General features: G+C 37.5%; 3 protein-coding genes across 4 annotated transcripts; 1 reads left to right on the top strand and 2 right to left on the bottom strand.

The window, feature by feature from the left end:
* Positions 1-3,828: 3,828 nt before the first annotated feature.
* pigw (phosphatidylinositol glycan anchor biosynthesis, class W) lies at positions 3,829-10,035 on the bottom strand. 2 transcript variants are annotated; one of them, XM_039756829.1, is made up of 2 exons: positions 10,015-10,035; positions 3,829-7,017 (listed from the first exon to the last, which is right to left on the bottom strand). In XM_039756829.1, the coding sequence occupies exon 2, from the start codon at positions 6,994-6,996 to the stop codon at positions 5,494-5,496; it is 1,503 nt and encodes a 500-aa protein (XP_039612763.1). In that variant the 5' UTR covers positions 6,997-7,017; positions 10,015-10,035; the 3' UTR covers positions 3,829-5,493. The 2 variants fall into 2 exon arrangements, with proteins under 2 accessions (XP_039612763.1, XP_039612762.1); XM_039756828.1 differs by lacking the exon at positions 10,015-10,035 and adding an exon at positions 9,437-9,482 and having other exon boundaries at positions 3,830-7,017.
* On the top strand, positions 9,550-85,999 carry LOC120531421 (unconventional myosin-XIX). Its single transcript, XM_039756826.1, has 24 exons — positions 9,550-9,762; positions 17,244-17,376; positions 24,441-24,589; positions 28,820-28,933; positions 31,142-31,271; positions 34,417-34,486; positions 35,964-36,066; positions 36,909-37,005; positions 37,815-37,891; positions 40,583-40,673; positions 46,810-46,981; positions 56,187-56,260; positions 58,233-58,354; positions 58,826-58,939; positions 59,936-60,112; positions 63,344-63,478; positions 63,981-64,088; positions 66,306-66,376; positions 67,915-68,018; positions 72,243-72,412; positions 75,484-75,613; positions 78,477-78,562; positions 78,852-79,193; positions 84,980-85,999. Exons 1-24 carry the CDS (start codon positions 9,655-9,657, stop codon positions 85,088-85,090), a joined length of 2,988 nt encoding a protein of 995 aa, XP_039612760.1. The 5' UTR covers positions 9,550-9,654; the 3' UTR covers positions 85,091-85,999.
* An 824-nt stretch (positions 86,000-86,823) lies between these two features.
* znhit3 (zinc finger, HIT-type containing 3) lies at positions 86,824-103,223 on the bottom strand. The gene is made up of 5 exons (XM_039756830.1): positions 102,928-103,223; positions 97,872-97,903; positions 95,224-95,316; positions 92,511-92,585; positions 86,824-90,095 (listed from the first exon to the last, which is right to left on the bottom strand). The coding sequence occupies exons 1-5, from the start codon at positions 102,993-102,995 to the stop codon at positions 89,887-89,889; spliced, it is 477 nt and encodes a 158-aa protein (XP_039612764.1). The 5' UTR covers positions 102,996-103,223; the 3' UTR covers positions 86,824-89,886.
* Positions 103,224-121,896: the final 18,673 nt, after the last annotated feature.

Here is a 121,896-nt window from a genome sequence, read left to right as displayed (position 1 = left end):
GGGTTATTTGGGACACTGATTCAGAAAATTCCATTGGATAGACCACATCAACTGTAGTTTCTTAGATAAGATTGAATTGGTCTCCACCAGGATGAAAGAAGAGTACAAGGCCACCTCTTTAGTCTTGGAAAAGATAAATTAACAAGAACATCAATGGGTGGTTTATGTAGAGATGAAGATGGTTAATTTTCTTCTCGGTCAACAAAGTGGCTACACAAAGTATCCTTACTTTTTATGCCTTTGGGATAGTAGAGCCAAACATGAAGATTGGGCAAGAAAAGATTGGCCTCTGAGGGTATATATGGTGGTTGGAGGACAAAATGTAATCAAACCTTTGGTAGCATGAGATAGAAGTATCTATACTAATAAAAGGCAAAGCCCTCACTCACTCACTCACTCACTCACTCACTGACTCATCACTAATTCTCCAACTTCCCGTGTGGGTGGAAGGCTGAAATTTGGCAGGTTCATTCCTTACAGCTTCCTTACAAAAGTTGGGTAGGTTTTATATCGAAATTCTACGCGTAATGGTCATAACTGGAAGCTGTTTTTCTCCATTTACTGTAATGGAGATGAGCGTGAACGCCGTGGGGGCGGAGTTTCGTGTGACATCATCACGCCTCCCACGTAATCACGCAGTACATAGAAAACCAGGAAGACCTCAAAAAAGCGCTCAAGAAAACATGCATTATATAATTGAGAAGGCAGCGAAACAATAAGAAGCGAGCGAGTGACATATACAACCATATTCATGAGTTCTGCTACTTCGGAAACAAAGCACGATGTAAACCTACACTTTAAATTAAGTTCATAGACAGGCTGCGCTGGCGTTTGTAATTTAGTGCCTGCCCATATAAGCCGTCCGTCAGCGGCAATCCAATAGCAAACTGCCACGGGTAAATATTCACGGGTGAAGGACTGTGTTTATGGAGAGGAAGATGAAATGGTCAGGGTGGTGTTTGACACAAACTCAGCGAAACTGCGAGAGAAAGTTTTAAGTGCCAGGACTAAGGTAACATTAAATACAGCCACGGACATAGCACGAGATGGCACCAGCACAGCTGAGAACCTTCGTTGCATGTACACCGAGCGGCTCACGTGAACTGACGCAGTGCACAGATAAAAGGCAACAGTTCCAAAGAGCGCTGAACAAAAACCGAATTACACAATTGAAAAGACAGCAAAAAATATGAAGCGTCTGATAAGCATATTCATAAATCCAGCTACTGCGGAAACAAAGCACACGGTGGAAAAGTCAATGTCCCGCTAAAGGAAGACAGTGTAAAAAAAAACGTGCATGCAGTGTGTCAGGTCTCAGATAAAGAAGAAGACGAGCTGTTTATTGATGCAGTAAGAAACGAATCGATGAAAGAAACCTGTTATCTTTACAACGATTGACAAACACGGAATGTAACTTGAACACAACACATCCTACAAATACGAGCCTGATTGAAAGAAATAATGCTAATCAAATCCTTGATGACCGCAACACTCAGTAACACTCACAAAACAAATACTGTATATTGACAGTCATGTTACGTTATTTTAAAATGTTCCCTTTTCTTTTTCTAGCTTTTTTAACACACTACTTCTCTGCTGCGATACGCGGGTATATATATATGTATATATATATTCCGATCTACATACTCGAATAATGGATACTTTATTCGCCATCAATGATTGTTTTGGTAAAGCCATACTCAGTGTATTCATTAGATGAACGGTAAAAAAGTAAGAGCGAGGGGAGGATGCAGGCTGTAGTGCGCCAACTCTATCTGAATTGCGATCACATTTCAAAAATATATCTTTTCAAGTTCTATTTAGTTAATATTTGTCAAACTCAAGGGCCACGGGCCACATCCGCCCCGCGTAATTATATCCGCCCCAGATCATTTTATATACTGTATTATTGTTATTAATGGCCCTGGTATATGAAGCGCTGGTAACACAATAAACTACAGTTCCCATAATGCAGCGCTTTAGCTGCCTTGCCGAACACTTATTGCGAAGCTAGCTCACGCGATGCCGGAGAGAAAAGTTCATTCTGAAAATAGAGCCTTTAAAAGCGATGGGAGGCTGAGTATATGTTTACTGAACCCGTGTGTCTCATTTGTGGAGCTAATGTGGCGTAATTACAGAATTTAATCTAAGACGGCACTATGAGACAAAACATCAGGGTAACCTGAATGCAATGCAGAAGATACAGAAAGCAGAATAATTAAATAAGAATCTGACACTTCAGCGGACGTTTTTACCCGTGCACAATCACAAAGTGATTTCAAGTGAAGCTGCTTTTATGAGAGACACAAATGCACCAGTGCAACTTGCCTCACTTTCCCTGTTGCCAAGTAATGTTAAACCAAGTCGTCACTACGGTGTTCCCAAATACGCACTTTGCTGATAAACTGAGCGCACTGAGTTTGCACGGCGCTTTGGTGACTTTGAAGAACAAAAAAAGTCCGTCTACATGCGGCTCAAACCTTGTGCATGTTTGGTAGCACATATCTGTGTGAGAAGCTCTTCTCAGTGATAAAGACTAACAAAACAGCACACAGGAGTCGCCTCACTGATGAGCACCTGCACTCCATCCTGAGAATCTCCACAACACAGAACCTCACACCAAACAGAAACGAACTTGTGGCCAAAAAAAGATGCCAGGCGTCCAGCTCTAAAATGACATATGAGCAAAGACAACTGAATGATTTGATTTGTTATTGCACGTAAGAGCGGGAGTCAACCGTTTTAACAAACAGCGTATTGCACTGATACTGAAATAGCTGTGTGTGTATATATGTAGATATGTATGTATATGTATATATATGTTTATATATGTGTGTGTGTATGTATGTATATATATATGTATTTGTGTGTATATATGTGTGTGTATGTATGTATATGTGTGTGTATATATGTAGATATATATGTATGTATATATGTGTATATGTATAGATATGTATATATATATATGTTTATGTGTGTGTGTAAATATATATATATATGACAACAACACTCATCACTCACAACAGTGACAAAACAATTACATTGACAATCAGGTTACGTTATTTTCAAAATGTTTCCTTTTCTTTTCATTGCTTCTTTAACACACTACTTCTCCGCTGCGAAGCGCGGGTATTTTGCTAGTATTACATATAAAGCTAGGCCTGGTGAAACAATTTGTAAAGACTTTGAATAAAGATGGTTCATGCATCGAATACATTGCACAAAAGTTAGCTGGACTTACCATGGAAAAACTGAAGGCAGGAATTTTTGATGGTCCACAGATGAGGGAACTTATAAATGACCCACATTTCAAAGGATCAATGAATGAAATTGAATCATATGTCTGGTCTTCATTTGTTCTTGTTGTGAAAAACTTTCTTGGCAACAAGAAAGCAGACAACTACACACAGTTAGTAGAGGATATGCTCTTTCATTTCAACAAGCTTGTCTGTAGCATGAGTGTTTAAAGTCCATTATCTGCACAGTCACTTCGATCACTTTCTAGAGAATGTTGGTGACTAAGCGAAGAGCAAGGTGAAAGATTTCACCAAAACATAAAAACAATGGATGCTGGATGCCAGATACCAAGGAAGACAGCAGGCACACATGATGGAAGACTATTGTTGGAATCATATGCAGGATTGTCCTAGCATATCCCACGCTCAAAAGTCTTACAAAAGTAGCTTCTTGTGTTATAAATGACTGGAAAGTGTGTATCATAAATCTGTGCTTTTGGTATGAAATAAGTAGATTTTCCTGTAGTACACTTTTCTTTTAATATTTAATATGTTTCCTTCATGCTTAAAAGATATTAATTCAAACACTACATTAAAATATCGTGACTTTTTATGGGTGAGCCAAGTGAAGAGTGGTATATGGCATATGTTCTGTATCTCAAAAACTAGAGCTGATAGGGGAAAACTGGGGCCATTTTTGGAATCAGCAGGTCAAATATACCCAGAAACAGGTCTAACATGTAGGGCACCAAAATGTGTGCTGGCCCCTGTTATATATAAAATATTTCCACAGTGCTATGAGCCCCAGGGTATGTATGAGATTTTAAACTCATTGTCAAAAGGCAAGTGAAAACTTTTGTTCCCATTTATTTGTGCATTAGTGCAAACAGTATATTCTAGCAGCATATAAAAATGAAACCCTGATATGCATTACAGTGGTCTCAGGGCAGCATGCGATTATTTCTGATGACAAGTAAATGTTCACTGTGCTGTGTTTTCCTGTACTCCAAGCATTGTTAATTCCTTTATGTAAGTGAAAAATACATCTTAAAAGAAACATTACTTTAAACACTGCTTTTTCTTCAGTCAATGTTGAGTTTAAAACACACAAAGGAAGTACTATGTAAGAAAACAAAACATTTAAAGAGTAAACAATAATATATTCTGAAAAAACAGGTTATTTACAAATGTATTTTCAGTAATATACTCAATAAAGCATTCAATGTAAACAGACTATATTTTATGCCCATTTTATGACTATGTTTTTTTCTCAGATGACCAAATCAAGACAAATATTACTCTACAAGCATTTATACATATGCCACAAAGATTAGTGCTCACTCTGTAAAAATGCACTTGGAATCAATATCTTACTCTAACTTCAGGAAAAGTATTGTTTTTTTGGTAAGATTTTTAATCAATTTGGTTAAAAATAAAGTACTTTTTTGACAGGGCAAAATAGAAGCAAAATAATGTCAAATGTAGTAATTTGTTTTTAAAAATTATTTTCCAAACCTACAGTAAAATAATTCTGGGTAATTTATAACTGTACTCGCCCACAGCAGGGACAGGTCAGAGGCAGGCTTTAAATCCCAAATTGTTGTACAAGTATGGATACCACATCACTGAATAATACACACAAATGCATGACTTATCTCACATATCTTGCAACCTAATTAATTACTACAAGTTTTGTTCATGCAGACTGTGCAAGAAATTAAATAAAGAGCAACAACTTTATTTTCAAATTTACCAGACAATGTAAAAATATGTAGAGATTTGCCATATACAATCTAATGTAGCTCCTCTGACAAAGTTACTCAAAAGAATAATTCTTTGCAAGAAATTTAACTTTTACAAACAAAAATAATTTTTAGCACATTGAAGTATATACGTAAAAATGAATGATGAAAAAAATGATTTTTGTACCATGAACATAACCTTGCTTTCAGTAACATATTTTAATGTTACAAAAATTTTAAATAGATTAATGCAAGTGTTATTTATGAGGTACAGTATAATTTGTTTGGCTTCATGGTGTAGTAAAATTATAGTATTAAAGCACTTTTGACTCATTCACATAATTTTGCTATTTTAAGTCCAGAAATATTTTTTCAAAGATATGTAACTAGTACAGGATTATAAATTAATACATCAGGTAATTCTGACATAATCCTTGGAAAATTTATCTTCAACCTTTAAATATGATCACAAAAATACATTCAAATACTGGATTTTTCTTTATATTGTTTTTTGTTTACCAAAACTTCACAGACACTTCTTGAAGGTGTAAAACATACAAAGTAAAACAGTTTATAAACATATAAACCATAAGCACACAAATGGAAACCAGTGCTCCTTGACTGAGCGTGTCAATAGTTAAATTAGTTAATCCTGTCATAAAATTAGACAGAAGGAAATAGAACAGCTGATTTCTATTTATGCTTTGAAGAAGACATCTTTCTTTGTCCAATGTAGCTTTATCTGAGCTGCTTGATGAAATTCTGTTCTTTCTTGAGGGTATTGACCCAACAGTCCATGAACAAGGTACGTGAGAACATCTGGATATCAGTTTTGCAAAAACCAAGATGAGATCCATGCATATCAAGCAGCATAGGAAAAACAGCGACTGGGCTAATATCCAAATGCAGAAAGGTAGATTTGCTGTTCTTCGAGACACAGGTTCAATAAACCTCTGACATATGAATAAAACTGAAAATAGCCCCACACATCCAAGTGAAAGGCAGAGAAATGTTTTAATCCAATCTTTAACTTGCTTTCTTTCTTCCATAATATACAAGCCAATTTGTACTCCAGCTAAGTAAATAGTGATGTAGCCAAAGATTGAAAACAAACCTTCTCTGTTGGCACTTATAAACCCTTCTTCTCTGTCACTCCCTTGCAAAATATAGGATTTTAAACCCGTTGTTTCCAAAATTGTCTGATAAAAAACTCCAATAATGCAGGCAAAAATCCATGATTTTTGAGCTGGTACAAAAGTCAAGAGAGAAGATGCCACTACTCTTACAATGGCAAGTGTGAAAAAAAAATTCCAGTGGACTCCATATTCTGAGACATGCTCATGGTAGTCAACAAATTTGAGGCTTATTATTCGCCCCATTCCTAAAGCAGCCAAAGGCCAAACTGACAGCAACTGTTTTATGACATGACACAGTTTTGACTTGGAAATGTTATTCTGTCTTGATTCTGGACTTACCAGTGAGTTTGCCAAAACAAATGCACCCACACCAAAGTCCATTACACCAGTACCATAGGATTCAGTTTTTGCATACCGTCTTGGAAATACTGCAAAATCAACAGCAAGAATACTAATTGCAGTCTTCATATTGACAAGCACACGGAATGCTGTCACAGAAGGAATGACTTTGCTATCCAAATTGGCTCCTAAAAAAACTTTAAGAATGTGAAGACATCTGTCTTGGAGAAAGTATCTTCTCTTGTTGTACACTTGGAGAAATAAACTTAAACTGATGACCAAAAAACTTAAAATAACCATTAAGAGCATATCACTTAAAAGAGTGCATGACATTACAAGAGGAATTACAATCAACATGAAGTCCACTAGGAAATGGGCTTTCTTTGAAAGTGGAAGTGCCTGCCCTCCTAGGAAACACAGAATTATTATCAGACCTCGACTGACCACACATAATGGAGCAAGTAAAGAGCCAAGGGCTATCTCTACAAGACTGGTACCATTCAAATTACTGACAAAGTCTTCTTTCAGTTGCTTATCCACCATTTTTCTTCAACAACTTTCAAGCTAGAATAAGAAAAAGGATATATGTGATATAAACAATTACCAGACAATTTGAAAAACCCAAACAAAAATCAATGCCCATGAAAATAGTTTTTGCTATCTGAAAAGTAACAACAAATAGAACAAAAATATCTGAAAAGTAATAACAAATAGTACAAAAATACCAAATCAGATATTAATATTAGGCATATGTTTATTTTTTATTGTCTTCTATTTTTCTATTCATTTTGTAAAGCACTTTGAGCTACATTTTTATGTATGAATATGTGCTATATAAATAAATGTTGATTGATTGATTGATTGTGATGATGCTGTTTTTAGTGTTGCTGCCTCATAGACACAGTGTCCTATGTGTGAATTCTGTGTCTGGTCACTGCCTGTGTGAAGTTTACATGTTCTCCCTATATCTGTGTGCTTTTTATCACATGGTAATTCAGTTTTTCTATCACATTGGAATGACATGTATGAACATTTAATTAACATCTCTACCTCACAGAATGGATGTTTGTGTAAGTGGTCCCTGAAAGGGACTAACTACCCATTCAAGGTTGGTTAAAGCCCAGCACCCTCTGCTGTTGGGACAGGGTTTTGCCTCACGTGACCCAAAAGCGGGTTTCAGAATATCACATTGTGCTAAGGGTTACACAGTGGAAAGTGCTGCTGACACACAGCTCGAAAGTTCTGTACTAAAAAAGTCCACATTCTATTTGTGTGCTGTTTTTATGTTCCCCTCACATTCACATATTTTCTTTTTTTTTGATTTTATTAAAATCACACAACATTCCATACACATAAATCAATTTCTACAAACATAAGATCGAAAACAAATCAATCCCCACCCCTACATTCACATATTTTCTCTAGTCCACTAGTGGTCCATGGGCAGATCTTTCTTAGAGCTGTTTCATGTAGCTTTATCAGTACAAAAGTTTTTTTAAGACCCCAACCACAGAGCACCTTGTATGACTTTCTTGCAGATGATAGCATCTTTTTCTTCTTCTTCTCTACTTCTTCCCGCTCTGCTCATGTAATCCACATGATACTCAGAGTGGCAATACAAGAATTTTCATAGACCAAGGAGCAGTGCAAGTCTTTCAGAGTTCTGTTTGCGCTTGTTTTTTTTTTTTTTTAATTGTCTTCTTAAAGAACCTTCCAAGTGAATAACAGTGAAGGTAACACATGCATTTAAATTTACGAGGCAATAACTGTAACACACAAAAGTTACAGTAATTAGAAGCTGTTGGCCATGGGTAGTCCTCTATATTTTTGATTTTGAAAAAGTTATCATCACTCCAAAACACTTTCAGCACCCCTGCTGTAGACACTCTAGCTTTCTCCAATATACCCAACATCTGCAATTTAGTTTGACCAACATCTCTAAATTTGCCTAACATTAGTGAATGTACCCTGCAGTGGACTAATCCCCATCAAAAAAAGTGTTTTGTCCGTGGTGAGTAATACTACAGAATGGCTTCCTGTCTCAAGTTGCCGTTTTCTCTTGTGGCCACTGCAACTTTGCAATGAAAAAAAAAATGTGCACAGAAAATGGATGAATGAAATTTCATCAAGCTATGCTTTTTTGTTCACATTTACAAGGAAACAAAAAGGAATGCAACATAAATTTATACTTCAAAAACATAGACTATATCTTAATTTTCATATGTACGGAGTTAAACATTTAAACTGAAACTTTTTTATAAATGAGTGTTATCCTAAAGAAACCAAACCTCACCAATACGTTATATTATGTGCTGAACAAGCTAAAGCTATTTTCTTAATGGTCATCTTACGTAAGGAATACAAGTAAAAGACCTCTGATGCATTTATGTATTTACTGCTGTCAATATAACTATTTATCTGTATAAATAAAGTGAATTGTTGTTGAGGGTATATGATTTATTTTTTTTTTAATTATAAAATATTTAGTCACCAATAAACAATAGCTTGGACGCACTAAGTAGTAGGGTGTCGTACCATGTTAGCCATGGATGTAGTTAGAAGTCAAGAAAAAATGACACCTTTTATTGGCTAACTGAATCGATTACAATATGCAAGCTTTCAAGGCAACTGATGCCCCTTCTTCAGGCTGGAAGCTTGCATATTGTAATCGGTTTAGTTAGCCAATGAAAGGTGTCATTTTGCTTGACTTCTCGTTGGACGCACTAAGATAGCCTCTGTATTTATATGTAGTAAACAATCTCTTGGAACAATTGTTAACGCTTAACGACGCGGTTTGCTTTGAAAGGAGCGTAATCAAATGACACATGTAATCGCGGGGATCTTAGCAAAAACTATTTTCATTCAAAAAATACTTTTTTGTTTTGTATTTAAAATCAGTTAAACCTAAATGATAATATGTTATGAACACGTTTTCAGATTGCATTTTAATACATAAAAACAGCACTGCAGTCAGAACATTTACCTTTACTTCCGCATCGGCCGACTACTTGGCAGGAGCACGCATGACGTAGTAATTATAAATGGGCGGAGCGTAATGACGCAGTCAAGAGCCTGCCCTATTTGCATTAGTTTGAATATTGCAGTTACATGGCATGCCGTAGCTGCTCTTAAAGTAAGCGATTGAATTGAAATGATCAGGGTAAAACACATTTGGAAAAGGTGATTTTTTCGGTACGAAAAATGTCAACAGCCAACGCAAGAGCAAGTTCCCACATTGGCTACAGCTCAACCAGTAGTAAAAAAAGGTTCTGGACGCGTGGCAGTACAGTGGGAGTTGGAGCGAAGCAGGTAAATTGCCGAGCGCCCGAGTGCCCTTCAGATCTGTCCGTTTCAGTCCAAATTTAAAGCTGTATTATTAGCTTAGTTTTCGAAGTTATTCAGTTGTTTTTCCTCATGAAAGTTTAACATTTATCTAATTTTGTGAGAGGCTTTTGAGATCCGGTAGCGAAATAAGTATCCGTAGCAGAAAGTACCTTTGTCTCATTATGAAATTAAAACTTTTTTTTGATCACGATGATGGCCATTATGTGTTTCATTTACCTTTGCGCATCAGTGAATCTGGAACAGTTTTTACATTCCATTGCATTGAGTCTTCAAAAGATCAGCAAAATTCAAATTAGAAAGTGGGAGAAGCCGGATGGTGTCAGTGTGCTTATTCCGAGATTCCAATAGAAAATAAACATCAATATGTTAATGATTACACTTGTGTTTTTTTCCGAGCAAATTCTTTGCCTCTAGAAAAACTTTGACAACAGTTTCATTTTTCGCGCGTTATCTGTTTCGTGTGAAATGTGTTTACTTACGAAGAAATTATTTTTTTCTAACGCCTCAGATAGCCAAGTGTTTATTTTTGAGTCTGGTTGGTGTTTGTTTCTGAAAACTAAAACAAGAGAGGACATTAAAATTTTACTTGGGTCAAGGTTGACAACCAGGTAGCCAGAGAATGTTCAGAAATCTCCTTTACGGTCATTTAAAGTTTTAACTGGTTCATTATATACTATGGACATTTACCCGAAATCAGTATTGATGTGTTTACAACTCGGATAATTATTCTAAAGATATAGAAATTATATTTTTTGCAAGTGGTATCTGACACAGTGCATTCGTAATGTTAAAGATCATAAGTATTATAATCAACGTTTCTCTTAAGACTCTCGTGATGAGTTAGTGGGCTGGAATAGAGAATCGGGTTACAGATTACCAGTTTAAAAACTACTTTTTATCGAATGATGGTACAGTAATTTCATTTTCGGAAGTTTTTTTTTTTTATATAAACATCATTCTTGTGAATACTACTTTAACTTCAACGACAATTTGGTATTTTGAAAATGAAAAGAAAAAATGTTAAAACAGATGCCGCTGGTAAATGTTGAAGATGTCACTGATATAAATTAAAGTATCTGGAAGCTGCAATGAATGACTATACAATGGTTACAAAATAGGAAAAGATGGACCTTTACAAATAGTGCTCGAATCTGGTCTTTTAATAATACAGTATTTAATACGCGTTAATCCTGAAGGAATGCCATTAAAATGTGTAAGAAAAGTATCATTTCCATCAAAGCTTTCTAGTATATATATATATATATATATATATATATATATATATATATATATATATATATATATATATATATATATATATATATATATATATAATTTATGCAGTGATCATGACCTCTAGCAGTTCTTGATAGCTATAAAAAGACACTTATAAAGTACTATGTATATTTCTTTTTTTTGACAATCTGCATATGATATAGAATTCAAATAAATTAGTTTTATTCATCATAGATTTGCCAAATTCATGAACTAGCTCCGCATATAAGCAAGTTTTGAGTTTTTATTTTAATAACAGTTGTTGTGTTCCTTGGTTACATTGTTATTTGGTTAGTGAATATTAAAATCTTTTGAATATTGTTGTCTTGGTAAATATTGAAGATGCCCACTGATGTAAAATAGTCTTTTTATCTTCGTAGCAATGATATGGGGGAGAAAGAACCAAGAATTAGAATTTAATACACCATATTCAAAAGTGTGATGAAATAGTCTTATTACTTTGAAAGAATGTTATAATTACATTACAACCTAATTCCACATGTCAATAACATATAAAGGGGTACAGTTTGTACCAATGTAACCTTTCCTTTAGGACAAAAGCAACCTAGAAAACTTAAAGGTATTTTGTTAGTTGTAAGCAGGGAACTTAAAAACCCTAGTGGTAAACATATAAATAAAAGTTTCTAAACTCTGCATTTCACTATAATTGAATTAATTGGTAACTAATAGCTACAGTTTATAGTTCCTTATAAGTCACATTTTTCCAACCATCCATTTTCTGACACACTTTACATTATTCCACCTTGATTAGGAATCTTGTATAATCTCTGATCATACTCTCATTTCTGTCTATGCAGATATGTGGTAAATATGTTACTCACCACTTTTATTTATAAAGAACTGTTAAAGTATATTCTTTACTTAAATGTTATGGGCAAGAGCTCCCAACTTGGTCTTAATGTCATTACCATTTTGTTTTTAGTAGCTACACCTTATATTTTAAAAATAATGAATCAAATATTTTCATTTTTAACTAATGTATACTTGTGGTAAAATGTTGAACATACCAGATTTAAATGCCTTTATTATCAAAAAGGTATACAGCAAGTGTATTAAAATCTCTTTGAAATATATTGTGCTAGAGAAAATAACTGAGAACATTAGCAAGTTAATATTAAAATCAGTTGAGAAAAATAAAAGAGGATTTAATTGAAAACTTGGTTGTATAATGTCCTTCAACCAAGGTTATTCAGAAGAAAAAATTCTCAGCCAAAACTAGAAGTAACTGGTTTAACGTTTGTAAACAGAACTTCAAGCAGCTGAAATGCAATGTTATACACTAAGCCTTCATTCATGCAGCAATTGTGTTGTTTGGTAACTTAATTGCTGGATTTATTTATTATTATTACATAACAGAAAAAAATAAAAATATTTTTGATAACTAATAAATAAGCATACAGTTTAACAGTGCATGGGTTGATAGTTTCTTCTTTTTACTGGTATATGTGTTTTTAAGTTAGAAATGTGTATTAGAAAAGAGTACTGAAATAAAAATGTTTCCCTCTGTCTATTTATGAAATTCACTTATTGTTCTAACCAGGTGTAATGGCATATATCAATCTATCTTTCAATCCATTTACCTAATCAGATTTAAGGGTTGTCAAAAGCTGGAGCCCACCCATCAACAGGTACAAGGCAGGAACTACTCTTTTATGGAACAACTGCATAATTTTGGACCATAGCCATGTACACACCCACACTCGTACACATCTTATACATTTCGGACACAGAAAAACTCAGGTGCACTGGAAGAAAGTCTGTTTCAAGTTAGCACTTTCTCCCCATGTGTGTATGGAATTTTCCTACACCCACTTCAGCGTTTTGTACATATGTGGCATTGTTTGAGCAAGTGTGGGACTGGTGCCCCATCTAGTTCTAATTCCTCCCTTGAGCCTGATATGTCTGTGACTGAGTCCAACCCCTTGTGACCCTGAATTTCATTAAACAGGTTTTTATAACATTTTGTTGTTAGTTACTTTCTCCCGATGTCTACCTGGGTTTTGTTTTACATGTACTTTAGTTTTTGTTGCAAATGTAAGTCTGAATGAGTAAGTGAAGAGCAGTTGCCCTTCCTGGGGTTGGCTTCTACCTTGTTCAGATAGTTCCTGACCTTACATTTCTTGCTTGCAAGGATAGCTTCTTATCTTTGTATTCATGACCTGGATTGATATCACCCACTTGTTTAAAATTTTCTTTTGAGACCCATACATTGTATACTTTACTGTAGTGGTTTCTGTGTTCACTCTTGGGACATCCCTAGGGCTACAGGTTTTTGTTTCAACCAGTTTCACAATCATTGGGTCATTTTACCTTTAATTGATCACACTTAATCATTTGGTCTGTTTTCTTCTCTTACTCTGCATTTAGAAAAGAGTTGTAAAGTGAGATGTACAAGAAATATAGAATATTTATGGTTTTGCAGTAGTTTACGTTTTTAGCTGTCTTTGTCAATTTTGGAGTTGGCTCTCTTAGTTGTATTCCAATGATGGCAGTTAATGACAAGTAGTGTAGACACTAAGTAAAATTACACTGAAAGCTGAAGGGCAGCAGCTACTTTAGTGTGAGACCCACTAGCATTGTCACCAGTAAAATTACAGATTAAATAGCCAGAACACCTGGAAAAGCAGAATGAAAGTCATGATGATGATGGAAACCAAAATAAAAAGCACTAAAATATCTCCATGTAGCATACATAAATGCTTGTTTCATTCCAGTCAAGTTTTTCAGTTTTAAAATTTCTGGTGCTAAGCCTTTCATCATTATGTTCTGTCTTCCGTAGTATCTCCTTTTTCCATTAATTGTCATTATTAGGATATAATGAAGGGAGTAAAATCCACAGAAAAAGTAAATGGCAAAATAGGTTTAGAAACATAAAACTGTAAAAAAATGTAAATTATGCATGTAAATCTCGCACCACTACTTTTTCCTAAATGCAGTATAAACAAAGAAAAAAGATCAATCTGAACAATGAGATCAGTTAGAGGTAAATTGAGTCCATTATTGAGAAACTGATTAGAACAAAATGCTGTAGCCACAGGTGTCTCCTGGGGCTGAACTTGAAAATCAACTGGCTTATATATAAGTGGATATATGTATACACATTTTGCAATTTTTAACTGAATGTTGGACAGTGGTCTGAGCAATTAATTTGTGATTAATGCCATGTAAAAATAATATAATAGAGAATCAACACATTTCTTCAGTTCATGTAAAAGTGAAATAACATAGTTTATTTTCTGGAGACTTTTAAACATCCAGTGGTAGTAAACAAATACAGGTGCCGGTCATAAAATTAGAATATCATGACAAAGTTTATTTATTTCAGTAATTCCATTCAAAAAGTGAAACTTGTATATTAGATTCATTCATTACACACAGACTGATGTATTTCAAATGTTTATTTCTTTTAATTTTGATGATTATAACTGACAACTAATGAAAGTCCCAAATTCAGTATCTCGGAAAATTAGAATATTGTGAAAAGGTTCAATATTGAAGACACCTGGTGCCACACTCTAATCAGCTAATTAACTCAAAACACCTGCAAAAGCCTTTAAATGGTCTCTCAGTCTAGTTCTGTAGGCTACACAATCATGGGGAAGACTGATGACTTGACAGTTGTCCAAAAGACGACCATTGACACCTTGCACAAGGAGGGCAAGATGCAAAAGGTCATTGCTAAAGAGGCTGGCTGTTCACAGAGCTCTGTGTCCAAGCACATTAATAGAGAGGCGAAGGGAAGGACAAGATGTGGTGGAAAAAAGTGTACAAGCAATAGGGATAACCGCACCCTGGAGAGGATTGTGAAACAAAACTCATTCAAAACTGTGGGGGAGATTCACAAACTGTGGACTGCAGCTGGAGTCAGTGCTTCAAGAACCACCACATACAGACGTATGCAAGACATGGGTTTCAGCTGCATTCCTTGTGTCAAGCCACTCTTGAACAAGAGACAGTGTCAGAAGCGTCTCGCCTGGGCTAAAGACATAACTGCTGCTGTGTGGTCCAAAGTTATGTTCTCTGATGAAAGTAAATTTTGCATTTCCTTTGGAAATCAAGGTCCCAGAGTCTGGAGGAAGAGAGGAGAGGCACAGAATCCACGTTGCTTGAGGTCCAGTGTAAAGTTTCCACAGTCAGTGATGGTTTGGGGTGCCATGTCATCTGCTGGTGTTGGTCCATCGTGTTTTTTGAGGTTCAAGGTCAACGCAGCCGTCTACCAGGAAATTTTAGAGCAATTCATGCTTCCTGCTGCTGACAAACTTTATGGAGATGAAGATTTCAGTTTCCAACAGGACCTGGCACCTGCACAAAGTGCCAAAGCTACCAGTACCTGGTTTAAGGACCATGCTATCCCTGTTCTTGATCGGCCAGCAAACTCGCCTGACCTTAACCCCATAGAAAATCTATGGGGTATTGTGAAGAGGAAGATGCAATACACCAGACCCAACAATTCAGAAGAGCTGAAGGCCTCTATCAGAGCAACATGGGCTCTCATAACACCTGAGCAGTGCCACAGACTGATCAACTCCATGCCACGCCGCATTGCTGCAGTAATCCAGGCCAAAGGAGCCCCAACTAAATATTGAGTGCTGTACATGCTCATACTTTTCATGTTCATACCTTTCAGTTGGCCAACATTTCTAAAAATCCTTTTTTTGCATTGGTCTTAATTGATATTGTAATTTTCCAAGATACTGAATTTGGGACTTTCATTAGTTGTCCGTTATAATCATCAAAATTAAAAGAAATAAACATTTGAAATACATCAGTCTGTGTGTAATGAATGAATCTAATATACAAGTTTCACTTTTTGAATGGAATTACTGAAATAAATCAACTTTGTCATGATATTCTAATTTTATGACTGGTACCTGTATGTCCAATGCTATATCTTTTTATATTTGTTCTATTTACATAAGAGCAAATGTTTGTTTTTTAGTAGAACTAGATGTCTCGGGATATAAAATAACATAGAAATGTCAACTTGAAAAGAAACTCGAGTTTGTAGAAATGTTAGCATAAATCTGTAGAGTTCCTTTGATTCCAGCATATTCTCATCCAGTTCTCCTTTTATTAATCAGGTGGAATAATTTTTCTTTACCTTCTCAAGTCTATGGCCATAGGTTTTATTTTCTTAATTAATCTTAGTTAGGATTTTTGAATTATCTCAGGGTGGCACAGTGGTAGTGCTGCTGCTTTGCAGTAAGGAGACTAGGGTTTGCATCCTGGGTTGTCCGTGTGTGGAGTTTGCATGTTCTTCCCTTTTTTTGGGGGGTTCCTCCTACAGTCCAAAGACATGCATTTTAGGTGAATGGGCAATTCTAAAGTGGCCCTAGTGTGTGTTGGTGTGTGTGTGTGTGTTTGCCATGCAATAGACTGGCAACCTGTTCAGGGCTTGCCCCTGCCTTGCACCCTTTGCTGGCTGGGTTAGGCTCCAGCAGACCCCCTTGACCCTGTTCAGGACTAAGCGAGTTAGCAAATGACGACTGAACCATCTCTGTTACCTTGGAAATCCAACCAAAAGCAGAGTAGTTCAAGTGTAATTGCTGTAACAGTCGAATTGCAGTCATGAACATCATTAAAGATTCAGTGTAACTGGAAATCCATTGCACTTTTTTTCTGTCATGTTTAGCTAATTTCAAAAGTGATTCAAAAATGAAAAATGCCAAATGCTTAATATTTTTTCCATTGAATTCCACCCTGCCACTTTTTCTTTTAATACGTAAAGTGTAGGTTAAGTGAGGTTTAAGCACAATGGCATTACAGTGATCAGCAATGCTGCCTCAGAAGGCTATGTTCAGATCTTGGCTTGGTTAGTGTCTGCATTAAATGTACATGTTGTTCTCATGTCTTTGTAAACATATCTGCAGGTACAAGAGAAATTATTCAGGTGTTAACCATGTAGTATGGCCAGGAATAATTCCCTGCCTAGGCTTGGTGTCCTTGTGATCCTGTAATTGGATTAAACGATAAAGAATATGTCTCAAAAATCAGTGACCAAGTAAGTATGTGCTTGGTAGATATTTAAATCTAATTTAATGTTGGCAGTAAATTATAATTTATTCTATTTGTGACCCTTCAATTTGCATTAAGAAATAATCATCAGATAATGATCTGTGCTTTTAAATGCTGTAAACATTTGCTCTTAGGTCAGTGGCCACAAAAAGCAGTCACCATTGAATGACTCATTTGATGAAGATGTAAAAGCATTTTTGCTTGATGATGAGAAGTTGCACACACACGATGATCTGACCCAGGTGAACCCTGTAACAATTAAAACAGGTAGGTAAAAGCAATTCAAACCAAAAAAAAAAAAACCTCTTAATTATTTTTAAATTATTAAAATTCATGGGTCTGTCATCTTTGATAGGCTCATTGTGGAGTAAATATTTTATAGTTAACATACAAAATAATGCCCCTATGTGGATACAGAGGGAATAGAAATTCCACAGAAGTGCTTGGGATAGGACTTGAACCCATGACTCTGGACCTTCAGTATAATAAAATAATATATATAAGGTTCTATTTGACGAAAAAAAAATATCCATTGTCACAAGAACGAGACATGGACAGATAAAGGTTTGGGGCAGCTACCCGTATAATGTGGTATCCTGGCTGCAAAAGTCGTTTTAACAAATAATCAGCACTGAAGTACATTCAATTGAGTCCAAAACAAGACTGAGGAAACAAAGGAAAAGGGGCAGGTTTTAAAGGGGGAGACAGGAAGTGAGGTCATATGGATCCGGCACGTGGTCTTCCACCATTGGTTCATAGCCGGACGTGACATCAGAGGGACTGGAGCTGGTGTGGCCGACTTCCATTGGCTCAGTCCCGAAGTGATGTCAGGAGATCCAGGTGAAATCCCCGGGATGGTCTACAGGCAAGGGAGAAAAGAGTCAGTGCACTCTGCCACACCCCGCATGCCTCCAAGCTGCCTTCACTCAAGCCCTTTAGCTGCCTCCCATACGCACGTGTGTGACAAGGCCCCCTAAGCTCAGACCCGCCGGGTCGGGCGACCTAACCGAGAGGTCGTGAACCCGAGAAAGAGCATCAGCGTTGGCGTGGAGAGCGCCCTGACGATGAACGAGCGAAAACTTGTACGGCTGCAGGTCAAGAAACCACCGGGTGACCCGCGGATTCGACTCCTTGTGGAGGGCCATCCACTGTAGAGGTGCATGGTCCGTGACAAGGGTGAATTCCCGGCCCAACAGGTAGTACCTAAGATGAGTAATCGCCAGAGCCTCCCCTTCCACCGCAGCATACCTGGTCTCCCGGTCCAACAGTTTCCGGCTCAGGAACATGATGGGGTGCTCCACACCATCGACGTTTGGCTCAGCACGCGCCCAGGCCTGTGTCCGGCGTCCGCCTGGAGGATGAAAGGCAAAGAAAAGTTAGGTGCCATCAAAACAGGTGTGGACGAAGGGCCTGCTTTAAGTCACCAAATGCAGCGCCTGTTTTTCAGTCCATACCACAATGTTCGGGCCCTCTTCTTTGTTAAATCAGTCAAGGCGCCGCTCTTCCAAAACCGGGTACAAACCGGCGGTAGTACCCGCTAACCCGAGAAAGGCTTGGACCTGCCGCTTGGTTCGCGGATGGGGCCATTTCAGAATGGCATCAATTTTGGAGCACTGTGGCCTTACGGTACCCCGACCCACCAGGTAGCCTAAATATTTGGCCTCGCTTAATCCAAAGAAACATTTCTTGGGATTAATCCGAGCCCGCCTCACCAAGTGTCCGTAATACCGCTTGGACATGCTGTAGGTGTTCCTTCCATGTGCTGGAATAGATGACCACGCCATCCAGGTAGGCAGCACTGTATGAGTTATGAGGCCGAAGCACTTTGTCCACCAGACGCTGAAAGGTTGCTGGAGCCCCGTGTAACCCAAATGGAAGGACACGATACTGCCAGTGTCCGCTAGGGGTACTAAACGTTTTTCCTTCGGAGTCCGTTAAAGGAACCTGCCAGTACCCTTTGTCATGTCAAGTGTGGTCAGGTATTGAGCCTGTCCAAGCCTCTCGAGGAGGTCGCCCACGCGTGGCATTGGATAGGCATCAAATTGGGAGACTTGGTTAAGCCGACGGAAGTCATTGCAGAACCTCCAACTCCGCCAGGCTTACCGACGAGCACAATGGGGCTGGACCAGGGACTATAACTTTCCTCAATTACACCTAGTTCCAGCATGCGCTTGATCTCAAGCTCCACTTCAGCCTTTTTTGCCTCGGGAAGACGATACGGGTTCTCGGACAACAACCCCGGCTCTGTCACGATGTTGTGCTCAATCAGAGAGGTCCTTCCGGGTTCTCACTGACTACCTCCCAACGGTCCGGATAACTGTTTCCAGCTCCTGCCGCTGTCTGGGACTTAAGTCCGTGCGGTTAAGGTCGTGTGTGTGAGCGAAGAGTGAGCGGGGCTGGCCGGAGGAGGGAGTGGGGTCCCTGTCCTTCCACGGTTTCAGCAGGTTCACATGATAAACCCCCCTTGGCCGACGCATTGGGTTGACTCACCAAATAGTCGACCAGTCCCTTCCTCTCCTTAACTTCAGAGGGGCCCTGCCAGTGGGCAAGCAATTTAGAGTGGGAGGTAGGCACTAGGACCATGACCCGATCTCCGGGCGGAACTCCCAAGAGACGTGCGCGTTGTAGTACCGGCCTGTGCTGCTTGAGCCTCCTCCATGTGACTTTTAAGGACAGGCCAATCTTTCCAAATCTATCGCAGTAACTGCGCGATATACTCCAGTATGTTTGTAGAGGGAAGAGCCTCTTCTTCCCAGCCTTCTTTCAAAATATCTAATATGCCCCAAGGTTGTCGCCCATACAGTAGTTCAAAAGGGGAGAACCCCGTGGAGGCTTGTGGGACTTCCCGATAGGCAAAAAGGACGAGGGGGAGGAGCTGATCCCAGTTCCTTCCATCCTCGCTGACCACCTTACGCAGCATTTGCTTGAGAGTTTGATTAAACCTCTCTACTAATCCGTCGGTTTGAGGATGATACACCGAGGTCTTTAAATGCTTTATTTTCAGTAACCTGGCAGTCTCCTTGAACGCCTGAGGTGAAGGGGGTCCCCTGGTCTGTCAAGACTTCTTGGGGCGCCAATACCCCTAGTAATTCCCCGCGATGGCTTTAGAGGTAGCTGAGCCAACGGAACAGCTTCGGGTATCGTGTAGCATAATCCACGAGGACTAAAATGTACTTGTGTCCTCGGGCTGAGGGCTCTAGGGGTCCCACCAGGTCGACCCCGATTCTGTGGAAGGGAACGTCAATCAGTGGAATAGGAACGAGAGGAGCACGGTCCCTCCTAGGAATTTGTCGCAGTTGACACTCCGGGCAGGAAGCGCAAAAGCGACGAACCTCCTCATTAATTCCTGGCCAGTAGAAACGGAGCTTGATCCATTTCAGAGTTTTCTCAGTGCCCAAGTGGCCACCTAGGAGGTGGGCGTGTGCTAGTTCGCAGACCTGCCACCAGAAGGTACGCGGCACTAACAGCAGCCTCGTCTCCTGCCCGTCATGCATTGCTACACGGTAAAGGAGGTCATTATCTAACACAAAGTAGGGGCCCTGTGGCATCGACTGATTAGTGTGCTGGCCATTGACAAGGACCACTGCATTTTTTACAAACTTCAGGGAGTCATCGTTCCATTGCTCCTTTCTAAAAGAAGCCGGCGTTTCTTTAAATTGGAACCACAACACGGAGAGAGGGTCAGCGTCGACCTCAATGGGCATGGTTTCCTCCTGCTCCGCCACGGCGTTGGTGGATGACGTGCCACGTCAGTTAGGGCGACCGCTTCGTCTCCGGCTGATTACACGGCGTGGAAGGCAGCTTGAGACGGTTCATCTCCGTCCATAACGAGGCCCAAATTAACCCCGGGAGTGGTATGTGTCTCACCGCTTTGATTTTAGACCAGTCCGCCCTAGTATCACCGGGTGTGGAGGATCAGGTAGGACCGCTACGGTGAGTTTCTGAACTGACCCTCCGTAACTGATGACACAAGCGGCGGACCTGTACCAGCGGATATCTCCGTGGACACAGGTTATACCGGTCTTAAATTTTAGCCACTGTTGCGGTTGCACAAAGCGGCAGGCAACAATGGAAATGTTGCTGCCGGAATCGAACAAACCTGTGGTCCTGTGTCTGTTGACGATCACCACACCAGTATGTGGGACCGCCAACGGATTAACCAGAGCACACCAACCCCTCCTCGCCCTCCATCTGCATTCCTCCTCATCTCCAAGCGGTTTGCGCCCGCGGCACCGCGGACGCCAATACAAGCTCCGGGTTGTACAGGGAGGGGCTAGGTCTTGGGACGTACCCCGGCTGAGTTTGACATGAGGACGGTTCTGCTCCCCCAGAGTGTGAGGCCGCCCTCTGTGTCTCCAGAAGCTCTATGAGCTCAGACATGTTCTTAAACTGCTTGCCCCAGACCGGCTGGGTGAAGCCATGGGGAAGCGCTTCCAGGAGCAGATAGCAAGCTACCTGCTCTATTATTTGGTAGGGCGTGTTTTCAAATGGCCGCAGCCAGTGCCTTACCGTTGCCCATAAGGACCAGGCTTGTTTGTTGGTCGGCCGCTCAGGGTCCAACCTCCATTTTTTTATTTTATTCACCTGCCAGTCTGGGGCACCCCTAGGTGGTAAATGGGGCTTTGGTTTTACAGGGAGGCAGGCACTCTCCCCCAAGAGAGCATACTGAGTCCTTTTTGCCTCCCCCCTCCAGGGCAGCCCAATTCTGTGAGCCCCACCCGCACACTCCCTGGCCTCTCCAGGTGGCCTAGTTATGTGTGCTGGGAGCGGAGCCCGCACCGGGTCACGCCGAACCACGGGGCACCCTCCCCGCCTGAATACTCGGCCCCGGTACGCTCCCACCTGGGTGTATTGCAGGTCCTGTCCCCTTCTCTTCTGGGACTTCTCCATCCTGCCGGCTACGCCACTGTCACAAGAACGAGACATGGACAGATAAAGGTTTGGGGCAGCCACCCGTATAATGTGGTATCCTGGCTGCAGAAGTCGTTTTAACAAATAATCAGTACTGAAGTGCATTCAACTGAGTCCAAAACAAGACTGAGGAAACAAAGGAAAAGGGGCAGGTTTTAAAGGGGGAGACAGGAAGTGAGGTCATATGGATCAGGCACGTGGTCTTCCACCATTGGTTCATAGCCGGACGTGACATCAGAGGGACTCGAGCTGGTGTGGCCGACTTCCATTGGCTCAGTCCCGGAAGGGATGTCAGGAGAGCCAGGTGAAATCCCCCGGGAATGGTCTACAGGCAAGGGAGAAAAAGAGTCAGTGCACTCTGCCACACCCTGACATGCCTCCGAACTGCCTTCACTCAAGCCCTTTAGCTGCCTCCCATGCGCAAGTGTGTGACACCATGAATATTTTTTCTGCATTATTGTTTATTTTTCACAGTGATGTAAAGTCAGACCTTATAGTGAAATTGTGACGCCACTTAATTTTTTGGTCTATTAGGTAATCAAGCACATAGTCCTTAAATGTGAAACGTTACTGGTGCCCTGATGAACTAACCTCAATTAAAGTAGTAGCTGTGTGAATAGTATAGTTAGCAATCGGGCCAAATTACATCTATTATTCCCTATATGAGTTAAACTAACGTTGGGTGAATACACAGTTCCAATCAGCAGGGTTAGAGGAAGAGACTTTTGAAGCCAGCCTGGCTACGAAAATGTTTTTTGGCTCCATCGGGTTAAAGTAAGAGTCCTGTTTTCCATATAAAGAAAAATTGTGATAATAGGGCACAAAAGCCACTACTGTTAATATTAACTAATATCTTCAAAGGTACATATTTTTTCCATTAATTTGCAGGTCACAATAGAGAAATGGCTAGGAATATTTCACCTTATCTAAAAGTAGAGGTTATGGCTTCACTATCATACAAATTCTATGCTAAATTGTATCTATTGCAGAGGAATAAAGTGCAACCCATTGCTCATGAACAACATGAATTCTTTCCCAAAGCAAGCTAGCAATATATTTTTTTTTTGACAAGAACCTTGTACCAGTTGTCTAACAGGGTGATGGCAGTATCATGGTTTGAGATAGCTTTGGATCATTAAAGGAGTAGGGCAGTCTACACCTACAGAAGAATCATCAGGAGAATATTAAGTTTTCTCACATTGATTTGAATGACAGCAACAGAATATATGTGTGTGTAAATGAGAGGGAGGTCAGTGAAATGGTGAGGATGCAGGGAGTAGAGTTGATAAAGGTGGATGAGTTTAAATACTTGGGATCAACAGTACAGAATAATGGGGATTGTGGAAGAGAGGTGAAAAAGAGAGTGCAGGCAGGATGGAATGGGTGGAGAAGAGTGTCAGTAGTAATTTGTGACAGACGGTTATCAGCAAGAATGAAATGGAAGATCTACAGAACAGTGGTGAGACCAGCTTTGTTATATGGGTTAGAGATGGTGGCACTAACCAGAAAGCAGGAGACGGAGCTGGAGGTGGCAGAGTTAAAGATGCTAAGATTTGCATTGGGTGTGACGAGGATGAACAGGATTAGAAATGAGTACATTAGAGGTTCGGCTCAGGTTATACAGTTGGGAGACAGTCAGAGAGGTGAGATTGCATTGGTTTGGACACATGCAGAGGAGAGATGCTGGGTATATTGGGAAAACGATGTTAAAGATAGAGCTGCCAGGCAAGAGGAAAAGAGAAAGGCCTAAGAGAAGATTTATGAATGTGGTGAGAGAGGACATGCAGGTGATGGGTGTGACAGAGCAAGATGCAGAAGTCAGGAAGATATGGAAAAAGATGATCCACTGTGGCAACCCATAACAGGAGCAGCCGAAAGAAGAAGAAGAAGATTTGAATGACTGCAACAAAGTGATAAATCAAAACCTACAAGATGGTCTACATTTGAATCAAAACCTACAAGACGGTCTACATTTGAGTAATTGTAGGAAAAGAAATTGAGATCTGGAATAGGCTAGTCACCAGTTAGATTTACACACAACTTACATTTTGTGGTGACAAAACTCATATTTTGTGGTGTGTTTAAAAATAATACTTATTTGAAGTAGTGTTGTGTGAAACTGATCAATAGCCACAGGGAATGTATAGTCAATTATTTCTGTTAATCATTGAATAACCAGATATTGAGTACAAGAGAATATTATACTTTTTTGCTTAGGAAATTGGGTTTTGTAGGATTATAAAGATGATTTTAATCTATTTTGTAATAATATTGGGCTAAACAGGTTAAGAAGCTAGATAAATGGAGATTCACACTCGGATACACATGCATGAACCTACGTTTATATGTAAAATATTTTTTTTATTTAGTTGTTTAGTTTCTTTGTTTACATTCTCAATGTCTTATTTTGAATTTATTAGTTTTAAAATGTCTTCAAGCAAGATATTTGGAAAACAAGTTTTATACAAATGCTGGATGTACCTTGGTGGCAGTTAACCCTTTTAAGCCCGTACCATCCTTATATACACTCAAACTGATGATGGAATATCATAAAGCACCTCAGCTTCAAGTAAGTTTTTCCTTTTCTTGAATAAATAACTGATAGCATTTTTTAATCATGATTTTGCTTTTATTGACTTTTTTAAAAAGTAAGGAGGTGTTGAATCTTCCTGTATAATACGCTACCGTGGCTGTTCGTTTGTCTGTCCAGAATTTTAAATCACCTATAGCTTGCAAACTGTTTCACCTATTGACTTGTAATTTGGTACACATATACTAGGTGACGTCTACTATCTGCTTTCGGGGTGATGATTTTTATTACTCTTTTTATTTTTATTTTATTTTATTGTAGAATCAACTCTGGCAGCACGCCGCAGGGCGGCCATGCGATGCATGCATATGGGCGCCGTTCTCATTCCCTTCCACCTACGCTAATCATTCTTGAGGCAGATTGAAGACTTAAGTGCCAGCTTAAGTGAAAAATTAAAGAAAACATACTAAGTAATTGCAACACAAAAACTAATTTAATCAGTTTTAATGCAAAAAGATGGCCGACAAAAGAAGAGAAGCGGCGGGTCGCTAGGGTGGAGAAAAGAAGAGCTGCTCAGGAAGCAGCAAGCACATCAACCTCTGAGCAAACGAATGCTAAACAGTGACAGAGAAAGAGTAGGAAAACTAGGAATGCTCAAATCAAGTGTATTCACTGCACATTTTTCGTGCAGTACGCCATTACTGGTATTACATGTTCATTGTTGGCTAAGAACATAAAATATGCATAACAAAAGATTTTGGAGATAAATGCTAGTTAGAGCTGTATGTACCTAATCATATAGTGTGTAATGCTTCAAAAATATGTCTTTCATGTGTAGGAGTTCATTTCATGTGTTTTTCTGATGTGCCTTCAGAAACCATTCAGCAAATCCACAATCCAGACTAAAAAATTCTTACCCCGCTGTGATTTAGAAATTCTCTGTGACAACTTTCACAAATTAAATGTTTGTTCACTCTACAAAGTCTTCATACAAAAAGACTTTGCCAAATGCTACTGTCAAAGTTCTGATGTTGACGAAACACAATTACATTTTTTTTTCTAGAAACTTGTGATCTACTGAGTAGGTTGTACTATATCTTATGAGTTCTACTCTTGCATCTTGTGATGATGAATGTGAATGTTTCTGTATAAAATAATGATGCATTGATCTATTTGCTTGAAAAATATTATTTAACATTGAATTTTTTAGATAGAAAGAACATTATTTGTAGAATACAACACCAAAAATCGTATACTGTGATAGTTGTAGTATTTTTTTATGCATAAAGTCAGACGATATAATGTTTTCATAGGTTCTTCTGAGATACAGTACATTGCCACAAGATGGCTTACTTGTTCTTATGCAGTTCTCTACCTGTGAGTTGTTTCTATATGAAATCTCTGTGGCAGAGTTAGGATTACAAGTGTGACATTAAATGACATTAAATAAGTTGCATGAGGCAGGTGGAATTATAAATTCTGGATGTAGTATTGTATTGCTTTAATAGAGTGGATTTAGGTTGTCACTAGATGTTAATTTTTTTTTTTTTTTAAAGGACTCAATAAAATTCACAGATCTTCATAGTGTGAGCAAAATCATAATCACAATCATTTAACAAATGTAATTCATTTGGTAGTGTATTACTCATTAATTATAATCAGTATTAGTATTTTTTTAAGGAAGCTCAAGAAGTATTATAACAAACAACAACAGTAACTCCCTGTCACATACACATAAGAATCAAAGAAAAGAAGAAAACCTCTGACTTGGCTAAAGATAACAGTAAAGGCATATTGTTGTAGATATAAATAAGCCCCAGTAGCATTTCTTACACAATTGTTGTTTAACTCGCTGGAAAAAGGTACTTAAAAATAGTGTGGCATAGAGGGAATGTATACCATTTTTTATAATCAGTTTTGTCATCATTCCCTTCTCCGCTATTCCATATATTGGGTCAAAAGTGCATCACGTAATCAAGCCAGCTGTCTTAATCGGCTTGTTGATTGAGTGGGTCTCCCTTGAAGTGATGTTACCTGCCCATCACACTACACCTTAGAAAATCACACTGGCTGTTGCAAAGTTATAGAACATCTAAAGAATGTCACAACCAACATTAAAGGAACACAGTCTCCTAATAAAAAAAGTCTGCTCTGTCTACTCTATTAAGTAAATGCAAAAGAATTTTATTTTAGCTACTTTTCCCTGTTTTAAATATCTGGCATAGAAATAATTCCAATCCACAAAAAAGGAGTAAATAGGGAAACGCAAATATACTTTAACTACCACTGTCTTGTCCAAATACCAGGCACAGATTTCTAAAGTAAACTTTCTACCCCATTTTTTATCTTATCTCAATTAAATATTTTTGTAGATTATTTTATGTTTTAAACTATAACATATTTCTGAAATAAGCTCCAAAACTGAGGAGCTTTGGCATTTTAGATTCAAGAGGACAACTGGTGGTAAATTCGAAAGACTCTGGCCTTGATGAGCGTATTGCCACAGTAGCAGAACAGATCTGAGCAAAATGAGTGACACTTTGCACTTCTCAAGATGCAAACCTGGCTGACACCTGTGCTTTATCTCAACACTCTTCAACCCATTTGTGTATCCCTTTTACCTTTGACTAAAGTAGGATGGCATACTACACTAGAACATAACATGAAAGATAATGCAGAATAAAGATAATGCAGAATACTTTAAGGAGAATAATGTTTAACTGAAAGGCCTAATAACACTAGCACTTCTGTTTAATTAAGAAATTAAGCAAGATTTCAAAGAACTGACCAATTGTGTAAGCTATAAAAAGTACATAATTAGTGTCCAGGTGAAAGACATAAAATGCATGTTCACATTTTGCATCAAAAAACTAGAGTAAATGGCACCTGGGACAAATGACAGAGTCTCTACATTAGAAAGCACTAACTGAGCTATGCAAGATACAGGCGTGAAGGAAGAGTCTAAAAGTTATCAGGATGGCAAAGGGAATTAAAAAAAAAAAAAAAACACTAAATTCTTGTCTACATAGTTCATAAGAAAGTACATAAGAAATCCTGGAAATTGAATGTGTACACCAAGCAAACATTTCCCAACCACTTTCAAAGATAAGACAATGTGCTTCACTGTGCTAGGGAGGCTATTGAGTCAGGATTTTTCTTGATTTTTTTTTTTTTTTTAGCTGAAATCTTAAAAGAGACTAAAAGTGATCACAAACCTATTTTACACACCTGACAAGCCTGAGAAGATGTTGAAAATGCATCTCATACATAAAGAGTAGCCAGCCATATACAGTATCTTGTAGATAAGCTGTAGTCATTGGTTTTGTGGGGAAAAACAAAACTATCTCCGTAACATAGACTTTAATAATTTATTAATACTAAACATAGTCTGATAAACTTTAATAGTCATTATTGTGTAGTAGTTTCCTCTGTATGTGTATGCCGTCAGTGGCTAATAGGCAATGATACTGGTTAGTACCATAGTACATTTTTAGATTATTAATAGGGTTTAAATTTAAACAGAATTTCGTGATGGTGTGAAAGGCTAATTGAATGAAAAATATATTAGTTTTGTCTGCAAAAACACATCAAACAAATATCTAGTTAACATTGTAGTTCAGTTAACATGGTTTTGTAGTTAGCATCACTTATAATTTTGGAGAGCTTGGGGCATTAACAAGGCAGTCCTTTAGCAAAATCTGCACATTTTCTTAAGTGGATCAACGTTTTTTTAAAGTTGAAGCTACAAGGACACACATATGGCAAGCTGTTTTAACATTTAATGTATCATGCTATTTCCTGTTTTATTCATGTAAACTGCATAATTGATATCTACTATGTACTGTATATCTTATAATTAGAGAGATCTGTAGATACATTTATATAGTAAAAACTGAGGAACTTTTCCCACTAAGATCTAAAGGAACAGATTGACCAGGACAGCACTCCTTTATTGACTGTTTATACAGGCATATGTTAATAACGTGGACATTTTTCTAACAGTTGTTTCAATAAACAGTGCGTGGACTACTGCCTTCTTTGTACCTTTGGCTATATTTTAAATAACATCCAAATCAGTATACATTTTTCTTTATGTATTGCTCTGGAGCATACAATACTTGAATGAACTGTGCCAATCAGAAAATAAAAGGAATATTACATTTCAGCCAAAAAAGAAAAACAACAGAGTTCAATGTAAGATACAATTTAACTCTTCACATATAATAATTTTTGTGTTTTTTTTTTTTTTTTTTTTTTTTTGGGTGTCAGTATCTCAGGCCACACATCTTCACATCTGCTGAACAAGCATACAGAAATGTCCAGAGTCAGATGGAGCCCATCAACCAGTCGCTAATTGTCAGTGGAGAAAGTGGTGCTGGAAAGGTAATTTTTGTTTATCTTCAGAAAAACTACTTTTAAGAATAAAGTATATGAAAAGTTTAAAAACACAAAATAGAGAGCATAAGATCATATTTTCTTCATCTATTTATATATTTTTTACTTGCTTATTCCTTTACAGGAGCATGGGAAACAAAAGTCTACCACATGAGCACTAAGTGCAAGTCTTGCATAAGACCCCAGTCCAACACTTGCTTTTTTTGTGGGAGTGTGTTAGAGCATCTAGTAAAATTAGCTGTCACCTATTTGAGATGGGGTAGGAAAATCTGATGAGTTTGAAACTCTCAAGACATATTTCAATCTCTCAAGACTACCACTGTGCACATCATTTGTTTGACTAAACCAGTGGCTTTAAGATCAGGCCCTGGGCGATGTTTGTGAGTGTAGTTTTTCTGTCCAGCCACATTTATTTTCACTGAGGCAAACAATTTTTACATTTTAATTTGTTTAATCAGGTTGCTTTTTTCATTTCTTGTTATGTATATAGAAAGGTGATATAAAAAGTTATTCTTCCATATTCAGCCTACTATAGAACAGAAAAGTTTGTTGTATTCATATGAAAATAACAAGCGTAGCTTGTGAAATGATACACTAAAGATAGGAATAACAGACTTTAAATGTTTGTTGTAAATAATATGTACTGTGCAGTGGTCCCTTGAACATGAAAACAACTCACCTACTGTATATTTAGTTGGATTTTTTTTTTGTCTTTTATAATGATAAGAATATCCTTCTAATACAGTATTTGAATTATCTTCATGGTTGATAACAAATGTTCCTTACATCATTATTTGTAATTTTCCAAGGCAATGGTTTTAAATCTTTTACATAGTGAGGCTAAAAAATTTCTTTCAGTAACAAAAATGGCCTTATCTTATATTTTTAATATATTTGTTTAAGAATCTTTAGCTATGTTATCTCCATGATGAGTGCAGTCATGAATTTCCTTTATGCTATACCATGACAAATGAAAGCAGAGTAAAATGGGGTTTTAGCTACTGTATACCTTTTGTATTAGATAATGCATAACCTTTACATGTATTAGACTTGTAATCCGTAACGCTAACATAGTCCTATAATATTGAAAATGTATAGGCCAGAGCTTGCAGTCTCCTTAAAGGCAATGTTCAGGCTTGAATTTAATGTCTAAGATAATCACTGGACTATTGCACTGCCCAATTTGTGTCATCTGATTACTTTGTAGGAAAAGATGACATGTATTATATTCTATTTTTCATTTCAGAGTTGATAGTAAAATAATCAAGTGATTTCACACATTTCCTAAACACACTTATTACAGATTTTTTGTGTAATTGCTGAGCCTACCCTTGCAACCTCAAGCTCCCTTTGACCCTGATTTTCATTGAGCAGGTTTGAGAATGTTATGTTATAAATTCCCTTGAAATAAAGATACATCTTGAAGATGTATTTCCTTTTCCTTCTTCTTGGGGTTTTAGAATTGCATAGAGGTGTGGTTACATCATTAGTTCTAACTAACCTTTAAAGTTGTGCTGGTATCCCGAAGGTTGCCGGTTTGAATCCCCGTCACTGCCAAAAGAGATCCTACTCTGCTGGGCCCCTGAGCAAGGAAGGCCCTTAACCTTCAATTGCTCCAGGGGCGCTGTACAATGGCAGACCCTGCCCTCAGACCCCAAGGGGTATGCGATAACTAACAAAATCCTAATATGAGGGAAAAAAAAACACATTTGGAATTTCTTACACAATTGTTGTTTAACTCGCTGGAAAAAAGTACTTAAAGATAGTGTGCCACAGTGGGAATGTATAGCATTATTTATAATGATCATCAGTTTTGTTATTATTCCCTCCTCTGCTACTCCCTACATTGGGTCAAAAGTGCATCAGGTAATCGAGACATTTATTTGGAATAATATATTTGTTTTTCAGTACATATTCAGTGGTTAATATTTTTTTGTTTTCTTGAAATATGCATCAGTGTTTATCTGCTTGTTTACTGAATTAGAAGTATTGTGTAGCATATAAAACTGAGGGTAAGAATATTTTTCTTTTAATTGGCCTGGGTTAAAAATTATACTTTGTATGGCTGACACTGTGGGCTGTATGGCCCTGTATTACTTTTTGAGACATTCTCTAATATTTTTTCTTATGTTTTTCATTGAAAACATATGATGTTATTTGTTACTGAAAGGAAAAAAAATTATAATATTTTAACAGACATGGACATCTCGCTGTCTGATGAAATTTTATGCTACAGTTGCTGTCTCTTCATCTTTGAAAGCCCATGATACAGTTGAAAGGATAGAGCGTAGAGTACTGGATTCCAACCCCGTCATGGAAGCGTTTGGTAAGCAAGATGCAATAATCTACTAGAAGTTGCAGAATTCTTTTCCCTTCTTTTGTACAACAACCTTGTTTGGGCAGCTAACAATTAAATTATTATATCTTATACAGATATATGAAATGTATTGGAATAATGCAGTGATGAGGTGTAAAGTATTTACAGATTCTTTAATACTGTGTGCATTATCTGCAATTTATTTATTCAAAACCCCAGTGTAGTGAATTAAGGGTTATTTGTTTTGTAGTAACTTAGATCGAGATCTTTTGGCATCCTAATTTTAGACTTTTTTGGTTCCAGACACCTTCTGTATTTTAGAATGACAAGTAGCACTATAGTAGCAGATACAGTATCTGTATTTGTTTATATACAGGCATGTTTTGTTAGATTTTGTTACCTTATCTTTGACTGTTTTTACATTGCATGCATAAAATAATGTTTTAAGTTTATGAGATGGTCCCTTATGTTTTTTTTCCCTTGCTGGATTAACAAAACAAAATCTAGACTTAAATATCATAACATTTTGTTCCAGTCTTTGTTACAGTGCCTGGTGAAAATCTATACACTCCAGTATTTAGCTACTTAAATAACATTTATTAAAAAGATTAAACAGAATAGAAATTAAAAGAAAAAAATAGTTTCACGACTCTTGACACAGAATCGGTCAATACTTGGTAGAAATGCCTTTTTTCAGGAGAGAAGCCATGATTTAGTCTGAATTAGTGTTTTCTAACTTTGCCCATTCTCCTTGGCAGAATTGTTCAAGCTCTCGCATCTTGACTGGAGGTCAGTTTAATATTGCTATTTGCAAGTGTTGCCATGCATTTACTTTTGTGAGTTTGAATTAGCAGCAACTTGATTTACAGCTTTAAATTCTAATTGCTACTATACACTTAAGATTTGGCTGCATATGGCGCCTTAGTACTGTTGTACCTTTTAACAGGCACAAGATTTAATTTTTCCATTTTGTATTTCTATTTTTGCTGCAAAATATTGGAAGGAGCAACAAAATGCTCTCACCATATTCTCCAAAGGAAAATGAACTTTTGTATATTAAAATATTCATTCTGGACAGCATCAACATATCAGTTAGGATATGTTGTAAAAACTAGTGTAATGCTCATCCAAACTGTCTGCCTTTTTTATATTCATTATTTCTTTTGATAATGTTCAAGACCTTTGTTTTTCTCCAAGGCATAATTTCTTTCCATTTCTAAGTCTTTACACAACTGATGCAGAATTTCATCTGGGATATGTTCTATTGATTCCAAGTAGAAACTGTATAATTATAGCAGTAAGTTCACAAAAAAAAACTTACACAGAATACACTGAAGAGAAAACTGTACGATACATGAATATGCCCATAATCTAATTAAAACTATCATATTCAAAAGGAATAAAATGGCATGTACTGAATACATTTAGCATTGTAAAATTGAATAACTACTAGTAAAAAAAAAGAAAAATAGCTCTGATCAAGCTTCCTGGAGCATCTAGGTGTAATCAGCCATGTGTCATGCATAGAAAGCTAGGCATTCTTCATAATGGCCTTATACTTAGCAAATATTCTTCTACTCTGTCTAGAGAGTCTAGACTAGTCCTAGAACAGAGCCAACATTCCTGATTAATGTCTTTTGGCATCTTCTGTATTCACTTCTGCATCTCGGCATACCACTGCATAAAAGAGTACATTTGCAATTACACACTGTCAGAACATATGCAAAAATGTTCCACCCACTCCAAGGTTCAGAGCTACCTCAAGAAATACAGGTGTCCCTGCCCTTTTTGTGTATTGCTTCAGTGTTAGAAGTCTTATCCAGATTTCTGCCCTAGTGCAACTCTGGGCACAATACAGTATATACCTGAATTACCTCATCTTCGAATCCCAGAATGAAGTCTGAAGTCGGGGCAACCTTGCTGTCCATTAACACTTCCTTGGTTTTCCTAAAAATGAGCTCTGTATTCCTCCTCCTCTCCACTATTTATGTATCACATGAGTGCAAAGTTGTCCAAGAACTTCTAGAAAGTGATATGTCTTAGACATGTATTTGAAGTCTTGATGTTTAGAGGGTGAACAAGTGAAGGAGTTAGTAGGTTTCCTTGGGTTGGCTCTTTCATTGCTGTTCATCCATTTCGACACCTAGCTTTGTAGGCTCATAAACTGTGGACTGTAGATGTGAAATTTCTAGTGCTTTAAATACAAGATATGATCCTTGCACAACAAACTGCCCTGTCCAGATGGGAGTAGGCCCTGTGTAGCAGATAGATAATGACATCTTCTACTGTTATGAGTGCATGTTAGGCCAATTGCAGGGGGTTGGGGAAATCCAATGTTTGCACCTGGGATCTGAGCAGGTTAGGGACCAGCCTTTCCAGGACTTGCATGATATTTGCCATCCTCCATCTTTCCTTGATGTTCATATAAGTCCCTGTTTGCTGTTATAGTAACAAATCTCAACAACAGAACATTGTATCCAGTTATTTCTTTGTAGGGTGGTCTTGGAAATGCAATGTTCTGTATATAATTTTTAATACTAATTTAATTGTGTTAAGATCATTAGATTCCACTTTGGATGCATTTAGACACAGACTATTCCAACATGTTTCTTTCCTAAGGGTTTGTTCCATGTCACATCATATGTATATTAAGAAATCAGTTCCTACAACTTGGTTTCTATAAACCATGGCTAGCGATTTTAGATGAATGGCCAGATTCACATAATGTGTGTAGGTGTTGTAGAAGTATTTCTGTGGAGACGCTAACATTTTGTTATAGTCTTCATTTAACCTGTACCTTACTTGATATTTGTTTGACATATTCTTTTTCACTAAATTCATCAGTATAACTTCAATCAAAAGAAATTGCCTCTTATAAGAGAATGCTTTTTTTTTTTTTTTTTTGCTACCCTAATCTATAATTAGAAAAAATGGTAATGCTTTTAACAGTTAATTTTCAGTTTGAGGTGTCCAGGTACAATACATTTCAGTTTATATCTGTGGAGACTGTCAGTAATTATGCCAGTCTTGTCTAAAACATGAGCCTCCTATATTACTTAGGCTTCTTGACAACACTTGTGCATTAGTCTTAAAGTGAAATGTCTATTCCAGGTTAATTTTTTACATAAATGTATTGTTTACACAAAAATTTCAGGTAATGCCTGCACATTGTGGAACAATAACAGCAGTCGCTTTGGAAAATACATTCAACTGCAACTAAACAGGTAAGTCGATAAAAGATTTAGTTGGATTTAAAAATTCATTGACTTGCTTATGTTTAGATTTTATGCATGAAATGTAATTAAACAAATGTAAATTATTTGCATAAATGATTTTAATATAGTAGAATATTTTAAAGTTTATTAATCTTTCAAATCAGTGCTGGGACAAATAAGTCTTACCTTTATTTTACTTTATTTAGTAATTTAAAAAAACACTCTTATTCTGTTATTTAGTTGCAAGGTGCCAGAGCTTGTCTTGCAACATTATTTGTTGTCTACATAGGAACTAATCATAGATGGGAAGCAAGGGTAGCTCAAGGAACATATGTTAACGCCCATCTATGCAAGGTCAATTTAAGAGTTGTGATTTATCCTTTTAATTGATGGGGAAGAAGCTGATCTAGGATTTAAACCCGGTTCACTGTTCACCACCAAGCCACCCTTTATAAGTTTCAAGTTGAAATGTTTCTTTTAAATCAAATTTTGTGACATCATAGACAATAGATGAAAAATGCGAAATCCACTTTTGTGCATTTTAGTATACTCAAAATTAATTCAGATTTTTTAAAAAATGTGGTCATGACTATAAATACCAGATATTTTGTATGCTACTCAGAAAAGGAGACTGATATTATTTTGAAATGTAGCATCTGTGGAAATACAACTTGTTTACCAAGAAGTCTATTTGTAATTGAGAATTAACATTTTGTTTAAATTCTGAATGTCTAGTGTTCTCTGTTTAGCTGGTCTAAAATGCTTCTTAAATAAACATGGCTACTGACTCACCACTTTTTGGTTGAGTCATTAATGATAGAGAGAGGCTAAAGCAAGATGTACAAATTTCAGTATCTTTCATTAACATTGATCTTCATGAATGTATCTTAGATCATGATGTTAATTTGATGTTGCGGAATTTTTATTTTTAATTAAGGGATTGTGTTCTGGCACTGAGTACTAATTTGTTCTTGTTATGGGTTTTTTTGTAATAAGAAACATACATTTATTTTTTAAAATGATTTTTATTTTCTGTGCACATGGGAGACCACTTCAGGTTAGACCTAAGACATTTTTTGTTTTCTGTATTTAATGGTTGTTTTGTTGGGTGTGATGAACTGGTGCCCTACATAAGGTTGGCTCCTGACCTCCTTAAACCCTGAAATAATAGATAAATGGTATGGACTGAAGACTTGTAAGTTTTACTTAATGACTTGTGAAGTCGTATTCCAGCTAACTGCTCTTTCTGCATCTAGACTTTATATGGCATAAATAATATACAGTAGATCATTTAAAATAACTTAATTGAAATTGTTTTGTTTTCATTATTGTAAACAGATTCACCTTTTATTTTTATCACTTGTCATATTTCAGTCATTTAATTTCATTATCTAATGTTTGTTCATTCCAAACAAATTGTACCATAGACATTCAAACTCATTCTTGCTTTAGTTTGTCTGTTCTACTCACTTTTCCTTTACTGCAGGTCACAACAACTGGTGGGGGCTTCCATTCAAACATATCTGTTGGAAAAAACAAGAGTGACTAATCAACCTGTTAATGAAAGAAATTTTCATATATTCTATCAGGTTTGTGTTAATTTCCAAGAAGTTTTGACAATTTAAAAAAAAAAAATTCTATCGATTTACTCAGACATCTGTATTGAAGTGAAATATGGCCACCTTCCTGTAGAGCTTAAATTTATTTTAGTAACATTCACAAACCCAGTATGAATTTATAACATTTTTTAATACTCTGGCTTGACACTTTTTAATTATGTTTTAGTTTTCATTAATAGCAAACTTTTCTTTTGTTTTCTTTATAATATAACTAGCTGCGTGTGGTCTTCGGGACAAAAAACAACCCGAAGAATTTCAACCAGTTTTACTATTTTCATGAACTTGGAGAGACATCAGCTAACTCTTAAGAAATACCCCAATGGCTTTCGTAAGAAGACACTGGCGATACCATATCTTAGCCTTATTACTGGCATATGAGTCCTATTACACTTTGTCTCAAGAGAATACCTCCAGATGGACAATTTTTTAGTGAAAACTTCAAGCCTTGCACTCTGTTGCTGAGGTGTTTTAGTTGCATGTTATTGAGCCACAGAGTTTGCTTTATTTCGAATTTTTGTCTCTTCATCTGTGTCATTAGCACGACGTTGTTGTTGCATGGCAGTGTTGCAGCAAATAAGTCTTTCGTAGTGAGATGCATGCAAGCAACGAAAAAATTTAAAAGTGCATGCACGTGCCATGTAGTGGCTGTGATTGAACATGAGTGGACTGCTCCATACACACACAGGTCTCTTGTGTATACAGTATATTTGTCTAATCCTGTTCAGCCATGTGAGATTCTAATTGATTGTGTTTAATTATATTTTTCCCTTGTGCAAATTTCTATTTTTCTTTATCTGGTTCATATTGTTTAGATAACAAAAGGAGCCACTGAGGATGAAAGACTGAAGTGGAATCTCCCCTGTAACAGTCTCTTCACGTGGTTGCCCAACACAGAGAGAACCCTTGAAGGTCTGTGAACCTATAAATGCCTTTTAGTTGGCTGTTTGTTAGACCACTCTATAATGGTTTTTATTTTGTGTTTTAGTTTAAAATTTATTATTTTGAGTGCTGCAGTTTTTCTCCCTTTATTAAAAAGTGATATGTCTCTTTATTTCTTGCTAATGCTTAGCATTTTACTATGGTAATTGTTACCTTACCTATGTACTGATACAAGAGTGGGTGGTATCGTCTAAAATCTGTATCATGATATGACTGAAAATCCAAATGGCTTTACTAAATACCAATATCATTTATTTGCATATACTTTTCAGGCTGGAACTTATTTTTTTTAAGAAATATCAAATATATTACTGATAATGCAGACACGCCTCTTATTCATCAGAATGCACATTAGCACTTTGCTATTTAAGTAGATTCAACTTCAGGTGTTCAATTTTCTTGAAATGATAAAAATACAGCTTCTTTTTCTGTCACGGTCACTGACTTGCTACTTCTCTTGATCACTCACACTGCTGCTGCCAAACAAACACATTAACTCACCAACTAGGTTAAACTACATACTGATACTTTTAAGGGGTAGGCTTATTTATTACACACAGTTCGCATTCAAGCCTATATACAAAGACATTACCTTTAAGACAATAATACACTGGCAATCACGTTTTCAGTTTGTTTTTGCATGCACATTTTATAGTTCAAATTAAGTTTTGGAGTTACACATGGTACAGAATAAAAAATTATAATTTGCTTAGGCTTCAAGAATCATTGTGTGATTTACTTTAGTTAAATAACTGTTTAATTTTCTTTAATTTTTGTAGAAGATTGCTTCGAGGTGACCAAACAAGCAATGCTTCATTTAGGCATCAGCAGTGAAACACAAAATCAGATATTCAAGGTAAATAAAGATATATTCCTGTTTCTATAAATTTTATTTATTTGATTAAATCCAAATAATTAAAATTGAATAGGTAAAAAGACAGAACTTACAAAGGAACTGATGAAATGGACTTTTTAAATAATTATGAATGTTTACTTTATGGCTGTAGTTTTTATTGCTCATTTCTGTGCACTTTACGTACTGAACCAGCCCTTGGTGAATGGGATGATTCCAGGATAATATACAGTTGTGCTTGAAAGTTTGTGTACCCTTTAGAATTTCTATATTTCTGCATAAATATGACCTAAACATCATCAGATTTTCACTCAAGTCCTAAAAGTAGATAAAGAGAAACCAGTTAAACAAATGAGACAAAAATATTATATTTGGTCATTTATTTATTAAGGAAAATGATTGAATACTACATATTTGTGAGTGGCAAAAGTATGTGAACCTTTGCTTTCAGTATCTGGTGTGACCCCCCTTTGCAGCAATGTCTCAAACTAAACGTTTCCGGTAACTTTTGATCATTCCTGCACACCGGGTTAGAGGAATTTTAGCCCATTCCTCTGTACAGAACAACTTCAACTCTGGGATGTTAGTGGGTTTCCTCACATTAACTGCTCGCTTCAGGTCCTTCCACAACATTTCGATTGGATTAAGGTCAGGACTTTGACTTGGCCATTCTAAAACATGAACTTTATTCTTCTTTAACCATTCTTTGGTAGAATGACTTGTGTGCTTAGGGTCGTTGTCTTGCTGCATGATCCACCTTCTCTTGAGTTTCAGTTCATGGACAGATGTCCTGACATTTTCCTTTAGAATTCTCTGATATAATTCAGAATGCATTGTTCCATCAATGAAGGCAAGCCATCCTGGCCCAGATGCAGCAAAACAGGCCCAAACCATGATACTACCACCACCATGTTTCACAGATGGGATAAGGTTCTTATGCTGGAATACAGTGTTTTCCTTTCTCCAAACATAACACTTTTCATGTAAACCAAAATGTTCTATTTGGTCTCATCCGTCCACAAAACATTCTTCCAATAGCCTTCTGGTTTGTCCATGTGATCTTTAGCAAACTGCAGATGAACAGCAATGTTTTTTTTGGAGAGCAGTGGCTTTCTCCTTGCAACTCTGCCATGCACACCATTGTTGTTCAGTGTTCTCCTGATGGTGGACAGATGCACATGAACATTAGCCAATGTAAGAGAGGCCTTCAGTTGCTTAGAAGTTACCCTGGGGTCCTTTGTGACCTCGTCGACTATTACATGCCTTGCTCTTGGAGTGATCTTTGTTGGTCGACCACTCCTGGGGAGGGTAACAATGGTCTTGAATTTCCTCCATTTGTACACAATCTGGCTGACTGTGGATTGGTGGAGTCCAAACTCTTTAGAGATGGTTTTGCAACCTTTTCCAGCCTGATGAGCATCAACAACTCTTTTTGTGAGGTCCTTAGAAATCTCCTTTGTTCGTGCCATGATATACTTCCACAAACATGTGTTGTGAAGAGCACACTTTGATAGATCCCTGTTTTTTAAATAACAAAGGGTGCCCACTCACACCTGATTGTCATCTGTGGAACTGGACACAGACAGACAGACAACAGTTTAGCACCCATCACACTCATTTAATATATACAATATTTACAGTATTGCCGTGCTCAACCCAGTGCCTCCAGCACCGATCCCCAAAAGTCCAGGCCTCACAGTCCTTTGTGCCTTCTTTCTGGCCGCCTCCACCCCTCTCTTTAAGCTCCGTCCTCTTCCACCCGACTCTTGCTCATGACGGAAGGGAGATGGCCCCTTAAATATCAACCCAGATTGGCTCCAGCTGCTTCCCCGGCAATCCCCCATGGACACGCCCCCGTGTTGGGGAAGTGCCGGCTGCGCACCCGAAGCCCTCCGGGTGTTCCCAGTCCTCTTTTCCCCCCCAGCACTTCTGGGTGTGGCGGAAGTGCTGAGGTCCAGGGTTCTTCAGGCACCGGGGCGCTGCCTGGCGGTCGCTACTGGCCCCTACAGGGTTGGGCTTCCATGCCCACTACCCATGTCCGCCAACACAACCAGGACGGTCACCCTCTCGTGGTCTGGAGGAGGCACAAGCCCTCCTCCAGTCCTCCTGGGCGTCCCGGCTAGGCTCCACCCCCAGCCGCATGCCACATCATCCCATTGATTGAAAACACCTGACGCTAATGTCACCTTCAAACTAACTCCTAATCCTAGAGGTTCACATACTTTTGCCACTCACAAATATGTAATATTCGATCATTTTCCTCAATAAATAAATGACTAAGTATAATATTTTTGTCTCATTTGTTTAACTGCTTTCTCTATCTACTTTTAGGACTTGAGTGAAAATCTGATGATGATGATTAGGTCATATTTATGCAGAAATATAGAAAATTCTAAAGGATTCACAAACTTTCAAGCACAACTGTATCACAATTTAAACAAAATTCTACTGTGACAAATTCAAATATGGAAATATTTGTTAGTTATTGGGTGTGCTGTACTACATTGTGTAAAATTTATGGTGGGTAATTATGCTTTTAATTAGTCTTAGTGGTTATTTGTGATGTGTTCACATATAGTCAAAGGTAATCTCAGGTCTATTCCTTTGAGGTAATGAATTTTAATATGTGCATTGTTGATGTAAAAGTTAACTAATTAAAATGTACTTTTTAAAAAAAAAAAATGTATTCCTCAGATTCTCTCTGGACTCTTGCATCTCGGAAATGTGGAGTTTGTTTCGCCAGATGACGAATGCATGCAATGTGAACTTAGTGAACATTCCAAAGGTAAAATAAGCTATTCTCTGTTATTGTTTGTTAATGTACAGTAAGTAAACTCTTATTTTGACATTAGAATACTGTTATTGTGGCATTAACACATTTTACATTTCAGTATAAGTATTCAGATTTTGGTTTATTTCTCAGTGCACAGAGAAACATAATCAACAACTGAATGTCTTACTGAGAAGAAAATTTGTGTTTACGTTTTTAGTGTTGCAAATGAAACCAAGAAGACATTGAGTAAAAATAAAATCTGCTTTCATATGTGGTTTTCTTTGCATATTAAAGAAAAGTTACAGGCAAGCATTTTTTTTGCTTACTGTATTTAAAAAAAATCATCAGAAGCTAAACCTAAACATGGCAAATTCCAGTACCTTTGATATATTTAAATCTACTGTCATTACATACAAAGATTTTTTATTATTACTTTTGGCTGATGCCTTTATCCAAGGCGGCATACAACCTTTGAGAGATACAGGGTTTAATGGTTTAAGGTTTCTTTATTTAGTCATGTTTACACAAGAAAACATGAAATTTGCCTTCTCAGTTGCATCTAATAACAGACAGAATGAGATAAAACAGACAAATAGAAACAAAAAAGGTTAAGGTAAAGCAGTTAGATAATACATATTTACACCAAAAAAAAAGGTTACAGGATATATATCAAAAACCTTAATCATTATCTCCGATATTTCTTATTGAAAAGTCATATGGCACTAGGAAGAAAGGAGTTTGTGGAGCGATTTATGTGGGTTTTCAAAGCGACTATCCTTCCTGATTTACTGTACTTTAGTTCTACATGTAATGGATAACTGTCATCAGTTGAGGCAGACATCCAGTCCCGCCCTCTGGAAATGACCCTCTATCTGTTACATGGGCAACCCTTTGGCCTGTTCCAGCCAATTGGGTCCCAAACAGTGAGGATCTTATGAGCTGGATCACCCTCGGGGAAACGCGCCACATGGCCTTAGTGCCGTAACTGATGCGCCCTCATAATGCAGGTAATGTGCTTCATTTGGGACTCCAAGAGCAACCACTCATTCGACACAAAGTCAAACCAACGGTACCCAAGGATTTTCCAGAGAGACACAGTACCAAAGGAGTCCAGTCTTCGTCTCAGGTCACTGGATAGCGTCCATGTCTCGCACCCCTGATGAACCCCAGCATCAACTGGGCAAAACACAGAGGTCCTGCCTCAACTCTTCACAGCACTCACAGAACCAGTGTACAGGCCAGCCATTATATCCAGCAACCTCGAGGGTATCCTGCGAACCCTCAGAATGTTCCACAGGGCAGCTTGATTAACTGAGTTGAACGCTTTGCGAAAATCGATAAAGGCTTTTTTTTTTTTTTTTTCCAGAGCGAGAAAGGCATCAAAGGAATACTCCACTAAAAAGTGATTTTTAATTTTATTTGATGACTACTTTGTATTGTTTGGCAAAGTGATGTGATTGCCAAGAAAAATGTTAGACAGATTGAAGTTTATTTGTCCCTGGGGGAAATGTGACTTATTACAGGAACTCTGTAAATAAATACAGTAGATAAATAAATATATGCACACACCAGAAATATTAAAAAGAAAGAAAATTAAAAAAGAAAGAAAACTTCTGACTTGACAGTAACAGTTACACAAAGGCATTATGTAGACGTGTTGCTTTTGCTGTAAAAGAGCCCCAGTAGTGTTTCTCGACACACTTCTGCTGAATAATTTGTTGGCTGAAAGCCCCCAGTGTTAGTGTGTTAGAGAGAGAATGTGCATCACTGTTCATAATGGCACTCAGTTTTGTTTGAATTCTGTCCTTTGCTACTATCTCCAGGGCGATCCAGAGTGTGTCCCATAACTCAGCTTGTCCTTTTAATTAGCTTATTGATTTGGTGGGCCTATGTTGAAGTGATGTTACAAGCCCAGCACACCACAGCATAGAAAATTGTACTGGCCATCACAGAGTCATAGAAGTTGTAAAGGATGTCACTTTCTACATGAACTCAGTCTCCTAAGGAATAAGAACCTGCTCTGTCTTTTTATATAGTTCCTCTGTGTTCCAAGACCAGTGCAACCTATCTTTGATGTGGACTATCAAGCACTTGTAGAAGTGCACTACCTCTACATCCACTCCCTGAATAGTGACAAGACATACAAGCTCTGTAGTACGGCAAAAGTCAATGACCAGTTCCTTGGTTTTGATGATGTTAAGATGCAGACAGTTCTCTTTGCACCAAGAAACAAAGTTCTCCACCTGACTCCTATACTCCATCTCATCTCCCTAATAGAATTTCTGGAAGTGACATTATATGGTGTTATATTTATAATTTGAGGTGTGCACAGTGAAGAGAAAATGAGACTGGGCTGTTCCCTGTGGTGATCCAGTATTGCTCACATCTGTATCAGAGACACGGTCGTTGAGTCTGACAAACTGCAGTCTGCTTGACTGTTTTTATGTTTTTATGAACCTTGGAGGTAATAAAATTCCTGAAATCATAGGCATCAGTGGGAACCAACACAATACCAAAATATTCATGAAAAAATCAAAATTACTCATGTTGAATAATCCACTAGTCAAGTATGTGTATTTTGGCTAAAATATTGTTAAATAATGCACTTCTGGAAAATTCACTTTTATTCAGCATGGATGTGTTAAAATGGAATTAATCTTTTGAACTGGTCTGATCTTTCTTCTCATTTGTTAATCTTTCCACTTTTGTTCATAAGAGGATTTTTCCCAAGTGGTTTATTTAAACAAACAAATGCATATGTCTGGAACAAAGTTGTTTTTTTTTTTAATGAGACATTTTGATGTTGTTTGCTGTTGTTTAGCATTGGTTCCCACTTACACTTGTTGTATCAGTAATTTTTTTACCTTCGCTCTCCATAAAAATATGAGATTAACAGTTTTTCATGCCCATAATTACAAACAACATTGGTTATGTAACAAAAAATGATAATTTTTGGGTGTAATATTCCTTTAAAGATGTTATACAGATAATGAGGCTCTCAGTTCTGAACACAGCCATTAGTGCCTCATTCCTTCACCTTGAATATGCACATGGAGTGTTGATATATGTGGTGAAGTAGTGTATTTCTTTTGCCTTCTTCTAATGTTGGCAAGATGCTTTGGATTCTGCAGTATTAACAAATCTCCCTGCAAGACATTATTGTGGTTTAAAAATATTAGGTTTAGTAATAAGGGAAACTGTATGACCTACTTTGAACCTCTCTGTGGAAAGTAATTTTAACTATTCCAGTCTTAATCATTAATTGCAAGGTTTAAAAAGGTGGACTGATTGTTTTTAGCAGTTTTTTAGGACTTCTCTGTTCAACTTCCAGGTTACAGTTAAGAAAGCTAAACATGATTTCTTCACTGATTTAGTATCCCGTCATTCTAAGAATTCTAGGGTTTTATTTAATTCAATTAATGCGGCCATTCACCCTCATTTTGTGATAGGATTAAATAGTACTGTTCTTTCATGTGAGCAGTTTCTTTCATTCTTTGTCAGTAAAATTGATACAAACCACTGCGGTATTGTTCCAACTGGCTATGAACTTCCTACTGTTAATCATGGCATCTTTCACAGTTAAAAAGTACTATTGACACCCTGAAACCTACTCTCAGTCCTCTTGATATTGTACCACCACGCCTCTTAGTGGAAGCCTTTGATGTTATGGGTCCATTTTTACTAGCCATTATCAATGGTTCTATTAGTAAGGGGGTTGTGCCCCCATTTTTTAAACATGCTGCGGTACGTCCCCGTCTAAAAAAGGCAGAGTTAGATCCTAGAGTTCTAGCCAATTTTCGCCCGATTTCCCAATTGCCATTTCTGGCTAAAATATTAGAAATAATTATTTATAATCAATTGGTTGATCACCTTAACTCCAATAATTTATCTGAGATCTACCAATCTGGCTTTAGGTGTTATCATGGTGTTGAGACGGCCCTCCTTAAAGTATTCAATGACATCTCTATTATTACTGACTCAGGTGGCGCTGCAGACCTTGTCCTCCTTGACCTGTCTGCTGCCTTTGACACTGTTCACCATGAGATATTGCTGTTGCGGCTCCAACATCTTGTTGGACTTAAAGGAGCTGCTCTTAACTGGCTCAGGTCATATCTAATTGGTAGACACTTTTCAGTGAATTTAAATTCCTCTTTTTCCATCTACTGCTCCTCTTAAATGTGGTGTTCCTCAGGGATCCATTTTGGGTCCTATTTTATTCTTTATAAACCTTCAACATTGGAGCTATTTTTAGGAAATTTAACATTTCTTTTCACTGCTATGCTGATGATACACAGGTTTGTATTCCCGTCTGCAACTCTGCAATGAATCAACTGCACAACTGTCTTTTTGAAGTGAGATCCTGGATGACTGATCATTTTTTTGATCTGAATCAAAATTAAACGGAAGTGCTACAAGTGGGTCCTTCAGCTAAAGCCCAAATTGGTCTTGGACTTCTCGGCCCTTTCTCTGTCTTTTGCAAACCTCAAGTCCGCAATCTTGGTGTTATTTTTGACAGAAACCTCTCTTTTGAGAAACAGATTAATTCTGTAGTCAAGAGTTGCCTTTTCCAGCTTCGTCTTTTAGACAAAATCAAGCCTTTTTTATCTTCTAGGGATCTTGAGAAAGCTACTCATGCTTTTTATCTTTTTTCGCCTTGATTACTGCAACTCGCTGTATTCTAGGATTAGCAAATCCCTTATACACAGGTTGCAGTTGGTACAGAATGCTGCCACTCGCTTTCTGGTTGGGGCAAGAAAGTCTGATTCTGTTTCTCCAATATTAGCTTCTTTACACTGGCTGCCTGTCACTTTTCAAATTGATTTTAAAATCTTGCTGCTGGTTTTTAAATCTTTATGTGGGTTTGCTCCTGCCTATTTATCTGAATTGTGTGCTTTACACCAGCCATCTAGAGAGCTTAGATCTTCTGGTCAGTTGTCTCTTGTTGTCCCTCGTACCAAGTGTAAAACTAAAAAGGACAGGGCTTTTGCTGTTGCTGCTCCTCGCCTATGGAACTCTCTACCTCATTACATAAGGGAGTCGTCTACAATTGAACTTGAATTGTAAAGCACTTTGGCCACAGCATTCCTATGTTGTTTTAAATGTGCTATATAAATAAATTGACATCAACACATTTTTGTAAGGCAGTTACATTATTTTGGTAGTGATGATTTTGGCCTTTGCACAAGAAATTTGATCCCATAGGTGCTGGCTTTGACATGAGTGGAACTTTGAAAAGATTTAGTTACAGTATCTGTCCTTGAATTGAGCCCACACTAATTTAATAAGATTATTTTTAACATCTATTATCACATTCTACTTCCACACTACAATTATGTTTTCACCAGTTGTAAATCTAATTAGGCATCTGTAATTCCATTTTGACTAGTTATGTTAAAGATCCTAAAATTCACATTTTGACTATGTAATTACAGATATTTCAAAAAAGAAATCTGACTAGCCAAAATGTATCTATAGATTATGAAAATTAGAATTGGCAGAAATAAACGAGAATTTAACATTTTACACAAAGTGTTAAAATGCCTTGCCATACTTGTTTTCATGTGGCTTCAATTTAAAAAATGTTATCCATGTAAAGAAATGTAACTAGATTTTATAGAACAACAGAATTTATTTATATAGCACAGTATCAGACCTATGTTTTTTTGCAATAATTGATATATCACAAAGGTTTACAAAAAAAGTTTAAAACAAAGAGCAAGTATTTTTAGAAAACAATTTAATATAGTAAGAAAGAAACCATAAACGTCCCACTTAATAAGCAAATGCAATGGTCAGCTTTTTTTTTAATGCTAGGCTCTGCAATAATGTGTGATGCTAACCACAAAGTACAATTTGTATTCATACTGATATTTGTGATATGACTTACAGAAAGAATATTATAGATTTCAAAAGTCTAGTGCTCGTTTTCATCTTGCCAATCATTTAGACTACCAAAAATGTATTAAAATGTAACCCTGAGGCATTATTTTGAGTGTAGTCTCTTGCTTTTTTTTTTTTTTTTTCCTTAACTTGCTATGGGTAATATTGTCTCCAGTACCTACCAATAAGGATTCATCTGTGAAACTGAACTGAATTAAGTGATTTTGAAAATATTATGCCATGTTTACAGCTGAGTTTTGCTGATTAGATTTCTTGCAGATAGCAGCAGGTCTTCTGAAAATCTCTGAGGATCACCTACTCAGTCAGCTTCGCATTCGAGTCATCCGAGCTGGCAGACAGCAACAGGTATTCAAGAAACCCTGTTTGAAAAGTGAATGTATCATCAGGAGAGACTGTCTGGCAAAAGTTATCTATGCAAAGTAAGATTCAACTCTGAAAGCATGACTCTATTCATAGCGTTGCTTGTATCATACCCATATTTATGTAGTAGAAGTAAATATGTTTCTTCTCAAAGGATGAAGCATATGTTAATTTTGTAAACAATTTCAGGTGTACACATTTTTTGTTTAATTCAGTATTTTAGGATGGGTTTTTAAATTGAATGTTTGGATACATTCACAATATACAGTATGTCAATGGATGCTTTGGTTTGCAGTCAACATCTGAAGCTGAAGATGTGTGTACAGAGGTCACACAAACTAAAGAGAAAGATGGTGCTATCTGACATTAGTACATCTGCAAGCAGCACAGTGAGATGTTTAGTAGGGATGTATGGGATATAATGATTTTCTCGTATAGAGATAATTAAGATCTTAGAAGTAAAATATAGTGTTAGATATTGTGACAATACTGGTTAATAACAATGTGTATTTGGTTTGAGGACATAGTAATAACTTTCTCAGGCCTAATTATTATTATTAACACATTAATGCAAATAATGTGGCCTGTTTAACAAGTTAAAAAATATCATATCCAGGGTCCGCAACGAACCAAAAGCCTTTCAGTTTCATGTATTTTTTTTTTTAATTAGAAAACAATAATATAAAAAAAGCTGTGTACCTAAAAATTGCATACATATATACTACTTAAAAAATTTTAATGAAATAAAATTTTCATTTAAAGGTTTAAAATTTTGTACTACACAGTTCACAAGGATACTCTATTCAGGTATGTCAAACACGCAGCCCCCGGGCCGCATGCGGCCCACAACAGAAATCTGTGCGGCCCACATGACAGATCCTAGTTGGCATTAAACTTGTACAAAATGATTACTATCGTTTGTGATTGAATCATTCTGCATCTTTGGCATTACTTATTGACTTTTCTTACTTCTGCCTTCTGACAAAAACACGTTTTCCCATGGCATTATGATACCAGAAACGTCATCTGCTAGTATAGCCACGAACCTTGACCAAAGTTAATGAGCCGCGACGTCACAACTGAAGTGCTAGACTGCAGCAGGGGTGGCTTTAGGCATGTGCAAACTGTGCACCTGCACAGGGCCGCCACGCCAATATATATTGAATATAAAACAGAAAGAGAAAATAATGACACAGCTGACGGCAATGTGGCTGAAAAACATTGTGTTTCTTGTTAATTAGTATGCTGTATTTACTAATGTCACTAGAGTCGGAGCAGTAAGCTATATGTAGTACTAGCAAAATACCCGCGCTTCGCAGCGGAGAAGTAATGTGTTAAAGAAGCAATGAAAAAGAAAAGGAAACATTTTGAAAATAACGTAACATGATTGTCAATGTAATTGTTTTGTCACTGTTGTGAGTGATGAGTGTTGTTGTCATATATATATATATATATATTTACACACACACACATAAACATATATATATATATATCTATACATATACACATAAATATACACACACACATATATACATACATATATATATATATCTACATATATACACATAAATACATATATATATATATATATATATATACACACACACATATATAAACATATATACATATACATACATATCTACATATATACACACACAGATATTTCGTATCAGTGCAATACGCTACTTGTTAAAACGGATAACTCCCGCTCTTACGTGCAAGTCTGCGTGGATATTATGAACTATCGTATTTGTTCAAGTTCTATTTAAATTTTAAATAGAAGGAATTTTTATTTAGTCGACAGAAATATCTTTGGTAGGAATGGTAAAAACAGACAGGAATATTATTCGTGAATAAATCAACTCAAACCTTAAACAACTTATAATATTTTGCTCTCCATAAAAATATATCCTGTCTAAATTATACAAGTTAGAAATAAAGTAAACGTTAAAAGAACAAACATTCAAATTTCTTTACTTTTATGTAATTTTATATAAAAATAAACTTAGATTTTAAATATCCCAAAAGATTTTGCTCTCCATAAAAATATATCCTGTCAAAATTATACAAATTCAAATATGAACATGCTGCATAACAAAACCTAGAAATATAAATAAAATGTGTTCCTTTCAGCAATAACAAATCAAATCATTCAGTTGTCTTTGCTCATATGTCATTTTAGAGCTGGACGCCTGGCATCTTTTTTTGGCAACAAGTTCGTTTCTGTTTGGTGTGAGGTTCTGTGTTGTGGAGATTCTCAGGATGGATTGCAGGTGCTCATCAGTGAGGCGACTCCTGTGTGCTGTTTTGTTAGTCTTTATCACTGAGAAGAGCTTCTCACACAGATATGTGCTACCAAACATGCACAAGGTTCGAGCCGCATGTAGACGGACTTTTTTTGTTCTTCAAAGTCACCAAAGCGCCGTGCAAACTCAGTGCGCTCAGTTTATCAGCAAAGTGCGTATTTGGGAACACCGTAGTGACGACTTGGTTTAACATTACTTGGCAATAGGGAAAGTGATGTAAGTTGCACTAGTGCATTTGTGTCTCCCATAAAAGCAGCTTCACTTGAAATCACTTTGTGATTGTGCACGGGTGAAAACGTCCGCTGAAGTGTCAGATTCTTATTTAATTCTTCTGCTTTCTGTATCTTCTGCATTGCATTCAGGTTACCCTGATGTTTTGTCTCATAGTGCCGTCTTAGATTAAATTCTGTAATTACAGCCACATTAGCTCCACAAATGAGACACACGGGTTCAGTAAACATATACTCAGCCTCCCATCGGTTTTTAAAGGCTCTATTTTCAGAATCAACTTTTCTCTTCAGCATCGTGTGAGCTAGCTTCGCAATAACTTGCAACATCATAAGCTACATTTGATTAACGCGGTAAGTGTTCGGCAAGGCAGCTGAAGCGCTGCATTATGGGATCTGTAGTTTATTGTGTTACCAGCGCTTCATGTACCCGGGCCATTAATAACAATAATACAGTATATAAAATGATCTCGGGCGGATATAATTACGCCGGGCGGATGTGGCCATGCCCTTGAGTTTGACACATATGGACTAAATAGAACTTGAAAAGATATATTTTTCAAATGTGATCGCGCAATTCAGATAGAGTTGACGCACTACAGCCTGCATGCCTCAATAAGTCATCCTCCCCACGCTCTTACTTTTTGACCGTTCATCTAATGAATACACTGAGTATGGCTTTACCAAAACAATCATTGATGGCGAATAAAGTATCCATTATTCGAGTATGTAGATCGGGATATATATATATATATATATATATATATATATATATATATATATATATATATATATATATATATATATATATATATATATATATATACCAGCGTATCGCAGCGAGAAGTAGTGTGTTAAAAAGCTAGAAAAGAAAAGGGAACATTTTAAAAATAACGTAACATGACTGTCAATATACAGTATTTGTTTTGTGAGTGTTACTGAGTGTTGCTGTCATCAAGGATTTGATTATCATTATTTCTTTCAATCAGGTTCGTATTTGTAAGATGTGTTGTGTTCAAGTTACATTCCGTGTTTGTCAATCGTTGTAAAGATGACAGGTTTCATTCATCGATTCGTTTCTTACTGCATCAATAAACAGCTCGTCTTCTTCTTTATCTGAGACCTGACACACTGCATGCACGGGTTTTTTACACTGTCTTCCTTTAGCGGGACATTGACTTTTCCAACGTGTGCTTTGTTTCCGCAGTAGTTGGATTTATGAATATGCTTGTATGTATCAGGCGCTTTATATTTTTGCTGCCTTTTCAATTGTGTAATTGGTTTTGTTCAGCGCTCTTTGGAACGGTTGCTTTTTATCTGTGCACTGCGTCAGTTCACGTGAGTCACTTGGTGTACATGCATCGAAGGTTCCCAGCTGTGCTGGTGCCATCTCGTGCTATGTCCATGGCTGTATTTAATGTTACCTTAGTCCTGGCATTTAAAACTTTCTCTCGCAGTTTCGCTGAGTTTGTGTCAAACACCACCCTGACCATCTCATCTTCCTCTCCATAAGCACAGTCATTTACCCGTGGCAGTTTGCTATTGGATTGCCGCTGACGGACGGCCTTATATGGGCAGGCACTAAATTACAAACGCCAGCGGCAGCCTGTCTATGAACTTAATTTAAAGTGTAGGTTTACATCGTGCTTTGTTTCAGTAGCAGAACTCATGAATATGGTTGTATATGTCACTTTCGCTTCGCTTCTTATTGTTTCGCTGCCTTCTCAATTATATAATGCATGTTTTCTTCAGCGCTTTTTTGAGGTCTTCCTGGTTTTCTATGTACTGCGTGATTACGTGAAGGCGTGATGATGTCACATGAAACTCCGCCCCCACGGCGTTGAAGCTCATCTCCATTACAGTAAATGGAGAAAAACTGCTTCCAGTTATGACCATTACGCGTAGAATTTCGATATAAAACCTGCTCAACTTTTGTAAGGAAGCTGTAAGGAATGAACCTGCCAAATTTCAGCCTTCCACCCACACGGGAAGTTGGAGAATTAGTGATGAGTAAGTGAGTGAGTGAGTAAGTGAGTGAGTGAGTGAGTGAGGGCTTTGCCTTTTATTAGTATAGATTATAATGTTCTGCCGTAATGAGAATATCATTGGCTGCTACTTGGTTTTCAAGTTACGGACACGCGCATAATAGTAGTGTGTCATGAGCACGAGGCGGCTATGCAGTAGCTAGCTAAGAGGACCTAGCTAAGAGGCTAAGACTCTAATTGTATGCTGTTGTACGGAGATTTTATGGAAATAAATTGCTTTTCTTTAAACTTTAAGTGTTACATTTTTTTAAGTTTTCAGTATTGGAAAGAAAGCTACAGTAACTTTGTATAATAGTATAATAGTATTTGTTACAGTGCGGCCCGCTGATCATGTATGGCAGTCGAAGCGGCCCACCAATGGTAGTGACTTTGACATGCCTGCTGTATATGTTAATACATAACACTGGTGTTCATTTTCTTTATGTATACATACTGACATAGGTGCATAGGAGTGGGAGGAAAGGGGGTGGGGAAAAAGAGTTTATGGCAGTCCTGAAGCAACAAAAGTTGCAAACGTAAACATTATGCAGTTTTTTTTTTTCTTTCTTTATTTCATTTTTCTGTAAGAAGATCAAATAAATGTCATAGCACATAAGTGCTAAATAAGTTACTTTGAGAGGCACTAAAACCAACATAAGTCTCTTGTCCTTCTGTTTTTTACTCACTAGTCTGCCAGGTAGCTTACAGTGCTGACTGCCCTAATATAATGACAAAATTCTATGAAATAGAAGTGTAATGATTATCCCTACCCATTATTCCAGTTTGAAGTATCTTCAGTCATCTTTGCAAAGAATGCAAAATAGCCATTCAAATAATGCACAGTGTCAGTGTTTAAGCAAGATAGCAGTTACAGAGATCTTTTTTGCATTTTTTACTTTGACACGTTTGTGTCTCATATGCTATGCCAATTTCAGAATTAATAATACATCGGCTCATTTTCTTATTGCCTTCTTTTCAACTTGCCTTTTAGAAAGGCATTGAGATTCAGGTTGTACTTGCTCAAGTAGTTTTTTGTTAAAAGTTCATATTTAAGTTCATTGTTAAAGTTTAACCTACACCATTATTTTTTTTTAATTCCTTTGTGTTGATTCCACATTAATTTTGTGTTTCAGTGTGTATTTATTTCATGATTTACATATTAATTTTATAATTAATGTTTTAATGTTAGATGAGATTACATACATTTATGCAATTAAGTAGTTAATTAATTAGTTAATAATAATAATAATACAGATTAAAACAGAGACAACTGCAGTTCTTGTATGTAAAACAAGCTTTCAATAAAGCAGAAATAAGTAGTTAAAATAGATTCATCGTGGTTTACTGAAAGCAAACTGTCTTTTAATTTAAGATAACCAAAATGGGATTATAAATGGATAAAAAAACAAATCCGCAGAAGTAGTAAACACTAAAAAAATACTCTCTTCAAATATTACTTTTCCTTGATTTGTATTTACTAGATCCAGGCACAGCTTCTTTGAGCATGCCTTTTAAAATAACAAGCTGGATTACATCTCACTGTCCAAACTGACATTAGGATTAATTAATACATTAGCTATAAATAAGGACTCAACTAAGATTTTGTTTTTTTCAACAAGATCATTTAATTTTCAGTACCTATAGCATGACTGGTGTTTTTATACATATCACTATGAGATGCACTAAAAAAAGAATTTACGTTCTGTATTTTTACATGTGACAGAGATATGTGAAATTGCTACAAATAAAACCCTATATTATGCCATTTTTGATTTGTAAAAATGGATGGGAGTATTATGTCTTTTCTCTTTAAAATAGTTGTGATAAAAAGTAAAATCCACCAAGATACATTTTTTATACTGTTATAAGCTGACGCTGATTCTAAGTGTTGATATTATAGTACACTAGTCTGATGAAATAGATAAAACATTGTTCATGAAAGAAAGTTCATTCTGTTTGCCTCTTTACCTCATTTTGCCAAATTCTGTTTTGCTGGAGAATAATCATTGGCGATTAAATGCCAATCATAAATGCTGCTTGTTCCACATCAGCATCTGTAACCAGCACCCAATGTTTTAGGACACCAAAACTATGTATCATGCATGCAGATTTCTCAAACATGTTACATTATACAAACCGGATTCCAAAAAAGTTGGGACACTATACAAATCGTGAATAAAAACTGAATGCAATGATGTGGAGGTGCCAACTTCTAATATTTTATTCAGAATAGAACATAAATCACGGAACAAAAGTTTAAACTGAGAAAATGTCTCCTTTTAAGGGAAAAATATGTTGATTCAGAATTTCAAGGTATTCAACAAATCCCAAAAAAGTTGGGACAAGGCCATTTTCACCACTGTGTGGCATCTCCCCTTCTTACAACACTCAACAGACGTCTGGGGACCGAGGAGACCAGTTTCTCAAGTTTAGAAATAGGAGTGCTCTCCCATTCTTGTCTAATACAGGCCTCTAACTGTTCAATCGTCTTGGGCCTTCTTTGTCGCACCTTCCTCTTTATGATGCGCCAAATGTTCTCTATAGGTGAAAGATCTGGACTGCAGACTGGCCATTTCAGTACCCGGATCCTTCTCCTACGCAGCCATGATGTTGTGATTGATGCAGAATGTGGTCTGGCATTATCTTGTTGAAAAATGCAGGGTCTTCCCTGAAAGAGATGACGTCTGGATGGGAGCATATGTTGTTCTAGAACCTGAATATATTTTTCTGCATTGATGGTGCCTTTCCAGACATGCAAGCTGCCCATGCCACACGCACTCATGCAACCCCATACCATCAGAGATGCAGGCTTCTGAACTGAGCGTTGATAACAACTTGGGTTGTCCTTGTCCTCTTTGGTCCGGATGACATGACGTCCCAGATTTCCAAAAGAACTTGAATCTTGACTCGTCTGACCACAGAACAGTCTTCCATTTTGCCACACTCCATTTTAAATGATCCCTGGCCCAGTGACAACGCCTGAGCTTGTGGATCTTGCTTAGAAATGGCTTCTTCTTTGCACTGTAGAGTTTCAGCTGGCAGCGGTGGATGGCACGGTGGATTGTGTTCACTGACAATGGTTTCTGGAAGTATTCCTGAGCCCATTCTGTGATTTCCTTTACAGTAGCATTCCTGTTTGTGGTGCAGTGTTGTTTAAGGGCCCGGAGATCACGGGCATCCAGTATGGTTTTACGGCCTTGACCCTTACGCACAGAGATTGTTCCAGATTCTCTGAATCTTGGATGATGTTATGCACAGTTGATGATGATAGATGCAAAGTCTTTGCAATTTTTTGCTGGGTAACACCTTTCTGATATTGCTCCACTATCTTTCTGCGCAACATTGTGGGAATTGGTGATCCTCTACCCATCTTGGCTTCTGAGAGACACTGCCACTCTGAGAAGCTCTTTTTATACCCAATCATGTTGCCAATTGACCTAATTAGTGTTTATTGGTCTTCCAGCTCTTCGTTATGCTCAAATTTACTTTTTCCAGCCTCTTATTGCTACTTGTCCCAACTTTTTTGGGATTTGTTGACACCGTGAAATTTTGAATCAACATATTTTTCCTTTAAAATGATACATTTACTCGGATTAAATGTTTGATCTGTCATCTACGTTCTATTACAAATAAAATATTGACATTTGCCATCTCCACATCATTGCATTTAGTTTTTATTCACAATTTGTTTAGTGTCCAAACTTTTTTGGAATCCGGTTTGTATAATTTTATTGCATATATTATATTGAAAGAACAAAATATGAACAGCAAAACTCAGTTTGATATTTCTAATAAATGAGTGTCAAGTATGGGTGTGTGGGTCCTTGTCTTTCACCCAATACTGTCACGACAGGCTCTTTCCTCCATAAGTTAGAGTTGAAATAAGCAGAGTTTAATATTTTTTGGTATTATGAAAGTTTTAATACATTTCATTACTCAAACCAAACAGGTCACGTGTGGAAGAAAACCCTGAACAATTAAATGATGCAAACAGAATTGGTTTAACTTTCTATGGGACTTTTTAATGCAATTTATTTGTCAAAAATACTTGTACTGTAGATCTGAACAGTTCATATATTTAGGACTTTATTACATTTTTATTATTACCTTATTATGTTTATAACATTTTTTCTTTTTAGCTTTAATCTTCATCACTAGTTTAGTGACCACTATCAAAATTTAGCCAGATAGGCTGTTTTTTACCTTCAAATTTCCTCATTCCACTTTCTATACCTGTGCTCATTAATAAGAAAAAAATCATTCTTTTGTCACTATAGCCATCCATGTTGTCTCCATTTTTGTCTGCTTCTTTAACTAATCCCCTCCATTTCTGTCACTATGGCTGAAATCTTTTTTAGCCATTTATGGCCAAACCACATCAGTCTCTTTGTCCTCACTACATAACATATTGCATCTATACCAACCTGTTAGCTCAGTTGTGTTCTTATGTAGAGTTTTATTGAAGGGACTGAAAGACAAGGAGTATGATAATATTCATATTATTCCTTTTCAAAGTTGCTTGATTCAAGACACCACAAGCAGGCAAGTGATTACACAGTGTTTAAATTTAAGTAATACATCATATCCAACATAATAAAAATGTAACCTTTTGAGTGAAGCATAACTATTTTAAACTTTGGGAAAGTTTTAAATAATAATAAAGGTTAAACAAATATTCTTAATTTCTGTTACCTTTATTTCTTGCAGAATCTTTGACTGGTTGGTTAGTGTCATAAATAGAAGAATCTGTGCAGATCCTTCAATGTGGAACAGTTTTATAGGTATATTAAGCTTTTTGCATACTCAAAACATTTTAAATATTTTGTTGATTTTAAACAATGTGTAGTTTATCATTACAGACACACAAGGTGTCTGTCTGTTTCTCTTTTTCTCACTCTCTCGATACATCTCCCAATATATTTTGATAATTATTATCACATTCTTTATTAACTTTTTCTGTGATGTGAACAGCATTTTCCATGTATAATTCATGTTAAACAAAGAGAAATGATTAAAAATAAAAGACTGATTTTAAAATAAAATACTATCCTGAGTTGAGCTCTGCTTTGCTCTCAGTGACATTGAGATGAGCTATTGTTATCTGTAAACTAGAAATTGTATTAAGAAGCTTAGAAGATGTATAGCTAGATGGATACAAAATGTAATTATCTCAATCTTTACTGATCTGATTGAAAAGAGACAAAGCGTTTTTCTTCCAAGCAGGACAGAAATATCAAATGTTTTAGTTTTCCCTCTGTATAAGTGTCTCCCATTAGCATTATGCTCCTAAATTATTATGATTTTAAATCTCTTTAAAAGATATTTAGCCTCTTAGCCTTTAACAATGAAAAGGTGACTTAAATGAATACCTATAGACACTTTGACATGGTGAATATATTCTGCTGTCCACTGATGATTTTTCATGACTATTGCATGTAGTGAGACATACTCCGTAATCTATGCTCAATACACTATACATCAAACAAGAATCTTTTCTATGACTTTCAGTCTCATGAGCAGAAACGGTCATACTGAAAATGAAACAGTATATTGGTATGTCTTGTCTTGACATTAAACTTTAATCTGTATGCTACTGTAGATTGTAAGTTATACTTCATACAGCTAAATAAATAATTGGCAAAGCAGCTGCTTTTTAATGCAGTCTCTATGATTATGTGAAATTAACAGTAGCCTAACTTTGGTGGTAAGTAGAGAATACTAATATCCATTTATTTAAGAAACAATTTAGCTTATTGCAGGGACACAGAAGTCAGCTTGGATCTTGGCTGCATCAGACAGAAGATGGAAAAACTCCTTTGACTAGGTGTACATCAATTACAAGTTATACTCAATTATATACTCATTAATTAAATACAGTATTATATCCCTGGACCAATTATTAACTTAACATGTTAGTTTTAGGAAGTGGAAAGAAAACTATATTTTTTGGAAAGAACAGGCAAATTGCAAACTGACTGATCCTGGCAGGATTGAACAGAACAATGTTAACCTTTGTGCCATAAGGTTGGTTTCAGGAAAATGAAACAAAAAAGTTCTTCTCATTTAGCATTAACAGGCTAATAAACATTTACAGCAAGACACCAAATTAGTGCAGTTTTGAAGTGTGCTTACCATTTTGGTAATAATATTAAATTGCTTTCATCCAGCCATGTTCCTGACCTTGGAGTGCTGCTTTGAAAGTGGTAGTCGTCTTAGAGCTGTTTGCTAAAGTCATTTCAAGTGCCTCACAAATTTACAAGCAAGATATTAGGAGAAAGAATTAGGTGATAATGTGATGAATGTTCCTTCTTGGAACTTGTCTTCCAGTAATACATAACCAAACACACAAATTCCAAAGCCAGATATTTAACCGCAATTGGAATGCCTCTTCTGAAAACGTGTCGTTCAATGTATCTATGACAGTCTGTGCCATTTCTTGTTTTGTATCTTTTGAGAGAAGCCTTATTCTTTTTGCTAAATGCTCTCTTAAATTAACAACTTAACACTACTTTGACTACTTCCTTATACTTGTTAGCTAAACATTAAAGATGGAGAAGTGAACGAAAGTACCTGTCTCTTAATTACTTTAATATTTTTTCTTACTGAATATTGTTACTTTATGTTCAAGGTTTGATTTCTTAAATTTCTTTACACCTCACCTAAAAATGTACTTTAAATTTTGGAAAAATGCATAATGTACCACTTAAACCAATATTTCACAATATAGATGATATTTACTAATTGTTTTTCCAGGTTTGCTAGATGTTTATGGCTTTGAGTCATTTCCTGTTAATAATTTAGAACAACTGTGCATCAACTATGCAAATGAAAAGTTGCAGCAGCACTTCGTAGCTCATTACCTCAAAGCGCAGCAGGTATACGTTTATGATTATGAACTCAATGTTTCTAACAGTGTCTCTTTTAAGACTAAACATTTTCTTATACTGTATATATGAACTTTGCTTAGATTTATGTAATGTACAATTAAAATGATAAATTGCATATACCTTTCAATTAGAGTGCTACAGATATTTTGGCTAAAGAATGATGTTCGGTTGTGTTGCAGAAATACATTGACTGCATGTTCATTTCTAACGTCTAACCTTGAGAAAGTCATTTAGCCTATGTGTGTGTTTAAAGCTGTGTTTCACTAAAGTAATGTGTTGTTGTGCTGTACTGTATATGTGAAGTATGTTACTGTGGTGCTTATTTTGAAAGGAACTAAATGAAAATAAAGATGTGGTATTCCCCATAGCAGGAATCATTAAGAAAGAAGTGTACAAATGATATTAATATGGCTGCAGTAATATGAATATATTTTCAGCATCTTCTCTTTGCTGCTTCAGGAAGAATATGAAGCTGAAGGTCTAAAGTGGTCTTTTGTCAGCTACCAAGATAATCAGAAATGTTTGGACCTAATAGAAGGAAACCCTGTCAGCATCTTTTCCTTGCTAAATGAGGTTAGTATTCTTGTATCTCTCTTATTTAGTTTAGAAAATTGACAAAAGCGCAGTGACAAAATTAAAGCACACACAAGGAATGTGCTAATGAAAGACATAATGAGTGTAGTTAGAAATACTTCTGGGCTTAACTGGAATGCAGTATTAACTACCTATTCTGTAATTACCAATTCTGAGAATTATCATCTGTCACATGTAAATGTTTTCTTTTCTACTATGATTCAACTGTTAACCCCTCTAGCATTTAGCCTGCTCATATTTACTCTGAGTATCCCAGTACCTTGGGTCCTGAGCCAAACCTCATCGACACAATATGCAAAAAACAAACAGAAAATAATTGAAATGGAATGGATATCCAAAAAACGCTTATACAAAATTGATGTCTCTAAATTGTCCTGGCATGAGTGAGTGTGAATGTACCAATGTGAGTATGTGGGGTATTGGTCTGGTATTCTGTCCAAGGTTGTTTTTCTGCTATGACAGGCTCTAGACCCCTGTAAAGCTGTAATGGAAAAAGTAGGGTCAGAAAATGGAGGAATGGATTGATGAAAGTACATTTTGAGAGATGAAACTGCCTGATAAGAACTGTAGTTAGAGAGACCCAACACTTTTGTTTGGTTGTGGATTAAAAGCTGATTTTCATGGATTGGTTCTGAAGCCTACTGTAGAACTTGCTATGTTATTTTAATTTATTGTGTTGAGTTGTTTTCTGTTCTACTGTTTTTCAAATAAATAAAAAAATGTTTACTAAGTTAGCAACATACATCCTGTGCTCACCTAAAAAAGACTATACAGAACATTATGTTAGAAGAGAACAGACCACAAAGGCAACCAAGGACAATATCACTAAATAAATTCACAGGACCTTTAATATATTTTGATATCTGTTGACTGCCTTTTCTTTGTTTACTGTTAAAAATAATTATTTTTCTTTAAAACAAAAATTGATTTACTTTCTAGATTTTCCACAAAAATTTTGACTTTCAATCTTTGCAGGAATGTCGTCTAAATCGTCTCTCTGATGCAAAGCAGTTTATGGCACGGGTGGAGAAGGCACTTGCAGTTAATGAATGCTTGAGCTTGGACAAATTTACCAAAACACCCCATTTCATTGTTTCCCACTATGCAAGTAGTGTGTGCTATCAGACAGAAGGCATGACGGAAAAAAACAAGGTGAGTAATCAAATCCTGCAGTGCATGGATTGTAAGAAATAAAATCTTTGTAGTTTATGGGTGCATGCAAAATTTTAGAAACCAGAGTAGACACTTTTGGATGAGTAGTTTTTCCAGTATATTTCCTTCTGAGGATAATCCTGTATTCTACTTTGAGCACTTAATATGATAGCTTGCTTCAAAATTCCATCATCTCTGTGTAAAATGTGTTTAGTGGTGTCAGACTTAAAAATACTTCAAGGTTTATATCACCATTATACTGAAGTGTGCAATTTATTTTCTCTTTTCTTTCTGGCAGTTTAATGTCCATATTGTGGGCTCACCAAGTTTGGCCGCTTTCCTCCTCCAAATATTACAAATAATATTTTTTTCTTTCAGTAACAATGGTAGAATTCTATCAGACAAATACATTTTATAGTTCAGACAGGATGTCCATTTTTATTTGTGCCTGATACATTTCATGCATTTCTTTGTTTTCAAAAAAAATTGTGTGAAATATTGTTCAATCATTTGAGTTTTACTATTCACATTCAGGTTAAAGCCTCACATGATGTTACAGTTCCAGTTTCAACATGGCTGTTAAGAGATAATGACTTAAAATAAAGTGATACATATTTAGTTGATTTCATTTTTGATGTTTAAATCTGGGGACTGCTGTGTCTTATGAATAAATTGTATATGCACAACATGTATTGCTGAAGCTATTAAAGGTCAAAGAATTCATGTGTTTGTCAGTAATATCTGTATCTTCAGTTAGTGCATATGTCTGTTTAATAGTTGTCTTAGCATGTTAAGATTACAACCATGCTGACAGGATGATACTGATTAGATTACACCCAGTCAGTGCACTTCCTGTCTGTATATTCAATACAATGACAACATCACATGCATGCAGTTTGTCACGCATGTTGTAAAGGATCATTTCGATATTGCTGCACATCCTGCCACTACCAGTCTGTTTAATCCGACTAACACCTAAGGTATTTAACTTTTAGTTTTCAAATTCTCTAAACATTTGAGTAAGCTTTTCATTCTGGTATAATGTCAGCATGTTCAGTGTTCCAATTTATGTTTTACATTTTGTGCTTGAGATCGGACTCATTAGGAAATGGACATCCTTTTGACTTTCATCCAGGTTTGACACAGGTTTAATGCTTTTATCAATGTACCTGCTTCACTTGGACCTGGTTGCTGTTTCTGCAGACTTGTGATTTTTTTTTTATAAATGGGGTGAGGTTCCTGCCTCATGCCCAATCCTCCACCTTTTACAAGCTTGGAAATGGCTATGGCAGAGTTAATGTTGCAGTACAGCAATTGAGTTAAGGGTTGCTGATTTCTCTAGAACTGAGGAGTGACAACCAAGAGACATTGCTCATTCATCATGTTTCATATTTACATTCAATTAAAATTCTCTCTGACAATTGTGCACCATTCTGGAAATACTTTTATTGAACATTGTTAGAGCTTGTATAAACAATCTTAAGCCTAGTGCTTGGAAGTTTGCATTAACATTTTTTGTTTCTAGATAAGCTCCTTATCCCTGAGACCTGATGAATGTGCGAGAAGGAGTATAGCACTTCACCAGTGTCTCCATATACTCAGGTGCTATATACACCATAGGCAAGCATCAGGGATTTGAACTTAATACGTGCTGCTACAGGGAGCCAATATAGTGACCTGAAGAGAGGAGTTACACGTGCCCATCTTAGCTGGTTAAATACAAGATGGGCTGCTGGATTCTGGATTATCTGCAGTGGCTTGATAGCACATGCTGGTACTCCTGCCAAAAGCGAGTTGCAGTAGTCCAGATGCGACAAGACCAAAGCCTGGACCAGAAGTTGTGCTGCATTCTCTGTCAGATAAGTTCTGATCTTGCGGAAGCTGTACAGTGTGAGCTTGCATGAATGAGAAACAGTAGAAATGTGGTCAGAAAAAGATAGTTGCTCATCAGGTACCACCTCAGGGTTGTGTACTGATTTGGCCGATTTTAGCAACAATAAGCCCAGCTGTACAGAGATGGGGAGATGAGCAGACTGGCTGGCCAGGATCACATGAATCACTGTTTTTGCCATGTTGAGCTGTAGATGGAGGTCCTTCATCTAGGTTGAGATATCAGGGAGGGATGGAACGACTGGTACAGCTGCATAGCATTGGATAAGAGAAGCCATGGGATTGGATGATGAAGCCTATTGAGGTGGTGTATAACGAGAAGCGTAGAGGACCCAGCACCGATCATTGGGGTACATCAGTGCATGTCTGGTATACCTTTGACAACTCCCCTTACCAGGACACACTATAGAATCTGCCCGAGATGTAGGACTCAAACCATTTGAGAGCAGTCCCTGCGGTGGCAGGAAGGATATCGTGGTTGAACGTGTCAAAGGCAGATGAGAGATCTAGCAGAATCGGGACTGATTACATGTTGGTATGTGTAGCGTAGCGAAGCTGGCCAACCACAGTCAGTAGAGCTGTCTCAAATGAGTGGTTCCTTTTGAAGCTGGACTGTTTGGTATGTAGCAATTCATTTTCTACAAGGAATGAAGAGACCTGTTTAGAAACAGCACATTCAAGTGTTTTGGAAACAAGGGAAATGAGAGAGACAGGGCTGTAGTTGTTAGCTTGGGATGGATTGAATGTTGATTTTTTGAGAAGTGAGGTTATCAGAGGATGTTTGAAGATTTTAAGGAATGTTCTTGAGCTGAGTGTGATGTTAATGATGTACATGATTGCAGGAATGATTAAGGGGGAGATGACCTGAAGGAGTTATGAGGGAATAGGATCATGTAGACGGGGTGATTGGAGAGGAGGTGGGAAACAGTTGCAGACAGTGGAGAGAATGTGGAGAATTTTGGGTGTTGCTTGGAAGGAGGCAAAATGGGTGGCAGCGAGGGTGAGAACTGACTGCTGATGGCAGAAACGCTATCCTGGAAAAAAGGTGTCAAAGTCATCAGCAGATAGGGAGGTTGGTGGACGAGGTTTAAGAAGGGAAGTGAAAGCAGAGAACAGAGAGCATGTGTCAGTGGTGTTGTTAATTCTAGTCTGGTAGAACCTTACCATAGCATTGTTATAGCAGAAAGGATGGTCTTTGACATTGACCAAAATATACTTGGATATTTTATTATGGGCATGAGCTTATCACACATGGAACTGTGCCACACTAATTTCAAAGACAGCAACCGTGAAGCCAGCAATATTAAGTAATTTACATTATTTTCTGTTTATTTTCTGTAGGATCCTATTCCTCCTGAGCTTCTACATTTAATGGAACAATCAAAGGACTCCCTTCTTCAGAATTTGTTTGCAGCAGAGGAGAAAATAAATGACACAAGACAGAGCAAATCTTTAACAGTGGTCTCCAGATTTAAGGTCTGTGTTGTAGGTACATGCAAAGTATTAAGCAATCATACCTATATTAGATACTTATGTATGCATATATGTTTAATGTGTGAGGATATATATATATATATATATATATATATAATAAATATGTGTAAGTGAAGTGTTGCATCAGCGTGTATCAGCAAAAGGAAAAAGTAAACATTGTTTTTAACATGCTGTAAAAACATAAACCGATGGAGATACTATTTCATTTGTGTAATCTTCATCACCTGCAGTTGTGATGTTGTTACTGTTTTTTTGCTTTTATCAACCTTGGAGTACATCAACCTGAAATTGCCCAATAGAAATATTTATTCAGATACATAGTTAAAAATGCATACATTTGGACATTTAAAATACCTTAAATGCAATAATAACAATGGTCAACAAGATTGCATTTGATGGGCAGCCACTTGCATTTTAAGTAGACAGGGAAAAATAAAACCACCCTGTTTTATTTTTAATATATCTTTTTGTTCCGTTATTGCAGTCATCCCTGGAGAATTTAATGAATGTTTTGCACAGCACTACACCACAGTATATTAGATGCATTAAGCCAAATGCCGAATGCCAACCAGTAAAATTTAAAAAGGATGAGGTACAGTATGGTCTTTATTTTTTTGGGTTTTTTTTTTTGGTACAGTTCTGAAACCTGATAACTTATTGAATCAAGTCATTTTAATTGTGTCTGTTTTTCACACCAGCTTTTCCTTTGTATGATTGAACAGGATCCGGAGTATCCTGTCAGAATCCTGGTGCATGTCAGAAAGTAAAACTCCTATTACACCCACAGTCTCTCATTTTATACTACTCAGTAAAACACCACAAAAGCACTGTGAGAACATGCATGTTCCACTTTTTCAGTAATGGGGCCTGCCATATGTTTTTGTAGATGTAACCACAGCACTGTACTATGCTTACATGCTGCCTATTCCTTGTTTTATTACATATACAATGGAAAGCAGCTATAGATTGTGATACAAAATGAATACAAACAATTTATTATAGAATAAGATATTAGGTTTATAGGTGTTAATGGAGTTATGAGACCGTAAGTGTCTAATGACAGCTGGTTAACACAACAAGCAATTAAAAACAGAAAGCTATTGTTCAAGAGTGAAATGAGCAGGTAGGGTTTGGAAATCTAAACAAGTAGATACACAAATGTTGCTTGAGCAATATTTACTTCAGCTGCAATAATCTGCTTTAAATTATGAAACTGGATTGGAACAAATACCTGTAGCCACCCTTCAGGACTGAACTCATACCAGTCTAGTTCAGAGAGTATACAGAGTGGCACTGCATTCTTACAGTGGTGTGCAAAGTATTCATTCCCCTTGAAAGTCATCATCATTTTCTGCATGGCAAAAGATTTGTACACATATTTATTTGTTCAGTATATTTATTGTGAACTCATTTGATGTAACAATACATTTCAAAAGTTTAAAAAAAACATTTTCTGTAGATATTTAACTGTAGAAGAAAATCTCAAAATTTAATGTTTGCATAAGTATTCACGACCTACATATTAATACTTTGTTGAGAACCCTTTTGTTGCAATAACAGCCTTAATTCTTTTGGGGTAAGTATGTGCTAGTCTTGCAGGGCTTTGACTTGGCCATTCCAAAACATTTCTGTTTTTGAGCCATTCCAGTGTTGCTTTGACCTAATACCTAGGGTCACTGTCATGTTGAAAGATGCATCATCTCCCAAACTGAAGGTTCACAGCAGACAGGAACAAGTTGTCCCGCAATATTGTGAAGTATTTGTGTCCATCCATTGTCATACATTACATGAAATCCAGTAAAACTATTTATTTACCAGTTCAGGAAAAGAAACTGAGAATAAAACACCCTTAGACGCCATAGTAAGCTTATACAATCTTGTATGTTAAGTGTTGTATATATGAGGAAGTCAATTTTAAGTGAGACTAATTTAATCATAAATTGTCAAAGCACAGATAGCTTCACTGTGTGGAATTGGAATACCTAAGCCTAGTTTTGCAGTAGTGACAGTAATACATGTTAATTTATTTCTCATACTACATGTAATTTTGTGGGACATTTTTGCCACTGCTTTTTATCTTAAGGGGCAAGACTGTTAAGTTTGAGGGCTCTTCTCACCCAATTAATTCCAACACTGACATACATAAATTCATAAATAGATAAATATATACAGGTATACACACACTATGGTCTGAACACACGCCAGAATGACTAAAAAGAAAGAAAACGTCTGACTTGGCAGTCTCTGTCACAGAGAGGCATTATACACACATATTGCTGTTGGTTTAATGGAGTCCCAGTAGTGTTTCTTGACACACTTCTGCTGAATAATTCGTTGGCTGAAAATACTCAGTGTGTCAAAGAGAGGAGGTGCAACATTATTCATAATGGCACTCAGCTTAGTTTTAATTCTCTCTTTTGCTATCACCTCCTTGGGGTCCAGAGTGCATCCTATAACTGAGCCTGCCCTTTTAGGTAGCTTGTTACGTGTACTACGTGATCTGTAGTAATGTGGATACAATGATGTTGTGCAGTTGTGATTTATAAGTTGCTTACAAAGAAAGCTTTAGGCAAATAAACAAAATATGCTTGGAGACCTGAATATTTAAATGCTCAAGACAGTTATTTGTGACATTTTTTTAGTGATATCAAAAATAGCATCAGTTTTTTTTTTTATGATTTCATCTTTATTTGTATCTGGACATGGATTCAGCTTGAGAAAATTATTTTTTGTATTGTTCTTTTCTGGTTGTTGAGTTTTAAATGGGTATGTCTTCTCAATATCCAACCTCCCAAAAATATCTCTTCAGGTGATTACTCAACTAGAAGCCTGCGGCATTGTGGAGACAATTAGCATTAGTGCTGCCGGCTTTCCTATAAGGTAAATTTTTACATATTTTTAATTTTTTTGTTAAGAATATTTTACTGCATTTGGTTTTATTATGTCTGCCAAGTTCAAACACAGTGCTTTGCAAAAGTATTCTAACCCCTTTAAAAGGTTTTAAATGCTACTGGATTACAAGTTAAACATGTACGTTTTCTTCAGTCTGTGTTTTTATTTCCAGCTTGAAATTTAAAAAAATGTTGTAAAGACAAAATAGTTTGTCAGCTGTTATGTGAAACAAACTGTTAAAATATGCTATAGTATGGTATGTTCTACAATTTTCACACAAGAAAGAAATTACCCTAACAAGTTATATGAAGTTACTCTCACACTTTCTGATTTCAAACTGTTGTTTTTTTAAGAATATCAGTAACACAGTGAATCTAAAAGGAACTGTATAAAAATAAAAACTAAATAACATTGCATGCCAGTTATAAAGATGTACAAATAAATAAAGTGTACAGAACTGTATCAAAGTGTCAAACTGTACCATACCACTCAAAACGTAGCACCATATTAGAAGAAAAATAACTGGGAGGCTAATAATGATCTTGAAAGAGTTCAGTGAGTCAGACAGGAGTAAAGGTACATTTGTTTCAATAACTATATCTAAAATTCTTTTTGTTAAATTCTAAGTTGGCTTTACATTCTTGTAGTTAGATGAAACCCAAATAGAGCTTATGGTCAAAACTTAAACCACTGTATGTGTTACAATCCTCACCGTTTTCCATGCCTGAAAAAACACTATCCCCACAGTTAACTGTGTCAGCAGCAAGCTTGCCATCAGCAGAGAACTAGCAGTAGCTTAGAGTTGTTGGATAAAATGGGTGAAGGGCAGTGCCTAAAATATAACAAAGGAAACTCTACCTTTTATCAGGACAACACAGCCAGAGCAACTTTGTGGTAGCCGAAGAATATATAGATTTCAAATGCCGAGCACTGCCCTAAGCACTTGAATAAGCTGTAGGAAATCTGCTAAATGGAATGGGCACCATTCCTCGTAACTAGTGTAGGCTGGTAGGTGCTACCTACCCCAAAAGACCTTTAACTACTCTATTGACAAAAACTGACTCAACTAATGATGTCAGTGGCATACAGTAAATATTTATGCAAGTAACCTATTTGAGTTGTCATTTTAAGATATCTGGTGTCAAGTACGTATAAGTTTCAGCTTGTGAGTTTTGAGGTGTGTTTTATCATTTGTAATTCATTCAAATTTGAAAATGTAAAGGATGGACTTCTTTTTCAGAGCACTGTATGGTAAAATCCATTTTAGATTAAATTTCTAAAATGAAAAATTTGTGGACAATGAGATCTTGAAAATGATACTTTTTATTCTTTTGAATACAGATAACTTTTATGTACAGTATGTTTCATATCTGTCAGTGGCACAAAAATAATTTTACAACAAGATGATTTTGGTATATTATAATGAATTAATATGTTCATCCTTACTTTCATAGAGGTCACATAGTAACATACTCTAAATATGGTCACTGTTTGGGACTTTTAACTGTTATTTCTTTGTGTGGCAGAATTCCTTACCTAAGTTTTATAGAACGGTATGGAGTGATTGGAAAAAAACACTTGTCTTCGAGGCTCACTGCAATTGGCTGCTCACCCACAAAAAAGAGAAGAGGTGAATTTTTCAGTTTACTTTGTAGAATTTAGCTTGATAGTGTTTAATATTTTCCTGTTAGTTGTTTATATTAAATGGCTAATTGTGGCACCAATACTAGGAAAAAGAAAAATGTCTACTAAATTGAAACACATAATTGTAAATAATTACAAAAAAAAAATTGAATATTTATTCTGAGATGATCTTGAAGTCATTCTAAGTCGTCTTATTTGCCTGCAAACTCTATACAGTACATGATTGACTGTTAAAAGAGAGATTTACATTATATTTGCCACTAGTAAGAAATTTGCTCAGGGATACATACTCAACTCCTCTACTGTGAAAATTTTGATTAATGCAAAATAGCATTAGTTCCCCATTCACTTACTTACATCTTGAGCCATTATAAACAGTGCACTGGCTACACTTCATAGGTCTAAGGCTGAATACAACAATCCACCCCATAATGACCTCTGTTTGGCCTAACTTGCTGGTCATTGTCACACATATACAAAAACAAAATCCTCTATAGCCTTTTTCACCTTCTGTTTACACAGCTAAACCTCAGATCAGTTGTGTGTGAATATTAAGTGTTATTTGAAATATGGAGAGATGAGTGCCTCACCAATGGAGGTTTTTGATGATCTGAAAATGAGTATTTAAAATATCCACTTTCCATCATCATCATATGACTTCTATTAATACTAGGAACATAAGAGGGAGAATACACAAACCAAGATACCTAAAAGCCAATCTTATCTGAATTATGATACATTTTTGAAAGCTACCAGTATTTATGAAAGTTGCAGTGATTTTAATTCAACAATATTTGATATATTTTACAGCAGCTGGCACAATATACTTTTTTCCAAACCACATGCTTGAAACTGCATTGTTTTTTTCTCTAATAATTGTGCTTCCATGCTTTTGCTTAAAGTGCATATTGCATGTCATCATTTTTTTTTTTTTTTTTAAACACATTGCTGCTTGAAACTTATCTTAAGATTAGTTTTTTAAAATTAATGTTTAAATTTGTATAAATGTTATCTATACAGTGAACCCTCGTTTATCACGGTTAATCCGTTCCAGACTCTACCGTGATAAATAAATTTTCGCAAAGTAGGATTCTTTATTTATGAATTGAATATTTTCGACAGTTAGAGTATAGAAAACCTGTTTACGACCCTCTAAATATGTTTTTTAACATTATTAGATCCCTCTAGACATGAAATAACACCCTTTAGTCACCATTACACTCGTATTACCCAATATATTAGACAAAATAAGAGAAAATAAGACATATTAGACGTCACAAATATCATATTACTAGGCGCACTCGCCTTTTAAGGCAACCGACTTTTATCCTCAATTTTTGTGCGATCCAGGTGTACATCAGGCATGTAAGTGTAGAGAATGAGAACATCAAAGTGTCCATTCATAACATCTCCCGAAAACCTAAGTTTTTTTTATCCCCTCAAGTGCCTGTCCAACGTTGTACAATGTCAGCCCAAATCTGTACTGCTAAAGACGGAGTTTCATGCACTAAATAAGCTATAGATGAGAATAAGCAAGCACCATCTCCCCTGATATTTACTACGCGGTGAGGCATTTATACTCCATCAACATTAAATTATTTCCAGAGACATAATTTGGTCTAATTTTCCAGCGCATCGCGCACAAAAGCAAGGAAACGATGACAGCACCAGAACTCTGCTCACATCGCGTCGTTTCGTACCTCAAGCCGCAAGTAATAAGTCTGTAATAAGCGGAATACCGCTACGCTTTGCACTCACGGGACGGAAGGACAATCCCGAACGCTTTTATATAGTAGATTATTGTACTGTACATTTAATTGCACAGAACCACTAACCTATGAAGCATGACCTCAGTAGGAGAGTCTTCAGAGGTGGTGCAGTATCTTCAGCAGGTGCATTGTTGTCTTCAGTGAAGAAGTAATAGGAGTAGGCAGTGGGTGTCTGGGTGCGTGGCTGAAGAACATCTTGATAGGCAGTTGCTGGCACTATCTTTTTATATGTGTGAGGAGGCTTTTGTAGGGTATTGCCATTAATCATATCCAAGAGTTTCACCTTCTCCTGGATAGTAAGCATCTTTCTCCGGCACTTAGTTTTATTGTCAGAAGGCTTAGAAAAAGCAGCACATTTAGGAGCCATCGTAGGGCTTAGATAAAAGTTCTCAGAAAGCGCATGCGTAGTGACGTAAGCGTGTATGAGAAAAAAATTGCGATAGAGTGAAGCCACTAAAATCTAAGCGTGATATAGCGAGGGATCACTGTACTAATAAAAGGCAAAGCCCTCACTGACTCACTCCCTCATTCATCACTAATTCTCCAACTTCCCGTGTAGGTAGAAGGCTGAAATTTGGCGGGCTTATTCCTTAAGCTTACTTACAAAAATTAAGCAGGTTTCATTTAGAAATTCTACACTTAACGGTCATAACGGTCGACAACATCCGCCATGTTGAGCTTTCTTATTTATGGCCCTATCTTAATGAAATTTGGTAGGCGGCTTCCCTGCGCTAACCGAAACCGATGTACGTACTTATTTTGATGGTATGATGCCACTGTCGGCCGACATATTGAACTTTTCAACGGTCTTTGTTACTTATGGGCCCATCTTCAAGAAATTTGGTACGTGGGTTCCCAACGTTAACTGAATCCTACTTATGTACATATATACGTCCATAGCCTGCAGCTCGGTCACCGTGTGAGGCGGCGTTGGGTCCCGCATCCCAACGCCTCCCACGTTGTTGGCTGCCTGCCTATATAAGGCCGTCTGTCATTCCAGTCTCTACATTCCCTTCCTTGCTTCACCACGGGATTCACATCTCCCTGCTGATAACTACAGCCTTTTTATTAATCCACGGCTTCTCCGCTGTTTTATTGTTCATTTATTACGATTATAGTTATTGTGTAGGTATTTTAGACTTACTTTACATTGTTAAGGTACCCATTTCCTTTATCATTCCAACCGTACCCCCATTAACATGTCTATCGAGGTGATCACCATCGATCAAAGAACTGTCACTTACTGAGTGGTTTCCATGTCCGGAGATGGCACCTACCTTTTCCATTCTCTGTGTTACATATTGCACGACCATATCAGGCTCACTCTTGATATCCGGAGGAACATTGTGTCTTATGTATTGAATGAATGGGACAGGTTCAAGGTGTGGACTGATGGCGGTACAGGAGATAATTATACTACACAGGAGCACTATAAGAGTGAAATGCTTAAGCCCTTCACCTATGCATCTGCATGTGAGTTGATGGCTGCCGCTGAATTGTTCGGTTGTCGCTTTCAAGTGTACCGAAATGGCCAAATATTTTACACCTTTCTACAACTGCCAATGCCTCTTAAACATCTTAGATTGACAGGTGACGATTTCAGTAGTGGACACTTTGATGTTTATGAATGTTTAAACTCTCAAAAGCTGGATGTGAAGTTATCGATGAAACCGGTTGTATACTTACAACGCTTGACATATGCCGAATGTCTCTTCAACACAAGTCCTACAAATACTGTCGTAATTGAAACAAACCATGAAACTCAAACCGATTATGACAGCAGCAATCCAACCTGTGAGATTTGAAACAAGATTACTGTTCACATGGCCAACTGTAAGTTACATGCTCAAGAGTAAGCTTAGCGCACAGCTTGGTCATATTACAACTGGAGGACCGAACTCACAATGTGATATACAAAGAGATCCTTAACAAATAATTATTGGTATATTTTCCTTCAGTTTAAAAAGGTTTCATTTTCTTCTTAATAAAAATTTTAAGGCAGTACTTCGCCGCTGCGAAGCGCGGGTATTTTGCTAGTGTTGTATAAAGCTTTGGTTTAGTTCTTTGCTCAGCCCACAAAAAAGTAATAAAGTAATATATAAAAATAATAAATAAATCTTACAAATGATACAACATAGCATCGCCAAAAATGGACAAGCCGACAAATAACTGTCCTCTGTGCAAATGTAAGAGTTTTATTTACATAACAGCCGCCATGTGCATGTTAGTATTTTTTGCCATGCTATCTATGAAACATTTGTTTGAGGTGATAATAAAATTTATTTTTGACAAAATATTACTCAGATTAACATTATTACTTTAATTGTTTTTGAATTACAAAATGCTGCTGTTTCTTTCCACTAAGCCTTTTTCGCTTTCATTTTTAGTTTAACTACTGTGTTACATTTTGTCAATCCAGTATGCTTCATCCTTTTCTCTAGTGGAGGATCATGTGAAGAATGCTGAAGATGTGCCCTGTGAAGCAGTTCAGGCCATTCTAATGACAGTTTTGTCAAGCAAAGGTTTAAATCTTTCATCTTGTGACCAGGCTGGTAGTCACAGGCTGCTTGTCCATTGTGGGAAAACTAAAGTTTTCATGACTCACTTGATGGTAAGTTTTGTATTTAACCTTGATTTGCATAAAATTTTAAGTTGAGTATTATGTTGTTATTCATAAGTTAATTGCCTTTTTGTAATAATCAGTGGTTTGATGTTGAGTCATAACTTCTTGATATGCACATATGCAGTAAATGGAAAACAAGAGAGACATTACTGATGGCAAAGAGGGTATTCATATTTTTGTTTTCGGCTACGTTTTCCCTAGCATGACAAGTAATTAAATTAATTTCTGCCTAAGCAGATTTCCATGCAACAAAGTTAAAAAGATTATTTCTGAAGAGTTGCCCTGTGGCCTAGATTGAGCTTTTTAGTATGCCATATTATATTACCTTAGATTTTTGTTGTACAAGTGGAATACAAAATAATAAAGCTACTTTTTATTTATTTAAATATCTATGTAAAATTACATTTAAACCTTCAATTTTAGTAAACTTAAATTTGTTACACTACCTGTATTAAAGGTATTGTGAGGCTGCAGGTAACTAAGTAACAGAGTTACTTTATTTGGAAAATAAATTATTTTTTCTATGTTTTTTTTACTGTTGTTGAACTAGTAAGAGGCCGAAGAATAATTTTCAAGTATATTAAAGTGAAAAAGTATAAGCATAAGCACAATTCCATATTTGCCCACATGTTTTTAACACTGAATGTGTTCAGATTTCCACGCATAATGTAATGTTAGTGAAAGGGCATATGAGAGAGCAATTATTGAAATGCCATTTATTGAAAAAACAGAGTTATCTAACACTAAATTCCAGTGATTTTTTTTTTTTTGTTGTTGCTTTCATTTACATAATTTTAAGTAGTTAGCAGTGCACTTCCATTATGTTGATTATCTAATTTGACATTTCTAACAACTAAGACTAACTAGTCTGCAGTTGGCAAAGATAAAATCAGACTTTCTCATTAGTTGGAGGGGATTGTGTACCCAGGAAAGTTGACAGACCAATAAACCAATGAATGCTAATCCAGAAGTACAATGCATAGAATGGAGTGAAGAGGAATAATGAACACATTGGTTTTGAGCCTCGCAAACAGAAAAGAAGCTTGTCTGCTTGATGCCTCGTATTTTACTTACCGTAATAGTCAGTCAGTCAGTCAGTAACAGAAAAGAAGAAAATTAATTAAATTGCTGCTAAATTCACTACAGCTGTTAACCCTTTGTAAAGTGTCACTCCATCAGGCAACATGCTATTGGCTGTCAGGATGAAGGGCAAGCACAACTGCGCTGTATAATCAGTACTCGGTCAGTAAATGTGACATGGGCTGTGATTTTCAATCATGTAATTTGATATGACTGAATGAGATGACTGCTCCACGCCAAAGTGTCACATAACATGACATCGGCATAACTGATGCAGTGTGAAAAAGTCATTTACCCAGAGTTCAATTAACCAGTTCCTAGTTCATGATCTCTTCTTGTCCTGACTATGTTCACTTCCTGGTCCTTGTGAAACTCAACACTGCTTACCTTGCCAGTGGCAGAACACAGATGCTGTTTAGTAGCAGCCCTGAATGGGTGAAAAGGAGCATTTCCAGTTATTATCCTTTTTATTAAAGGCTGAAGGTTTGTGTGTATGACAATATCGATCTCCCATGCTGATTTGTTCGACTGCTTCTGGTTTCAGCAAATTGTTTATATACACATATAGATACAGGTATACCTTCACATCCGCCTCCATATAATCCGGTTTCTTCACTAATCCGGCATCAATTTCAGAATTTCGGGTCCACTGCACCCACCTGCATGCATGCTTTGATTTGGATGTGCTACATCTACTGTATTTGTGTTGGCACACTCTTGTAAACCCAGGTAAGTACAACTTTCTTGTTTTCTACAAGTCTAAGTATGGACCACTTGACAGCTTGTAAAGCTATTTCCGTCATTAAGTGTACCCACATAATTCAGGCAAACATCCTTCTTCCCTAGTAAGTTTGTCTAATTATTTGACAAATTCTTCAGCTTGCTTCACATGGGCACTTACAGCCACTCACTTTCACACTTCTTAAAGTGTTAAAACAATCCTGAGCTAACAGTAAAGTGCACATCATACTCTGGTTGAGCTTTTTGTTTTAACATTTCAAATAGGCTCTGTGCCTTTGCCATGATCGTCAGAGTGCTCAGGGGTATTCAGTTTTGGGTCTGGTGCTTTATCCAGTTCATAAGCACCTTTTCTATATCCAATATGGGTCCTGGGTGTCGTCGTTTCGTTAACCTGGTTATTTGTTTCAAGATCCTGGCTGTGGTTCATAGCACTACATGGTGGTCATACCACACAACACACCAACTACAAGACATGATTATTCGATAGTTGTTATTACTGCTGAGTAAGATAATCCCCCCGTAATCATAATCTTACCTGTTCCTGTGTGTTGCTTTATCGATTCCATACAAATTTCACTTACCTTTCATTTAATGTTTCTTTTTATTGCAAGTATTCAACTTGTATTGTTTTATCTGATATTTTAAAGGTAGGATGAGGTGGTTAACTATTGTTTACTTGTACCCATTAATCATATGTTACCTGTGTCTGTACAGTACATTACTTCATTAAAATTTCATTTGCTTTTTTTTCATGTTTCCTTTATTATTCAATCTATACAGGTTTACATGGTATTTTCAAGGTATGAATAGGTGTTTAGCTACTGTTTAGACCTGATCCTTTTGTGATCCGGCATTTTCACTAATCTGGCACTACTCAGGGTCCCATTGGTGCTGCACTAGGGAAGGTCTACCTGTACTGTAAAAGCCGTGAAATGTGTTTAATGTTAGGTATTTTGCAAAGTTTTTGGATTTAATAAAAAATGATGATAAAAAATGTTGGAGCTCCCATCCATCCCTCTTGTATTTACCCGATTATTTCTGAATAGTTACATTTGGTAATTTGTGTAAGTTCTTAATTATAATACAAGACAATGTGTATGTGTGCCTTAAAATACTAAATTATATTCATCTAAATAATTGCATCCTTGCTTTTAACTGTAACATGTAAGTAAAGGAGGGCTGTGTGTAAGGTGATTGTTAATTATCTTCTTTTTTTTTTTTTTCTTTTTTTTTTAAAGCTAGAACTGCTTGAAAATGCCAGAACACAGCTTCTTTCTCAGAAGGCCTTTTGCATTCAGTGCAGCTGGAGACGATACCAGAAACGGCAGCGCAAAAGACATAACCAAGCAGCAACACGAATACAAGCAGGTATGAAATGAAATCGGTATAAGCCAGCACTCCTGTATCTGTGCTAACAGAAACTGAACTCAGTAGTTTTAACTTGCCAGCAGGCACACTGCATACAATTCATAACATGTAATCAATCCATCTGAATCTTAGTATGTTCGGGCTTAGCCAGTACTTGGATGGAAGGCCAACAAGGAGAAGCTGGAGTTGCTGCTGAAACAGTATTGGTGAGGCCAGAAGGAGGAGCTTACCCAATGCTCTGAATGTGGATCCCAATGCCCCAGTGCAGTGACAGGGACAGTGCTGTAAATATGGTGCTATCCTTCGGATGAGACGTAAATTCAAGGTCCTGACTCTCTGTGATCCATGGGCATCCTTTGTAAAGAGCAGGGTACCCTGATGTCCAGGCTGAATTGTCCACCTCAGTCTAGTCATTCTGGCCTCATAATCATTCTCTGTCTATAAATGGCTAACTGTCTCAAACCCCTTAACAACCAATAGCTAATGTGTGGTGAGCATATTGGTGCAAAATGGCTGCCGTCACATCATCCGGGTGGATGGTACACATTAATGGTTGTTGATGTGGCTTCCCACTCTCTATGTAAAGCGCTTTAAGTAGTAAGAAAAGAACTATATGAATATAAATAATTGTTAACTTAGCTTTTCTCAAATCTGTTAATTTCAGTGAATGTAATTTACATGGGTTTGTGAATATCCCTTATGAGAATATATCTTACGTGTTAATATTCAGGTAAAATATTTCCTGTTATTACTGTTATATTGAAATAACCATATTTAGTTTTTATATTTGTTAGGTTAATGTTGCAGCAGCAATGCAAGTATCTTAGTGTTTCAGTTTACCTATTTAGATGTGAGGAGCCTAGTGGTGAAATTGTTTTGTTCTTGCTGCCTCTTGGATCAATTGTCCCAAAAGTTTGCATCCTGTACCTAGTATCCATCTGCATGAATGTTTCCCCCAGATACTCCTGTTTTCCTTAAGCACCCCAAAGATGTGCCTTGCGGGTTAACAGGCAACTTTGAAATTGGTTGCAGTAAAATGGTTAGTCCAGTGCTAGTTCTTGCCATGCACCTGAACAGTAGATTCAACAAGACCCCTTTTAACCCTGAACACAAGTTCACATTTTATCATACTGCATAAATAAATTAAGAAACAATACAAAGAACAAGATTTCAAAAATGTTTTTCTTTACCTGAATAAATGACATGATTTTTCATATACATGTGTGTGACATCATATACATGAAGATGGCCCTTCGTTACTAAGCAGTGTAACTTAGTAAAGATTCTTTGCATATACTTATTTTTTCAAAATGTTTGACATTTAAATATGAGGAAACAGCTAAATGATTGAACTACAGGAAAGACATGGGCTTCAGTGAATTAATAAACATGCTGCACTTAAATAAAATACAGTGGAAGCTCGAGATACGAACAGCTCTGTATACGAGAAATTCAAGATACGAGGAAAGTATGAGTGAAAAATTCAGATCTAAACACTTGCATTGGCTCGCGTAACGAGCCACGAGCCAGGCTGTGGGTATGCGTGACGCATTTCCCGATCTGCCTCGACTCGGGGATTCACCCAAGTTGACGCTGCCCGCCCGTCAGCTCACTCAGTGTTCCTTGTTCTCCCGTAGCGTGAGGATCTACGCGTTTGTGCACTTGTGATTTTATTGTTTTTTTGTGATTTTACGTGAAAATAATTATTCCTCGATGCCTCTCAAGAAGATTGTTGCCTCAGATAGTGCTGCAAAGAAAAAAAAGGAAGCCGTGGCCATTGAAATTAAGAAAGAAATCATAGATAAACATGAGTGTGGTGTAAGAGTGACGGAACTGGCGAAGACTTACGGCCGTTCGACATCAACGATCTGCACTATTCTGAAGAAGGAAGAAATTAAGAAACTTGATGTGGCCAAAGTTGTTACCGTGACTACCAAGCACCATCCAAAACTCCTAGAAGGTGTTGAGAAGCTATTGTTGGTGTGGATTAATGAGAAGCAGTTAAAAGGCGATTCAGTGTTGGAAGCTATCACTTGCGCTAAGGCTAAGAAGCTGTACTTGGACCTTCTCCGAAAAACACCAGGTACGTCGGCTGAAGATGAGGAGGCATTTATGGCAAGCCATGGATGGTTTGAAAAATTTAAAAAGAGAACCGGTATTCACAGTGTTGTGCGACATGGGGAGGCTGCCCGCTCTGATACAGCATCTGCTGATAAATTGGGGCCAGAGTTCCAACAATTTATCTCTTCATAAAGGTAAACTACAGTATATATTATTTATCAGTGTTATTTGTTAGGAAAATTGATTTTTATGTTGATATTTTTGGGGGTGCGGAACGGATTAACTGGATTTCCATTATTTTCAATGGGGAAGTTTGTTCTAGATACGAGAAATTCGCTAAACGAGCTCAGTGCTGGAACTAATTAAACCTGTATCTCGAGGTTCCACTGTAATTTGATGTATTTACCTCCAATATCAATTTTGAATTGGACATTTGATTAAAAGGATATCGTCACACAGTGACACTGCAAACCTAATTAAAATCTTATGAAACTGAAAGGAACCAGAGCCACGATAGATGTGCAAGGAGCAAATTGTAGACTTGAACACAGGAAAACACTGATACGTCATCGGATACTTGTCCTTGAGATGGACAAGCAGGTATGGGAGCCGTTCATACTCCAGTAGTATAAAATCAAATGTTACTGAATAATACTTCAAAAATGTCACTTAATATTCATGTAACAGTTTAATATTTAGCTTATTGTTTTTCCTTATTTCCATAAGAATTTTTTTAGTGTATAAACAGTTTGCGTCTCCGAGTTAAAATATGCTAACAGAAGTCTCCATTCATTGCCTTTAGCTATCAGGTCATGGTTGAGGAGGAGAAGGAAACTAAAACAAGACCAGGCTGCTAGAGCAATCCAGAGAGCTTGGAGAAGGTGGAGGGTAAGCTTTTGAAATATGGGATTGCTTTTTGAAATACCAGAATTTCTTTCAATACATCTCATAAAACTTCAAAAAAGTTTAAAGAAAATTTTACTTGAGTCTTTGGAAACCAGTATGTTTTTAAAAGGTCAGCTAAAAAAATCAGCTTTTATGTGATAAAACATGAGCTTTTTACATTTATAAAATCTTTAGGAACGCTTTCTGACAAATAAACAGAAAATTGATTTTGTACACTTATTTATACTAAAAAAAATGATGGTTGATCTGAATATTTTTTTTTTTGACGTAGACTGCAATGGATGCCTTGGCTGCAGCAGAGCTAGATGACACAGTGGTAGAGGAAAGCCGCTGTGAATCTCTCCATGGTTCATCTGCTCAAGGAGTCACTGAAAACTTCATGGAACCTCTAGAGGGTGCTACTTTGTCTCATAAAGCAGCCGATTTCTGGTCTTGGCCATTCAGACTCATCCTTCCCTCTGCTCCCACCTTGAGTGTGACTATTAAAGCCAGTGGATTACAGAGATTGGGTTCAGTTTTTACTGCTTTGCAGTTAAAGTTCGGGATCAGCAACTACAAAGTGGAAACAAATCAATTTGATGAAGGAGTTGCATCAATCCGAGCCCGGCCACAGGTGGGAAATTCAATAGGGGGTTGGAAAAGGTTTGCATTTGTTCTTATAGTGTGATGGAATTTGACTGAGAATATCTTTAAATAATTTCATACCGACAATTACTGACAACCCTTGATTTAATTGATTCAGACGTGTCCAATAAATCTGAATTGTGTATTCTAAGTACCATCAAACCTTGATTATCTGTCAGGGGTTGGGACTGAGGCTGTGACTGATAAGAGAAAAGATGGATAACAGAACAGCTAGTTTAAAAATGATATACAGTAGATTAGTTTAGCAAAGTCATATTTATTTACAAATCAAAACTATATTCATAAAATATAATATAGTATTAATAAAATGAACTATTTCATATAATATGTATTGGAGTTTTCTACGTTTTACTTGGAGTCTTCATTCCGTAACAAATGGTGCCTAGTCTTATACTCCAATATCTGAGTTTCTGAGCACACCTCCAAAACGATAAACTGATTGGTAGGGAAAGCTTTCTTTTATCTCCTGCCACTCACTTTCTGTCCTGCCTATTGTCTCCTGGCTCTCTGCTCCAACCTTACTTCTGCCACACCTGTCGCTCATCTCCTTAGAAGTGTGTCCGCCCATTACAGAATAGCAGCCCTTCACTCGGTCCCATCACTTACACAACATTCTGCCCCCTCACAATCACAATATATTAACAATATCATAATATAACAGAAGAACATTAATATTAATATAGAATAACATTACCATCATTGGTTTCCATGTTTGACACATTTTTCAGTTTTGTCGGCATCACGCTTTATATAATTCACTGGTCGTCTTCTTCCTTTGTAAATTGAAGCAATACTTGAAGCACTTTCACCGTTTTGTAAACATTTAATAATTTCAATTTTTTGTAACCATTCCAACACTGCATGTGCTCTACAGGCCCTAACAATGTATAGTAGATTAACTATAACAAAAGAGAAAAGCTATGAAACACTATTAAAACTGCGGTACGTAACCAACACTGTGATTTAAAAATGTGGCCTGACACGTTTTGTTGGGGAAGAGCATTTCACGCTAGCACAAGGGAGAGGTGTTCCAATGTGTAGATTTTGCAGTGTACCATACGGCAGTAATAGTACAGTAATCGGAAAATCGGTTTTACTGTATCTAAAGCAGCTTTTATGCTGTTTTAAGAGTGCCCACCTGAAAATTTTGCAACAAAGCAAATGTGACTTGAAGTTTTAATGTCATTTGGCTTTACACCTCTTTCCAAGCAACACAGTCTGTTCTGATCAATATATAGTTGATTTTATTAAAAAAAAAACTTTGAATAACAAAGTCTGACAAATAATAATACTAGAATATTGTAGGAACCTTTTAAATTGATTTTAACAAAACACCATACTTCATGATGAGACAGCCCAACAAACCTGCCAGTTAAATGTCATCATGTGGTTGTCTCACTTTCTACCACAGTACTTGGTAACGTATTTCATGCGTCTTTCATTCTGTCTACGTGAAGAAAAACTTCCTAATAATGTTTGTACAATATATACCCTTAGTGAATTTTCATCTTTGTCCCCATGTTCTTGTTAAAGTATTTGTTTCAAGGCAATAACTTGGATCCACTTTACGAATTCATTTCATAATTTTAAACACTTAACATGTCACCTTTTATTCTCTGTTGGCTTAAACTGAAAAGGTTCTGATCCTTCAATGTCCCTTCATAGCTCATGCCTCTCAGTCCAGAATCAGCCTAGTTGCTCTTCTCTGGACATTTTCTAGCACTTCTACGTTTTTTTCATAGTCCACAGACCGAAACTGTACACAGTACTCCAGATGAGGCCTTACCAGTGCATTCTAATGATGAAGCAGGACATTCTTTGACTTGTACTCTACACATCGTGCTATATAATCTAAAATTCTGTTTTGCTTTGGTATGACATCCATCCACCTTCCTGATGTAGATGGTGACAAGTCTATGACTCTTATCATTCCCAGCACCTTCTAATAAAGGATACTTTACAGTTTTAGGCCTGCCACTGTTTATTCAGATCAAACATTGCTACTTCCTATGTGTAACACCTTACATTTACATACATTAAACTTCATCTCCCCAAACCTGCATGCTGTCCAAGTCCTGCTGTAATAATTTGACTGATTCTAGATTAGCTACCATTGACTTAACTCTTTGAGGGCTGAATATTTTTTTCCAAAAAACTCAGTTTTCTGAAAAGCACACAGATCAATATAAAACGTCTGTTGCTACGTGCTGTGTCTGCTGTTGGTGCAAGTTCGGCATCAATGGAGGCAGTGGCTGTAGTAGTAGTCTCTTGGCAGATGTTGATGCCATTCTAGAGGCGGTTTGCTCTTTGCTACTCATGCAGGGAATCGAATTCAAATTAAACAAAGCTACTTAACTTTCCTTCTAGCAAAGAGAGTCAAACTTAAATGTAAGGGCGAGTTTTGTCGCAGCTAACAGCTGATTACCGTGCTCTACCCCTGAATTTTGATAAAAGTCAACATCAGCCCTGAAAGACTTAAAAACAAATGTTTTTTTAATTTGTCTCAAAGTAACTCTAGAGCAAGCAAGAAGTTAAATAAGAAACGGACATTAAAGTAAAAAATAGATTGGAGTGAAAACCAGCAGCCACTGTGAAGATAAACACCCATATTATTCAAAGTCAACTGTAATGTTGGTGCTCTCAGATCTTGAAACTTTCAGGTTTTCATTACCTGGCCGTACTGTCATGCATGATGCTGTAAATATAGAAATTGATAGGTAATGTACCATAGACCGAGTTTAAAGGCCCAAACACCAGATGTTACACATAGATACAAATGTCTCTTTGTTGAAGTAAATAAAAAACATGTAAAATGCTATAACTTTCCATGAAGCCATCCATGTTCCAAACCCAGTTAACCAAAGCAGGGCCAGATGGAAGCTGGGGCCAAACCCAGCAAGCATCAGGCACAAGGGTTGCGGTCAATAGATATATACATATAAGGGGCCAGTTTTGCATTGCCAGTCCACCTAACCTGCATGTTTTTCAAAACAGTTAACCCAATCTGAACATCTGAATAGCGCACCATGTACCCAGGGGGTTGAAAAAGTATTCGACACCCTTGACAAAGTTTAAATTTCCTGTAATATTTTTCTTTGAGATGCATCTTTAGTTTCATACTGTTACATATAAATAAGGGCCTCTTGGACAATACATTTTCATTAAAGAATCCTGACAATCAAATTATGCTGCAATGATAAAGAACACATCAGTGAAACCGAGACTGTACGATTGTTAACAATGCAATAAGGGTAATGACGACGTGTGGAAACAATCAAGCAATGAATCCTCTAGCTTGTTGACAGGTCTAGAGGTGATTATTCAGGCCAGTTCTTGGGCACACACAACTGAAAAATCTGTACAAGTGACTTATTTGGTGAAACCTCAAAACCTGACAAAAATGAAGACAAGGGAATTTTCTAATGACTTGAGAACCACTATGATTAAGAAGTTTAATGATGGCAATGGTGCCAAGAAGGTTGCCAAGCTCCTTAGCCTCAGTGTGTGCACTGTGAAGGCCATCATAGCGAAGTGGAAGACAACTGGAAGCATAGTGAACCAGCCTAGGTCAGGCCGCCCTGTTAAAATAACAAAGAAAATGTCAAGAAGACTAGTCGGAGAAGTAAGAGCAAATCCTAAGGTGACTCTCAGTAACTGCAGCTGGAGTGGATGTGTACAAGACTACAATATCGTAGGTTTTGCATAGAGAGGAGCTATATGACAGACTTGCCAGAAAAAGCCACTACTAAAAAAAATGTTATCTGAAAACTCAATTAGAATTCGCCAACAGACATCTTGACAAGAGTCCTGCATTCTGGAGTCCTGTACTTTGGTCTGATAAGACCAAAATTGAACTTTTTGGCCTCAACACAAAGGCGCTTGTCTGTCGGATGGAAGGGACTGCCAATGATCCGGCAAACACCATACCTAACATCAAGCATGGTGGGGGGAGCATCATGCTTTGGATCCCTTGTCCATATTGAAGGAAGAATGGACTGTAAAATGTATGTCCAGAATTTGGAAGAAAACCTTCAAATGTCAGCCATGAAATTGGGACTTGGATGACGCTACCAATTTCAGCAAGCCAATGACCTGAAACACTGTGCAAAAGTAACCAAAGCATGGTTTAACAAAAAGAAGATCCAGGTTTTGCAGTGGCCTAGCCAGAGTCTGGATCTGAATCCGATTGAAAATTTGTGGCGTGATCTCAAAATCGCAGCTCACAAACTAAAGCGTTCAAACTTTGCCCAGTTGGAGCAGTTCTCCAAGGAAGAATAGGGAAAAATTGCCTGCATCCAGATGTGCAACGCTTGTAGATGGCTATCTAAAGTGCTTGTAAGCAGTTATTGCCGCAAAGGGTGCTGCTACCAAGTATTGACTGTGAATCATATGAAGGGGTCAATTACTTTTTCAACAACATTTTTCACAACATGACTGTCAATTTGCATTTGTTTAGTTTACCAAGCTCTAAATGTTTCAAAATATATACACAGAGAAATAAAATACTCTGCACTTTTTGATTTTATGGGTTGTAATGATGTAAGATGGAAGTACAGTGGCTTTCCAGATAGGGTCGAATACTTTAACCACCTACTTTCTGTAACTTCCACAAGTACAATAAGCAGACAAACAAAACAAAATATCTTCTATCATTTCAATATCGTTAATGGAACTTAGCTTTAAGAATGTTAATGTAAGAGAGATTTAGAGATTGCAACTGTGCATTATGGACAATGATACGGCGCTCCGTAGGTGTCAACCAAAAAAAAAAGAAAAACCCATTCGACCGTTTTTTTTTTCCCCCCTCTTATTTCACTATTATTGAGCCCCATTTTGTATTAATTTGTTTGAACAGATTATTATTAATTATTTTTGCCCCTTGCACTCCAGTGCTTTTTACAAAGCCCCGTATGATTTTTCCTGGCATACAGTTCAGTGAACTGTAAGTGTGTGAATCGCAATTTAAACGGTTCTTTTCAGGAGTCCTGAAATAAGGTTCAAACGCAGGAGAAGTTACGAGAATGGATTTATGGAATCTTCTCCGAGAACATGATATTCCAGAGTCAGTGGTGGAAACATTATTAGAAAAAAAAAAGGTTAGTTTAAAATCTAGTCAGATAATGGCACTGATCAGCATAGAATAGACTGAAACTATTGGCTGGCTATACTCTTAATGGTTCCGCTTCACTAAACTGCATACCAAGAAAAATAAATAGCTTCTGAAATAAGAAAAAAAAAATAAAAATAATCAGTTTGAATGAGTTTGTTTTTTTTTTTTTGCCTGACACCTATGGGACTCCAGAGACGCACGATTTGATGTCAGTATGTATTAGTACAGTTGTGACTCTAAAAACTGCAATTATTTTTTACAGTTTATCTGGCCCCCTAAATGTTAAAGCCCACCAATGCGCTGAAGATTGTAAATCTGACTTTGCGAAAAGATTTGCTGCAGCTACAACGCTGGAAGTGGCGATTTTAGTAAAATGTCTAGGTTTAAAGAACAGAGCTGAGTTTGAAAACAAAAATGATAATAGTAACATATAAAAGGCACTGAAACAGCATCTGAAATGCTTTCAATGACTTGCAGGGTTCTACTGCTAAATCAAAGAAAAGGTCTTTTCTCCTGTTTGGTTTTAAATTGTAGTCTTGAGCTACTGCTGCTTGGAATATTTAGTAAGCAACACGCTTCGGAGTCTGATGCTTATGTGTTGTTCGTTCCTTTTTTAATGTTGGACCTCTTGATTGTTTCCCCAGGTGGCCATTAAGTTTCATCTCGGGCAGTCTCCTCTTCTCCACGCACACACGTCACCGGAGAGGAGCGACCATGGCCTTGTTGGCCTTAATCAGATCTTGCTTGATAAGTGATGACCTTATCACGTCCATCCGTCTGTGTTTCTGCAGAGCTGCACTAAAATCCAGATGTTACAGCAGCTAAGTTTTAACACTACTTGTGTTTTTAAGACAAAGTTGGGATTCTTTTATACTTATATATATATATATTTATACTTTTTAAATAGTTTAACAATACACTTTGTCAGGATTTATATTTCACCACTTGTTGAATTGGTAATGAAATTTAATGTATCACCTTATGAGGTAAATTTTATGATTTTTTTTTTTGTAAAACCTGTTGTTTTGAATCAGAATATTTACAATTTTATGTTTTAATAATGTTTTCATGGTGATTTAATGTTGAAGCTTTAATTACAGCTCAATGCTTAAAAGCATTAATGAAAGATTTCTATAAGGTGCACTAAGGGGCTAAGAATAAGGCAGGAATACAAAGCTGCTATTTATTTATAAGGGCTACAAGACTTAGGATGCTGTAACGGTTTTATAGAATTAGCTGTTATTGCCACTCCTTTTAAAAGTTTCAAAAGCACAGCAAGAGAATGTTCTTGAGTGGAATTTATTTTTTAAGCCTACTGCCACTATTTAAGTAGATTTTGTAATTTCACATTATTAACACTACCAAGCACCAGATGCAAAGATAGATGATGCTGTTTTATGGGATTGATGGATGGTGGCTGTCACAGCAGAGGCACGATATGCATTGTAAAACAAATGTCTGACACTATTCCTTAATGCACTTTAAACACGAATATATATTTGTGTCCTCTGTATAATCTGAAATTTTCACAAAAAATATTGTAATATTTATCTTGATGTGTACCAAAGCTAAAAATAAAAACACATTGAAAAGTCTACTGCTGACTTTCTGTAAGCAACGTATAATAAAAAAGCTTATTGTTGACAGTTAGCTGGGCCAATTTAGAGTCACTATTTGTGCTAACATAGACTTCTGGGAGATGTTAGGAGTGGATGAAGTGACTTTAAAAATGAATGGATCAATGATTAACTGAAAAGGATGATAATCATTGATCCCAGGACTTAATCCAGGTCAGCAGACTTCAGTCAAAAATACATGGCCCAGCAGCAACCCAGGATTCAGGTTTGATAACTGGGAAACCGCACGTGCCCACAGCCTTGGTTTTACCCGTTTCCCAGTTCATGGATACACAACTATTGAGGATGGACTGGGACACGAAATGTATGCAGACTGCTTAGTACAGTTAATCCCCATCCAATCATCTGCAAAACTGTTTTGCAGATCAAAAAAGAATCCATAAAACTGAATATCCTTGTGGGAGTTAAACAAGTCCAAAAGAACATGTTAAAATTGGGGTGTATGTCTCTAATCTCTAGAACATTTCTCTTTCCGGTCTCCTCTACTTATTCCCTGGGACCACTCAGCAGATGGAGATGTGGGCAAGCGTGGTCAGCCACCTCCGCTGGTAATATACCCCTGAACCTAAAGCCAGGCTCCGTCATCCCATCACCATCCGCGAGACGACCCTCAAAGCCACTGGCTGCTCCTTCAATTGCTAAATAGGAGCAACCCATCTCTGGACCACCCTACCCCTCACTCCCTGTGGGGCCAGCTGGCTGCTGTGCTGGCTCAATCGCCTGCCACATTGTTATTAAAAATTTAAAAACAAGCTTAAAACAGAACACACTGCCATGGACCCCTTCCATGCTTTGCCACAGAACACATTTCCATGGACCCCTGCCATGCGAAAAAGTAACTACACCCTATGAATGTTTTTTTTTTTTTCCCTTTTAATGCATGTTAACATACAGTACATATTAAGATTTGATCTTTGTTTCAACAGTATCTATTCATAAAGGTAACATCTCACATTTATATTTTGTAGTCAAATGTATAATTTACATGCACAGAAATACAAATTTTACACGTGGAAAAATCAAGCTAACCCCTACCTCAAAACAATGACAGCCTTAGAAAAGGACATTACAGGAACGTGTCTGAAAAAGGGAGCACCTGGAACTGTCAAGAATTAAACAGAGGGTGAGGCCGGGTAAATAAGGATACACACAGTCAGTGGGAGGTAGTCATCAGTGCTTTTAGCCACAGATAAAAAAATGTGTCCATAATGCAGTGCTCTTCAACCATAACATGAGTGAAAGGCTACAAGTTAAAATCCAATAAAAAACCTCCCACACCAAAATAAAACCACATGGGTCCTTTCTCATGTCCTTCCCAAGCCCTGCGTGACTTTCACTCCTGGTTTCCCCAGTTCACCCAAAAGGTTGCTCAGCTGACAGACACCAGTAGCTGCAGTTCCCATTTTGGACTCCCTTGGTGTCTGCTGGTCCACTCGGAGCCAGCTGCCCATCACTGCCCTCTCGTAGCATCTTCAGGATCCCTAGGAAGGACAACTGCATTCATCAGTGGGGGACGATGTACCTCTGAGACACTGTTTGCTCACTGCTCTGTGGGAATACCTGCTCCTCTGCCTCGTCCTTTTGTCACACTGTGTTAGACAAGTGATACTGAACCTAATCAGTTTTTTTCTTGACCTTCCCCCTACCTAGACTCCTTTCATATAGAGATAGGAATTCAGGCTTGCTGATGACAGACCCCAGAACGCTAATCAGGCAATCGACTGAACTGTATGTATCTGCAGGATCAGCTGATCGCCCCAGTTTACTCCCTGGAGATACTCCACCACACTACCAAACAACTACACCCCTCCAAAGGCTGAGCACCCTATTTATTTAAAATCACTCTTTGCCATGGCCTCCACAGTTGATCAATGGCTAGCAATGCAGCTTAACCAATCCAGCACCATGGGTTCAATTCTTGTGTCGACTTATTTACTGTAGGTCACCACCATGTTTTCCTGACTTATCCCACCTACAGTATTTTATAACCCGCTTATCCATATCAAGGGAGCGTTTGCCCTACAGCACTAACCAGTTCTGGACCATGGTGACATTACCCATTGTCATCAGTTTGAATTTAAATATTTTGCATTATAGTATTAAGCAGGCCTGATGGAATTTCCCCCTTTATTTTAATAAGAGAACACTTTCTACCAAGAAAATATTTTAAAAATGAATATCCCCAAATTGATAAAATTGTTTTGACAGATAAACATGTTTCATCTCCTTTGATTTCTAGGTCTCCATTTAGTAAATTGATACTGCAAATTCAACAGTCCACAATTCTACAACATACTGCAAAATCAAGAAAGCCAACAATCCAAAACAAATAACTCTGACCTAGGGTCTTCATGAACCCACTATGAAATAAATGTCAACCTGGCAGGAGCAATTATAAACATTCAACTGCTGCCATTGGAAATCCAGACCTTTCTAAAACAGAGTTGTGTTGTTTCCTAATGACAGGTAAGCCTTGGACCAAGAGACTCTTTAGTTTAAACGAAGATTAAAAGTGAAGTATTTGAAGTTGACATTCATTTTTATTGGACTCTGTTCTGAACCATGAAACTGTCAAACATCTCCACCTACTGTGGTCTTTCACTGTTGTCATGACTGGACTGAAGTGCTAATTTGGAAAGGAATGCAATGTTAACTTCAGATTTCCTAAAGGCACTGCTTTGGATTTGTCAGAATGAACTTAGTAACCCAAGAGGCTACTGAAGAGTTTGACTAACAGAGAGGTGATATTTTAAAATGAGGATTGTCCAAGAGGACGTCATCCATATAGAAAGCAACTTCATATCGCACTATCCATTCTTAACCACAAAGGCTGATGGACTTAATGGGACCCTTGAAAACTTCCTTTCTGCAAATAAAAAGGTATGGAGGCACTGTCTCTGGCAGGAAACAAACTCTTAAGGAGGGCAGTATACAACCATTTTTTGCAATACAAAAGGTCTGTGTGGGGGTTTGTTCTTTATACAACTCCACACCCCTGGTCCAATCTCAACCATATTTTGGACACATATCCCATTTTGTCAGGAAGAGAAACTAGGCTACTTTGGAACCCAAAAATTTGAGTTGGGGGTGAACAGTGGGGGACTGCCTTATATTACAGTTTAGGACATTGTCTTTTCAAGGATTTTGAGCACTCAAATAAATTAAATCTCTAGACGGGTACACTTTAAGAAACACCTTTTATAGAATGTTCTGCTTTAAAATTCCTTACCTGGACACTGCTGAGTGCTATCTCCATCACCTAACCATAACGTAGAGCGCAAAGATTTTCAATCAGTATTCAATACATCACCTTGCTTTGCACTCATTTATAAAACTTTATAAAATACTCTCCAATTTACAATCAACATGTCTATTCGTAATTATTATAGGTTTAAGTATTTTGTAATTCTGCCAGGAGAAATTATATGAAAATTTCTTGCAAAAAAAAGGGGGGTGAAGCCCCCAGTTGAAAGCTAATTCGCATCAAAATAATATCTTAAAGATGCAGAAAGTGTTACCACAGCCTGATATTTTGGGACCACACACACTGACCTAGACCTTCCTTCAAATGTCTGAACACTCCTACAGTCTCTGGAGGCGACTGGCTTTGAGGTGGCACTGTAAGCAGATTACCAGCACTGGCCATGGTCCACAATCCTGTGAATTCCAAACCTAATTCCTATCTCTAGAGTTTCTCATTTAAACATTTTTTAATAGCTGTGGCAGCTTCACAGAAAATTATTCAGAAATATTTTGCTTTTTTTATATAAAAGAAAATATAGTTGCCATTTGGATGCATACATTGTCCACAAAGCATCAACTTCACTTCAATTAGCTGTGTGCTGCTGTAGGCTTAGAAGGCTCAACACCTCGTCTATTAGCATACAGACATGACCAAATTCAGCTCCAATTGTCTACAATTGTGTTTTTAAATCACCAGGAACAGCATTTTCTTTTTCTGCTGGTTCCACAATTTTCAGACAGCAATCTGCAAATTCCACAAACAAAGGTTCCTGCATTACAGCTTTCATGACAACCTCCTTGTTCTTGGCTTCATCTACAGTTCTTAACAGTTGCCTGAGGTGAGGATTATGCAGCAAGTCTTTCAATTCTGTAGACTGACCTGCCAAAAGAAAAAGGGACCCGAACAGAAAATTAGAGGCACATTTAGGGTACATTTTCATCTTTTAGCTGACTTCTTTGAAGTTCTGGTGAGTTAACAGTTTACTGTAAATACAAAGGCATACAGTATATAGACGCACACAGCAAGAACTGGCGCCTGATGAACAACGTGTTCAGACCAGCATGTTGGAATTAGGGACCTATAGAACTAGCTATCAAAAGCATATGAGTTTCAGCAATAGCTGACTTAAAGCAGCAAAATACATTTTTGTTCTGAGGAGGAATACCAGTATCCACATGTCATGTACACAGCTTTCCCTATTCTTCAAAAAAAAAAAAATTTTAAAAAATTAAAAACAAACAAAAAAAAAACCAAAAAAAAACCACACAACTACACACTGAAACTTTCACATTTAACAGACAGCACTAGTGGATGTATTCCCCCCCCCCAATGTCCAAATGACACAAATGTATCACCACAGACATCCTTGACTGCAACAGTAAAGATGTTACAAAAATTCATGGAATATGTCCAATTGTGCTTTATTAAAACTTTTAGCAAGTTATAGATTTCCTCTGACAGCAGCTGAATTTTTATAATGTTGTGGCCGCCTGTACGATAACTAATGTTGTTCTTATGTTGCTGGTTTGTATAACTGCAGTGATCACCCACATACAGAAAATTTTATTGAGAGGCCACTCTGCAAATTTTTTAGCAGCCACTGCTAATAATTTTTATTTATAAATAATTGAAAATTCATAATCATTTCTCATGTTGCACTGAAAACTCCTCAAAATTCATGCTATGAAAACTGTGCCTGAAAGGGCGATTTTTTTTTTAATTTCATTCATCTGTTAGCGCTTTTTCATATCTGTAGTTTAAAGGTAACACTTGTGACTTAATTTGGTTATTTTAGAAGTCAATTTAATACTATACACTATTTTAACATATCTATTCTCTGCATATTGCCTTGTGCACTGTATGATTATATATCCATTGACTCAATAAGCAGAGTTCTTTGCTAATCCCCTGCACTGATAAAATGGTCAAGGTATTTATTCATTATTGTGCAGACCCTTAAACCAAGTGACTTGTTCAGCTAATATGAATATCATTTGTGCAACGAGGGAATGCTACAGTCTCTGTACACAAATTTCATACCTAATACCTCATATCGTAGTTATTAATAGGGTAGCCACATACATACATTTTCAGTAAGGACTGAATTTTTTTTTTTGTTTTTTAACCTTTATATTGACTTGTTGCAGGCATTTAAATTCCATCACAGCTTTGTGCTCACATTGCAATACAACAAAAACTTTGTTGTGGTACTCCGTTTCAGACAGGCTGTTCACAAACTACGACTATACAACATGTTATGTCACCTCATATTTACAGCGTACTGTGCCTTTTTTTTTTTTTTTTTAAATATAATCTCCCTGCAACTTTATTTCATTGTTTCATCTAAACAATGCTTCCATTACACCTATTGCAACATTTTGAGATGTACAATGTTGTACATGATGCAGGCTCGTAATTAGAGGAAAAAAAAAAACAAAAACATGCTGCATACAAAGAAGCAATGGCTCTCGAGTTTTCAGATGCACTTAACTCTGTTAGTTTGTGTGGGTCATCACAGGCTACCCTTTTAAAGTGAACTCACCACAGATAAAATCTGTCATGGCTATTGCAGCATTGGTACGACATTTCAGAAATTAAATTAAATTCACAGCCTTTGAGCGTAACAGTTTTATTTCTAATGTAATACTCATTGACACTGCCATCAGTTAGAAAGACTGCAGCTGCTAGGTATACATAGGGTTGCGTTGCTATGGAAAAAAGCCATAGTTTTGAAGATGTGCTTGGCATACCCGAGTGTACCCAAGCACACATGATCAGGCATATTTTCATGCAATATTCTAGCTAAACGAGTCTCTACAGTAGTATAAATTGGGTCAGTTATGGCTGTAAAATACAGGGTGGGCCATTTATATGGATACACCTTAATAAAATGGGAATGGTTGGTGATATTAACTTCCTGTTTGTGGCACATTAGTATAGTATAAGGATTCTGATCCAAGAAGATCATGAGCTACTGCGAGGCTGCTAACCCTGAGCAGCCGTGACTATGCGAAACATCCTGATTTGAAAATTTTGTAATTTATATTACAAAATTAGCCATTTCTCAAAAATCTTGCATTATGAGAAAAGTTTAGAAGTTATTACCATGATCAGCATCACAAAAGCTATCTGGCACACAACTTATGTAGGGGGGGAAAAAAAAAAAAAAACCTTGTTTACCAGTGTTTTGGGCACAAATGTCCTAATGATGCATTTGTGAAGAACAGAAATACAATCAAAGAGAGGAAAAAAAAAAAAAAGTAACAAAGACAGTCGAAGTCTTTAAATACATACCTAAAAGTTTCAGGTTCTGTAGTGGCACAACATCAGACTCGTCGTTCAGAAGATCTTCAACGGACCATGCAGTTTCTACAGGGCAATAAACAATCTAAATAAATGCTATTTTTACATACTTTAGTATTTTTAAACTTTGCTTACTTTGTTATACACAAATAGATTTTCATAACTTGTGCCCAATAATCAACAACCCAGACTCAAAATTTAAAAAGAACATTAACTTCCAATGAGCTAGTGAAGAACAGGCAGTAACTAGATTTGAAAGCAGGCTTGGGAAACTATGCAAGTAAAACTTAGACAAAATCAAATTTAAAAATTCAGTTAAACATTTGGCCCAAGGAAAAATTAGCTTATTGGTTTTGAATACGTCTTCATATCAGCTGTGGTGTTCTCTTTAGTAACTTCACAAGTGAAAACATTTTCTGCTAACTGGGAGCTTTTTAGAAACACTTCTTAAGCTAGAAACCCATATACGTTCACTTCTTAAACAGGAAAAAAAAAAAAAAAAGTCCACCTTGGTTTAAAAAAGTGGTAGCACTGCTTGGAGAGATAACATTAAAGGAAAACAAATGACAGCTGACTTGTTTAAGTCAGTCACATAATGAAAGGATTATTCTACCTTAAAGGCCACTTCGTAAATCGGGGGACTCAAAGTAGTCTTAGATTCATTATAAAGGACTAGCCAACCCGCGGCGTACCATATGCCTCATAATCAGGCCGGTTTTTTAATATTTTTAAGCACAGGGAGAAAATTGGTAATGTAATAAATCAGCAAGAAAAGCAACATTGTAACAATGCATGGAACGAACCAACATACAATCGTCCGTGCGGCGCTAAGGGTGGGATGGGAGGAGAGGAGGACGACGATGTCCATTCCGCTCCCTCCGTCATGCTAGTCTGCTGATTTCTTGTTCAGTATGCACTGCCTGCTCATGTGCCCACCTCCAACTCGTCACTCGAGTTGTTGTCTTTGCACAGTCCAGATGCACCGGTGACTCACGTAGACTTTTCATTGCTCTGTGCGGTTTTGGCTGCCTTTCTATATACAGTATAATCCACCAAGACACCCGACCACGGTAGCAGCGAGGTGGGAGGGGGTATGTACAAAGTGCAGGAGCATCTAAGACGACGCAAGTTTGTCGCGGAAGCGAATTGTTGTATGTAGTGTGTAAAACAGTTTGCTATGGTGCACGCGGTCGTGCGTCTTAACCGAAAACTCGGTTTTTAAAGACTGCATACTTCATGGTGTTTTAACCTCAGTTGTAAAGGAATGTTTTAAGGATCCCATGGGATACCCCTCGCAAACCGTTTTACACACTGCATATGGCGATTCACCTCCGCGAGAAACATGCCTCTATGAACAGTCAGCGTGGGTCAGAGGTGCATGTGGCCTCTACGACAGACGAATATAAATGACGTCATTTTTTCCTGTGTCGTCGCATCCGAGTTGGTGGGCATGGCTCTGCGAGTTGTCGTCGTATCCAATGGTCTTGGAGTTGGTGGGCGTGGCTCCTTCCTGCGTGCGCCATAGGTGTCTCACTTGTCGGCGGCTTAGTGAATCTGCTTTCCATGGGTGTCTTGCCTTAGTGAATTATATATATATATATATATATATATATATATATATATACACACACACACACAAACATTATTTAGTATAGTTCAGAAATTGTTCATCCTCGGATATAAAAATGATGGCAAGTAAAAGCAGGTTTTCCCATTTCACATACTTTTCTGGGGCATACAAAAAGCTTCTGTTAATTAACTCTTTTACACAATTCAAGAAAGTGGCATTCTAGTACCGGAATTTCAGCAGGTGCCAATAGGTGTAAATTTCTGTGTTTCAATCTTCGCCCAGGCATTGTCTGTAAGGAATTCCAAATGTCAACACAGGTTCCCCAAGCCACCCTAAAAACTGAATTTTGTCTGAATATTTAACCATAATATACAATTACTGGCAAAGGTTTTACTGAATTTGCACAGCACATAGTTGACATTTAGAGGCTAGCATTCTGTCAGGAATAATACATGGAATCCAACTTAATACTGATGCAATTTAGTGTTGCAGTGGGACTAAGGTTACTTATGCAGGCAGAAGAGGAATTTAAAAAAAAAAGTCCCATGTAGCCCCCAGAATGCATTCTGAATGCGACCATTTTTCCTAAATTATTCAAAATCAAAACGCACTGACCCTCTGGATTTATGGAAAATGCATACACCTGCAGAATGAACACGCGACCTTCCTAACTTTACATTTGTTAAGCATACAGTCTTTTGCTTACCAAGAAGTCAGGCGCAATGGAGTCCTTTTGAATTCATAACAAATTAAAGCAAAATGCACTTCAACATAGAAATAATGCAACTAAAAACAGCCCATTTTGTGAACACAGGTGTCCCTTTATAGCAATGAAGACAATTTATAAATGTGAGATAACATGTGATATCTGAAGAGCAGACATTTGGGAAATGTAACAATCTAGTGATGTAAAAGATATATTTAGCATGCATTTTCTGCACTGATCTGAACACTGCATCCTGAATCCCTGCAACTGCTAGTTTGACTTAAAAAAAAAAAAGAATCTATTACTAAATAACTGAGAAGTGTCTTAAATGAAAGCCTGACAATGCTTAATTCCTTTAAAGATCGTACCCTGTAAATGACAGTTACTTAGTCATTTCTGCAGTACTGTAAATATTCTTAATTATATACCTTTGTCTTTATTGGTCTTCAATTTTTGACATGGTGTTGCAATATCTGGACATTCAGAATGAGAAACTGAACTTTTCTTAGGCTTGCAGTCATCTAGGAAAAAAAATATGACTCAGTTATTTAAATTAGAATTAAATCCACTGCCTAATGGATTCAACACCTTGGCATTATTTGTGTGGAGTATACACATTCCCTTTGCATCTGCATTGCGCTTCCTCCAACATCCCTGAAGATATAGTGGTTAGGCTGAGTGGTGGTTCCTAACAGTGTGCAAGTGAGAGTACTGAGTAGGTGTTGTGTGTGTGTGTGCACGCTGTGATGGAATAGTGCCTGCTCCAGGACCAGTTTGTGCTTTGTGCCCAGTGCCACCAGGATACACTCCATATCTCTGGAACACTGGATTACACAGGTCTAAAGCTGTTAGATTATATTTACATTTTAACAGCTAATGATGCCTGTGTCATTTTAGCAAGCTAAAGAGCACTAACAAACAAGCCAATGAAACAGAATTGAAAAATCCATCGCAAAAATCTTGTTTAATTTTGTAGAAAACTTTGGAATCATGCGGGAGGTGCACAATATGGCCAAAAGTATGTAGACACTAATGTTTAATGAGTACTAAAATGTTGACTGGTATCAATGACAGCTTTTAGCCCTCAGTACCAGTGAAGAAACAGTACTGAAGCAAATAAACAAACCCACCCCACCTCACCTGCTGCACCTCAAATGCTCTACAGGCTACAGATTTAAGTCTAAAGCAGGAGAGGCAGTACGTAGTTTAGGGGGATTGTCTCACATGGAGTCTACAGCATGCCTCGCTGTCTTGCTCCTAGCTGGTCCTGACAAAATTCCATCCAGTGTCTGTACTCTTCCACCCCTATATATCTATCTCTCTCTCTCTCATATATATATATATATATATATATATATATATATATATATATATATATATATATATATATATATATATATAGAGATATATATATCTATATCTCTATATCTCTATATATAGAGATATATATATCTATATCTATATCTCTATATCTCTATATATAGTATATATAGATATCTCTCTCTCTCTCTCTCTCTATATTGCCCCAATCACCTCATCAACTCCCCACGGTCATGTAATCGCGCCCACAGAGATGGATATGGCGAACTGGATTTAAAAACGGACCATAATTTTTTTTTTTTTTTTAACGCCACAACTTGCATTTATCTATTTGTGGTATAGTGGGTCTATGGCGTTAAAAAAAAAAAAAAAAATTATGGTCCGTTTTTAAATCCAGTTCGCCATATCCATCTCTGTGGGCGCGATTACATGACCGTGGGGAGTTGATGAGGTGATTGGGGCAAGTTGCACCCGATCGTTCTCAATTGCTTTGTTGTCTTACTGCGGTGTGTGAATAAGGTGCTGCGCTCACAGAGACGTACTGTGTATTTATGGGCCAGCAGGATAGGGGGAAGAAAAAAAAATGAAAAGATAGAACACAAGGAGGTTAAAGAAGGGAAAAGGCAGTCATGGGAGATGATCCAGACACCAGGAAAGAGAAGGCAGCACAAGCTGGGGCTCCGTGTGGGAGAGCAGGCTTAGGCGATCTAGGGGTTGATTCCACCCACTGACTAAGCATGGAGAGTGGGGCGAGTGAAATGTACCACCTCCCAATGGATCCGAGGAGCGACTGAGCGAGCACGAAGGAAGGTGTGCCAACTTCGAATGGTCTGGCTGCGCAGTGTATCGGCAGCCAAAACAGGGGTTGGCAGAAAGCAGTTCGTGCTGCAAAGCAACGCCAGTGAAGGGTGAGCTGTGGAGACAGAAAGTGGTGTGCTGCGATCGGGCAAGGAGAGAGACTGCGTTTTAACGGATTTATTATGGATTTTATCCCCACGTTCCACTGGCTTTATGGATTTGCTATTTATTTGGGTGCTGTATATTTCTGAACACTGCACAACGGATACTTTTGTTAAAAACTGTCAAAGTAAAACCAAAAGCACTTGAGCACTTTCCACAATCCCCTGGCTTCAATGAGATTTCTCAGCTCATCTCGGTCATAACTATCGACAGTATTGGTTCAAAAGACTCCCATGTAGGAAGAGGGAGTCTGTAGGGGACCGGCGTCGTCACACTATTACACAGTAACCAGGTACATTACACATTATTGAAAAAAAGTAAAACAAGTACAACTTGGCTTGCAGTATTATTCAGTAGTATAGAAACAGTATTCACACGTTTGAACATAATGGTCCATATCCGACCTTTTAAAACCAAAGTATCTCCAGACAACAGACACTGCACCTTTTTGTCAAAAGTTCTTCTGTGTCATCATGTTCAACTTTGTCGTCTGCTACAGCTTCAGTTTCAGAATGTTCTCTGTCCATTTTCACCGCACAATACCTCCACTAACGCATGTACTCTGTTGCATGCGTATTTTGTGGTGCACCAGTGAAAAAGGTCCCCCCCTTAAACAGTTTCCCACTGTGCCACGTTCCTAATGTTGTTTAGGCTATTTAAACCAGTTTTCTGGTATAAGAAAAATCCATATCATACCAAAAATAAAAAACAGTTTTTGGTATGAACTGGTATACCACCCAGCACTACTAGAATGGACTCCTAACATTCTATATTACAAACAAAAATGTATTCCTACCTTTGTGACTCTTGTAGCAGTTCACAGAGCAACTGAAACAAAAACAAAAGATCTTTTAAACAACCTGTCTTTTGTTTAAGATACTGTACTATAGTTAATTGAAGAGTTTAAAATATTTAACCATTGGCTTCTAGAGTCAGACTTGACAAACACTTAAGAATATTACCTTCCATTATGGCAATCTCTTAAGGACCTGCAGTACACATTTTGATTATGTGGCGTTTCCATGGTCAGTCAGAACCGAAAGCATTATAAAATTTTAAGAATGCTTTCTTCTACCTTTCCCCTGTAGAATTCCAATTCAAAACACAAAAACTCCCACATTTGAGCAGAAATCTGAATTTTTTTAATCACTTTAAATAATTCAAACAACTTGCATCAGTAACAGCATAGAAACAGTTTTATCGTATGTGTTCCATGAAATTACAATACCCTGCAATGCATGAAAAGCTACTTTTACCAGTGGATTTGAGCATACTGTGGCTTTTGACATGACTGATTGACCACTGCAGCCTATTACATGGCCATGAGTATTATGTTGAACTTTCAAACACTGTCTTTAAACACTTTAACTTAGACTGGGGTGTGCAAACTACAGCCCAGACACAGATAATACATTTTATTTACATAGTGCCTTTCCCATGCTCACAGCGCTTCACAGAGTCTTAAAAAGAAACAGCAGGTACATGTAACATTGAATACAGACGTTTCCTGAATAGGACATTAAAAAACAGATAAAGGATATACAAAGGCATTAAACAGAATAAAAGACAAACCAAAGTAAAATACCAAATTCTTTTTTTTTTAATTTAATTAATTTTTATTGCAATCATTCCATACAAATCAATCAATTTTTACAAAAAGAATTGGTAAAATACTAAATTCAATACTAAAAGAATGCCTAGCAAATAATTTGTGATATAACACACACACACAAATTAATCTTGAGCATATGGACAGAGAGAAAAACTGAAAGAGGCGGCAGAATGTCAGGTTAAGTTAAAAGCCTTCCTGAACTAATGAGCTTTCCGTTTTTTTAAGAGAATGAATGGAATCAGATGATCTCATTCATTTTGGGAGGTCATTCAAGAATCTGGGTGCTATGCAGCTGAAGGCCCTGTCACCCCATAGAGTTCAGGTTAGTGTTGGGCACAACAAGACTGCCAGAATCAGAGGACCTTAGTGAGCGAACAGGAGCATAGTAATGGAGAAGATCACTGATGTAGTTCTGTGCAAGGCCATTTAAAGCTTTGAAGGTTATTAATAGAATTTTATATTCAATTCTGCAAGGGACAGGGAGCCAGTGGAAGCAAAGAAGAATGGGTGTGATGCGCTTGCTGTTGGTGGTCCGTGTTAGGAATCTTGCAGCAGATTTTTGAATCAGATGGAGCCGTGATACAAGATTAGTAGTGGCACCTGCCAGTAGAGAGTTACGGTAATCGATGCAGGATGTGATAAAAACTGCACAAGTTTCTCAGCATTACAGAAGGAGAGGAAATAAGCGGACACGGGATATGTTACAGAGGTGTTAGGAAGGTTTCTTAATGTGGTTTATGTGGGTGGAATAAGAAAGGGAGGAATCAAAAATTACACCAAGATTCCTTGCATTAGAGGAAGGTCTGATGAGATCATAATCAAGAGTGACTGAGAAGAAGCTTGTTTTCTTAAGTTGTGTTTTAGTGCCAATTTGCAGGAGTTCAGTTTTGTTGCAATTTAATTTTAAAGAGTTCTGCCCCATGGAGTTCTTGAATAAATAGCTAATATTCCAGCCTTCCTGAGGGGTTCTTAAAAAGATGATGCTATAGTAGGCTGGTGGAAACAATGTAAGCTGCCTTGAGGTGTCATGCAGAAAATACATTAACCAAGCTTGTATAGGGTGGTCCAGATCTAATTATGCAATTTTCAGTACGCTATAACTTAAGTTTATTACATAGAAAAATCACCCGACAAATCCCCGACCATCGAGAAGTGTGCAAATTGACGACATGAAGAGTCGTCTTTGCGCCGAACTGGAATCGTCCCCACATAAATCAAAGTCATCCAGATGATCTGCATAATTAGATCTGGACCACCCTGTACAATATGGATTGGGAAAGTCTGTAGCACTGCCATACAGAGGGGTAAGATTTGGCAGCCTACTTGCATTTGTCTTGTTTGTGTGTTTTTAGAAACGAGTTTGCTCATGATTTTATCAGGGATTGATCTGGCTGGCAGCAGCAACCCTGAAGCCAGAACTCTAGGTGCAACTCAGACTTTTGTGCACAAATCAGTATTAAAAGCCCAGTTCACAAATGTGAAAGGAGGAGTTTGGAATGGGCAATACTTTCCGGTAGTGGATCAACCAAATTCGTGTTTTTGATTAGGAGTAAAATGCACTTACATGCAACTACTCTTAAAAAAGTTAAATATTTGTCATTAACACGTGACAGATCACCTAGCTTCATAAAGACACCTATATTTTACATGGCCTATGGTACTAGTCATTATTGACATTCTAGCCCACCAACAAAAAAAAAAAAAAAAGGTTGCCCTCTCCTGGTAGAAACCTATCAAGCAGTTTTCAATAAATTCAGAAAACTAATGACAATAATTTTGATCATTTCTTCAATATGGTACATCTCAATGTTCAATGCTGGGACAACTTCGGATTTCTTGCCACATCTTCTGATGAGAACACATTTGGTAAAGCTAGCATTATCTTTCACTCCACATATGGAGGCTACTGTTACACATAAAAATAAAGCCAGATGATTTTTTATTGTGCATTTAACGCTTTCACAGAGCTAAAATACTGGATGAATGACACATACTGCCCCCAAAAATAAATAAATATATACTTCAAGGACTATTCAAAACATCATACAACATTGTTTATACTTTGGTTAAACTTAACAAGAAATTTCTGAAACTTATTCTGTATTTAATCTGAAATGTGCCTGGCATATTTTAAAGTGTGCACAGGATGGGATCCACAGCAACGTTCAGATTTGCACTCCTGTTTCAAGAGACTTAGGGTGAGATATAAATCGATTACAGTACTTTAGATCAGACAGCAAAAGACAGTCAGGGGAACTGCATCAACCATCTTCCCCTTGAAAGGGTTACACTCTAGTAGTGGCAGTTATGGCCACCATTTTCTTGAGCGCAGAGGGAGCCATTTTGACAGGCTTTATACTTGGTGGTCAAACTGTTAACACTGTCCTGTACATTCAGACACTTAGGAAGTAACTCAATTTCTCTTTCAACCAAACTAGACAAAACCACAAATACAAGTTTAAAAATACGGGAAACAATTTCAAAATTCAGATGGACCATTTTTCCCCTTCCACCCTCCGCCTCAAATATGCTGCCTACCCATGGGGAAAGTTTTGGAAATGATGTCAATGTTATGGATCAGACTGATACAAGAAAGTGTTACATATTATTGTTTGCTGCTTGCTCAGGGGCGCTGAAGTTACCAAACATCATAAAGAAAAAAATGAAGCATGGGTAAACAAATCATTCATACTGTGATTACGTAAAAATTCTAGAATGAACTGGTAGCAAAACTATAACAGCAGCCTTCTTGTTAATGGGTTGAAATGTTCCAAACTGTAACGAGATAATTTTGCCGAGTCAGCACATGATTATGTACTGTAATCATCTATGATAACCCTTCTATCCTCTGGTACCTACAGTGACATCACAACCCAAGATCTCATTTTCCCCTAGTGTTCATTAAATTTTACCTTAATTTTATCATTGAAAAAACTGTTTATTTCTTTTAGGCTGAATTGAATACAACAATGGTTTACTCACAGCCTGATCAAACATTTCAGCTCCAGTTTAATTTACTGCTGCATTGAAAAGCACATATAATCCAAAACCTCATGTGCCCATGGAGACATTCAGTAGGTGGTTGGGCTGACAATACTGTCTATTGCCTTTAATCTTATTATTCATGTTATAGTTCTTCTTTAGCTGGAACTATCAGAATCTGAAAGCTGTTATATAATTTCGAGTGGATATATAGAGAGCCAAAGTTGCTCTAAGGCACAACATAATTTTACAATTTTCAGTAAGCTATAATTTGCCAAATATCCAACACTGGTCCAAAACATGTTATATGCTAAAGACATCTAACACTAAAAAATAATTCCTGTAAATGTCATGCATCTAGCATTAGCAGCTAAAAAAAAAATATGACACACGGAGCACTGTCAATTTTTAGAAGCACTCGCTTTACAGTACACGCCTCCTTTTTAAACCCACCAAGTCTAGGAGAATAAAGAACAGTCAAGTCTAAGATATGTCTCGCTTGTATGGGGTACAAGAACATTATTTCCATAAAGTATGAAGCAAACCGGAGATGGTTAGTCAGGAGGCCGCTGTTCATTTCAATGCTGTAGCGACCAAACAGTCCGGACCCGAGAGTGACACCCCCGCCTCGAATATGAGCCATGCCCTTCGGGGTACACTGCGGCATATGGATCGCGTCTGATCCCGGATGAACAGAGGGAGACGGTGAGGTAGGCAGCCGTCTGTACGCGGACAATGCGGCTGGGTAAGTGTGGCGCGGCTAAAAACCTGAGCCGCATGGCGTAATCGAAGTCGAAGAAGTCAAACAGGCCAATGAGCCGGGTAAAAAGGTCTATTCCATGTGTCCGTCCGTCCGCCCTAGCCAGACCCCCACCCCCCCAAGCCATTACAATATTGTTTAACGTCTTCAACGTTAACTATGAACGACTGTATTAGTTCGACAAATAACGTTAACAGACATCAACGGCACATCCAACTGAACTCGATGAACAGCGGCTGCTTCGGACAAGTAACTAAACATCAACTTTTTCACTACTTGGCCTTTCTTACTCTAAAGATTGGGAAGAGAAAGCGAGTTGTCTGAAATTAACTTTTACCCGAAAACAGTTTAGGAAACACCGTATATCTTTTCCAAACAGCACAAATGCTTGTCACATGCACATCCAGTGATAGACCAAGTCAGGTTATCAACCGCTAAAGAATACGCTTCGGCGGCCAATGTTACACTCGAGCGCGGCCTTTTCTTGTTCTCACTTACTATCTGATGATGCAGCACGGACAGCGATACTTAGAAACCTCTTCCTGACAGACTTCGCAGGTCGCCATTACCGTGAGATAAGATGTTATTGCAAACAATCTGCTCTTAAATTCGCACGTGGAGTTGTGTATATGAAACGGAAAACTTCCAACACTTGAGCGCCACCTACTGTGCCGGAGGAGTTCCTAATAATTCATTAAAATTCCTGAAACGGTTTTCTCGTTTTATCCGTCCCGATTTCTAAACACTTAAGTATTTCTTTCTTTAGCTGTAAGATAAAAACCATCTTCCATGAGTTTTCCCAGTTTCAAAGAAGATGGGCCACTGATTTAGGAGCTATAAATGCTTTGGAATTCTCATCAGCCGTTTCCTAATTGCGGAATGAGTGTTGGTGAACACGAGAGACACCGGGCCGAGGACAATTGGTGCCTTAAGACCAATGTTGCTGGGATAGGCTTCGGCTCCCCGTGAGTCTATATTTGATTGAGCATTGAGGAGAATATTATGTTTGTTAATTTTAGAGGTATATTATACTGTTTTATGCTATTTGAAGATTACATGTTACTGACTCCCCAATTGGTCACTATATAAACTGCTCAAAAAAATAAAAGAAACACTTTGAAAGCACATCAGATCTCAATGGGAAAAAATCTTGCTGGATATCTATACTGATATAGACTGGGTAATGTGTTAGGAATGAAAGGATGCCACATCGTTTGATGGATATGAAAATTATCAACCTACAGAGGGCTGAATTCAAACACTCCCCGAAAATCAAAGTGAAAAAATGATGCAAAAACAGCCTTGTGAATTCAGGACAAGTGTCTGCGCCAGCTCCTTGATTTACATTTCATTTGCCTTTATTTGTTATTGCCTTTTTTGAAGTATGTTTTTTAAACTTAACAAATAAAAAAAAAAAAAACCTAACAGATATACAACAATTTAATAGCAGCAAATTTGCAGTGAAGGAGTTCAATGTGTCATGGTGGTAGATAGATTCAGTTGTGTTAACTGAATTTCCTGAAAGCAGACTGAAAAGAGGGTTAGAGCCTGGAGAAGATCAACAGGAAAATGTAATATTCATATATTGTGAAGTATATACCCAACAAGAAAGATTGATGGGTGTTTTTTTCTTTCTTGCTCTCTCTACAAATCAGAAAGTTACAATCTTTAATATTCTTAAAGTAGAACAGTCACTGAATGGTCAATCACAGTTAGTAGATCTTGCCACTAGATATTATACTCAAACTGAAAAATAAGTCCATGCTAGTTCCATTATGGGTTTTTCTTTTCATCCTTATCTAGTTATGTAATTTCCTGTACAGTCAATGGGGAAGGCAGTATCAAAGAAAACTCTTGAGAACGGTAGCCCCCTTCTAGCTCCCTTTCTCCACTTATAGCAGCTATTGAACAGAAAAGGAAGAAAACTGTCAGCCTTGAAAGTACGGTATGTCTTTTTGTTAATAAAAAATAAGCATGGGAACAGTCTTCCAAAAGGAATTTGGTACTAATGTTTAACTTATAAACATACAGTATTTGTAGCTATAAATCAACAAAAGGAGAAGATGAGTCACTTGTCATAAAATAGTTTATTTCTAAGCTTTTAACCCACACCAGGAGTCATCATCAGAAGAAAATGATTAGATATACAGGAATCAAAGGTAATATATAGCACATGAGAAGGGGGTGTGCATTAATAAGGTGGGGTTTGGAGGGTGTTGGTCATAAAGCCTTATTTAATATGAGGATGCTTTTCTTTTTAAGCCTGCATATGGTGGATTCATGTCCAAGTAATCTGTTAATGGTGTTTTCTTTAGACAGCCACAATTTAGCCTGCTCTTTGGCACTTTTATTATTAGCCCTGAATCTTACTTACATTGTGTCCCAGTTAAACGTGTGTCATTCCAAATATGTGCAGTTTTGACTGATTGGTGACTCTATTGGTGAGTGTGTGTTGATGTGTATCAGTATGCTCTGTGATGGATTGGCACCCAGGTGTTGGCTTGCTTTGCATCTTATTATTGTATGGCTGTTGTTTAAGTTAAAGAAAACAATTAAGGGCTTCGAATCTTAAAATCAAATTATTAAAATGAATGTAGTATGTTCCACTAACAGTAGTATTGAATTACTATATAAGAAAACACTAGAAGTTCTGCAGCCATTGTAGCCCTTCAGGATCTGAGTTTGACACCCTTGCTTACATCTTCCACTCACCAGCAGGGGAAAGTACTGGTCCCAGTTTTCCTTCCTGTGGCTACCTCTTGCCAGTCCTCTATGTCTCCACTCTTACAGATGTACCCCATTGGTGTTTAATTCTGTGCAACCAGTCTTGCATATATCCCATCTTCACACACTGCTCTCACCAGCCACAGGTCACTCTCTCTTTTTTCCCTGTTGAGATTATTCCCTACCCTATGCCATTATAGTGGTGTTTTTTCCCCAGACAAGCCCCTACCAGTCACATAAGTTCTCACAAAATTTTACATATCCTGAAAATATTATACATATTGTAACAACAAAACTTGGGAGATTGCAAAAAACTGGAGACAGACTTGGTACCCAATTTATTACACACAAAATTAAGGCAAAGGAAAAAATTCAAATAAAAATCACAGATGCCTCTTGTCCTTTGTAGGGTATGTCTGCCAGCACTTAATGAGTTTCTCTCCAGTTAGTTATGTTCATTTTCAGTGGTCATCAGATGTGAGTTCTCAATTGAACATCAACCTCTGGGTGCTAACATGCTTTAAAGAGCCCCAGGGTTGGAAGAGGAGCAACTGTAAGTGACGTCATGGCTTGTCTTGGTATTCATGCTCCAGTTTGCAGGTGAAAGAGAAGCAGACATTCGCAGCCGTTGTCCCTCAGGCACTGGAAAGACGGACTTCCCTTGTTAGGGCCCTATAAACATTTACCATGTACACATGTGTGACTACACTGCATATTTATACATTATCCTGTATATAGCAATAATAGTTATTAAGGCTTGCTTTCCTTTTTTTATCGAATGGATGACACAAAAATCATGATAGGACATATTGATACACAGAAATAAAAAGATACACCATACTCAAAAAATAACAAGAATCTTTACCTAACTACACTAAAAAGTGGCAAAGATTCTATGAAGATATATTTTAATATCCAATAACCTGGATACCATGAGATGTACTCTACCTTCTTAAATATTAATGATAATTATACAGCACATTAAAATGTTGCTCTGTCACATGCTTAGCAACAGACACAACAGCCTCAAATAAGATGGCAGCACCCACAAAAATTATTAGTATACAAAATGGCATCATGATAATCTGTACAAAACAATGTTTAATGATTAATTTAAAATGTCCACAATAATGACTGGTTTCATTGCACAGAGGAAGTATTTAAGAAAGGAAAGCTTAGGCTGTTTTTCTTTAGAAGACTGCATTCCTTTAATGTGGCAAGGAACATCCTTCACATCTTCTAAATCTCTGTGATGGCCAGTGCGATTTTCAACTGTGGTATGTTGGGCTGGTAACATCAATTCAAGAGAGGCCCACTGAATCAAACAAGCTAATTAAAAGGGCAAACTCAGTTATAGGACATACACTGGACCCACTGAAGGTCATAGCGAAGGAGAGAATGAAAACATTATGAGCAATGCTGCACATCCTCTCTGTGACACACTAACACTGAGGACTTTCAGCCAAAAAAATCATTCAGCAGAAGTGTGTCAAGAAACACTAGTGGGGCTCCTTTATACCAACAGCAATATGTCTGCATAATGCCTTACTGTGGCTGTGACTGCCAAGTCAGAACTTTTCCTTCTTTTGAATTTTCCTGCTTTATAGTCATTCCAGTGTGTGTTCAGACCAAAGTGTGTGTGTATATTTATTTATGTATGTATTTATTTATTTATGAATCTTCCTATTTATTTATTTATTTACAAGGGGGCTCCGCGCCCCCTTCTCACTTTGCTTGCCCACCCCTGGGTTTGGTATACTGGAGATAAAATTTAAAGAGATTGTTATTTGCATGGGAATTGTTACATATGCATTATTTTCACTTTTACTTTAAAACTTTTGTATAAACAATACTTGCCCTTTATTTCCGGCCTCAGACGTGGTTAAATCTTTCTCGCAGGACGTATAACGCTGCTGGTGTTGTGAAGGGGGTGGGGGCGGCTGAACGCATGCTAAGGAAAAGCAGTCAGATCATCTGCTGGCTTCCCGCTGCTGCTGCTGCTGCTGCTGGCAAGCTGCATGTTCTGCTAGTCACTTGTCATTGTTTTAAGAGCTGGGAGCACATGATGTTTGTCTGTCAAAGGCATTCCAACAACTGCTTGGTTAGATGTCCTTGAACTTGTTTTAAATGTTGTCTCACTGCCTTGTCTCGTGGGACGTTAAAGTGTATCTTGCAGGACATCAAATTGTCTTCCGAGAAGATCACGTCTTGTCTCCCAGGATTTTTTTTTTATAATAGAGAGATTTAAAGAGCTTCTGTATAAAGCCAGAACAAAAGAAGCCTGGGGACAAATAAAGTTCTATCTATCTATAATAAAGAATGTTCATGACAACTTCTACCAAAGTTCTACCCTTCTTACCTCCAACTTCTTTCTCTCTATACTGGAAGAAGCATTGGCAGAATAGAATAAAAGGAAAAGGAGATGTATGAGAATAAAATACCAGCAAGGGTCAATACCAAAGTTAAAAGATAAACTATGAAGCTCATTACACAAATTGAGAATCAAAAAATGAGATATGCAAAGTTTCTATTCCTGAAGGTCAATATACACACACAAATCTTATGTGTTAGTTAGAATCCAGAGTCTTGGAAAATCAGGATGTGCACAATGCTGACCGTTATACCACTGAGACACAGTCACATGGTAACAACAGGGGCAGCAAAAATATGCAAACATTATCAAAAATGGCAATGACCATTAGTAATCAAAATGGTGGCATGCCAGGAAAAGAAAGTACTTCAAAAAGACCTTAACCCAACAAACTATTGAAAAAAAAATAGAATTCCACAAGTTCTGAAATACCCAAACAGAGGAAAAACTTAAGAAATTAAAAAAGGTTCCTAAACCGTAATTCTTTCCTTCTAACAGTCCTTGCCTCTCATCTTGCTGCTAGTGAATCTTTGCCCCAGCTCTCCTTACAACTCAAGACTTCAGTCCCCTTGTACCTAGGCTTTTCTTCAGGTATGAAAATCATCTGGGTGTCATTTCCATTTCTGCGATTTTTATACTGAATTATAAAACAATAATGTTTTTTATATTGAATTCTGTGGCCATTTTCTTGATTAGAGCCTTCATTTAGAAATTGACTTTTATTGAATGTCTTTTTGGACACCATTTTGTTTTGACGATGGGCCCTATCATTTTGCTTTAATAATGAGCCCATTTATTTTGGGATTCATTCGTCACGACATCGGGAGTCAATTGGTGAAAGGTTAAAAGGTCATCTCGACAACCATTTTGAGTCTGAGATTGGACAAAATTTAGCTAGTTGCGATTCTTCTGATTTTTGGTTACTGGTTCTAGTAAAAAGCTGTTCCTTTTTTGACTTTGATTTTTGGTTTGCAATTTGTCTGTGATGTACTTGCTCATTTTCTTTTCTGGTGTTGACCTTTGCTTTCCCCTTGACTCTGCTCTTTTTCCTGATCCTCAGTCTAAATTGTTTGAGCCGTCAGCCTTTTTTGCAGGAAGCACACTTAGTCAAGTCTACCCTCTTTGATCCCATTACTGTGCCGCCCCCTGGGTTTGACTACTGGAACACCAGGCTAGAGCACCCATTAGTGGCCTCCAGTGTCATGTATAAACTAACCTTATTTACAGTGCATCCAGAAAGTATTCACAGTGCATCACTTTTTCCACATTTCGTTATGTTACAACCTTATTCCAAAATGGATTAAATTCATTTTTTTCCTCAGAATTCTACACACAACACCCCATAATGACTACATGAAAAAAGTTTACTTGAGATTTTTGCAAATTTATTAAAAATAAAAAAAATTGAGAAAGCACATGTAGGCCTACATAAGTATTCACAGCCTTTGCCATGAAGCTCAAAATTGAGCTCAGGCGCATCCTGTTTCCCCTGATCATCCTTGAGATGTTTCTGCAGCTTAATTGGAGTCCACCTGTGGTAAATTCAGTTAATTGGACATGATTTGAAAAGGCACACACCTGTCTGTATAAGGTCCCACAGTTGACAGTTCATGTCAGAGCACAAACCAAGTATGAAGTCAAAGGAATTGTCTGTAGACCTCTGAGACAGGATTGTCTTGAGGCCCAAATCTGGGGAAGGTTACAGAAAAATTTCTGCTGCTTTGAAGGTCCCAATGAGCACAGTGGCCTCCATCATCTGTAAGTGGAAGAAGTTCGAAACCACCAGGACTCTTCCTAGAGCTGGCCATCTAAACTGAGTGATCGGGGGAGAAGGGCCTTAGTCAGGGGGGTGACCAAGAGCCCGATGGTCACTCTGTCAGAGGTCCTCTGTGGAGAGAGGAGAACCTTCCAGAAGGACAACCATCTCTGCAGCAATCCACCAATCAGGCCTGTATGGTAGAGTGGCCAGACAGAAGCCACGCCTTAGTAAAAGGCACATGGCAGCCCGCCTAGAGTTTGCCAAAAGGTCTGATGAGACAAAGATTGAACTCTTTGGTGTGAATGCCAGGCGTCACATTTGGAAGAAACCAGGCACCGCTCATCACCAGGCCAATACCATCCCTACAGTGAAGCATGGTGGTGGCAGCATCGTGGCCCAGCCAGAGCCCAGACTTGAATCCGATTGAACATCTCTGGAGAGATCTTAAAATGGCTGTGCACCGACGCTTTCCATCCAACCTGATGGAGCTTGAGAGGTGCTGCAAAGAGGGAACTGGCCAAGGATAGGTGTGCCAAGCTTGTGGCATCATATTCAAAAAGACTTGAGGCTATAATTGCTGCCAAAGGTGCATCGACAAAATATTGAGCAAAGGCTGTGAATACTTATGTACATGTGATTTCTCAGTTTTTGTATTTTTAATAAATTTGCAAAAACCTCAAGTAAACCTTTTTCACATTGTCATTATGTGGTGTTGTGTGTAGAATTCTGAGGAAAAAAAATTAATTTCATCTATTTTGGAATAAGGCTATAACATAACAAAATGTGGAAAAAGTGATACGCTTTGAATACTTTCCGGATGCACTGTATGTCCTTCAGTAGCTGGGTCTCCACAGCAGCTTTCTTGCTTCCTTCTCCATTTCTCTTCAGCCGCAGATTCTGACCAAATTTCTGGGACACCCACCATACTTTTGGGGATTACTACTCCCTAATAGTGTCCACCTTTTCCCTAAAGGCAGGCAAAACACTTCTCAGTCATTATGAAATTATTTGTTGTTAAACTTTTATAATTTTTGCTTCTATTATATTTTCTAGGATATTCTACATTAGGTTTTCAAGAATAAAGAATTTGAATATTCACTATTATGTTTTAGTATAGGATGTGGTCATTTTGTGAGTCTGCTTACTAGGATGCACTCCTAGTTGTCTTGGAGGTCTTGGCAACTTGGCATGATTGACTTGACAGGTTAAAAGGTGTCAGCTACAAGTTTCCCCTTCTGACATTACAGATATAGTGACCTTTTTTTGGTAATGAATTTCTTTTTAAAACTCTTTTTGGTTAATTATCTTTTTCGCTCTGATGTTTTTGACTACAAGTCTTGCTTCTCATTTTGGAACTTTTCTTTTTATAGTCCAGGTTTTGACCCTAGCTTTATTTATAACATCTCTTCTTCTGGTCCTACTCTTATTAAAAGTGCTTGCGAAACATCTCTAGTCTTTCTCAAGTTCCTGGTGGGGCTTTCCCCTGGTCACCTCTGTCCTTGGCAACCCAACTTTCAGCACTACATTTATGAATTATATACTGTATTAATATAAGATTAAAATGTAAAAATAATCCTAATTAAATGTGTGCTTTTAAATAATTTGTAGGCCTTGTTTGCTGTAAATATTTATTTTACAATTAGAGCAGTGTTGCTACAGATGCCCCAATTTTACAATTAAATAACAATTACAGTTTAGCCACTTATGGCACTTTTAAGTAACTGTAAGGAAATGAAACCATATGTGCAGTTGTTTATCATGTTTCCTAGGCTAGATAATGTTCTCTTTAATGTCTGTTTGAGATAGACAATGTAATATTAATTGGTTGCTATACTTTTCTGTGCCAAGGTCGACACTCCAGATTGGTAATGGTGTCATAAAGCATAGCTATGTATCTTCAGAAACTAACCCAAGCAGACGTTCATGTAAAGATGGGGTGAATTGGTTCAATTTGTGAACAATAAGATCCACTGTCTTTAATTAAGTAATTTAACCATTTTATATAAATGTGATGCTTTATCACTTACGTCATACAATTTGTTTGATATGCCAGCCAAAAGATAGATGCCAGGTACATGCCTGCTTCAGCTGTTTGCACACAGATCAGCTTCTTTATATGAAATAAACCTACAATAATTACTCTTTAATTATTAACTTAGGTGAAATGGAGCTTTACTTAGATTTAACATGAAGAAGTGATGCACTTGTTTCAAAAATTGGTCTTATATTAATCAAGTGAAAGATAATACTGAAAAAAAATCAGAGCCTACATTAGCATGGATAAATATTCAGTTTAAACCTGTAGACCTCACAGCATTTCTATTTTATAAGTTTAGAATGAAAGTCATTGGATCACATAGCCCCTCAGTGGTTGGCACAGCTGTCTCATGTCTGTAAGACTGGGTTGAAATCTCAAACTAGGCTCTGTCTTTTTGGAGTAGTAGTTTACAGTTTAAAATTTATAGATTCCATTTTATCACAATTACAGAGTACAATGAAACCCTTACTTGCATGTGTTAATCAACGGTAGCAGCACTAGTTTTGTCGTATTGGCAAAGTACAGTGAAATTTATACTTAAATGTCTTACCAACATGCAACACATCATCACTTTCCAGTGTCATGACAATCGAGAGTGTATTCAAAATACAGAACTTCATTATGTTTAGTAGAAAACACAAACCAGCTTACCTGATGTACTCCTTACTCCTGTTTTGATACCACTTGTTCAGTAACACCTCACGTTCTGAATCTTGTTAAAAAACCCCTGTGAAAACCTCTAGGATACTAAACACTATTTTGTTGCCTTGACAAATCCAAAAGGCCTTTGAGGTGAGGTCTGTCCTGAGCCAGGATGATCTGCTCTCTTCAATACAGATATATACATTTCCTTCAAAAACAAAAATTTTAAATGTAAAACATTTTTTGAAATGTCCAATTACACAAGTATTTTTCATTTAGAATTTCAGTGAAATTTAGAGTAAAAAATTGTTGAACCACAATCATTATATCATACTAATTACTTTGTGCCTCTTTAAAATTAAATTGTGTTCTCTTTTGTTGTTAACACATTTGAGCCAATTAGGAGTGTTGTCACAAGAAGGCATGGGTAATGGCCCTCTATACTAGAAGGCCATTATTTCTGGTTGCAGTAGTCAATAACCTAAACTTGTAAATGTTTGGCTGTCAAAACCATTGGATGTGTTCTATTGATAGACTTAATCATTCAAGCTAACATCCTCTGAAAGCATCTTCTTGATCATAAGCTTGATTCTGTATAAATATAGTGCACCCTCAGGGTGTGTGTAGCTAAAGGGTGGTTTTAGAATGGGAAAAGCAAGAACACTGATGAAGTAAATAGGTATCAGACTATAGATGTGGTATGTGGAAATAATGATACTAAAGGACGTCTATCCACATCCCAAAGACAATCAGGTTGGGAGACAATAGACTGTTGTCCCATCAGGGTGGATTCCTGCCTTGTACACAGCACTTCTGGGATGGCTTTTTGGCCCCTCAACCATACAATTGAATATAGTGTATTCTGCAAATGGATGTATAGATGGATGAATAGATGGACAATACTCATTTCTTCATGACCCTAACCTGAAAGACTAATAAAGAAAATGGATGGATGACTGTTGATGATAATCTTTATTGATAAAATATTTTTTCAAAAAGACACACAGATATGATTTAAAACAAAAACCTGAAAAAAAACTAAAAAATAAGCTCTATTAAATAATAATATTAATTCATTTAATAATTTTTCACCACGTATATGAAACTCGCGTGCCAAACATTCATAACAGTGAGGCCCATATGTCCCTTTCCCCATACACACTTACCAGCACATACTGCAGCAATACGTTCCTAGGCCATCTGGGAAATATAATCCTCCCAGTGAGCCTTGGGTCTCCTTCCAGCTGGTAATGCCCATAAAAATTCCACAGGAAGGTGTCCTAGAGGCATCCATGTCAGATGCTCGAACCACCTCAGTTGGCTCCTCTTGATGTGGACAGTCAGTGGCTCTACTCCAAGCTTCTCAAGGATGTCTGCACTTCTCACCCTATCTCTAAGGGAGAGCCCAGCAACCCAGCGGATAAAGCTCATTTTGGATGCTTGTACCCATGATCTAATTTTTTCGGTCGTTACCCAAAGCTCATGACCATAGATGAGGGTAGGAATGTAGATAGAGTGGTAAATCAAGAACTTTGCCTTCTGATTCAATTCCTTCTTCATCATTACAGCTCCACATAACTGTGCTTGCTGCCCCTAAATTATTTATTTTAAATTAAATGATAATAATAATGACAAATTATCATCCTTGCATTGAAATTTAGTATACAGTATTTCCATCCATCGCAATACACTCACATTTACACATACAAGGCAGATTTACATTCAACATTTAACTTACCTACCATGTCTTCTGAATGCAGCAGGAGGATATTGGAGTACTCCGTGAACCCATTTAGATGTGAGAAGAACCTTCAAACTCCACACAGACAGCTGACATTTGAACAAAGCTCTGTGCCACTTGAATGTTAAGACAGAAAAACACTCACATCTACATCAGCAGGGATACTGGGGGTCATGTCAGCAGTTTACATTTCTCACAGTTTCTGTCAATGAAGTGAGCAAAGTACATCTCGGCTATGGTGAAGAAGGCTCACAAAGTCAAGCCTTCCTCAGGTGAATGTTTCCATCTTTACTTAACACTCTCTACAGTTGCTCAGTGGAATCCATACTTTACTGGTTACATTATGCTCTACAGGGAGTAGTGAAGGTGTCACAGAATATCACTGACACATAGCAGCCTTCTGTGCAGGATATATAACACACACTATCACAGAAATTAAAACAAATTTTTAAAGGTCTCAGCCATCTTGCATAGCCACTGCTCCATTCTGGCAAACAGTATGGGAATATTAGAATCAGGAGCAGCTCTTATTCACTGGTCATAAAGCTACTTAACAGCTAATTATACTGATAGCTTGTGCTTCTTGTACATATTTTCTGATGTTTTATTTAATATGCAGTATGTTGTTATATTCATTGTCTGTTGTTGGGATTTTATTTTTGTTGTTAGTCTGTGGGAGACATGGAAAGTAAGAAATTTAACTTACTACATACATCTAAAAAACTTTAGTCTACAGTTTTCTGCTCAGTTGTTTCACCATTTTAGAACCGAACTATTGAAAATGTGTGCTGTCCTTTCCTTTGAAGATTTGGCTGCTATCAGATATGAGCGACTGGATGGGGGTTTGCAAGTTTCAAATGTCTTATGATATGCTCAAGTTCTTGTCAGTATTTTAAACTTAATTGATAAACTCTTAGAATGAATTCTGTAGGTGACAGGATGAATGAATAGCCCTGATATCTCTTGAGATTTTTATTATGGTTACTGAAGACATGACCAGGGCATAGTAAAGTACAGTAATCATGGCTTGTAGAGATAAGAAGGCTAACAGAATGTTAGGTTATACAGCACGATGTGTAGAGTACAAGTGAAAGGAGGCGTTAAGCTATACAAGGTCCCCCTTATGCTACCAAAACAACTCTGACATGCATGGACTCTGTAAGACCTATGAAGGTGACCTGTGATATCTAACACCAAGCCATTAGAAGCAGATCCTTTAAGTCCTACAACTTGTGAGGTGGCTCCTCCATGTTTTTCCAGCACATCCCACAGATGCTTGATCAAACTGAGATCTGGGGAATTTAGAGGCCAAGTCCATCCATCCATCCATTTTCTAACCCGCTGAATCCGAGCTGGAGCCAATCCCAGCCAACACAGGGTACAAGGCAGGAACCAATCCTGGGCAGGGTGCCAACCCACCGCAGGACACACACAAACACACCCACACACCAAGGGCCAATTTAGAATCGTCAATCCACCTAACCTGCATGTCTTTGGATTGTGGGAGGAAACCGGAGCGCCCGGAGGAAACCCACGCAGACACGGGGAGAACATGCAAACTCCACGTCAACACCCTGAACTCTTTGTCATGTTCCTGAAACCATTCCTAACAATTTTTGCAGTATGGAAGGGTGCAATATCCTGCTAACAAAGGCCACTGCCATGAGGAAATATTGTTGCCTTGAAGGGGTGTACATGGTCTGCAACAATATTTAGATAAGTAGTACGTATCGAAGTAACATCCATCCACCCTAAGTTTCCCAGCAGAACATTGCCTGGAACACCACACTGTCTCTGTTGGCTTGCCTTCTTCCCATAATGCATCTTGTAGGCATCTCTTCCCCAAATAAATCATACATATGCACCTGACCATCCACATAATCTAAAAGGAAACATGATTCATCAGACCAGGTCATCTCCTTTCTTTGCTCCATGATCTAGTTCTGATGCTCACATGCCAATTGTAGACACTTTTGCTGGTGGATAGTTGTCAATATGGGCACTCTGACTGGTCTTAAACTATGAAACCACATACACAGCAAGCTGAGATGCACTGTGTTCTGACATCTTCCACTCATGACCAGCATTATTTTTTTCAGAAATTAGTGCTACAGTAGCTCTTCTATGGGATCAGACCAGACAGACTAGTCTTCATTCCCCATGCACATCAATGAGTCTTGGGCATCCATGACTCTCTTGCCAGTGTACTGGTTGCTCTTCCTTGGACCATTTTTAACCTCTTTATATTAGGAACACCGCGCAAGACCTGCTGTTTTGGATATGATCTGACCCTGTTGCCTAGCCTTCACAATCTGGTGCTTATTTTTCCTGTTTCCAACACAACACCTTCAAGAACTAACAGTCTACTAGCTGCCTAATGTATCCCACCTCTTAACAGGTGCCATTGTAACAAGATAACCAATGTCATTCACTTCACCTGTCAGTGGTTTTATTGTTGTGACTGACTGGTGTATAATACACTGGTGAGGCCTCACAAATTATCCGTTAATACTTTACTACATATTTCAGTTACCCACCATATTTTATTTAGGCCACATGCAAGATCTTTGTTTGAATAAATCCCTCATTCTTTACACATACCAGCTACTCGCAGGAAAAGGAGGAACAACAAACAGTTCAAAAATCTGAGTGTGGTCTCCCATTTGCATTGCTGTTTGCAAACAGTATATGGTGAAAGTCTGGGCTCTAGGGAGACTGTTCATCATTCAGTTCATTATTTTTCTTACAAGGGGGTTGAATTTCCCCTTGGGATTAATAAAATATCTATCTATCTATCTATCTATCTATCTATCTATCTATCTATCTATCTATCTATCTATCTATCTATCTATCTATCTATCTATCTATCTATTTCAGTGTAACACTTAAAATAAGTTAGCAGAATGTTTCTATTTATTTATTTTCTTGCTTTATAATTAAGAAAAGTTGGCCAAGCTTTGCACAATTTTTTATTCCTCCATAATATATTTACAATGGTGTCACAAACCAGACTGTAGAAAAGGAGCAGCAAGGCTGCTGTGTATTATGATATCAGTCACAGTTTAGAGGTCATAATCCCACTTGTTCAAACTAGGGTTGGGAAATTCCCATTCGCTCAACTGGATAAGCTACTGTTTCTGAGTCAGATGTCTTGGGTTCATGGCCATCTTCTCTGTAGGAGTATGTGGAACACAAAGAGTTGTGACCTTGAGCAATTCCTGGCTGGTTCCTGGCAATACCACCACATCTGACATACTTGTCAATCCATCTATCTTCCAAACTGGTTACCCATTTCATTATTTCAGGGAGGTGATGCTTATCCTGGCATGGCTGGGTGTAAAGCATGAACCATGTCCAGACAAGATATTAGTTTGTTACAGATGTGGCAGACAACTAAGGACCTTGCCACCACTGGGACGCCTGGAACAGGGCAGCCCGTGGAATCCAGGGGGCGCCTGGATGATTCCTGAGCCAAAGACAACAGCACTTCTGCTACACCAGGAAGTGCTGCCGGAAGGTGGGATTAAAGGGGCCGTCTCACTCCATTCGGGGGGCAGGAGTCAGGTAGCAGTAGACGGAGGAGTCAGGTAGCAGTAGACGGAGCTTGCAAGAGAGGAGTGAAGGCAGCTGAAGGAAGGAAAATAAGGACTGAGTTTAGTGTGGTGATTTGTGCACTGTGTTTGTGCTGTGTGCACAAAAGAAAATAAACAGTGCATGTTTTGAACATTTGGAGTCCATGTCTGTCAGTGTTGAGGCTGATCGTTCACACAGTGTACATTCACACTCACAAATCTGAATCTGGTGGAACAGGTTTAGGACTCAGTGGGGAGATGTTCTAAAATGTCATTGGGTATTGTACCTTCTAGTGGGATTTTGGTTGTCGGTGAGCAGTATTTTCATGTGATAACACGCTTCTTGTAAAAGTGAGATGGTAATTTCTATAAGTCACTTAAGTTGGGTTTAAGACCTTGATTTAAAGGACTTGATGAAAGACACCTGAGCCACAGTTGAATCATAAAGCATAATAAAGCAGAGAAACTCAGATGAGAAATGACACACTTGTAAGTTCTGAATTGTTGTTATCTATCCCTGTCTCCATTGTGTGAACTGGCATTTTCCTTAATAAGGTTACATGGTTCTATTTCAATAGCATTGTGTTCCATAGGTGAGATGCCAGTTCATTGATGAAGTCTTTCAATTCACATACTTATGCCAGTTTAGAGTTGCCAGTCAACCTTAAAAGTACATCTTTGTAATGTGGTAGAAAGCCCACACAGCCAACCTGTAGTCTCCAATGATTGAGATGGCATAGAAAAATTTTATTGAAGTCTACAAAACGTCTGAATTCAAGAATCACATTGTATTTGATTGAATTTTTTACATGGTTCACGTGAACTGAGCTGAATATAAGAGGATGCACTCTCAGGAGTCAAAATGTATAAATACTCGTTTAGCCTAGTGGGAGAAGTGATCATTTTTGTGTTTTGTGGGAATAACAGTAACTTTCTGGTCCTGAGTTTAAGGGGAATACATCATACCTGAAGTCTACCTACAAATAAATGCATGAATGTACATGCAAATGTGAAAAGATGTTACAATATTGAAGCCCTCATGGACACTAACCCTCACAAGAGCAGTATGTGTCTTTGCTACCACTTCATGCTACAGGTTTATTAGAACATTAGAACACTCTAGATGAGAACAGGCCATTAGGCCCAACAAAGCTTACCGGTTCTATCCACTTATTTCTTCCTTTTGCTTAAACTGTATAGGCTCAGCTCTTTTAATCTTTTCTCATAATTCAACCCCTGTAGCCCTGGAATCAGCCTAGTCGCTCTTCTCTGGACCTTATCTAGCGCTGCTGTGTCCTTTTGTAGCCTGGAGACCAAAACTGCACACAGTACTCCAGATGAGGCCTCACCAGTGCATTGTAAAGGTTGAGCATAACCTCCTGTGACTTGTACTCCACACATCGTGTTATATAACCTAATATTCTGTTAGCCTTCTTAATGGCTTCTGAACACTGTCGGGAAGTCGATAGCTTGGAGTCCACTATGACTTCTAAATCCTTCTTATAAGGTGTACTCTTGATTAACCGACCGTCCATTGTGTCTTCAAACCTAACATTTTTACTTATGTGTAATACTTTGCATTTACTGCCATTAAATTTCATCTGCCACAAATCTACCCAATTCTGTATGCTATACAAGTCCTTCTGTAATGATATAACGGATTCCAAATTATCTGGTAATCCACCTATCTTGGTATCATCTGCAAACTTAACCAGCTTGTTACTTATATTTCTATCTAAATCATTTATATATATTAAAAATCGCAGCAGCCCTAGCACTGACCCCTGTGGAACACCACTCTTAACATCAGCCAATTCTGATGAGGTTTCTCACACCATCAACCACTGCTTCCTGTGTCTGAGCCAATTCTGCACCCATCTACAAACATCACCCTGAACTCCCACTTCTTTTAATTTGATGCCCAGCCTCTCATTTGGCACCTTATCAAATGCTTTCTGAAACTCAGTCAGTCAGTCATCGTCCAACCTGCTATATCCTAACACAGGGTCACGAGGGTCTACTGGAGCCAATCCCAGCCAACACAGGGCGCAAGGCAGGTACAAATTCCAGGCAGAGTGCCAGCCCACCACAGGGCACACACACCAAGCACACACTAGGGACAATTTAGAATCGCCAATACACCTAACCTGCATGTCTTTGGACTGTGGGAGGAAACCCATGCAGACATGGGGAGAACATGCAAACTCCACGCAGGGAAGACCCGGTAAGTGAACCCAGGTCTCCTTACTGCGAGGCAGCTGTGCTACCACTGCGCCACCGTGCCGCCCTTTCTTAAAATTCAAGGTAAATAATATCACATGCTCCACTTTGATCATATCCTTTTGTTGCCTCCTCTTAGAATTCCATCTTTAATCTGCAGGAACAGAAACAGGAGAATAAGCAAAGTTTTTCTGTAAAAGCCACAGTAAGCTTCTGACCTTGAACGAATGAAAGTCTCAAACTGCTTACCTCTGTCACTGTAAGCCTGATCTGAAAAAGCATTCTTGGTGTCACGACATGACTGCTCGGAGGCATTATGATTTTTAAAAGAAACGTTGTCTTATGTGGTAATAATAGTGATACTTGGGAATGGTAGGCACCAAAAAAAGCAAAATGGTTATTAGGGGACAGACAGGAGTCAATAAACCAGAAAATGAGTGAAATCAAGGCACCAAGATCAAAAACGAAAGGCCAGCTCAAGGTTAGGAAACCTGCTATCATGTTATGTCTCTTAGATTTCTTAAATATTTGTTATTTGTATTATTTCTCTTGAAATGTGCCTTGATGTTCTTTGCTTTGTAGATGGAGCCCCAGGATGTAGGGCCATCCTAATATCAGTGATGCTTGTTCCTCCTTCTGCTTATATTCAGTCAGAAAGAGAAACCCCTGCGGTGGGTTGGCACCCTGCCCGGGATTGGTTCCTGCCTTGTGCCCTGTGTTGGCTGGGATTGGCTCCAGCAGACCCCCGTGACCCTGTGTTTGGATTCAGCTGGTTGGAAAATGGATGGATGGAAGAGAAACCCAGCAGTTGAGCATTTAATTTGGCTAGGAGTTTACTGTAATTTTTGTTGCTTTTTATTTTCAGGTTTACTGGATTTATTTTACCTCAACCTTTAGGTTTTGCTGCTAGATTGTGGTTTGGGACTGATTCATTGTGTATTTAATTTTCAGACAAATCCCCTTTGCTTTATTTTTTCCCATTTTGTTATTTTTGTGAGACATTTGGATACATTTCGGGACTATCTGCTATTTTGAAATTTTAGTCAGCTTCCCATTTTTGAGGCTTGCTTATGACAAAGCCTGTAGTTTGTAGTTGGAGACTGGCTGACTTAGGGTGAGCCTCCTCTGGGAACACCAGTAATGTCCCTAGCCTGCTTTAAGAGTCTTTTGGAGGCCTCATACAGGGTGACAGATGTCTTGATCTTGCTTTTTTCAATGTTTATAATTGTTCTTTGGCCTTTTGGATTTGGATTCATAATGTTTTCACTGTGTAAAAAATGAGTTACCTTCTCTAACAGCACCATTCTGTTTTTGTTGTGGGTGTTGCCATTTTGTGTTCTTTGTTACATTTTTGCTAGTCTGCTTGCTAGTTAAGATCAACAGGAAATGTGCCATACATGACAGAATAGGGTCATAGGTATAAAGACCCTTGGACACTTCCTACCTTGTGCAAGATTGTGGGTGCAACCATAAAAGTCAATCATTATTTTCATTCATTCTTAGTTTAAATTCTGGTTACAACCTTTTTTTTCCTTTTTCCTTTGATGTTCGGCTCACGATTAGCCTAATTTATGTATAAATTCTTGGTTTTTATTTTCTTTTTTAAGATATTGACTATAAATTTGTATCTCATGTTCTGGTCTCTGTTACTTGATTCATACTCTCTTGGTTTTGATCTCAGCTATTTTATTTTACCATGACCATCTCTCACCATACTGCTGCCCAGTGTGCCTACTAACTCTGTGATCTCCATCTTTCATTTTGGATTTGTCAATTACCATCCACATCATCCCACTCTATGAGCATCAGGCAGAAGAGTTTTTATTATTGTCAGATAATAGATCACTCATAATCTTCACACATACATCCCTTAAAATAATAATTCATCCATTCATTTATTTTTCAAAACCCCGTGATTATGAGTTAGAGTTTCCAAATACACATAGTCTCAAAAATATATACCCACTAGAGGGAGAAATTACCACCAAACCCTGGGTAGTAATGAAAAGGGACATACAGAATTTTTGTAGCACCATCGCATTACACAAATCAGCTGACTGGGTTGGTAATTGACAGAGCAAAACTCTTACACCATGAGACAGAAACAAATGTGATATTTGATGACATCTTCAAACCAAACTTTTATTGTAGTGGGAAGCCTTTTATTGGCTAAGAAAATGCCACCTTTTATTGGCTAACTTAGCCAACAAAATGTATCATTTTGCTTGACTTCTCACTACATCCATAATAGCTAAAATGGTACAAGACTGTAGTACTACAATCAAACTTTTATTTAAACTTTAGTCACTCAGCATGTCAAAGAAAACATTTTTTAACAAAGGTAACCATGGCTGATAGGACAGTTACAAAACAATTCGACAAAGTGAGCAGTGAGGGAGT

The sequence above is a fragment of the Polypterus senegalus genome, chromosome 6 (genome assembly GCF_016835505.1).
Source record: "Polypterus senegalus isolate Bchr_013 chromosome 6, ASM1683550v1, whole genome shotgun sequence".
NCBI lineage: Eukaryota > Metazoa > Chordata > Cladistia > Polypteriformes > Polypteridae > Polypterus > Polypterus senegalus.
The sequence above is the reverse complement of the archived record's forward strand: the minus strand, read 5'-3'. Positions and strand labels throughout refer to the sequence as shown.

Coding starts and splice junctions, on each gene's coding strand:
- znhit3 (XM_039756830.1), bottom strand. CDS start 102,995: ATGGCGACCTGCGAAGTCTGTCAGGAAGAGGTTTCTAAGTATCGCTGT. Junction 97,904..102,927: donor CCGTGCTGCATCATCAGATA/GTAAGTGAGAAC, acceptor TTTTTGTTTCAG/TTGCTCTGTGAACTGCTACA. Junction 95,317..97,871: donor CTGCTACAAGAGTCACAAAG/GTAGGAATACAT, acceptor TTTTTTTCCTAG/ATGACTGCAAGCCTAAGAAA.
- pigw (XM_039756829.1), bottom strand. CDS start 6,996: ATGGTGGATAAGCAACTGAAAGAAGACTTTGTCAGTAATTTGAATGGT.
- LOC120531421 (XM_039756826.1), top strand. CDS start 9,655: ATGTCAACAGCCAACGCAAGAGCAAGTTCCCACATTGGCTACAGCTCA. Junction 36,067..36,908: donor ATTTTCATATATTCTATCAG/GTTTGTGTTAAT, acceptor CATATTGTTTAG/ATAACAAAAGGAGCCACTGA. Junction 79,194..84,979: donor CAATCCGAGCCCGGCCACAG/GTGGGAAATTCA, acceptor TTGTTTCCCCAG/GTGGCCATTAAGTTTCATCT.